Source organism: Bubalus bubalis, chromosome 7 (genome assembly GCF_019923935.1).
Source record: "Bubalus bubalis isolate 160015118507 breed Murrah chromosome 7, NDDB_SH_1, whole genome shotgun sequence".
Lineage (NCBI taxonomy): Eukaryota > Metazoa > Chordata > Mammalia > Artiodactyla > Bovidae > Bubalus > Bubalus bubalis.
In genome coordinates, this window is record NC_059163.1 from 92,056,368 (window position 1) to 92,200,546 (window position 144,179).

The following is a 144,179-nucleotide window of genomic DNA, read 5'->3' on the forward strand; positions in this document are numbered from 1 at the left end:
TGTCACCCTGCTTATTTAACTTACATGCAGAGTACATTATGAGAAACGCTGGACTGGATGAAGCACAAGCTGGAATCAAGATTGCTAGGAAAAATATCAATAACCTTAGATATGCAGATGACACCACCTTTATGGCAGAAAGTGAAGAAGAACTGAAGAGCCTCTTGATGAAAGTGAAAGAGAAGAATGAAAAAGTTGGCTTAAAACTGAACATTTAGAAAACTAAGATCATGGCATCTGGTCCCATTCACTTCATGGGAAACGGATGGGGAAACGGTGGAAACAGTGACAGACTTAATATTTTTGGGCTCTAAAATCACTGCAGATGGTGACTGCAGCCATGAAATTAAAAGACACTTGCTCCTTGGAAGAAAAGTTATGACCAACCTAGACCGCATATTAAAAAAAAGAGACATTACTTTGCCAGCAAAGGTCTGTCTAGTCAAAGCTTTGATTTTTCCAGTAGTCATGTATGGATGTGAAAGTTGGACTATAAAGAAAGCTGAGTGCCGAAGAATTGATGCTTTTGAACTGAGGTGTTGGAGGAGACTCTTGAGAGTCTTTTGGACAGCAAGGAGATCAAACTAGTCAATCCTAAAGGAAATCAGTCCTGAATATTCACTGGAAGAACTGATGCTGAAACTGAAACTCCAATACTTTGGCCATTTGCTGCGAAGAACTGAATCATTGGAAAAGACCCTGATGCTGGGAAAGATTGAAGGCAGGAGAAGGGGATGACAGAGGATGAGATGGTTAGATGGTATCACTAACTCAATGGACATGAATTTGAGTAAACTCCGGGAGTTGGTGATGGACAGGGAGGCCTGGCGTGCTGCAGTCCATGGGGTTGCAGAGTCGGACACGACTGAGCAACTGAACTGACTGACTGACTGACTTTAATATTTGTACTTCAGAGAATTTGATCTTATTTTGCAGGCAGTGGGGACCTGTTGAAAGGTTCATCAGGGTAGTGACTGGGGAGAACTCTGGGGAGGCCTGATGGGGGAGGGGCTTGCACCCAGGTGGTGGGGAATCCATGAGTTTCACAGTGGAGGCCTGATGAGGGCAGCAACAGTGAGCTGGAGAGACCCCAGGATGGAGGGAGACAGGAGATGTGAGGAAGAAGGGAGAAGTTACAGATGATGCCAGGATATTTAGCTTGAGGTACTTAGTGAATAGTGAGTAGAAAAGAAGAAGCAGATGGGAGAGTGAAGACAAGGTTCAAATTACACTTGCGTTTTTTGACTTTTTTTCCTAGATTCTTAAATGAAAAATTTTAAACATGCAAGAATGTTGACAAGGTAAATTGAATACTCCTATACTTATTATCTAAATTTAAAAGCTATTAATACCTTGCCATATCTGATTTATTTTTATTTGTATTGATTGCACACACATGTGTGTTTTTGCAGAAACATTTGAAAGTAAGTTGCAAGCATCATGAAAATTTATCCCTAAATTCAACATGCATCTCCCAAGAATAAGAACATTCTCCTTCATAAACACAATACCATTACCACATTTAAGACAATTTACACTATTTCATTCAGTTCAGTTCAGTCGCTCAGTTGTGTCCGACTCTTTCAGACCCCATGAACTGCAGCACGCCAGGCCTCCCTGTGCATCACCAACTCCCAGAGTCCACCCAAACCCATGTCCATTGAGTCGATGATGCCATCTAACCATCTCATTCTCTGTCATCCCCTTCTCCTCCTGCCTTCAATCTTTCCCAGAATCAGGGTCTTTTCAAATGAGTCAGCTCTTCACATCAGGTGGCCAAAGTATTGGAGTTTCAGCTTCAGCATCAGTCCTTCTGATGAACACCCAGGACTGATCTCCTTTAGGATGGACTGGTTGGATCTCCTTGCAGTCCAAGGGACTCTCAAGAGTCTTCTCCAACCTCACAGTTCAAAAGCATCAATTCTTCAGCACTCAACCTTCTTTATAGTCCAACTTTCACATCCATACATGACCATTGGGAAAACCATAGCCTTGACTAGACAGACCTTTGTTGGCAAAGTATTTCTTTAATATTATCTAATTTTTAAAAAATGTTCAAATTTTCCACATTGTACCCAAAATATCTTTTACAGCTGTTCGTTTAAAGCAAGATCAATCAAGTTGCATGTATTGCATTTGGTTATCTCTCTTTAGTTATTTTATTCTTGAACATTCTCCACTTTCTAAGTGATATTGACCATTATTATTTATTGCCATTTTGAAGAGACCAAGCAGTTTTCTTAGGTCTCACAATTTGGATTTGCCTGATTGTTACTTTCTGCTATCATTTAACTTGATCCTCTACCCCCAGGGCTTTATATAACAGTAAGTTGAGTGTAAAGGCTTAATTACATTCAGGTTAATTTTTTTTTTTTGGCAAGAATGATTTACAGGTAAAGCTTTATAGTTTCTATTTTATCCCATCAGCAAGCGTATAATGTGGAATACTAATGGTGGAACAATAGGGCTTCCCTGGTGGCTCAGCAGAAAAGAATCTGCCTGCCAATGCAGGAGACACAGGTTTGATTCCTGAGTCAGGGAGATCCCTGGAGAAGGAAATGGCAACCCTCTCCAGTATTCTTGCCTGGGAAATCCCATGGACAGAGGAGCCAGGCAGACTACAGTCCATGGGGTTGCAAAAAAGTTGGGTACAACTTAGCGACTTAACAACAATGAATAGTGGAAGAATATTACATTTGGTCACTTGATTAGTTAAGGTGGTGGCCATCATAACTCTCCATTGTAAAGATATATTTCCCCCTTTGCAAGAAGCAAGTGGTTTGTGGAAGTGCTATTTTGGCACCTAGTTATATATTTTAGCACCCATCTATCTTTCATTATAAGTTGTATTTTGGGAAGCTGACCCATGGGACACGGGGTAGATTGTCCAGTGGGAAACTGGCAGAGCTTAGGAAGCTGAGGTTCAGAGATAGGACCGGGGCCACTGGTGTTTGAAGGATGCTGAAGCTGGTGAAGAAGGTGAGCCCATCCAGAAGGGGTGTACAGAGAAGAGGACGAGGCATGGGCAGTGGAAGCAGAGCCAGCAAGCGACTGGAGATGAGGTGGGGATGCAGAACGAGAATATGAACACAAGCCAGGGAGATAAAGTTCCAGGTGGCAGGTAGGGAGGCAGAGACTACATCCAACACTGCAAAGGGTCTGAAGGAGGTCATGGTGTGTAGAAAGCCACCATAACATTCTCAGTAGGTAGGTGAGGACAGAATCTGCTTGACAATGATGGCAAGGTCCAAATCGGGCAAAGGCAGCCACTTTTCAAGAAGCCAGATGTGGGGCTGCTGCTGCTGCTGCTGCTGCTAAGTTGCTTCAGTCGTGTTCGACTCTGTGCGACCCCATAGACGGCAGCCCACCAGGCTCCGCCGTCCCTGGGATTCTCCAGGCAAGAACACTGGAGTGGGTTTCCATTTTCTTCTCCAATGCATGAAAGTGAAAAGTGAAGTTGCTCTGTCGCTCAGTCATGCCCAACTCTTAGCGACCCCATGGACTGCAGCCTACCAGGCTCCTCCATCCATGAGATTTTCCAGGCAAGAGTGCTGGAGTGGGATGCCATTGCCTTCTCCAAGAAGCCAGATGTGGGGCAGAGAGCGCCAAAGTGCATATTCAGAAACAAGGGATGTGGTCATGGAGATTTCATTTTACTCACTTGTTCAGTTGGAGGACGCAGTTTATCTGATCCCATGTGAGGACCGAAAAAAAAAAAAGGAGCAGGGAGGGGAGAGGACAGAAGAGGCCAGGGGATAATTTAGAGGTCATGGAGCCAGAGGAGACAGGAGGGCACGTGATCAAAGATTCAGCGTCTCACCTTTGAAGAGAATTGTCCTGTTCAAGATAAAAGTAGTATGTGAAGATGCAGAAAAGTGTGGATGTACTGGAAAGGGAAGGTGGAGGAGTTCTTTCCGATGACTTCACTGAGGTTGTAGAGTATCTCATCTTCCAAGACAGCAGGTGTGGGGGTTCAGGGCCTTGCAGAGAGCAGAGAGTTTTGAACAGCTGCTGTCGAGAATGGGAAAGGGAGCCGACACGTGTCCGCACGACAGCAGGGAAGAAGATTGTCAGACGCCCACCAGAAACACTAATGAAAGGGTCATTCCATATGCACTGTAGTTCATTACGAAGACTGTAGCTTCCTAAAAGGTTCTCATGCGATTCACATCTGCCTCTGCTATAGGTTTAAAAAGTCAGTCAGTGCTGCCTGGAAGTCAGCCTCCCCACCCTGTCTGACAAACACTCCTCAGATGGACCGCCCTCCAGCCCTCCTCCAGGGCCAGTGAGACGCCGGAGCGGTCACACTCACAGAGACCCATTGTGGCATGTCAGAACCCACCGAAAATGTTCCTCCTGTGCATTATTTATGACTTTTCTGCATTTATATAATATCCAGCTTCCTGAAAGTAATTTGTTTTGGATTGTGTAGTGCTGGGCAGCACATCAAAGGTATGCTAAGCAGTGGTAATAAAACATTGAGGTTTATGGTCACTGAGGTATTAAATATCGCTCATAAATTACAGGGTGAGTATTTTAAATGAGCTATGGCTCAGAGAACAGTAGGCGCCCCCTCATAGCACATATTAATTGTTGGTGCCTAGCTTATTAATTATCAATAGTTTCCAAGGCTTTGTTGCTGTTGTTTTCGTGAAGAGCCAATCTCTGCCCTTTCTACAGCTCTGTGAGTGTGTGTGAGTGGATATGTTGTGTGCATGGGCTGGCATTAAGCGTAATAAAAAATGTGAGGGTACTTTAGGATACTGTGGAGTCTGATAGCCCTTCATTTAAGAATCAAGTATCCCTCCATTTGAACCCCTAGCTCTGTGGTTGCTGTATCCTAACCAAGCATGCTGCTTACAGCTGCCGACTCCAAGTGGCAAAGTCAGAAGAACCCTACAGCTCTGTTTCACTTCAGGTTCTGATCAGTTTGAATTTTTGGTTCTAAGGCTCTGTCCTGGTGATTCCCATCCTTTCCTGCCAAATTGAGTCCTGCTGACAACGAATTAACTTTCACAGACTCCATTTTAGCCGGCATCCTCTAATGCCCTTTTTTCTCCGCCCACTTTTCGCATTGCGTTACCATCCTCTCGCGTTGTTTTAACCATCACAGCCTCTGAGTTCCCATCTTCTGTCCTGTGTGAGCCTCAGTGTACTTCCTCTCAGATGAATCTCTGTAGATTCTTGTGTTTGATTATCCAATCTAGAAATTACCGAGTCCCAGAGGATAACCGAGCACCAAAATTGGAAGGGGGCTGGTGTTTCAGTAAAACTGAATGACTGGCACTTTGGGAACTTAACCATTTAAAACAGACACCCCAGAAACAGATGGAACCTCAGGGAATTCTCCCCAGCTTTGCCTAGTGGGAGACCAGAGCTCTAACAGACAGCTGAGAGGGTAAGGTAGCAGGTGGCTGAGCATGTAAATCAGGCTAGACTTCTCTCATCAAGTGGCCTTGAAATCTTGCTGGTCAACAGATACCTTTCACTGCATGTGGCTCTGTGTGGCCATCTTTGTCCAGCAAGGCCACTGTATACTTTTTTAGTTTGACTTCAATTATATGAAAAGAGGACTCCCACAGAGGAAAGGTAAGTGGACATAATGTAGGTTAGATCTGCTGTGTTCAGTATATTAATAGCGACTGAGTCACATGTGACTGGCGAGCTCTTGAAATGCAGTGAGACCAAGGAACTGAATTTATTGTTTTATTTAATTCTAATTATTTAAAACTAATATTTGGAAACCATCACTTGATGCAGTTCCATGTATGCTTGAGATAAATTGGGTTATTTTAAACCTATCTTTACCACTTTAAATTTTATGAAATCTAAATACAAATATTTCCAGTGAAAATTTATCAATCAAACAGAGATACACTCTAGGTGTAAAATGCACACCATATTTTACAGACTTCGTGTAAAAAATATTTAAAATCTCTTGTTTACATATAGGATATTTTGAATATGTTTAGTAAAAAATCTATTATCAAAATTAATTTCACTCATTTATGTTTAATTTTATGTTTATGTTTAATGTTATAAAACATGACTACTAGAGAATTTTAAATTACATATGTGGTTCTCATTTTGTTTCTGTTGGATAGCTCTGGGTTAGAACAAATGTTTTTTGGAGGGACATGGGGAATCCCTGAATTTTACACAAATCTCGGTTGTAGCCATTAGTGTAGACTTGGCACTGCTGCTGCTGCTGCTGCTAAGTCGCTTCAGTCGTGTCCGACTCTGTGCGACCCCATACACGGCAGCCCACCAGGCTCCCCCGTCCCTGGGATTCTCCAGGCAAGAACACTGGAGTGGGTTGCCATTGCCTTCCCCAATGCATGAACGTGAAAAGTGAAAGTGATGTTGCTCAGTTGTGTCCGACCCTCAGCGACCCCATGGACTGCAGCCCACCAGGCTCCTGTGTCCATGGGATTTTCCAGGCAAGAGTACTGGAGTGGGGTGCCATCGCCTTCTCCTAGACTTGGCACTAGCAGGGACAAAATTTGAAGAACGTGCTGAAATACTTAACAGAAACTGCCAAGACTGGGAATTCAGCCTCTACATGCAGATTGAGGATGAATTTCTCTAGAATAATACCAGTCATCTTCTTTTGAATATTTAAAAACTTTATGTAAATGATATTCTTTCTCTATGCATCTATGTCTTTTTTTCCCTCTTTTATCCTGAACGGTGTTTTTGGAAAGTTCTCCACAGAGATTGGAGAGACACTTGTAGGTCTAGTTAATTCAGCTGTGCTCTGTCCAGTGTCTCCTGTACTGTTACAGGAATACATCACCGTTTCTCTATTGAGGGACATTTGCATTGTTCCCACAATTGAGGTAGATCCGTAACCGTTACAAACAAACGGTGTGATGACCGTTGTTGTTTATAGCTCCTCGGACACACGTACAAGAGTTTCTCTAGAGTGTACGTCTGAAAGTGGAAGGCTGAGGGTTCATACATACACACTTCAGCTTTGCTAGAGAGTGTTCATTTATTCTCCAGGGGTTGTCAGTTGTATGCTCCCAACAGCAGTGTTGCTTCCCTCTCTTCGCCATATGCAGCATTCTTTAAACAAAAATGTTTTGCAACCTAAAGTGTGAAAGTGTCTCTTTATTGTTTCATTTGCATTTCTCCAGGCGTCTTTTCATATTTATTGATCAGTCAGGCTCTTTTCTTGACATGTATGTTCATAACAATTTGCCTGGTTTTCTACTGGGTGATTTGCCTTTGCCTATAAAGGACTCGTCTACCAGTCCTCTTGAAGCAGATATACAGGTGACAGCTGAGCTATTCAGTGTCTCATTGTTGTTCCTTTCTCTATATTTGTTTTTCCTTCTCTTTAAATGTTTATCTTTGAAGTTTGTCATCTGAGATCAAAGAAAGGCCTCCCCCTTCCCTACTCCCCACCAACGTCTGCTGTTTCTCTTGGATAACTCCACGGAGTGGAGGGAGAAGACTAGAGCAGGATGGTGCAGCCCTGAGATATGAGCACCAGGAGAGGGGATGAAGTGAGGCCGTTTTTATTTCTCCATCATGGTCAACAGCCATTCTTATGTGTTCTTCCTACATTAAGGACAAAAGCTGCTGCTCTGTCCACAAGAGAAAAAAAAAAAAAAGATTAAAAACTGTCACATTTAGCATATGTAAGCGTTGAGAAGGTTCCACTGAGACTATAGTTAGATAACAAAAAATGAAATAATTTGAAGATTACAAAATTACTGCTAGTTTAAAAGTAGTCATGAAAACCTGTTTGAGATACTGCACAAATGCTTTTTAAAGCCTCTGTTAAATCTACTGCTAAATATCAGGTTGAATCCATGGAACTGCAATTTTTAAGCTCACAATAAGACACAAAGCTTTCTCAATAATTCTAGCTTATGTTTTCATAGACTCTGTGAACAGTCTTTGAAAGCTTTTCTGTGGCCTGTAACAGCTTTTGTTTCTTAGGACACTCGGTATCATAAGTATAGATATGGTCATTAAATGTTAATAATGATACCTAGTATTTATATAACACCTTTCATCCAAGGACCTCAAAGAACTGAGCAAACATTAACTCACTAATTCCCATAAGAGCCATGAAGCAAGAGTTATTATATCTGTTTTACTGAGGAAGGAACTGAGGCACAGAGAGCTAAAGTAAATTAACTTACTTAAGGTCATATGAGATGTTAAAATTGTAGCTGAGAATGGCCCCAGCTCTCATGCTCTCTATTCATGGTGGTCTGAAACATTATCTACTTCTGAGGTTTCTCTGCCCTTCCCATTTTCTCCTCTGAGTTGTGTTAAGTAAACAATCATGAAAAGGGAAAATTTTCAGTGCTTAAATGCAAATTTCCAGCAGCACAATGTCATATAATTTTGGAGACATGTTTATTGAGCAAAAGAATAGAGGTGTGTGGCAGAAGATGACAAAGAGTTTATATAAGATGTATTACCATTTTCCCCGTAAAAGAACCCTCAAGTCATTCTGTAAAAGAAGTTGCTCCTTGGGACTTCCCTGGAGGTCCACTGGTTAAGAATCCACCTTCCCAAACACAGGTAGGTATAGGGTTTGAAATCCCTGGTCGGGGAACTAAGATCCCAGGACTAATCCTGTGTGTGCTACAACTAGAGAGGAGCCTGCGCTGCAATGAAAGACCCCACACACGGCAAGAGAAGCCTGCACGCCTCAACCAAGACCTGACACAGTCAGAAATAAAATAAAGTAGATAAATTAATATTTCTTAAAAAAAAAAAAAATGTTGTCACCCATTCCTTTAAAATTGACTAGGAGAGTTCTACCATCTCTACTGGTATTTCTACCAGGCCCACCCTAATAAGAATATTCTGACATTCTTGCAGCTTGACAAGCCCCAGGGGCCTCCATTAGTTCACTTGCCCCTGCCCCGTTTTTACTAGATTCTGAATTTCTTTTTATATTGAACTGATACCTGACTTTGAGACCTTAGTGCTGCCCTCCCTGGCATCGTACAGAATAAGCCTAATCCCTTGCCAACGTGACAGACCGTCAGAGCTCCGAACCCAGATCTTTTGTCTCTCTCAACTTTTTTCCTCGCAACAGCCAGAGTTCCAACAACTGTAACTCACATGTGGCCGTCTCTAGGGACCTTCCGTCATGTTTGTCCCTATCTGACACACTCCAGCTGATCAAGGTCTCTCTTCAAATGTGGTACTCAGAATGGAAAGTCATATTCCAGATGTGGTTTGAGATTGGAGAGCAGCTGCTTCCACTAACCATACCATAGTTCTTCCTTTATTTCAAAACTGTGGTTTAATCTTCCTACAGGCTTTTCTTCTCCAGGCAAAAAGCAAAACAAGAAAAAGCAAAAATAATCCAATTTATATCGTCATTTCTTCAAGATTTATTTGTCATTATTTGAATAATTTATATGCCTATTTCCTCTCTTTTTCTAATGTATTTCTAAATTTCATAGAAGTGAACATTATGATCAAGTAACACTTTTAAGCTGATTAAAAATGGTGAGCCTCAATTTCAGTAAATCTCAAGTTGTTTCCTAGCCAGCTGTCAGACCATAACCTTAGTAGACGTGCCTGAAATTTGGGCATACATTTACTCTCTTTCATGCAAATTATAAGCTAAATGCAGCAGTGAGGTTTATTGTTTGTTTTTAGTATACAAATTGCATGTGTGTGTTTATGATTACAAAAACAATGAAGTTTAGCACAGCAGTTGATAACCCAAGTCCTAGAATCAGATACACATGGGTTTGAATTCTGACCCTACCACTTATGAGACCTTGGATAAATTTATTTAAACTCTTTAAACATTCATTTCTTCATGTGTAAAGTGAGGATTATAATAGGACCTCTCCTATGAGGTTATTGTGAAGATACTATGTAATGATGATCATAAGAGACCTAGCACAGAACCTGATGTAGAGAAAACACTCAACAAATATAAACATTCTTACTGTGGAAATATTTGGAACATACAGAAAACAGGACAAAAGAAAAGTCATTTGTAATCTCCAGCTTGTTTTGGCGATAACTACTATTGCTATTTAGAATATATTCAACATTTTTCTGTACTTTAACTACTCTTGAATAAAGGGGAGTTCTTGCAGAACAACAAGACTATGAAAATGAGCAGGGACATTTCTAATGTCTCAAGATAAGCAATAAACCAATAATAATATCATATTATGATAGACTTAAAACTTTAAGAAATACACAGATACATATATTTAGGTCATTATTATTAGAAGTTGCCAAAAATGATACATAATGGATAAGATATTCTGTCTTGTATAAAAGTAATCAGAAGTGGACATTATTGATACAATGGGCATGGTTACAGAAAGCCTCCCAGAACATCACACATAAACACTGGTGCCCTGGCCAGGTGTATGTATATGTCAAGACCAGATTTCACCAAGTAACTTGTGGTTCTTAGTACCCATGATTTTATACAATAAATGAGAGATTTATCAAGTTTTGGTGATAATGCAAAAGTAGTACTTTGAAACTAGTAATATTCATCAGATTTAAATTCCAATAATAGTTTATTCACATTTACTTTCCAAATTTACTTACAAGATTTGTTGCTGTGTTATTGTTTAGTCGCTAAATCGTGTCCAACTCTGGCAACCCCGTGGATTGTAGCCCATCAGGCCCCTCTGTCCATTGGATTTCCCAGGCAAGAATACTGGAGTGGGTTGTCATTTCCTCCTCCAGGGGATCTTTCCAACCCAGAGATTGAACCTGCATCTCCTGCATTGGCAGGCGTATTCTTTACCACTAAGCACATACAAGGTTTAGCTTATTGATAAATATATTTAAACTTGCACTAAATTGGTTTATTTCTTTTCCCCTGATTCCTTTCCATAATGTGGCCTCTACTCTAGGAAAAAGGATCTGTGGTTTTCAAAGAAAGTTTATTTCTGGCTTCTCTGCTGCACCTGATGTATGAGAGCATTATTAGACAGGGGACCACACTTGTTCACCAGAATGGAGCCTCCAGTGTCTTTTCACATCCCCTTTAGACAGCCTCCTGCAGCTGCTAATAACATCCGGCCATTACCCTGCAAGACTGGATTCCAGCCAAAGTGGAGAGACTCCCAGCACCAAGACCCTGAGGCATCCCTTACCATCCCTTTGTCAGCCCCCTGAGCCATACCATTCCCATGTAATAAAACTTCTAAGCAGGGCACTGAAGCCAAGGGGGTGGCATTGACTCAGACCAGGCCCTTGCCCTCTTCGGCTCCTGGGCCACAGATTGGGCCAACATCTCAAAGGCAGAACACCCGTCAGACAGTCCTGGGAGCCGTGAAGGCCTCCTGAGGCTTGACTGGGTGCCAGGCCAGAAGAAAGTGGGGACGGTGGGGCATAGGGTGGGGGATGTAGCTTGAGACACTGCCGTGTTTTTATGGCTCAACCATATCAGTGCAGAGGCAGATGGCCGTGGAGGCTGTTTGAAGAACGGCCTGTGACAGACCAAGAGGGTGCGGGCTCTGAGTCATGCCGAAAGGTGTGTTATTACCAAAGTGATGTAGGGGACCTGGAATGTGACTTAAAAGGCAGTAATGAAACATTATCCATAAACATGTTAACTGCTTCAAGTAATACGGCTCTAAAAAGTGAGAGCAATCCCATTCTTATGAAATCTCTGCTCACTGGCCATGAATGAGCAAATACAAGTGATGCACAAACAGAAGTAAGTGAAAGGGCAGGGTGCCATGTCTTTCTGAAGGAAGGCAGACAATCCTTACCCTCCACACCTCTCTCCTGCTCCATGTAATTTCACCCATGTAATTCCCATGACTATTATAAACAGCCTTTCCACATTGGATATCCTCTTAGTTCTTAATAAAATCTTACCCTTTCTTGTCATCCTGACTTGGAATGTAAAGCCTTCCTCTTACTTGAAGTATTATTAGACTTTATACTACAGGGCAGAGAAGGGCATGGCAACCCACTCCAGTATTCCTGTCTGGAGAATCCCATGGACAGAGGAGCCTGGCGGGCAACAGTCCGTGGGGTTGCAAAGAGTCAGACACGACTGAAGCTGCTATGCACACATACTACATATAGGGCAAGCGGTCCGTCACTATCCCCTCTTTGTTCCTGTCTTTCAGGATCATAAAGCATGTGTTTACAATCCACTTTTCAGGTGGAGAAAGCTTCTCCAGCCTGGGGCCCTGGACAGTAACCAGTAGCAGTTATTTCCAGCTTTACGATTGCCGAGTGTCCTCCCATGGGAGGGGCAGTGACTGGCTTCGAGCCTAGCTTCCACTAGCTACTGAGGTGGATGGTGCCCTGAACCAGGCTTTTCTGAACTCTACAAGCCTGTTTTCAGCTGCTAACCCAGCAATTTCACCCAAGAGCCCCTCAGATACCCCAGGGAATAGTTTATCATCCCCAGAATCACCTCAGCAAAGACAGACTCAGGAGGTTGCCCTGACCAACCAGACCTGTAAATAGGATGGTTATCTATTACAGTTTTTCACATCGTATATGTTTCCACCTTCTGTTTCTCTGCACATGGGATTAGGATAGTTCACAACTTGAAACATACTTCATCTTGTTTCTTCTTTTAACGTTATTATCATCCTCAATAATAATATTAAAACAATAAGCAGCAGCAGCTTATTGTACCTATTTGCCCATACTTGTTACTTTTTTAGTTTTCATAGATGTTGCATGTTATCTCATTATCACTAATTGTTTCATGACAACTTTATATACAATTGATATATTTGAGCAAATTCAGTATATTATTAAAAAGTATCAATGTAGGTATTAAGATTGTGCTTTATTCTCCTCATACAAAAGATTATTAAATGCTGTCTTTATAGATTGGTTCCAATTTTGGCTAATGTCTGATTAAGAGAATAGTTAGTTCAGTCGCTCAGTCGTGTCCGACGCTTTGCGACTCCATGAATCACAGCACGCCAGGCCTCCCTGTCCATCACCAACTCCCGGAGTTCACTCAGACTCACGTCCATTGAGTCAGTGATGCCATCCAGCCATCTCATCCTCTGTTGTCCCCTTCTCCTCCTGCCCCCAATCCCTCCCAGCATCAGAGTCTTTTCCAATGAGTCAACTCTTCGCATGAGGTGGCCAAAGTACTGGAGTTTCAGCTTTAGCATCATTCCTTCCAAAGAAATCCCAGGGCTGATCTCCTTTAGAATGGACTGGTTGGATCTCCTTGCAGTCCAAGGGACTCTCAAGAGTCTTCAACACCACAGTTCAAAAGCATCAATTCTTCGGCGCTCAGCTTTCTTCACAGTCCAACTCTCACATCCATACATGACCACTGGAAATAGTTGCCCTTAAATATAACTCATTGCTTAGGTAAAGGCTTTTTTCCTGACTAGGACATTTATTGAGGCCTAATATATAACACGGAGAAGGCAATGGCACCCCACTCCAGTACTCTTGCCTGGAAAATCCCATGGACAGAGGAGCCTGGTAGGCTGCAGTCCATGGGGTCATGAAGAGTCGGACACGACTGAGCGACTTCACTTTCACCTTTCACTTTCATGCATTGGAGAAGGAAATGGCAACCCACTCCAGTGTTCTTGCCTGGAGAATCCCAGGGATGGGGGAGCTTGGTGGGCGGCCATCTATGGGGTTACACAGAGTCGGACACGACTGAAGCAACTTAGGAGCAGCAGCAGGAGCAATATATAACAGGCAGGGCTCCCTGGTAGCTCAGTGATAAAGAATCTACCTGCCAGGGCAGGACACGTGAGTATAACTTTGAAATAAATGTAAGTTACTGAGGTAATATCAGTGTTAATCAAGGGTTTAATTATTATATAATTTAAATACTTCAGCTTACCTTTTCCAAAGGGTTCACCTATATTTCTGTTTTGTGTTTTAATTCAAGATTCTGAGATTTTATTAGCTAAATCATTCCGGCTGCCAGAGACTAGTCATGTCTCTACAGGTAAGAAAATGAAAGTCCAGTGAATGTTAACTAACTACCATATTGCCTGCTTTACACTTCTGTGACTTCTTGAGTCTGGAGCAGAAACTCAAATTTATTAAGCATGGATTTTGGAAGAAACGTTTAGCTGGAAATTAAGCTCAAGCTGTAGAGGAACGCTGCAAACAGCCCTTGCCCCTACAGAGTGGGTATCTGTTGTTTGTAGCCTTAGGCAGATCATTAGACCTTTCTGCACCTCAGCTTCTACACTTGGAGGACGGAACCATCCATTTCAAACGTCCATGATTCTGTGGTTCCCAGAAAGGTCGTAAGCTAAGTTTCGCACGTGCTTTTGGGTTTAACAGTTGCTTCGGGATTTCTAGAACCCTTTCCTTCTTCTCTCAGTGATTGCAACTGCACCACTCTTGCTTAGGTAACTGCTCCCCTCTCCTCACCACTCCAGCAACCACTTGTCCTGTAATTCTGGTGTGGCAGCCACTCAGAGCTCTTCACCCACCTGACCGCAAGGATGAGCCGGCGGTGAACACGTGACCCAGCCAGGGCCAACCCCAGGCTGTCTCAGATTTTCCAAATAGTAGCTGGCAGGGATATTTCTCTTTCCCCTTTGGAACTCTAGTCACAAGGATGGAGCCCTGGAGCTACCTGTCTTCAAGTCCCCTAGTAAGCCAAAGGGCTGCTGAGCAAGAGGCCAGGCCTGAGGTGGAAGCTAAGATGAGAGAAGTGCAGGAGGAGACAGATTCCTGATGGCACTCCTGGCACCTGATCCAGATGACACTGAGGCCAGCTCCCTGGTCCCCTTCCTGTGATCTGGTTATGGCAGTTCATCACAACCACATCTTTGCTTAAGCTGTAGAAGAATGGGGTCTCTGTCACTAACAATCAAAAGGGCTCTAAGCAGCACAATTCTCCATCTTCCTCCAACTGCCCATATTCTATATTCCAATTCAATTAAATTGGGTGAAAGTAGTTTTTATGGTTCTACCTGCTTAACAATTCACCATGTCCTCAGAGCTTTTACTTTCAAGATGGAGCAGTCAAGTGACAGACTTACATCAGTGCTGTATAATGCCGGGATTTTAGCTTTAAAGCACTGAGTTTTAAGAAATGGATACCTTTAATCACAAACCAGAGAAATCTCTCTCTCTACGAAAAAATCTGAGACCTTCTTCAGTATCTGGATTTTCCGAAAGAGAAAATCGAGCAAGAGGAAAACATCAAATACTAAATCACTGGATAAAACTTCTCTGAAATTCAGGGCTGGGGGCTGTCCTCGGTCATGTAGGATTTGACACTGGAACAAGTGGTAATGATGTGGCTTTTCCTGGTGGCTATGCTGGGGATCAGGAAGACGGGGGAGAGCAGCAGCCCTGGCAGTGTGTGTGAGCTCAGTCACTCAGTCGTGTCCAAGTCTTTGTGACTTCCTGGACTGTAGCCCACCAGGTTTCTCTGTCCATGGGATTCTCCAGGCAAGAATACTGGAGTGGGTTGCCATTACCTTCTCCAGGGTATCTTCCTGACCCAAGGATCGAACCTAAGTCTCCTGCATTGCAGGCAGATTCTTTACTGCTTGAGTCACTGGGGAAGCCCCCAGCCCTGGCAGACACCTCTGCAAACTCGGACTTGGTGTCGTGGAGATTTTCTGATCAACCCTGGAGAGACTGCTGAGCAGGGCATTCTATCTGAAGGCGTAGAGTCGCTCCAGAGCAGCAACGGCTCCCTACTGCAGGGAAACTGGGATGCATGTGTGAAGGGTGCCATTCAGCACCTCCATCAAGTATGGAGAATATAGAGGGGCATTTAGTCTAACGGCAGGGGAAGAAAACCACATACAAAAAAACCGCAATCTACGGCCAAAAGGCTAGCTGGGAAGAGAGGTCTTTCTGCCTCACTAGTAAGAATAACTCTAGAAAACCCAAAGGAAACCGCCAAGCCTGTGTTTGGTGCATGGCAGAACTTGTGAAAGACACAAAAGCCAGTGAGTGGCTGAGGGTTCAGACCAACTCTACAGGCCGGGGGGAGACAGCTCCTGAGAGAGCAAACCAACTAGAGCTACTCTCCACCACAGATATTCAAAGATCAACAAGGTTGTTTTCCATTTTAAGTACGACTTATTTGCTTTAAATACAAGTAAGCCTGATTCCCACTGCAAGATGTCATGTATAAATCCCAGGACTTCAGTTCCCCTCTTCCTTCTCATTCCATTTCTACAGTCAGTGCAGCAGGCAGTCCCGTGGTTGGGATTTGAATCACACACATACACTTAACACTGCAACGCGTGCTAAGTCACTTCAGTCGTGTGCAGCTCTTTTCAACCCTATGGACCAGAGCACACCAGGCTCCTCTGTCCATGGGATTCTCCAGGCAAGAACACTGGCGTGGGTTGCCAAGACATCCTCCAGGGAATCTTCCCGACCCAGGGATTGAACCCACATCTCTTATATCTTCTGCATTGGCAGGTGGGTTCTTAACCACTAGCACCACCTGGGAAGCCCATGCAGAACACTGCAACATATTAATAATATTTAGGCACTAAAGTTTAACAGTGCCACAAAGGATTGTATAAACTTACTCTAAGCTTCCATGTATATTATTGTATATTATTTGTGCCTCATCCTCTTCTCCATTTCTTTAAGTAGTTTCAAAAGTTACACTTTGACTCCAGGAGATACCCTTGAAGTCATCTGGCCTTATTTCCATGTCATTTGAAGACCAGGACACCAGGGCTCAAAGAGATGATGTGACTTGCTCAGAGTCACACAAGATATTAATGGCAGAGACAGAACTAGAAGGTCTGTCCACAGGTCTCCAGAACACCAGGTCCTAACCCAAGCCACGGCTCCAGGGGCTCCTCTACAGAAGACGGGCATCATGACAGGAGAGTTCACAAGAGGAGGTGAAGTGGACCGGCATACCAGTTCACACTGACCAGAGTGGAAACCTGGAGTGAGCAGTCAGAATTGCAACAAGATGAAGACAAATAATGGGGCCTCACTGGTGGCTCAGTGGTAAAGAATCCACCAGCTAATGCAGGAGACACAGGTTCCATCCCTGATCTGGGAACATCCCACACGCTACGGAGTAACTAAGTCCGAGAGCCACAGCGACTGAGCCTGTACTCTAGCACCTGGGAACCACAACTACTGAGCCCTCACACCGCAGCTCCTGAAGCCTGTGCACCCTTAGAGCCTGCATCCACAGGAAGAGGAGTCACTGCAATGAGAAGCGTGACCACAGCAACTAGAGAGTAGCCCCCATTCGCTGCAGCTAGACCAAAGCCTGAACAGCAGCAAAGACTCGGCACCGCCAAAAATAAATAAAATTATAAAAAGAAAACAAACAACAACAGCAAAACCAAATAATGTTTACTCAAAACTCATCCATCTCAAACTAGATGTTGAAAAGTTTAATAACTATTGTTGCCTTTAAGGCTTTGATAGTAGCTGTGTCCAACTCTTTGCAACTCTGTGGACTGTAGCCTGCCAGGTTCCTCTGACCATTGGATTCTCCAGGCAAGAATACTGGAATGGGTTTCCATGTCCTCCTCCAGGGGATCTTCCCAACCCAGGGATCGAACCTGAGGCTCCTGCATTGCAGGCAGATTCTTTACCGCTGAGCCACTAGGGAAGCCCGACACTTTCATAATATTTCATCTGTAAGTTCTCAAAATATTGTAAAGCTAGTATGATTTTTACATTACTAGTATGACTTCCATTTTACAGGTTGAGAAACTGAGGCACTAGGTGGAATAAGAAACTTGCCCAAAGTTATACAAAGAAGCAAGAGTGGAACATAGCCTATGACCCACACATGAACCATGGAATAATGGAGGTTTGAAGTGTAAGAGTCTGAATTAAAAGTTTTAATGATCTGCCTAAGATCACAAAGCTAGTTAGTAAGTGAGCTGCAATAAACCCGAGGCCCCGTAGATCCCCCGTGGATCCCATGTGATCCTTGTTCACATGCCTGAGTACAGTCCTGCTCTGGCAGATGTGAAGTGAGCCCCAGAATGGACTTCCCAGTGGAGCTTGCTAGCTGCAGGGTCATGCTTCTTTCCTCGTTCCTCTCAAGGGATGATCAGTTCTAGGAGACAGCCTGTCTTGCCTGGTGGTGAAGGCCCTGTGTGGGACCAGCGTGAGAACAACCCACCGAACAGCCCTCATTTCAACGGGTGAGTGGCACCCCCCAGACACTGCAGGCTGTATCCCTTGCCAGGGGCTGTCAGTCATCAACCTGGAGGTCAAGTAGTGGCCAAAATGGCCTGGCAGCATTTGGTGGCCGCTGATCAGACTTGTCAGTTGCATTAGATTCTTAATAGTTTCTTCTTCTTCAACTTGAAAATATTTAGAATTCTTCCCCTTTAGGAGGACACCCTTAAGCAAAAAAAACACCCTCTTACTTTTCTTTAAATATTCTTTTGACAGCCCCAAGAGATGGCAGTTGAAAAATCTGCTCCACATCAAAGCCACCCTTTCTTTTCACCAGACTCACAGAGCTTTTCATTCCCAGCCCTCCTGAATATTTCGAACGCCACCAGTGTTTACATTTTTGTCCAGCCTACACGTCTTTTCCTGCTTAAGAACCATATACCCTATCACTTTGGTCATGTGGCTAACACGCCCTGCTTCCTTCCTTTTCCTCCGGCTCTTCTGGCCTCTGACTCTGTTACACCCATCCTGGCTGGTGATACAGTAGGGAATGTTTAAAACATATCAGCTCTTGCCAATGCCCTCTGACACGGTTCCCCTGTTCAGGACTGAAAATACTCCAAGCATTCAATAGCCAGCCTGAGAACCACCAGTGTTCCCTTCATACCTAATATTTCAATAACTGTTCTCTGATGGTGACCATTCTGGAATCTGTTTCATCTCAAGTCTGCTTTCACTGCTCTTGTTCCTAGGGAACTAGAGTCAGAAAGTAAGGTAGTGATAACTGGGTTTGGAAAGAAGGTAAAACCCTAAGAGTTTATAATCCATGTTTTGCCTCAAAGTAAAAATAGAAACCCTGGTCTACCCAATGACTCTGGGTGGAAAAAAAGCAACAGCCGTATTTGGGTTAGAAAAACCATTAACAATCTCCTTCAGCATATTAAAAAGCAGAGGCATTACTTTGCCAACAAAGGTCCATCTAGGCAAGGCTATGGTTTCTCCAGTGGTCACGTGTGGATGTGAGAGTTGGACTATAAAGAAAGCTGAGCACCGAAGAATTGATACTTTTGAACTGTGGTGTTGAAGACTCTTGAGAGTCCCTTGGACTGCAAGGAGATCCAACCAGTCCATCCTAAAGGAGATCAGTCCTGGGTGTTCATTGGAAGGACTGATGCTAAAGCTGAAACTCCAATACTTTGGCCACCTGATGCAAAGAGCTGACTCACTGGAAAAGACCCTGATGCTGGGAAAGATTGAAGGCATGAGGAGAAGGGGACGACACAGGATGAGATGGTTGGATGGCATCACCGACTCAATGGACATGTGTTTGGGTGGACTCCGGGAGTTGGTGACGGACAGGGAGGCCTGGCGTGCTGCGGTTCATGGAGTCGCAGAGTCGGACACGACTGAGCGACTGAACTGAACTGAAATCTCCTTCTCTGATCCTACTAAAATGCAGGGGAGTAAATTTTCAAGAGAATTCTGCATTCTTCCATAGGAAAAACCTTTGAAAGATCAAGTCATGCCATCTTCTTAGGTTGTGGCTGGACTCATTGGCTCTGTCATTTAACAAAATATTGTTTTTGACTATCTATCATGGCTGAGGATCCATGCTAAGTTCTCAAGATAAAGTAGTACGTAAAGCACATATGGTACCTGTCCATGGAGCTTATAATCTAGTAGGAGACAATGCGCTGGATGCCCACCTCATCCACTGGGTCTAGTCACTCAGTTGACACTTTTGCAAATTAAATATCCATGGATTACTGTGTATTATATAAGGATACAGACTGTTCTGTTGAGACAATTATTAACAAACTCTGCTAAATCTCAAGCTGCAAAACGTCCTATCTTTGGGGTCAATTGCCTCACCAGCAGGGGGCACCATTGTGCACTTGAACAGAAGTAGCCACAGTCACGGGGGTGCTCTCTAGGAGTGGGAGGGACCAAAGGAGGCTTCTAGGCAGCTTAAGAGCTATGGAGTGCTCCAAGGGGGCCCAGCACTCTGTGCTCCGTACATAATCTCATTTAAAACGTATAGTGACCTATTTTGTTCATGCTTTCTGGAGAAACGGAAATTCATTAAGGGAAAATTATTGGTTCAAGGTCAAGAGCTACTGTCAGGCCTCAGCTCAGATCCACTGACTTCAAAGTTCTTTTCTCCCCCATGACACACTATCTCTCAAACCACAGAAATTAAGATCTACAATTCAATAACTTAAAGCTAAAAATCTGCCAAACTCATCATTTGTGCAATAGAGGAGATGTATTTTTATAAAAAAGCTATTTGATTTTTAGATCCCTAAAGCTAGGGTTTCTTCATTTCTCCTATTCTTATCTAGAGGTCTTTAACTACAGACCCTTTGGGAAAAAAATAAATGTATATATATATATGTCTACATCAGTTTCAAAAGTTTCATTTCACATCTGGATCTACTATTGCATTTTTGCCCCAGTCTACCCAGACCACAACAAAAACACCAACACAAAAACATGAATAAAAGGGAAATGCTGCAGGAGCATTCACATGGGAATTGTTATTTAAAAATCATGTCCCTGAGCTCCACTTGTCCTGCCTCTCTGATCCAATTTATCCCCAATTCTCAAGACAATGTAATAGTTTGTCATACCCCGAAGGGGAACCAAAAACCCAAAAACTGTACTTCAAAGCACAGAAACTCCTTACAAACTTAAAAGAAATGATCAAGCAATTTAATATGAAAATGAGTCAAACTTATTTAAAAAAACAAACATAATTGGAGGCCTGTTGAATGAAGCAAAAGAAATAATTAAGTCTTAAAAAAAAAAAAAAAACAGAGTTGTTTTGGGGAGGAAATCTGGCTTTTCTAAGAAAACCTATGCCTGTTGAATGTGGTCAGGTGGTTGCAACATGCACTTGAAGATGTAGAATTCATGACTCCCTTCTCCAAATTGTGAATGCAGGATGGACTGTAAACCTGTAGAAAAACTGTTTATTAACTGTGTTGTTGTTTGGCTATCTGTAATATCAGTATGATTATTACAATTTGATTTTAAGCTATTGGTTTTCTCTCTTTTTTTCTTTTTAATTTATTTTTTATTGGAGGATAATTGCTTTACAGAATTTTGTTATTTTCTGCCAAACTTCAACATGAATCAGCCATAGGTATACATATATCCCCTCCCTCTTGAACCTCCCTCCCATCTCCCTCCCCATCCCACCCCTCTAGGTTGATACAGAGGCCCTGTTTGAGTTTCCTGAGCCATACAGCAAATTCCTGTTGGCTATCTATTTTAAATATGATAATGTAAGTTTCCATGTTACTCTTTCCATACATCTCACCCTCTCCTCTCCTCTCCCCATGAGTCCATAAGTCTACTACGTCTGATTCTCCATTGCTGCCCTGTAAATAAATTCTTCAGTACTGTTTTTCTAGATTCTGTATACATGGATTTGAATACAATATTTCTCTTTCTCTTTCTGACTCACTTCACTCTGTAGGATAGGTTCTAGGTTCATCCACCTCATCAGAATTGACTCAAATGTGTTCCTTTTTATAGCTGAGTAATATTCCAATGTGTATATGTACCAGAACTTCTTTATCCATTCATCTGTCCGTAGACATCTAGGTTGCTTCCATGTTCCAGCTATTGTAAATAGTGCTGCAATGAACAATGGTATACATGTGTCTTTTCCAATTTTGGTTTCCTCAGGGTATATGCTTAGGAGTGGGATTGCTGGGTCATCAGTTCAATTCAGTTCAGTCACTCAGTCGTGTCCGACTCGTTGCGACCCCATGAACCACAGCACACCAGGCCTCCCTGTCCATCACCAACTCCCGGAGTCCACCCAAACACATGTCCATGTCGGTGATGCCATCCAACCATCTCATCCTCTGTCATCCCCTTCTCCTCCTGCTCTCAATCTTTCCCAGCATCAGGCTCTTTTCCAGTGAGTCAGTTCTTTGCATCAGGTGGCCAAAGTATTAGAGTTTCAGCTTCAACATCAGTCCTTCCAATGAACACCCAGGACTGATCTCCTTTAGGATGGACTGGTTGGATCTCCTTGCAGTCCAAGGGGCTCTCAAGAGTCTTCTCCAACACCACAGTTCAAAAGCATCAATTCTTCTGCACTCAGCTTTCTTTATAGTCCAACTGGAGAAACCATAGCCTTGACTGGATGGACCTTTGTTGGCAAAATAATGTCTCTGCTTTTGAATATGCTGTCTAGATTGGTCATAACTTTCCTTCAAAGGAGTAAGCATCTTTTAATTTCATGGCTGCAATCACCATCTGCAGTGATTTTTGAGCCCAGAAAAATAAAATCAGCCACTGTTTCCACTGTTTCCCCATCTATTTGCCATGAAGGGACGGGACCAGATGCCATGATCTTAGTTTTCTGAATGTTAAGTTTTAAGCCAACTTTTTCACTCTCCTCTCTCACTTTCATCAAGAGGCCCCTTAGTTCTTCTTCACTTTTGCCATAAGGGTGGTTTCATCTGCATATCTGAAGTTATTGATATTTCTCCCAGCAATCTTGATTCCAGGAAGCTGTGCTTCCTCCAGCCCAGCGTTTCTCATGATGTACTCTGCATATAAGTTAATTAAATAGGGTGACAATATACAGCCTTGACGTACTCCTTTTCCTATTTGGAACCAGTCTGTTGTTCCATGTCCAGTTCTAACTGTTGCTTCCTGACCTGCTTACAAATTTCTCAAGAGGCAAGTCAGGTGGTCTGGTATTCCCATCTCTTTCAGAATTTTCCACAGTTTATTGTGATCCACACAGTCAAAGGCTTTGGCATAGTCAATAAAGCAGAAATAGATGTTTTTCTGGAACTCTCTTGCTTTTTCCATGATCCAGCGGATGTTGGCAATTTGATCTCTGGTTCCTCTGCCTTTCTAAAACCAGCTTGAACATCTGGAAGTTCACGGTTCACGTATTGCTGAAGCCTGGCTTGGAGAATTTTGAGCATTACTTTACTAGCATGTGAGATGAGTGCAATTGTGTGGTAGTTTGAGCATTCTTTGGCATTGCCTTTCTTTGGGATTGGAATGAAAATTGACCTTTTCCAGTCCTGTGGCCACTGCTGAGTTTTCCAAATGTGCTGGCATATTGAGTGCAGCATTTTCACGGCATCATCTTTCAGGATTTGAAATAGCTCAACTGGAATTCCATCACCTCCACTAGCTTTGTAGTGATGCTTCCTAAGGCCCACTTGACTTCACAGTCCAGAATGTCTGGCTGTAGATGAGTGATCACACCATCATGATTATCTGGGTCTTGAATATCTTTTTTGCACAGTTCTTCTGTGTATTCTTGCCACCTTTTCTTAATATCTTCTGGGTCATATGCTGGTTTCATTCCTATTTTTTTAAGGAAAATCCATACCGTCTTCCATAGTGGCTGTATCAATTTACATTCCCACCAACAGTGCAAAAGCATTCCCTTTTCTCCACATCCTCTCCAGCATTTACTGTTTGTAAACTTTTTGATGATGGCCATTCCGACTGGTGTGGCGTGATATCTCATTGTGGTTTTGATTTGCATTTCTCTCATAATGAGTGATGTTGAGCATCGTTTCCTGTGTTTCTTAGCCATCTGTATGTCTTCTTTGGAGAAATGTCTCTTTAGGTCTTTTTCCCACTTTTTGATTGGAAGGTTTGTTTTTCTAGCATTGAGTTGTATGAGCTGCTTATATATTTTGGAAATTAATTCTTTGTCGGTTGTTTCATTTGCTATTATTTTCTCCCATTCTGAGGGTTCTCTTTTCACCTTGCTTATAGTTTCCTTTGCTGTGCAAAAGCTTTTAAGTTTAATCAGGTCCCACTCGTTTACTTTTGTTTTTATTTCTGTTACTCTAGGAGGTGGGTCATAGAGGATCTTGCTTTGATTTATGTCCTTGAGTGTTCTGCCTATGTTTTCCTCTAAGAGTTTTAGGGTTTCTGGTCTTACATTTAGGTCTTTAATCCACTTTGAGTTTATCTTTATGTATGGTGTTAGGAAGTGTTCTAATCTCATTCTTTTACATGTAGCTGTCCAGTTTTCCCAGCACCATTTATTGAAGAGGCTGTCTTTGCCCCATTGTATATTCTTGCCTCCTTTGTCAAAAATAAGGGACCCAATAGGTGCATGGGTTTATTTCTGGGCTTTCTATCTTGTTCCATTGGTCTATATTTCTGTTTTTGTGCCAGTCCCATACTGTCTTGATGGCTGTAGCTTTGTAGTATAATCTGAAGTCAGGAGGGTTGATTCCTCTAGCTCCATTCTTCTTTCTCAAGACTGTTTTGGCTATTCAGGGCCTTTTGTGTTTCCATATGAACTGTGAAATTTTTTTGTTCTAGTTCTGTGAAAAACATCATTGGTAATTTGATAGGGATTGCATTGAATCTGTAGATTGCATTTGGTGTATAGTCATTTTCACAATATTGATTCTTCCTACCCAGAAACATGGAATATCTCTCCATCTGTTTATGTTGCCTTTGATTTCTTTCATCAGTGTCTTATAATTTTCTGTGTACACTTCTTTTGTCTCCTTAGGCAAGTTCATTCCTACATATTTAATTCTTTTTGTTGCAGTGGTGAATGGGATTGATTCCTTGATTTCTCTTTCTGTTTTTTCATTGTTAATATGTAGAAATGCAAGTGATTTCTGTGCATTGATTTTGTATCCTTCAACATTGCTAAATTCACTGATTAGCTCTAGTAATTTTCTGATATTATCTTTAGGGTTTTCTATGTACAGTATCATGTCATCTGCAAACAGTGAGAGCTTTACTTCTTTTCCAATCTTGATTCCTTTTATTTATTTTTTTTCTTCTCTGATAACTGTAGCTAAGACATCCAGAACTATGTTGAATAATAGTGGTGAAATTGGACACACTTGTCTTGTTTCTGATCCTAGGGGGAATGCTTTCAGTTTTTCACCATTGAGAATAATGTTTTCTGTAGGCTTATCATATATGGTCTTTACTATGTTGAGGTAGGTTCCTTCTATGCCCATTTTTTGAAGTTTTAATCATAAATGGGTACTGAATTTTTTCAAAGGCTTTTTCTGCATCTATTGAGACTATCATATGGTTTTATCTTTCAATTTGTTAATATTGTGTATCACATTGATTGATTTGCATATATTAAACAATCCTTGCATTCCTGGAATAAACCCAAGTTGATCATGGTGTATGAGCTTTTTGATATGTTGCTTAATTTTGTTTGCTAAAATTTTGTTGAGGACTTTTGCATCTATGTTCATCAGTGATATTGGCCTGTAGTTTTCTGTTTTTGTGTTATCTTTGGTTTGGGTATCAGGGTGATGGTGGCCTCGTAGAATGAGTTTGGAAGTGTTCCTTCCTCTGCAATTTTTTTGAAAGAGTTTTAGAAGGGTAGGTATTAGCTCTTCTCTAGATGTTTGATAGAATTCTCCTGTGAAGCCATCTGGTCCTGGGCTTTTGTTTTTTTGGGAGGTTTTTGATCACAGCTTCAATTTCAGTGCTTGTAATTGCGTGTTCATAATTTTTATTTCTTCCTGGTTCAGTCTTGGAAGATTGAACTTTTCTAAGAATCTGTCCATTTCTTCCAGGTTATCTCCATTTTATTGCCATATAGATTCTCATAATCATCTCTTAAAATCCTTTGTATTTCTGCATTGTCTGTTGTAACTGCTCCTTTTTCATTTCTAATTTTGTTGATTTGATTCTTCTCTCTTTTATTCTTGATGAGTCTGGCTAAAGGTTTGTCAATTATTTATCTTCTCAAAGAACCAGCTTTTAGTTTTATTAATCTTCACTATTGCTTCTTTCATTTCTTTTTCATTTATTTCTGCTCATATCTTTATGATTTCTTTCCTTCTACTAATTTTGGGGGGTTTTTGTTCTTCTTTTTCCAGTTGTTTTAGGTGTAAAGTTAGGTTGTCTATTTGATGTTTTTCTTGTTTCCTGAGGTAGGACTGTATTGCTATAAACTTCCCTCTTAGAACTGCTTTTGCTGCAGCCCATAGGTTTTGAGTAGTCGTGTTTTCATTACCATTTGTTTCTAGAAATTTTTTTATTTCCCTTTGATTTCTTCAGTAACCTGTTGGTTATTTAGAAATGTGTTGTTTCCATGTGTTTGTGTTTCTTACAGTTTTTTTCTTGTAACTGATATCTAGTCTCATAATGTTGTGGTCGGAGAAGATGCTTGATACGATTTCAATTTTCTTAAATTTACTGAGGTTTGATTTGTGACCCAAGATATGGTCTACCCTGGAGAATGTTCAATGTGCACTTGAGAAGAAGGGGTATTCTTCTGCGTTTGGATGGAATGTCCTGAAGATATCAATGAGATCCATCTCATCTAATGTATACAGAGTGAAGTAAGCCAGAAAGAAAAACACCAATACAGTATACTAACGCATATATATGGAATTTAGAAAGATGGTAACAATAACCCTGTGTACGAGACAGCAAAAGAGACACTGATGTATAGAACAGTCTTATGGACTCTGTGAGAGAGGGAGAGGGTGGGAAGATTTGGGAGAATGGCATTGAAACATGTAAAATATCATGTATGAAACGAGTTGCCAGTCCAGGTTCGATGCATGATACTGGATGCTTGGGGCTGGTGCACTGGGACGACCCAGAGGGATGGAATGGGGAGGGAAGAGGGAGGGGGGTTCGGGATGGGGAACACATGTATACCTGTGGCGGATTCATTTTGATATTTGGCAAAACTAATACAGTTATGTAAAGTTTAAAAAAAAAAACAAAACTTGTGTTTCCTTATTAATTTTCTGTTTTGATGATCTGTCCATTGGTGTGGGGTGTTAAACTCTCCTACTATTATTGTGTTACTGTCAAGTTCTCCTTTTATGTCTGTTAGTGTTTGTCTTATGTATTGAGGTGCTCCTATGTTGGGTGCATAGATATTTACAATTGTTGTATCTTCCTCTTGGATTGATCCCTTGATCATTATCTAGTGTCCTTCCTTATCTCTTGTAGTCTTTATTTTAACATCTATTTTGTCTGATATGAGGATTGCTACTCCAGCTTTCTTTTGCTTCCCATTCGCATGGAATATATTTTTCCATCCTCTCACTTTCAGTCTGTATGTGTCTTTAGGTCTAAAGTGGGTTTCTTGTAGACAGCATATATATGGGTCTTGTTTTTGTATCCATTCAGCCAGTCTGTGCTTTTGGTTGGAGCATTTAATCCATTTACATTTAAAATAATTATTGATATGTATGTTACTATTGTGTTTCTTAATTGTTTGGGGTTGATTTTGTAGATCTTTTTTCTTCTCTTGTATTTATTGATTATATAGGTCCATAATGAAGCAGGGCAAAGACTAATAGAGTTTTGCCAAGAAAATGCACTGGTCATAACAAACACCCTCTTCCAACAACACAAGAGAAGACTCTATACATGGACATCACCAGATGGGCAACACCGAAATCAGACTGATTATATTCTTTGCAGCCAAAGATGGAGAAGCTCTATACAGTCAGCAAAAACAAGACCAGGAGCTGACTGTGGCTCAGACCATGAACTCCTTATTGCCAAATTCAGACTTAAATTGAAGAAAGTAGGGAAAACCACTAGACCATTCAGGTATGACCTAAATCAAATCCCTTATGATTATACAGTGGAAGTGAGAAATAGGTTTAAGGCCTAGATCTGATAGATAGAGGGCCTGATGAACTATGGAATGAGGTTCGTGACATTGTACAGGAGACAGGGATCAAGACCATCCCCATGGAAAAGAAATGCAAAAAACCAAAATGGCTGTCTGGGGAGGCCTTACAAATAGCTGTGAAAAGAAGAGAAGCGAAAAGCAAAGGAGAAAAGGAAAGTTATAAACATCTGAATGCAGAGTTCCAAAGAATTGCAAGAAGAGATAAGAAAGCCTTCTTCAGCGATCAATGCAAAGAAATAGAGGAAAACAACAGAATGGGAAAGACTAGAGATCTCTTCAAGAAAATCAGAGATACCAAAGGAACATTGCATGCAAAGATGGGCTCGATAAAGGACAGAAATGGTATAGACCTAACAGAAGCAGAAGATATTAAGAAGAGATGGCAAGAATACACAGAAGAACTGTACAAAAAAGATCTTCATGACCCAGATAATCACGATGGTGTGATCACTGACCTAGAGCCAGACATCCTGGAATGTGAAGTCAAGTGGGCCTTAGAAAGCATCACTATGATCAAAGCTAGTGGAGGTGATGGAATTCCAGTTGAACTATTCCAAATCCTGAAAGATGATGCTGTGAAAGTGCAGCACTCAATATGCCAGCACATTTGGAAAACTCAGCAGTGGCCACAGGACTGGAAAAGGTCAGTTTTCATTCCAATCCCAAAGAAAGGCAATGCCAAAGAATGCTCAAACTACCGCACAATTGCACTCATCTCACACGCTAGTAAAGTAATGCTCAAAATTCTCCAAGCCAGGCTTCAGCAATATGTGAACCGTGAACTTCCTGATGTTCAAGCTGGTTTTAGAAAAGGCAGAGGAACCAGAGATCAAATTGCCAACATCCGCTGGATCATGGAAAAAGCAAGAGAGTTCCAGAAAAACATCTATTTCTGCTTTATTGACTATGCCAAAGCCTTTGACTGTGTGGATCACAATAAACTGTGGGAAATTCTGAAAGAGATGGGAATACCAGACCACCTGATCTGCCTCTTGAGAAATCTGCATGCATGTCAGGAAGCAACAGTTAGAACTGGACATGGAACAACAGACTGGTTCCAAATAGGAAAAGGAGTACGTCAAGGCTGTATATTGTCACCCTGTTTATTTAACTTATATGCAGAGTACATCATGAGAAACGGTGGACTGGAAGAAACACAAGCTGGAATCAAGATTGCTGGGAGAAATATCGATAACCTCAGATATGCAGATGACACCACCCTTATGGCAGAAAGTGAAGAGGAACTCAAAAGCCTCTTGATGAAAGTGAAAGTGGAGAGTGAAAAAGTTGTCTTAAAGCTCAACATTCAGAAAACGAAGATCATGGCATCCAGTCCCATCACTTCATGGCAAATAGATGGGGAAACAGTGGAAACAGTGTCAGACTTTATTTTTCTGGGCTCCAAAATCACTGCAGATGGTGACTGCAGCCATGAAATTAAAAGACGCTTACTCCTTGGAAGGAAAGTTATGACCAACCTAGATAGCATATTCAAAAGCAGAGACATTACTTTGCCAACCAAGGTTTGTCTAGTCAAGGCTATGGTTTTTCCAGTGGTCATGTATGGATGTGAGAGTTGGACTGTGAAGAAGGCTGAGCGCCGAAGAATTGATGCTTTTGAACTGTGGTGTTGGAGAAGACTCTTGAGAGTCCTTTGGACTGCAAGGAGATCCAACCAGTCCATTCTGAAGGAGATCAGCCCTGGGATTTCTTTGGAAGGAATGATGCTAAAGCTGAAACTCCAGTACTTTGGCCACCTCATGCGAAGAGTTTACTCACTGGAAAAGACTCTGATGCTGGGAGGGATTGGGGGCAGGAGGAGAAGGGGATGACAGAGGATGAGATGGCTGGATGGCATCACTGACTCGATGGACGTGAGTCTCAGTGAACTCTGGGAGTTGGTGTTGGACAGGGAGGCCTGGCGTGCTGTGATTCATGGGGTCGTAAAGAGTCGGACACGACTGAGCGACTGATCTGATCTGATCTCATCTGAACATTTGTTGTAAAGCTGGTTTGGTGGTACTGAATTCTCTTAAATTTTGCTTGTCCGAAAAGCTTTTTATTTCTCCATCAATTTTGAATAAGATGCTTGCCAGGTACAGTAATCTTCGTTGTAGATTTTTCCCTTTCAGTACTTGAAATACATCCTGCCATTCCTTTCTGCAGAATTTCTGCTGAAAAATCAGCTGTTAAGTGTATGGGGTTTCCCTTGTTTGTTACTTGTTGCTTCTCCTTGCTCCTTTTAATATTCTTGGTGTTTAGTCTTTGTTAGTTTGATTAGTATGTATCTTGGCGTGTTTCTCCTTGGGTTTATCCTGTATGGGACTCTTTGTGCCTCTTGGACTTGATTGACTATTTCCTTTTCCATGTTGGGGAAATTTTCAACTATAATCTCTTCAAAAATTTTCTCATACCCTTTCTTTTTCTCTTTTTCTTCTGGGACCCCTATAATTCAAATGTTGGCGTGTTTGATATACTCTCAGAGGTCTCTGAGACTATTCTCAGTTCTTTTCATTCTTTTTACTTTATTCAGCTCTTTAGAAGTTATTTGCACTATATTATCATCCAGCTCACTGATTCATTCTTCTACTTCAGGTATTCTGCTATTGATTCCTTCTACAGTATTTTTAACTTCAGTATTTTGTTGTTTGTCTCTGCATATTTATTCTTTAATTCATCTAGGTCTTTATTAATTGATTCTTGCATTTTCTCCATTCTGTTTTCACGGTTTTTTATCATCTCTACTATGATTATTCTGAATTCTTTTCCAGGTAGTTTGCCTATTTCCTCTTCATTTATTTGGACTTCAGTGTTTCTAGCTTGTTCCTTCACTTGTGTAGTATTTCTCTGCCTTTTCATTATTATTTTTTTAACTTATTGTATTTGAGGTCTTTTCCCAGGCTTCAAGGTTGAATTCTTTCTTCCTTTTGGTTTCTGCCCTCCTAAGGTTGGTCCAGTGGTTTGTGTAAGCTTCATATAGGGTGAGATTTGTGCTGAGTTTTTGTTTGTTTGATTTTCCTCTGATGGGAAAGGCTGAGTGAGGTGGTAATCCTGTCTGCTGTGATTGGGTTTGTGCTTTTGTTTTGTTTGTTGTTTAGATGAGGTGTCCTGCACAGGGTGCTATTGGTGGTTGGGTGATGCTGGGTCTTGTATTCTAGTGGTTTCCTTTGTGTGAGTTTTCACTATTTGATACCCCCTACAGTTAGTTCTGGAGAAGGCAATGGCACCCCACTCCAGTACTCTTGCCTGGAAAACCCCATGGGCAGAGGAGCCTGGTAGGCTGCAGTCCATGGGGTCGTGAAGAGTCGGACACGACTGAGCGACTTCACTTTCCCTTTTCACTTTCATGCATTGGAGAAGGAAATGGCAACCCACTCCAGTGTTCTTGCCTGGAGAATCCCAGGGATGGGGGAGCCTGGTGAGCTTCTGTCTATGGGGTTGCAAGGAGTCGGACACAACTGAAGCGACTCAGCAGCAGCAGCAGCAGCAGGGTTGGTTCTCTGGTAGTCTAGGGTCTTGGAGTCAGTGCTCCCACTCCAAAGGCTCAGGGCTTGATCTCGAGTTTTGCTTGGTTCTATATATTCTTTTCCACTGGTCAGGTACTCCTGTCTGCTCTCAGCTGGTGCTCTGCATGCACTTCTGTGTCTGAAGGTGTATTCCTGATGTACCCGTGGAGAGAGATGTACTCCATGTCCACCTACTCCTCTGTCACCTTGTTCTCAATAGATTTCATTTTTAAGCCTATGAGTCTTATGTAAAAAAGATGCTTGATCAATTTGACCATATGAAAAATTTTTTTTGAAAATCTACTTGGTGAATAGATTGCATCAAAAAGGTGGGGGAGTAAGATGTGGAGCTTACCTTCTCCCACAAAATACATTTAAAAATGCATTAATGTGTGGATTGGTTCTCACAGAACATCTACTAAACGCTAGCAGAAGACCTCAGACTTCCAGAGGTGTGATAAAATCTCTACATAACTATGGGGTTGGCTGAGGTCTTTGTTGGGATGCAGTGCAGCTCATTTTCCACAGGTGCTGATCCATAGAGTACCTCCTTGGGGAAACAACTTGCACTTTATAACTGGACAGGAAAATCTTTTGGTGAGCGAGAAGGCTAAAGGAAACGAAGGCCAGTGGCATGACTGTGGCAGAGGCCCGCAGTTACTCTTGAGGAGACCACCTCAGCCCCAAACCACTGTGACCACCTAACAAGACTGCCTTTCCTGCAGAGTCTCTATTGGTTCTCTTATGATGACAGAATTTATAGCACAAATGGAATTCTCCACCATGATATGGTCTGGCACTGTGTGGTAACAACAGTGACCAGGAGACACCAATGAAAAGGACGTGTGTGTTTCCAGCAGTGTCCATACATCTCATATGAAATGGATCACTAATGAGTATGTAACCCAAACAAGCATAGTGACACAAGGTCGATTTTTGGAAGGAGCTAAAGAGACGTGTGGGAAAGAACTGTGTCTTATATACAGCCTGAGCTGTGAGCTGAACTGCAGGAGAAATACAAAGCCTGTGTTGGAAAGAGGAGCCCGCTAGAAAAAAGGAGCAATAAGGACAGGGTAGAGACCAGGACTGAGAGTAGGAGCGGTTAATGCGAAGTGCAGGAAGAAATTCTTTTCACCATACTAATAGCTTTGCATTATTATTGATTTATAAGTATCCGTTAGATTTACTAGAGTCAGTACTGAGCATGACTATGACATATTCCTTTGTAAGCTAAGGGCCCCTTACCCATGGCTTATTTATCTAACATCAGTAACAGAGTCTCCAGCACGAGTCATAACCCAGAGCACTTCCCTGCACGGGAAGGAGCAGGAGAACAGCTGGCATCGGGCATATTTCATGGAAATACTGAGAACCTCGGGAAGTGTATACAGACCCGCCTGGAGCTGGGGAAAGACACCCTAGCTAGAGTAGGAATAAAAGAGTGCCAATTAAGCAGAGTTACTATCCCAATTAAGCAACTGTCATGGCCATTAAGAAACTCAAATGAATTTGCTCTGTGATGTTCAGTGAGCTTGCCTGGTGACGGCCTGATTAAGTGCATTCACTGATCAGGGCGCTGTAGCGATTATCAATATTTCTCAGCTCTTCCATGCCTCTCTGAGTGCTCTGGGAATGACCATTGGCATGGATCCTTGAATGAATGAAGATGGAAATGAAAAGGACATCACAGTGAAAGGGAAACATTCAAATGGCTAGAACAGGTCTTGTTGAAACTGTTGATGTAGCTAGCTGCCTGAGCTTTTCTTGGGATTCTGGGCCATTCCCTCTCTCTGGCTGTCTCATGTCTTGTGATCTAAACAGCTCTTGGGGTTCTTTGGTCAAACAGGCTGGCCCTGCTTCCTCCTTTTGCTTGGCTGGCAACTCTCACATAGACTTCAATGGCAAAAAGCTGTCATCAGTTCATAAAAGGATCAAACACCTTAAGATGTTGTATACAAGTCCCAGTGATGTTTTCAAATACACTTCCTTTCCTAGTTCCTCATAGATAACCTTTTGGCATGCAGTGAAGTAATTTGGAAGGCAGATAGCCAGTCCTGGTTTGAGGGAAGTTTTTCCACCCACTAGTTGTCATCATACATAGCTTGGTTGGAGAGACATCTCATCAATGGAACCTTGTAATATTCCTGTTAGCCACCTTCCTTTTCCTAGGGAACAGAGGTCAAGGGAAGGTCTTTCAAAAGAGGCCAATTGTCAAGGCTGGGGATTGCTTTCAAGTCTGCCATCACAGTTCTTATTCTTAACTATTTCTCCCCAAAGAGAAGCAAAAGAAAACACAGCTTTTGATGATGGTTATTCTTTTCATGCCAGCCTAGTTCCTAGCAGAAGAGTTTTCCAACTCTGAGGCTAAATATTGGTTGAAAGTTTAAAGAGGACTTAGAAGACACAGAATGAGAATATTTTGCTACCATCCTATCCATGGCTAGTGGAGCTTTCTTGCTCTCTGGGACAGGAGGTAGAGGATGGATGAGTTGGCTTGGGAAGGAGGAGACTGACCCACTATTCAGAGAGTCACAGTCTCTGGTCAGACTGTGGAAAACTTCTTCTAAGACTTCTTTTGAGACCCTGAAGCTTTTCTCCATGGGGTTCCTCCTGTGAACCATGAGACAGAACATGACTTGAGTGACTATATTCTCAGTTCTCCCAAGAATGTCAGAGAGCTTGTGTTATTCTGGAAGGTGCAAGAGAAGAGAAGTTAGTTTGGTATGGGCAAGTGGTATCTCTTCCAGCAATTAGGGCTTAATTCCATCTCGGAACTGGCTGATGAAGGTCGTAAGAGAAACACCACACCTAAAGGCCTGGAGTCAGAGGAGCTAGATCAAATGGCCTTTTCAAGAAGCACAGATGATTAATGTGCTTTAAAAATAAATGCATGTACTTAAAATTTATCTTTCACACAGTTGCAAAGTTTAGGAAATTTTTTTCAGATGAATCCAAGAAAAACTCCAAAAGTCTCTCAAAGCTCTAGATGGGAGGGTCACAACAAAAGGAAATAAAAATTGCTCCACTTTGGATTCAAATGACCAAAAATGAGCTCATTTCCCAAAGTAATAACTCTGCATCAAATGTGTTAATTTCTCCTTCTTTCTCACAACAAACATTTTGTAGGTCACTATCTGGGTGATGGTGTTAGGGACCTAATAAATGTCTTAGCTGCAAGTTAGACACTGTGTCAAGGCATTCACAGTCAATACAGGGAGGGCAGGCATACAAGATGGCCCTGGGAAGGCAAGACAGATGGATGCGAGAGCTATTCAGAAAATAGAATCCTCATGAGTTGATAATCAGCTGGATTGGTAGATTGGAGAAAGGTGCTAATTTGTGGGAGCAGCTTTTCTAGGCCTTAAATGAGAAATATATGAGGTGGGATTGAGTTGTGGTTGTGACTATTGAGGTTGTTACTGTTACATGGGTGGGGGTGAGATGGTGATGACAAGCTTAGCGTTGGAAGAATTTGAGGTCCGGGTAAGGGATCCAAGTGAAGGCACAGTGAACAGCTGGACACAGGGCTGGGTCTTTGAAAGGAATCTCATCAGGAGGTGCAGATCTGAGAGTTCTCAGAAGTTGTGGAATATGTATAGCTCATTCACGGGGGATGTGTTCACTGAGGAAGGAACTTGGGAAGCAAAGATATGTTTGTGGTAGCAGCATTTGTCCTGCACATTCAAAAGATGACATAAATGCAGCCATCAGAGGGATTCTTGGCCTTGACTCTGACCCAAGGAAACCTTTGCAGGCTTGCTGCTTTAGGTACCAAATCCAACAGCTTTGGCACTTTGCTTGGAGACAACTCTTTTTTCTCCCTTCAAATACTATAATTCTCTAGTTTTCCCCAAGCTCTTGACTTCCCTGAGAGAGACCAAAAAGCCATCTGTGTTCCAATATGTTCTCTTTGCAAATCCACTTGATTTTGCAGCCCATTGCAGGAGGAGATTAAGTAGGAAGACCAGTTGATAGATTTTTTAATATAAATTAGCATCCATATAGCCAAAAATTTGTGAGTCCTCAAAGTTAAAAATATCTGCATAAATTCTTTTGAAAAAAGAGACAAGTATGATGATAGGAAATTTTAAACCATTACACAGAAAAGTATGCACAACAAATACTGAACTACTGCATTTATTGAAAATAATCAAGAAAATAATGTAATGTGAAAAGCAAAATCTAGCACAGAGAAAAAGAAGAGTTACTTTCACCTAAGTAAATGAGTGAGAAAATTATTCATAATAATATTCAACATTATATGTAATAATTTGTTCAGAAAAATCAATGAGCCATGTAGACTAAAATAGCAGTTATTTATAAATGAGGCAAAATACTTAACTCCAATATCTTCATAAATGTATTGCACCTCAGAAAGGGTTCCTGACTACTGAGGGACCCAAATATTGCACCGCCCTGGGTGAAAAGGAAGTTTTGTGAGAAGTTGTACATAGTTTGGCAGTTAAGAAGTTGGGCATAAGAGTCAGAGTGGCTGGATTCAGATCCCTGATTGAATTCAGACAGCCTGATTGTGTGCAAATTACTTTTCCAAGTCTCCATTTTCTCATCTATAACTCAGGTATAACAGAACTTTTGGTTAGTGCCAGTATAAGACATAAATGCGATAACACGGAGTTTGGGATGTAGTTCAATAAACATTATAAGGCCACAATGATAATGTTGACTGAGAAGGATTTTGTTGCTTGTTTTTTTAAAAATTAATTTTTACTGGAGGATAATTGATTTATAATGTTGCGTTAGTTCTGCTGTACAGCAAAGTGAATCAGTTATGTTGTTCAGTTGCTCAGTCTTGTCCAACTCTTTGCCATCCCGTGGACTGCAGCACACCAGGCTTCCCTGTCCACCACCATCTCCCAGAGCTTTCTCAAACTCATGTCCATTGATTCAGTGATGCCATCCAACCAACTTTCCCTCTGTTGTCCCCTTCTCCTCCTGCCTTCAATCTTTCCCAGCATCAGGGTCTTTTCTAATAAGTAAGCTCTTCAAATCAGGTGACCAAAGAATATCCACTGTTTTAGATTCCTTTCCCATTTGTTCATTACAGAGTATTGAGCAGAGTTCCCTGTGCTATACAGTAGGTTCTTATTAGTTATCTATTTTATACATAGTACTGTGTATGTTTGGAGAAGGAAATGGCAGCTGACTCCAGTATTCTTGCCTAGAGAATCCTGGGGACAGAGGAGCCTGGTGGGCTGCTGTCCATAGGGTCACACAGAGTCAGACACGACTGAAGCGACTTAGCATGCATGCATGCATGCATTGGAGAAGGAAATGGCAACCCACTGCAGTATTCTTGCCTGGAGAATTCCAGGGATGGAGGAGTCTGATGGGCGGCCGGCTATGGGGTTGCACAGAGTCGAACATGACCGAAGTGACTTAGCAGCAGCAGCAGCAGTGTGTATATGTTCATCTCAACCTCCCAATTAATCCTTCCCACTTTTTCCATTTGGTAACCATAAGTTTGTTTTCTACATCTGTGACTCTGTTTTGTAAATAAGTTCATTGCATCATTTTTTAGATTCCACATATAAGCGATATCATTTGATATTTGTTTTTCTCCATCTGACTTACTTCACTCAGTATGATAGTCTCTAGGTCCATCCACACCTGCAAATGGCATTAGTTCTTTTTATGGCTGAGTAATATTCCACTGTATAGATATACCACATCTTCTTTACCCATTCATCTGTTGATGGATATTTCGTTGTTTCCATGTCCTGGCTATTGTAAACAATGCTGCAGTGAACACTGAGGTGCCTGTATCTTTTCAAATTATGGTTTTCTCTGGCTATATGCCCAGGAGTGGGATTGTCTGGTCATACGGTAGCTCTATTTTTCGTTTGTTAAGGAACCTCCACACTGCTTTCCATTGTGGCTATACCAATTTACATTCCCACCAATAGTATGAGAGGATTCCCTTTGACTGAAAAGGATTCTGAATTGAGATGTGACTCAAAACCACATATTATTAAAACAGGACATTGAGGAACATTATTTAAATACACTATTTTTACAATATGATACAGATGGAGAGTCAGAGCTGCTGTATATGGCTGCACAATCCTGGGGCTCTGTTCGTGAGAGGGTAACACACAGAGCCTTGATTTACGCTGTCTCTACTCAGAAAGTAACCCACAGGGACAAGGACTTCCCTTTTCTTCCCTCTTTAAATTAAAAAAAGTTGCCTTTTACCATTGTATCTCAGAACTCCTAAGCCTGTATGTAACTCTCATTCCTGCCACTTTGCTAAGCCACAGATCCCAAATAAATGCCTCCAGGGGCCAGGCAGTTAAAGAAACCCCAGGTGAACTGAGCTGGTGAGCATCAAAGCAGAGAAGACATACTTACTGAAAGGTATTCACAGTCGAATGATTTTGAAACACTGCCTAGCCCAAATAAAACATCTGGAGGGCTCCGCACGCTAACTAGCTATGTGGCCTTGCTTGAGTCACTTCATCCAAGTTTTCTTAATTTAGCAAAATGAAAGATGGGACCAGTCTTTCACTGAGACTCAGAGGGATGATCACAGAGACTCAGGGATTCAGCTCGTCTTCAGGCTTCTCAGTCTGTCCCCAGAAATCATCATCTCCTGAGTCAAAGGAAAGATGTTGGCCTGAGAAAGAACAGACTGTCCTCCAGGAGCGGCCCATCTCCCTTTCCCCACTGCTCCATTACATGGTCTCCTATTTATTTGAGCATAGATTTTAAAATGGTTTAAGTAATATCTATTTGTTGTAAAAGATAGCATTTGAGAAATACAGAGATGCATAAAGGAGAAAAAGTCATGCCTCTAAGTGTACACACATACATACTTGGTTTTCCTTTGGGTACACACTCAAATACAAGTTACAAGAAATTGGGGCCAATCTGTAAATGTTTGTTTATACTATATCTTATGTGGTTAGTATTTTCAATACATTTTAAAATTTAAATAAATATTTCATTGTAGAATCATTTACAGAAAAGTTGCACAGAGAGTACAGAGAATTTCCATATATTCTTCATCCATTTCCTCTGTTACTAACATCTTACATTACTAAGGTAGCTTTGTCACAACTAATCAAACAACACTGATAGATTACTAGTTACTAACTTCATACTCTATTCACATTTCACTAATTTTTCCCTAATGCCCTTTTTCTGGTTTGGGACTCCCTTCAGAATATCACATTGCATTTAGTTTTCATGTCTCTTGTTTTTTTTTTGACTATGACAGATTCTCAGACTGGTCTTCTTTTTCCCCCTCTATGGCCTTGACATCAAAGGAATAGCAGTCAGGTATTTTGTAGGATGTCCTGGAACTTTGATTTTTCTGATTTTTTTTTTTTCATGGTGAGGTTAGGATAATGCATTTGGGGGAAGACGATCATGGAGGTGAAGTCCCATTTTCATCACACGATGTCAGAAGTACATGCTTCAACAGGACTTATCACTGGCAATGATAACTCTGATCACCTGGTTGAAGAAGTGTTTGCCAGATTTCTTCATGGTAAAATTATCTTCCCCCTCTTTTCTTACTCTTGTTTTTGTAAGGAGGTCACTAAGCACAGCTCACTCAAGAGGTGAGTCAAGCTTCACCATCTTGAAGTAGGAGAATGTACACAAATTATTGGGAATTTTTCTGTACAAGAGATTTGTCTCTTCTTCATTTATTTCCTCGTTTAGTCATTTATTTGCATCAGAATGGACTCAAGGATATTTACTGTAAATTTTTAATTATAATCCAATATGACATTGTCTATTTAATTGCTCACATTGTTGCCGATTTTGCTCCTGAGTGCTTTTTCAGATTGGCTCCTATGTCTCTCTGATGTGCTTACATCCTTTGAGCTTTCTGAGCACTGCAAAAATCTTCCCAGCTCATTTTGTGTACTTCATGTCCCAGCCCTAGAACCAGCCAATTCTCCTGGGAGCCCTGGTTCTTTTTCTTTTTTTTTTGGATAATCATATTAGAAACCAAGATTATCTAGGTGAGCTCAGTGTAACCACAGGGGCCTCTCTATGAGACACAGGAAGACGCAGTGTCACTGGAGGAGGCAATGTGATGGTGTAAGTAGAGGCTGGAGTGATATACTTTTGGTGGAGGAAGCTGTCAAGGAATACAGGCAGCCACCAGGAGCTGAAAAATGCAAAGAAATGGCCTCTCCTCTCAGAGCCTCAACAACCAGCCATGTGAAACCTTGACGTTAGCCCAGCGAGACTGATTCCAGACTTCCGATCTCAAGAACTGTAAAAGGATAAGTTTGTGTTGTTTAAGTCACTTTTTTAAAAGAGGAAGAACCACTGTGGCTGAAAAGGCAAAACCAAGAAGGAGTTTCAGGGAGACTATACTGTTCATGCTACCATATTTGCTGCTGCTCAACCTGAGGCCAGAGGTTAGTCTGAAGGTACCTGTGCCTGTTTGATAGCTCCCTGGCAAAGAGTGGATCACTCAAACTGCTGTTGAACGTAAGTCTGCAGCTACCACTGCCCAGAGTAGCAGAAATAAATTTCTGGGATGGAAAATAAATTTCAGTTTAGAAGGGCATTAGTTCTGGCTTCTAGAATGAAATGCCATAGACTTCATTACTTAAACAATATTCTCCCATTTTTGGAGGTTGGAAAGTCCAAGATCAAGGTGCCAGCCAATTTGGTTACAAGTGATAACCCTCTTCCTGGCTTGTAGATGGTCACCTTCTTTTTGTATCTTGATTCACATGATAGAGAGAGGGAAGTCTCAGTTCAGTTCAGTCACTCAGTCATGTCTGACTCTTTGCGACCCCATGGGCTGCAGTATGCCAGGCCTCCCTGTCCATCACCAACTCCTGGAGTTTACTCAAACTCATGTCCATTGAGTTGGTGATGCCATCCAACCATCTCATGCTCTGTCATCCCCTTCTCCTCCTGCCTTCAATCTTTCCCAGCATCAGAGTCTTTTCCAATGAGTCAGTTCTTTGCATCAGGTGGCCAAAGTATTGGAGTTTCAGTTTCCTCTTTAAGGACACTAATCTAATCATGGAGGTCCCACCCTCATGACCATATCTAAACCTATTACCTCTCCAAGGCCCTGCCTCTAAATACCATCAAATTGGAAGCTGGGGTGTTTGTTTTTTTTTCTTAACTTTTTATTTCATATTGGAGTGCAACTGATTAACAATTTTGTGATAGTTTCAGGTGGACAGCAAAGGGACTCAGTCGTATATATACATGTATCCATTCTCTGGGAGTTGGGATTTTAACATATGAATTTTGGGGGAACATGTTCAGTCCATAACAAGTCTATAATAATAACAAATGTAATAGTAAGATTTAAGGATTAAGTTTAAGAGATTTAGAGTAGATTCCACTCCATGAAAATAGTAAAATGAAGATAATAAAATCACATTTAATGTTTATTGAACATTTACTCTGTACCAAATGCTTTTAGTTGTACTTTTCCAATTCTCACAAAAAAAGTTCTATAAAGTAGACATGTCCCTATTTATTTATTTTACTTTCCCCATTTTAGAGATGAAGAAATGGAGATATAGAAAGGTTAAACAACTTGCCTGGTTGTTTAGGTTAAACTCTTGCCCTCGCAAAGAGTCGGACACAACTGAGCGACTGAACTGAACTGAGAGCTCAGTTGCTAAACAACTTATAATCCCTTATAATGTCAAATAAAAGTTGCAGAACTAGGAGATGGTCTGAATCTCCATAAAACCATCATGAAGAAGGCCACTGGAAGCCTAGTGTTTTCAGAGTGAAAGGGACCTTAAAAACCATCCATGTCCTTACTGTAAGAATAAGGAAATGAACACCCAGTGCCTGACATCACTCAGTTATTCAACAATTTATTTCAGGACCAGAACCAAAACTCAGGCTTGTCTACCTCAAGTCCAGTGCAGTTTCTACAGTTCTACAGATGCTATTGGAGAGAGTGAGATTTCTCTTTCTGATGAAATTCAGAGATTCGCTTTCCTATCCACGGTATACTTGCCTATACCCTAAAGGCAGACCTACAGCAAACAGCATATACATGTGTTCAAGCTAGTCCCATTCCTGAGATGAATCCCAGAAGACTTCCTGGGAGCCCATTTCAATCTCATCCTACCTTCCATGTATCTTCCTTCCCTGAAATCTTCTTCAGTACTTGTCTCTACCCTCTACTGGTACTCTGAGCAGGTGGTTCAATGAAAAGGGTTGAGGTAGGGGAGGCGCAGAGAGGAAGGTGAAGTGGGTAAATAAGACTAGCCCACCAAGGGAGAATGTCTGTGACCATCCCAAAGACGAAGGAAGTTAAAAGACATGTCCTGAGCACAGATGACAATGTAGAAGTTAATTTGAATCTTCTTACAAGGCCTACTGAAAGGATTGTATTTATTTGGATGTTTATAGACTGTTATAGTACTTTAGATATAAAGTAAGTTTATATCTTACTTTAAAAAAAAAAGATCCTTATTATTTTACAGTCACACATCATAATCCCTTATAATGTCAAATAAAAGGAAAATAATAATACCTTGTGTTTATATATTGTTTTACAGCTTACTAAGCACTTTTACAACCATGATCTCTTTTAATCCTTACAGTAATGTTGTGAAGTAGCCAAAGAAGGTTATTATTAATCCCCATTTTACAGATGAGGAAACTGAGGTTCAGAGAGAGTAAATGAACATGCTCCATATCGCCCAGCTAGGAAGGAGGGGCCAAGACTGGACTCTACAGCTGGGAACGGAGGAGTACTCTGAATGAAAAGGATCACTGAAGCATTAAGTGTGGCCAGGAGTAGAAATTTTTTTCTGCTTTACCAACTCAGGATTCAAATTGAGTTTCCAGTTTGACTATCGAAGGAGACTTAGAAGGCACACTGACATGATGCAAACAACATACGGAGGGATTAGGAGGTGATAGTTCTCTACAGATGGGGACTGGGGTATACAGCTTCAAGACAGACACAAGGGTATAACATCATTGCTGTAAAAAAGGGAGGTGTGAGTGCTAATGAAACGAAAGCCTTAGGAAGGGCACAGAGAGCCAAATAACTTGAACTCCACTTTTGCCTACTCAGGAAACAATTTTAAAGGGAAGAAAGGAAAGGAAAATGGAAATGATGAAAAATAGCAAGACAGAAAGACATTCCTGGAGCTCTTTCTGCCAAACATAATCAAGTATTTCTAATCTCCTTACAAGATGCACACAATTTCAGAAAAACTAAGCATACACTTATTTTCAGGCTCAGCTGCTGGTGAATATTTACATAATTTTGGAGTATAGGAAGTTATAAAGCATAAAATTAAAAGACAAAATCATTAGGAAAAAATTTATAGATATGATTATACAAAATTCAAACACTTCCTCTCTTAAGTCAGAATAAAAGGAAATGCTATAAACAAAATTGTAAGTGAAAAAGGACAAACTGGAAAATATGTAATGTTTTCATTTTAAAAACTCAAATAAATTAATGATAATAATAATAATAATAATAAAATGAATTCCACATTTGAGAAATATGGGCTTGGAACCTGTCAGAAAAAAATTATATAGAGACAGCCAGGAAGCACATGATAATATGTTTTACCCTTATTTGTTAGTTATACCAATTCACACCAAAACATTTTACTGATGTGGAACATGTTATAATGAGTGTATAAAAGAGGTTGCTAAATCTTATTTCAGTATCATTCTTTTTTAAAAAATAAACATCCATGTTCTGGAAGAACAATGGTACTCAGACATTAGCAGTGGTTACCTCTAGACAGAAAAACATGGATACTTTAAATGTACAGTATCTTTCCTTTTTCTTTATTTAATTTTTAAAGTAATGAACATGAATTACTTTTGTAATAAAGAAACCAAATTGGCCATTACACCTGTAAGCAGGGACATAATTTCTCATTATACTATTGTTTCTATTTAAAAATCACATTTAACTTACAGCATTTAGATTTTTCAACCCCCATTTCAAGAACACAATCTGCCATGAAATGGGAAGACTTTGTACCCTCCATTTGGATAAATAATTTGAGTTGGCTTGTTCCCTACCTGCCCTTCAGGGTAATTTGCATAGTTACCTCCTGGCCTATTCCATATAATTACAAGGAAAAGAAGTACCTTGATTATTATATAAACAAACAGCATAATCACATATGGTATCTTCTGCAATTTGGGATGTTGCCTATTTTTATTTTGGAGAAAAATTAGATTGACATCTATTCTGTATATGCTACATTAGAAACTTAGAACTTCTGAATAAATCACTGACAGGGTCTGATGTAGACTCTAATGCAATAGATTGTTTTTCCCCATTTAGACCTTTCTTTAGTAATCTTGCCACAGGAGTCCTCTCATGCTTAGCCCCATTACCAAGTATAACCAGCTGTCCATACCGTTGTTTAGCCAGACACAGATCAAGAAAACGAGAAAACACTCCCACCATCAGCCAAGGGACACTTCAGTCGTGTTTGACTCTGTGTGACCCCATGGACCATAGCCCGCCAGACTCCTCTGTCCATGGGATTCTCCAGGTAAGAATACTGGAGTGGGCTGTCATTCCCTTCTACAAGGGATCTTCCCAACCCCAGGATCGACCCGCGTCTCAATGTCTCCTGCATTGGCAAGCAGGTTCTTTAGAACTAGCGCCAAAAGGACACTCGGTTCAGTTCAGATCAGTCACTCAGTCGTGTCCGACTCTTTGCGAGCCCATGAATCGCAGCACGCCAGGCCTCCCAGTCCATCACCAACTCCCGGAGTTCACCGAGACCCACGTCCATCGAGTCGGTGATGCCATCCAGCCATCTCGTCCTCTGTCATCCCCTTCTCTTCCTGCCCCCAATCGCTCCCAGCATCAGACTCTTTTCCAGTGAGTCAACTCTTCTCATGAGGTGGCCAAAGTACTGGAGTTTCACTACTGGAACCCAAATCAAAGGCAGTGTCACAGAACTTTATTTTCTGTCTCCTATATTTCAGAAAGTGAGATCATAATCACTGGAGAAGAGGGATAATCTTGAGGAGAATGAAATTCTGAGACTTTGTTTTCTGTGGCCCCTCATGGAAGGCATTGGGTAGTTTCACTTCATCTTGGAGAACATCACGGTAGCATAGATTTTATATGCCCAACCTGTTATGTTTCTGGTACCACAAGAGTAAAGAAAAAATTCTTGGTAGTGAAGGCTTCGTTATGTTGTATACACATGAAGAGCACGTGGTGGAAATGGACATGGCTCTGCTACTGCTGACTCGTGCGTGGTAGGTGACTGTGTCCTGGGACCACTAGGCACTGCCCCTCCTCCTGGCCAGGTCCCCTGAACACTCCCATAAATGGGAAATACCTTTCCTGGGCAACAGTACTTTCTCTGCCTCCAGACACCCAGCTGTGTACACACACGGCCTGTTCACCTGGGCCCCTATGAGGGTCTCATTTAGAACCCAGGTTGAAATGCTCTCTGGAGTCAGGAAGAACCTGGCCAGGGAGCAGTGGAAGATATTTCACAATAATAACGATGATGCCACCTCGCACTTTTCATCTTCAAAGCACTTTACAAACAGTAATTAATTCCCATAAAACTCATGAGGTAAGTAAGTAAACACCATTATCCCCATTTTATGGATGGAGAAACTAAGGGGGAAATAACCAAGCAAATGGCCCCAGGCCCAGAAGAGACAGGGCCGGGGCAGGGATGAGAGGGCAGGAGTTCTTGGTATCTGCCCGTCCCCTCAGGCTCACACTACCAGACCCGCGTCAGGGAAGAGTGGCTGTGGAGCCTCCCCCAGCAGGCAGGGTTCTGGCCTCGCTGCCCGGGGAGATGAATGCGGCTATTCATCGCGTGGGCAGTTTGTGGGCATTCACTTCAAGATCCTTGCAAAATAACAACAACAAAAACCCTATTGAGGCTCCTTTCTCCTCGGACCACGTATTTCCTGAGTTTTTCCTTGAAATCAGGGGATGTGTGGTCCACACACGCCCTCAGGAAGCAGGATTATTCAGCCCACCCTACAATTCCTGGGCGGCGGCATTCAGAAATGTGACCACAGATGAGGCTGTGCTGCAGGAACCTTCCACGGGGCTTCTGGCCGGGCTCCTTCACGAGACATTTAAGAGCCATCTGGCTGGCTTCACCCTGGAACACTTGTCTGGCTGCCTCCTCTCCGTGGGCCTCCCGACTCCCTGTGTTCAAAATGGACACATCTCAAGTAGCTGGCAATTAGACCAAAACCTTATTTCAATGCTGATGGAGATGGACCTGGGGAAAAGTCGACTTGAAATGAAAATGGCTTATCAGGGAGGAACCTAGTCTCAGGGGGAATGAAAGGTGCTGACCAAACTACTGCACCACCCCTGACTCGAATTTTACCCAGACCACCTTGCTAGCCAGTGGTGGTATCATCCCTGAGGACTCCAGGATGGATCCCACAGGGCGCTCCGATTCTTTAACCCACCAAAATAACACTGCCACCAATTCCCTCCTCTGCACATCCACTCCCACCACTTTAGAGTTCCTTCAACAGCCTAAGGGTTGCCATGACCACCCACCTCACCTTTGTGGCACATGTAGAAGCTGCTGCTTTAAGCGTTATCTAGATGGTGGTGGTGTCCTGCCCTGGCCCCTAATGAAAGCTAATTGCCTTTGAAGTGCTGAACCAAAGATAACTGACAGTTACCCCAGTCAGCCCCATCCTCCCATCCTGGCTCAACCTTTTGCCTCCCACCTCGCGCACCCTGCAGAGCTTTAGAGAAAGGGACACTTTCCCTCTGCTGCTCTCCCTGGTTCTTTGGGGAGACCAGACCCAGGGAAGTTGGGAGGGTCTCTTGGAAAAGTATTGGCCTGAAGAACATAGGAAGGGGGCCCAGGAAAATAGAGGGCGGATGCGCAGCGGTGGCGGTCCCAGCCCTCAGGGCCCTCGGAGAGAGGCATTTGGTCCCCTGTGGCGTTTCACTGGCTGACCAAGGACGGCAGTATGTTGGTCCCAACCACCTCACCCGTCTCATCTGCTAGAACAGGTGGATTTAGTAGCGCATTGGTTTATGCAGTTCATACACGGCCTTTCAGCGAGAATGTAGTACCTCCAGGCAGCAGACCTATTGAATGAGACCGGTGTCCTGAATGTGTAGATGACATGAATCCGACAAGATGACACGGAGGTTAGAAGTGGCCATCCTCTTCCATATGATTGCAAAATTGAACAATCCTAAAAATCACCCCCAAAGCCTGAACAGTATCGTTTACAATAACGCTTTAGTCCTTTGGTTTCCGGGGCTGACAAAATCCCCGCCTTTGACCAAACAGTACGTGCAAGCCCACAGGACGGATTCTTTATCTGCCTTGGAACGGCCACCACTTCCCCTGGCGCTCTGCGCCCCTGCAGCCCCACGGCTGGGCGTGTGCCTGACTCGGGCATCACCCACGCCCGCTCCCTCCGCGCTGACACGCTCCAGGTGAGCGCTGAGAGGAGCGCTGAGCCGCTCACCACATGAAAGCGGCAGCCCAGCTCGCTGCCAGAGCGCTGGCTGCGCAGCAGCGAGGCACGTCACACCTTGGATTTTGAAGTTCAAAAATAGATCGACAATGTTGATACTTCAGGGGGACGGTGGGTGGGAGTTGAATTTCTGTTTCTCCAACTCTGTAATTAATTTATCCAGCAAGGAGGCTCTAATGATGCCAGGAAGAGAAAAGAACCCCTGGAGGGGCTGTCTGTGGCTTTTCCTCAGAATGATTGGGTACTGTTGGGTTGGGGCTGCAGCAGAGATGTGAATGAACTCAAAACTGTGTGTGTGTGTACACAGAATATACAGGATGCATGTGATGTGTGTGCTGCGTGTTTATATGTGTGTGACGTGACTGCAGTGTTGTGTCTGTGTGCTCTGGTGTGATGGGTATATCTAGCGGTGGTGTGTGTGTGCAAGTGGTGTGGTGTGGGTATACGTGCTGTGGGAATGTACAGTTTGGCATGTGTGTGCTGTAGTGTGTGTGTGTTTACATGTGGTGTGTGTGTGTTTACATGTGGTACGTGTGCAGTGTGGGTGTGTGATGCTTATAGTGTATGGTGTGTGTACTCTGTGAGAATCTGAGGTAGTGTGTATGCAGCATGTATGGTGCAAGTGTCCTGTATAGATGTGTGTGAAGCATAAGTGTGTGGTGTGTAAACATGCATGATGTAAGGGGTAAAGTGTGATATGAGTGTGCCGTAATGTATGTGTTGCCTTTATGTATATGAGGTGTGGTGTGTGGATCATATGTGTGGGGGCGTACATATGAGATTAAGGGTGTGAGGTTTGGTATGTGTTCTGTAGGGTGTGTGGGCTATATGTGGTATGTATATCTGGTGTGTGGTGTATTTATGTGTGTGGTGTACACATGTGATACGAAGGTGTGAGGTGTGGTATATGTGCTACCTGGGGTATAGAGGTGTGTGGTGTGTGTTATTAATACAAGTTGTATGTATGTGTGTGGTGTACATTGTGTGTGGTTTGTCTGAGTGTGTATGTGTATTATGTGTAGTTTGTCTCAGTGTGTGTATTTTATGTGTGGGATGTCCTTGAGTGAGTGTGTGTGTGTGTGTGTGAGAGAGCATGTGTGTGAGAGACGTGTGCGCGGGTCGGCCGGCAAGCACTTGTGCAGGCAGGCCCGGCCTTCGTCTTTGATGTGAGCGCGGAGGTATCCTGGCAGCTGCCTCTGTGTCCCAACGCTCTTGCTGGAGAGCTAAAGCCCAGCGAGGGAAAAAAGAAAAAGCGCTGCTAACGCACCACGCCCTAAGCCCCTCGGGGAAGGGTTTGAATCGCTTAGCTGGGATCCTACCAAGCTTCGGCCTGCCCCTGGCTGTGCCTCCCCTGAACTTGATCTTGTCTGTGGGAGGCCAGGGCGCTGGAGGAGGGGCGGGCAGGAGGCCATCCTGCCGAGGTTCTGCCCCCTCACGAGGCTGGGGCTTCGGCCTCTGCTGTGATGTCTGTAAAACTTCCATAACAAGGTGCTCCTCTGGTGCGAGTGCTTCACACAAAGAGCTGCACGGCTGCTGTTTCCCGCCCTCGCCTTCAGTGAGGTGTGAGTGTCCTCCTCACTTGGGAGGATTCTTTGGCTTTCCTTGGCTTTGCAGGTTTCTAAAAACACCCTAAAACCTTTGGAGGTTTCCTAAAAACACCCATCTCACCTAAAACCACCCATCTCTGAAGCTCAGAAGGAATTGGCGAACAACAGACTTGATGATTTCTCTTTTTCTGTTTCTAGCACCAGTGGATAGGGCCTGAGGATAGGCACTCAGCTTCCTCATCTCCGCCAGCAGGAAAGGGAGGGAGCAGAAATTCCCTGAGGCTTCCACTCAAACCAGACCCCGGGGCCAATGGGAATGGTTAAGGGCATGGACTTTGACTTCTGCCTATCACTGCTGTGTGACCTTGGACAAATTCCTTCTCTGAGCCTCAGTGTTTTCAAATCTCTAAATTAGAGCTAATAGCAGTATCCCATTCATAGGATTATTTGAGGATTAAGTGATATAATGAATAATAAACTCTAGCATGGTGCCTAGCACACAGTAAGCCATAAATATGCTTTATAAGATAATTCCTCCATTCCCCTGGGTAGGTATTATACCTATAAAGAAAGAGGCTCGGCCAGGTCACACAGCTAATAAGTGGTGGGTTTGCCATTCATGCACGACCATACTGCTAGCACCCCGTGTGGCCGCGCTTGTTGCCTTCTACTGCAACTGCTTCAAGTGGCCTGCCTTTGAGACCTCTCCCTGGGGGACTGCTGTGTGTCACAGACACTGTCATACCGTTGTCCTTTAGTCTTGAACATATTTTAGGAAGAAGCCTGGGAAGAAAGAAGAAAGCACCATAGACTGACAACATGAGGCTACTTCCTTCAGTAGGAGCTGAGAAGTGTATTTGTAGGTTGGTAGAATCCTACATGATATTGTGGGGGTAAAGAATTTGTTACTAAGGGAAAACACACGTGAGAGCTAGACTCTGTTTTTACATTCACTCAGAACAGAGTCCACTAGAGTCTCTCAGGCCTCAGAAGGCCCTTGCTCCTCCCTCTACCACCACCTCCACTGCCCGACTCCCTGCGTCCTCACACTTTGAATATACCTCTCTTGCAGTAGTTAGCACCTGGATCTAACTAGTTGTTTATGTCTGTTTCCTGCCCCTGAATTGTGCGTGCCTAGGGACAGGTGCCCTGTCCCACTCACCCATGTTCCGCTCACCTGGCAAGGGCCTTGATGAGAAAGCACACCAGTGCTCACAGAGCACCGTCATTTGGTGAAGCAACACATGTGCAGTGTCCGTGGCGCTGACATTATCCAGGTGCCATGCTGACACTTCAGGTTCAAAGTGGAATGAGGCACAGGCTCAGGGCTGTGGGCACTGCATCACCAGGGTGTCCACAGAAGAGAAGCCACTTCAAGTGTGCACAGCAAAGGGAACATAGTGCAGATAAGTGGTTTCCACAGGTGCTGAGGCTCTAAGAAGCCAAACAGAAGAAAAGAGAAACCAGAAATTAGCAACAGGTGGGAGCCGCTGATGGCACCAGGAGACAAAGACAGGAGGTGACAGTTCCCAGAGCCCAGGAGCAGAGGCAACCTGCAAGAGAGGCTGTCCTGGGAGTGGGTGCCACCAAGGGGACACAGACAGCAGGGCTTTCTGCCCTCCAGTCTCCGGCCAGCTGCCCCACTGGCCTCTCCCAGCTGGTCCGGGAGCCTGGTGAGTGCCAGGTCAGCCTCTCTTGTGCAGAGCAGAGTTTGGGGAGAGGGAGAAGGATGAGACCATACAGGTGTGCTGCACCCATGGGAGGAAGGCCACTCTGGAGGGAATGCAGGGCCAGGCCAAGGATGGGCTGAAGGAGGGAAAGCCAGAGTCAGGTAAGCTCGCTGCTTTCAGGGCAAGAAGGTAGGTTAGTTGCCATATATATATATATATTTTTTTTTTTTGGCCACACATTTAGTGGCATAAAACAATATACATTTATTTTCTCTAGTTACTTCGGGTCAGGAGCCCAAGCATGACTTAGCTGGATTCTTGGTCAGGGTCTCAAGTAGCTGCAATCAAGGTGTTGACCAAGCTATGCTTTCATCTAGAGACTCGACTGGAGGGACATCCATCTGAAAGTTCATGCAGGCTGTTGGCAGAATCAATTCCTTATGGCTGTATGACTGAGGGCCCAGCTTTTTGCTCGTTGTGATGTGCTAAGTCACTTCAGTCATGTCTGGCTCTTTGTGATCCCAAGGACTGTAGCCTGCCAAGCTCCTCTATCCATGGGATTCTCCAGGCAAGAATACTGGAGTGGGTTTGTCAGGGGAGTGTGAAATTTCCCCGGTTCTGTCTTGTCTCAACAAAAATTTGAAGTGACGGACGTTAAAGCCCTTGGCCTGTCACAGCTCTCAGACAGACCGTCTTATAGCTCTCAGCTCTCGGACAGACCGTGTTATACCTCTCGGCTCTCAGACAGACCGTGTCATAGCTCTCGGACAGATCAGTGTTACAGCTCTGTGTTACAGCTCAGTTTTATTTAGAGAATAAAAGGAAAATACATCCTTGAGGCGTGAGGGCATGCTGACCCAAAAGACGCAAAGGGAAGAGAGGGAGAGAGACAGAGAGTGTGTGGGGGAAAGAGACCCCTGGCCCTTTGGCTCTTCTTTTTATGTTTTTTTCTTTTTCCTCCCCCTGGGTCTGCCCTATGTAAATTGGGCTAGCCAGGACGGCTGTTTGTTTTACCTGAGGTCCACACTCCGGTCCTAGGACCTTCTTTGTTCTATTTTCGCAGGCTTTTCCCTTCTTTGTCTTTTAGCCACCGCCATTCTCAACTCCTTTTTCTTATTCTAACTACCTAACAGGTTGCCATGCCCTCCTCCAGGGGATCTTCTAGACCCAGGGACTGAACCCACGTCTCTTACATCTCCTGCATTGGCAGGCAGGTTCTTTACCACGAGCACCTTCTGGGAAGCCCCAGGCTAGGTGTCAACTGGGACCATCCTTAGGTCTGAGAGCTAACATTGCTGTTGGCAGCTACATGGGCTCCCTCAGTGGGGCCATTTACTTGATGAAGCCCACAAGGAGCATCTCTTACTCCAGTTTGCTGAGAGGGAGTCTCTTATAGCATAACACAGTCACATATATGACATCCCCTCACTTTGCTATACGGGTTGGGAGCCTGCACTCAATGAAAGGGGGTTACACAAAGACATGAACTCTAGAGATGTGATCACTGGGGTCACCAAGGGTCTGTACATCATACAATGGATCTCTGCATACCTTGGTTCTGGTTTTCTTCTTCTGCAGGTCTAAATTTTTAAGAGTACTCACTAAAGAGTGAAACAGTCGGAACAGTCATATGAATCTTCTGTCCTCTGACTTAGAAAATTAGCAATAAAATCTATAGACATTGCAATTAGTGAAAGCTCAGAAATATTACAAAAATTTGCTAAAACAAATCCCATGTCAAATTAAACTTACCTTTTTCTTACTATCTAAATGCATCTTAAAACTTAAGTATTTTGCAAGTGTTTTGACCAATAAAATCCAGTTCTAGGAATTTATTCAAAGAAAATTATCACAGACGTGTGCAAAGATTTAGCTACAGGGATGATCACCTCAGCATTGATAATAATTACAAAACACAAAACCAAAAAACCCCAAACTACAAACAAACTATTATTTAACAATAGGATATTAACTAATTAGGCTATGATGCATTCATACAATAGAATACGATGACTCTTTTGAATATGATGTGGAAGAATATTGAAATGCATGAAAAAATGTTAACTACATAATAGTGATTTAGTACTACATGGATGTGAGAGTTGGACTGTGAAGAAAGCTGAGCGCTGAAGAATTAATGCTTTTGAACTGTGGTGATGGAGAAGACTCTTGAGAGTCCCCTGGACTGCAAGGAGATCCAACCAGTCCATCCTAAAGGAGATCAGTCCTGGGTGTTCATTGGAAGAACTGATGCTGAAGCTGAAACTCCAGTACTTTGGCCACCTCATGCGAAGAGTTGACTCATTGGAAAAGACTCTGATGCTGGGAGGGATTGGGGGCAGGAGGACAAGGGGACGACAGAGGATGAGATGGCTGGATGGCATCACTGACTCAATGGACGTGAGTCTGAGTGAACTCCGGGAGTTGGTGATGGACAGGGAGGCCTGGCGTGCTGCGATTCATGGGGTCGCAAAGAGTCGGACACAACTGAGCGACTGAACTGAACTGACTACTAAAAAGAGGGAAAGGCCCTAACACACACCTCATGGCTCCATTTTGTCTTTGTTTTATTTTAGCATATACAGGCATGGATAAATGACTGGAAAGATTTACACAAAATTGTGACAATATCTTTGGATAATGAAATGAGATGTAACATTTCTTTTGCCTTATTTTATTCTCTAGATTTTCTACCATAAACACATATCACTTTTATATAGTAAGGAAAACATTAACTTAAAAATATCTAAGTTTCCACTATCAGATATTAGGAACAAAGGGTGTATTGGAAGCCGTCTAAAAAACTGGAGAAGGAGGTAACTTTGGATCTTGGTTCTCCTATTTGGTGACACTGTTACCTCAAGCAAATCACTATCTCACTAACCTTGGTTGACTCGTGTGTCATGAAAACACCCTTTTCTCTGGCTAAAAGCAGTGTCTACTGTAATGATTAAGACGATGTGTAGGAAAGTACTTGCTAAATAGTAAAGCATGAGTAACAGCATTTTCCCCTTTGACATTCAAATGAAATAAGATCCACCATACAAAGAGAGGTATGAGGAAGGATCTGGTGGTTAAAGTTGTTACTGAATGTTACTCCACGGCAGAGTTTTCTCCAAAACCCTACATTCAATTACAGTCTCCCTTGGCGTCTGGGTGTGTGTCTGCGTGTGTGTCTTGCTTACCGTTAGCTGCCAGCATGGTCTTGAGCCTGTCAGTTTCCTCTCTGACTTTAGCTCCTACCGTAAGCTTGTAAGGGAAACATTATGTTACGCGTATAGATTTCTTACCAGGCTCTCTAGGGCTTTTACAAGCTCTAACATTCTATGATTTGGAGAATCACTGACTCCATGGACATGAATTCGTGCAAACTCTGGGAGATAGTGAAGGACAGGGAGGCCTGGCAGGCTGAAATTCATGGGGTCACAAAGAGTTGGCCATGACTTAGCAACTGAACACACACAACACCTATCTTCCTAAGTGGAGCACAGCCAAAGAAAACGGGGAATAACAGGAGTCAGGTTCCTTCTTTAAGGAGATTGCTGTCCGGGCTGGTTACATTCCTAGGAGAGGAAAGACTGAAGGATTTTTGATGACACATTATATCAGTGATATAACAGCATACCTCCTGAAGTCCTGTCGTGCTGGCATGAGTGGTGGCTTTGGAGAACACAATGAAGAATGTGAGCTCTAGCATCAGACTGGCCTGGGTTCAAATCCCAACTTGGGCTCACCGTCTTGTGATCTTGGCAAGCTAAGCCTTGGTTTCCTCTATTATCTTGAAGTCTCATGTGGCTTTTACCTTACCTTTGGGGACAATTAAGAGCTGGTAGTACAGTGTCTGGCACATAGTGGATGTTTAGTAACCAGTAAATTTAATTACTATTTGGAGTTCATTGGAATAAAGCAGTAGGACAATATTCTTGGTTTAATCTAGCTCTTTATTTCTCCTGGGTCACCAGAGGACATCACCATCTAAAATGTGTGCTTGTCTTGGTTTAAGTGTCCTTTGGTGATGCCCAAGTTTTCCAGGGTCAGCTTTTTAGTCACTGACTGCACTCAAGTGTTCAACTGTCAAATTCTGAATCTGTGGGGAAGGAACGTGTTAAGATGCCATCTGGTTGTAAGTAGTTCCAGCAGGTGAGAGTTTGTTTCTATCCATTTAAAGACGTTTTCTTGAGCTTCCTAATGATATTCTCGTGTGAGCTTTTCTACAGATATTCAGAAGATGTGTGATTCCGATGGTAAAGAATCTGCCCTCAACGCAGGAGAACCAGGTTTGATCCCTGGGTCAGGAAGATCCCCTGGAGAAGGGAATGGCTACCTACTCTAGTATTCTTGCCTGGAGAATCTGATGAACAGAGGAGCTTGGCGGGCTACAGTCCATGGGGGTCACAAAGAGTCGGACACAAATGAGTGACTCAGCACCATATATCCAACCACCTTTGACACTTTTTGTCAGAGATTGTGTTGAGATATCTGAGAAACTCTTTGTGGAATAAAATTATATTTCATAATCTTGGAAGCTAACTATATTTCATAATCTTTCATAATCTTAGTTGGGGTGAGTTTCTCTTTAGAAAAACTAAATTGAAGATTTCCCTCTCTAAAAAACTGAACTCAATATATTTCCTAAATACCAGGGTTGCTTGTGCCAAGAAACTTTTTTTTAACATGGGACGTGCAGAAAAGATTCTCTTTAATCATAAGTGAATGTGGTTTAATTTTTTTTAATTTTATTAACTTGTTTCCTTCCATTAGAAAAGTAATACATGTTCATGTTCAGAAATTTATTTTCAAACAATTCCTAAGGAAATAAAATGGAAAGAGTCCTGTCTTCACCACCCCATGACCCTCAGAGGAACACATCCATCTTCCCAGAAGTAATCTCTGTTAAACTGGGCACACAGCCTGCTAGAATTTGAGGAGCTTATACACATGATACAATATCTTGATTTTAACTAAACTTTATTTGAGATAATTGCAGATTTATGTGCAGTTACAGGAAATAATATTGAGAGATGCTATGTACCCTTTGGGTCTTCCCAGTTGGCACTAGTAATAAAGAACCCACTTGCCAATGCAGGAGACATAAAAGATGTGGGCTTGACCCCTGGGTTGGGAAGATTCCCCTGGAGGAGGGCATGGCAATCCACTCTAGTATTCTTGACTGGAGAATCCCATGGACAAAGGAGCCTGATGGGCTACAGTCTATAGGGTCGCAAAGAGTTGGACACAACTGAAGTGACTTAACACACAGCACACACACAGGTGCCCTTTACCAAGTCTCCCCCCATGGTAACATCTTGAAAAACTGTAATGCAATATCACAGCCAGGAGGCTGGATACAGTCTGTCAAGAGACAGAACATTCCATATCCACAAGAATCCCTCCTATGGCCCTTTTATAGCCAAATCCACTTTCCTCCTATGACTAGCCCTTCATTGTGTGTTAGTCACTTAGTCGCGTCTGACTCTTTGCGACCCCATGGATGGTAGCCACCAGGCTCCTCTGTCCATGGGATTCTCCAGGCAAGAATACTGGATTGGGTTGCCATTCCCTTCTCCAGGAGATCTTCCCAACCCAGGTACCGAGCCTGGGTCTCCCGCATTGCAGGCAGATTCTTTACCATCTGAGCTACAGGGAAGCTCTTACCCCTTCATTAACCCCTGGCAATTGCATACTTTCATCATTTCAAAATGTCACATAGGGACTTCCCTGGTGGTCCAGTGGTTAAGACTTCGTCTTCCAGTGCAGAGGGTGCGGGTTCAATCCCTGGTCAGGGAGCTAAGATCCTACATGCTGTAGGGCCAAAAAACCAAAGCATGAAAGGGACAAAATATGGTAACAAATTGAATAAATACTTTTAAAATGGTCCACATCAAAAGAAAAAAAAAATACTTCATGTAGTGGAATTACACAGTACATGACATTTGGGGGCTGGCTTTTGCACTCAGCATAATTTCCTGGGGATTCATCCAGGTTGTTGCGTGAATGACTAGTTTGTACCTTTATTATTGCTGAGTGGTAGTCCATGCTATGGTTATATCACAGTTGGTTATTTATCTGTCAAAGGACATCTGAGTTGCTTCCAGACTGGGGCTTTTACAAATGAAGCTGTTATAAACATTTATGTACAGGTTGTTATGTGAACACAAGTTATCGTTTCTCTGGGATAAATGCCCGGAAGTGTAATTGCTGGGTCATATGGTAGAGCCAGCAATGAAGAAACACTTTGTAGAATAAAATTATATTTCATAATGGGTGGATCTTGTGAGCTAAAGGTTTTTATTTCCATCTGGAAAAAATGGAAATTGGAATCGTTTTTCCACTCACTGTAGGTTAGGTTTTGTTCCTCTTGGGCTGTTTTCAAGGTTTTTCTTTTGCTTCAGAAGTTTGATGATGATGTGTCTTGATATAGATTTCTTTGGAGATTCTATCTGAGCTTCATTCAGTTTCTTGAATCTACAGACTTATGTCTTTTACCAAATTTGGGAAGTTTTCATCTTTTTTTAATCTTTTTTTCTCCTCTCCTGGAACACTGCTAACAGAAATATTAGATTTTTACATATAGTTCTACATTAGGTCCTTAAGGCTCTGTTCTTTTTCCTTTTTTGCCCCGTCTATTTTTCCTGTTTTTCAGAATAGATATTTCCTTATTGATTGATCTGTAGGTTCACTGATTCTTCCCCTGTCCCCTCCGTTCTGCTGTTGAACTTATCCATAGAGTTTGGCTGTTGTTGGCTACTGTATTTTTCATTTCTAAATTTCTATTTGGTTCATTTTCACATTTTCTATTTCATTGCAGAGAGTTTCTGTTTTTTGTTTTAAGCATTTTCATAATTGCTCACTGAAGCATTTTTATGATGGCTCCTTTAAAAATCATGTCAAATAAGTCTAACAGCTGTGTCATTTCAGCGTTGGTATCTGCTGATTGTTTTTTATTATTCGATTTGAAATCTTATTGGATCTTGATTTTCACTGGAAGTGATTTTCTATTAAAGATAAAGGAGAAAGATAGTGATTTTTTACATCAAAACCTAGGCATTAGATGAGACTCTGGATCTTATTTAAGCGTCTAGTTTAGCTGCCTGTGACTCTTCTCTGGCATGGGTGGAGGGAGCATTGCCTTTTTACTACCCAGGGGAGTAGACATCCAGGCTTCCCTCTTGGCCACTATCGACAGTCCTCGTTACTGCTGGGCAGAGGTGGGAGCTGTGCCCTCTACTAGCCCTCCACGGACCCTGCCTGGGCGAGGCAGGAGCACCTCCTACTGCACGCCACGTGGCCTCCACTGACACCGCTGGGGGTGGTGGCCTCGCTGCCTCTGGGCAGTGGGGAGAGTCCTCACCCCCTTCTGGGCCTTCTCTGGCAACATTTTGGCACAGGAGTCGGGCATCTCTTCACAGGCTGATGAGAGTGGATGTCTAGGCGCTCCACTCTGTCGGGACTATTGTGGGAGGCGGTGAGGACCACAGCTTTTTTCCCCACAGATTTTGGCTGGAGCAGAGAAGTTATTGACCGAAGATTTTCTGTTTTGCTACACTTCCCCATTCCTGGACCAATGGTTAGAGACAGTCAGCTTTTGTGCCTTTTTTTTTTTTTTTTTTCTGTCTGTTCCCGTTGGTATCTCCAACTGCTGCAGCACCTAGTCCAGGATATACGAGGCAAGAAGAAAACCCAGGCAACCGACCACTGCATCATATCTAGGGTCCCAAACTCCTTAGCTGGTTGGCCCTCATGTCTCTACCTTTCAGAGTCTTCTTAGGCTTGCTGTATACACAATGCTGGGGTATTAACTGTACCCAGTGGGAGGAATAGAGAGAAGCGTGTCTATTCTGTCTTCCTGGAAGCGGAAGCCCATGGTTTACTTTTAACAGGGACTCAAATAGTACAAGTTTTCCCTTGAGCTATAAAGCATGCAGTTTTAGCAACTACAAAGAAATAACAGAAGACTACAATTAAGGAAATCTTTAATCTTGAAATTAACTAAATAAAATCATAGTGTCTGTACATTCTAATGTATAACAGGGAAAACGGAACAATGACTGTGTGTTAAAGGCCCAGAATTATGGAGTCAGAAGAGCTTAATTAATATTTTAAACCAAGAGTGTAAATCGAACTGTCTTATGAAGTAACGCCAACCATCAAAGTGAAATTAAGGAGCCAGAGTGCTCACAATCTATATTTTACTCTGTAGAACCCATTTTCTCTTTCTCTCTCCTTCTTTCTTTCTTTCCTTCCCCCCTTTTTTCCTCCCTCTGTCCCTTCCTTCCTTCCGTTCTTTCACTTTTTAAAAATTTTAAATCTTTGATTTTTTTTTGCCCCCTCTCTTTTTTGACCCCTACACTGCAGCTTCTTGCCTTTATTTCTGGGCCAGCCATTAGACTCAACTGATTGAAACTATTGTTTAGTAAAATCTATGGATTATTCTGAACTAATCTTGAGAAAACTTTAGGTAAGGAAAATTCTACAGACTTCCTTTGTGGTTGCTTGAAATAGCACTCTATAGCATTTTACTTTCTGACTTTTCTACATACTCTGCTTAGACCAGTATTTTGCAAATCACATTCACTTCCCATCTTCAGGAATTGGGCCAAATTTTCATTTAACTCATTCTAATTTTTAGTTAATTTTTCTTAAATCAATTCTTTTTTAAAAAACTTGTTTCAAAAGAAAATTGTAAAAAAGAAAGAAAATAGTACTGGTAAAGTATCTAAAAAAAAAAAAAAAAAAAAGTAGAAAGATACCACAATCTCCCATAGTAAACAAGTTCATATCTTGTAAATTTTGGAGTGAGAACGTTCTCTATGGTGTCCAATCTGCCTCCCTATCTCTGACTGCACTTTATGTTAGTTTCTGTAGATTTTATGAAAATAAATCTCACCAATGCAATAAGTACTTGTCCCATGGAAGAAAACCAAAACTTAATCTTATTCTTATCTCTCCTTTAAAACATATCTCCTCAAATCTTGTCTCCTTTAAAACTTATTCCTCTGCCACTTGGGGGCTCCCAGGTGGCTTAGTCAGGTTAAGAATCTGCCTGCAATGCAGGAGACTTGGGTTCGATCCCTGGGTCAGGAAGATCCCCTGGAGGAGAAAATGGCAACCCACTTCAGTACTCTTGCCTGGAGAATCCCATGGACAGAGGAGCCTAGTGGGCTATAGTCCATGGGGTCACAGAGAGTCAGACATGACTAAAATGACTGAGCACGCTTACACACACAGCCGCTTGATGAAAACTCAGGCCCCAAGAATTTTCTACTCATTCTGGAATAATAAGCCATCCTCAAATGATTAAGAGAGCTGTGGTCCCCATTCATTCCAAATCAGTAGAGAGAAGGTATCAGGCCATGATGAAAATCAATTCTTGGATTTTGACCTGAAGACTGGACTGCTCCTCCCCTTTCTGCTTCTTGAGGCCTGTGGTTTGAGGCTGGCAGCCCCAGGGGAAGGGAGTGGGGGCGGCTCCTGCTCACCTCCTTTCTTACTCCTGGTCACTCACACCAACCCCAACCAGCTGACAGAGGGGCAGGATAGGCCCAGAAAGCAGGGGGACAGTTCTTCTTTGGTCACTGGCTTTGTGCACTCTGACAATAGCAGATGCCTCCCGCTCACCCTTTCCAAGGTTCCCATCCCTGAGATCGCCGTCTTGCAACCCCCACTGGCAGCCTTTCCCCATGGGCCTGCCGTTGGAGTCCCCACTCTCCTGGTTGGTCCTCTAGTGTAACATTTGACAAGGCTACAGTGCACCCCTCCTCTCAGATGTGGCCCACAGCTAATCCCTGCGAAGTGCTCATGTATCCTTTACCCTGAGAAATCAGACGCACAGCCCATCCCACTCAGCATCACACTCCCAAAGCTGCCATCAAAACCGTTCACGAGCTTTCTCCTTCCTCCTAGATCTCCCCAAGCACCAGACCCAAGCCCACCCTGTCCTCTGACCCATTCTCTGGCAGCTTCTCCTAAAATCCAGGGAGGAGATGCACCTCTGCGTTAGAGTGAGTGGGGATCACAGCTCTCGTGAATGGAGAGGTTCTTACAACATGCCCTGTTCCTCTCCTACTCTCGCTAACCCAATTTGGGCCTCTGGCTGAGGGAATCCAAAACTGTAAAGCCAATTCTTAATTTTTTTTTTTTTTTTTCCTTTAGATCATCTGTAAGTGATGATCTGGTATCTCTCCTGGGGATTTATATATTTTCCTCATTCAAAACTTTAATGTTAACAGCCAGCACAGGAGAACAGCAACTTTTTGTGCCCTCAACTTATTTATGAATATTTCAGGACTTGTTATTAAAGGTTATAAATCTTCCTCAGGCCTCTTCTTTCAGGAGCTAAATGAGCCCAATTCTCAGAGAGTCATTTCTCCAAGGTCCTTTAATAATTTGGATTTTTCTCCTCTAATTTCTCTAGTTTTATTACGTTTCAAATAATTTGTGCATCAGAGAAATGAACATGCAAGATGTGTGCATGACTTTGATAGTTTCATTTTTATTTCACTTCCAATTTTTCGTAGGTAAAAGTGTCATATATTTTAAACCCCGGACCTTACAGAAGGGTGTACAAGTGGCAGCTTCTTTACCATCCGTGTCCCAAGCCACCCAGCACCATCCCCCACTCCCAGGAATGAGTATAAGTAGTTCCCTGAGAATCCTTCCAGCGATACTCTGTGTATATACAAGCGATCGTGTATTTATAATCTGTCTCCCACTCACCCTCACACTTTCCCTTTGCTTTTGCCCCTTATAAGAATATCTTCAAGATCCTCTAGATCAGAAAAGAATTTCCTCATTCTCTTCTGTAGCTATATTATAGTCCTTTGGCTGGATGTCCCAGAATTTAACTAGTTCCCTCCTCTTTTTTATTAATTTTTAAAAAAAAAATTTAGTTATTTTTAATTGAAGGATAATTCTTTACAGAATTGTGTTGGTATCTACCAAACATCAGCATGAATCAGCCATAGGTTTACCCATGACTAGTTCCTTACTCTTGAACATTCCAAAGTCTATCACAAATAATGCTGCAATGAATAATCTAAATACATCATTTAGCTCATATTTGAATATACCTACAGGATAAATTCCTAGAAATAAAGTTGCTGGTCAAAGAAGGCATGCAGTTATAGTTCTAAAGATGCTGCCAAATTGTTTTGCATCAGAATGGCACCAGTTATACCCTTCCCAGCAATACAGGAGAGTGCCCATCTATACAGACTCGCCTCCATGCCATGTTGCAAAACTCTTTAATCATTGACAATCCAAATGGTGACATATTGAATCTCAGTTGAGTGAGGCTGAGCAAATAACTTCCCTGCACTTCAGTCACTTGTGTTTTCTTATTTTGTGAACTGTCTTGCACATGATATTTGAATGCTTACCTGGACAGGTCTGGAAATGGTGGAAGGATTACTTCATTGGCCACACAGGTGAACAGTAGGAGATGCTGTCACAGAAAAAGGTACAGGGCTTAATTAAGACAGTGAAGCTTCAGGAGCCCATGTAGCAAGAAGCATGGACTATTTGCCACACATAATGCAACGTGGACAGTGGTAACTTCAGCCTGGTGCAGAAACAGTTCTAGGTCATGTCTCCCATGCAAATTCCTAGGTGGGTAATGATTTCAAAGAGAAAATTATTAGCAGATAATATGCTCCAGGAGAATCTAGCAAACAGGAAGTTACAAAACAAGCAAAAAAAATCTTGAAAATATTTGATACCCCCAATGTAAGAATTTATAATATATTAGCACTAAATAAATTTGGTCTTGCAGTTACTGAATCTAGGGAGGGAAATACATGTAGATAAACGATGATAGATAACAGATGAAAATATACATGTTGACTTAAAATGTACAACATAGAAGCTGCTTCCCTGTTGGAGCAATGGTTAAGAATCCGCCTTGTAATGCAGTGGGCACCGATTGGATTCCCGGTCAGCAGTGAAGATCCCATATGCCGCAAGGCAACTAAACCCATGTGCCACAGCTACTGAAGCCCAAATGCCATAGAGCCCATGCTCCATGACAACTGGAGTAGGAGCCACAACTAGGGAGTAGCCCACGCTTGCTGCAACTAGAGAAAGCCTGCGCACAGCAATGAAGACCCAGCACAGTTTTTTTTTTAAAAAGAAGCCTAGTTTAAAAAAAAAACAAACACGAAGCAGCAGCTGTGAGTTGTGTTTATTCAGTGTCTTGCTGAGGACTGTAGCCTGGGAGACAGCATCTCAGGGAGCTCTGAGAAGTTGCCCCATGTGATTTTGGTGAAGGGAGTATGTGCATGCAACAAAGCACATAACTCAGCAGAAGGTTGCGGCTCTTCACCAGGGACACATATTTTAGCTAATGGTTTTAGTGCTTTTCTTTCTAAGTACAGGAAAATGCAAAACGTTGGAAAAATCTTAAAGGTTTCTCCTGAAAATATCTAACTATCTGAAGGCCTGTTCTGTCCGTTTTCCCAGAACACAGAGTGCCTCATTCCTGATCTCTGCCCTGAACTCCTTTCAGAGGCTGTTGAAGGTCAGTGGCTTCAGTGGCAAACAATCCTTGTAGAGCTGGATGGTGAGTGCCATTCTTTAGTTGGCACAGATACATACAGTATATACTATATTTGGTATATAATAACACATACCCTGGGTTTCCCTGGTGTCTCAGATGGTAAAGAATCTGCCTGCAATGCAGGAGACCTGGGTTTAATCCTGGGTCCAGAAGATCCCCAGAGAAGTGAATGGCTACTGCCTCCAGTATTCTTGCCTGGAGAATTCCATGGACAGAGGAGCCTGGCAGGCTAAAATAATTGGGGTTGCAAAGAGTCAGACACAACTGAGCGACTAACACTTTCACTTTTTTTCAGCATATACATTGGACTGCAAAGAAATTGAAACAGTCAATCCTAAAGGAAATCAACCCTGAATATTCCTTGGAAGGACTAATGCTGACGCTGATGCTCCTGGCCACCTGATGCGAAGAGTGGACTCATTAGAAAAGGCCCTGATGCTGGGAAAGATTGAAGGCAGGAGGAGAAGGGAGCAGCATATGATGAGATGATTAGATAGCATCACCAACGCAATGGACATGTGTTTGAGCAAACTCTGGGGGATGGTAGAGGACAGAGGAGCCTGGCATGCTACAGTTCATGGGGCTGCAAAGAGTCAGAGGCGACTTAGCAACTGAAGGACAACAACAAAAACATACACATAATATAAAAGTATTCAAGTATTTTAAACCTTAAAACAGTAAATGTAATTTGTCCTAAGAGTTAGCTCAAACATTGGTCATTTGATGGTAGAAATGTTATCATCTATTTAAGAATGATATACAATACCTACAAAAGCAAAAACAAGCAAAAAAATATTTCTGCCAATTAGTGTGTGTATGTGTTTGTGTGGTGTGGGGGTGATCTTTCACTATAAGAGGCATTTGCTTTCAAATGTAAAAGATTCATTGTGACTTAAAAAAATTTTTCATTTTATATTGGAGTATAGTTGCTTTGTGGTAGTTGCTCAGCTGTGTCCAACTCTTCATGACAACATGGACTGTAGCCCACCAGGCTCCTCTGTCCATGGAATTCTCCAGGCAAGAATACTGGAGTGGGTAGTATTCCCTTCTCCAGGGAATCTTCCTGACCCAGGGAACAAATTCGAGTCTCCTGTATTGCAGGCAGATTCTTTACCATCTGAGTCATCAGTGGGTTGATTTAAAATGTTGTGTTAGCTTCAGGTGTACAGCAAAGTGACTCAGTTGTACATGATATATACATACACATATATTCTTTTTCAGACTCTTTTTCCATATAGGTTATTATAGAATATTGAGTTCCACTGTGACTTTGAGCAAATTTGTTTAAACTTTTAAAAATATGTATCTAAAAGGTAGACAATTCTTCAGCTACTCACAGTGTATGTGATGCTTGTAAGGCTTTAAAATCAGACAAGCAGAAAGATTTATTTGCAAGTCATTCTAGCTCCTTTCACCAATCTCTGGGCAAGTCAACCCTGGAATAACCCGAGGTCCCTGCAGTTGAGGATATCTGCTCACCTGTCCCACGTGGGCACTGATAACCTGGGAAGCTGTGACTGATCGCAGATGCAGCACCTTTGAGGCTGGAAGGCCCCTGGGCCAATGGAAGCTGTAGGGGGCTTTGATAAACTCTCCGCTGTATGGCATGAGATGACGAGAGGGCAGCACCTGAGAATGTCCCGGCTTTGATTCCAGAAGGGAGAGGGGGCCTGGCAGCCATGTGCATCCCGTTAAGAATGGGAATAAGCACGAAACAATATTAACTTTAGAAATGAGATGAAAGCCCATGTGTGCTAGCTTTCACACAGAAGGGGAGACCCGACGAGCCTCCCAACCCCCTTCAGCCCTGCTTTTAGATGGAAATGATTTTGTTGAACACTGACACAAAAGGAAGATACAGATGTAGTGAAGAGCCTTAGCGCAGAACAATTATATGCAAGTAGGTTACATGAAAATATAGTCTCAAGTGGATGATATCTTGTGAATATTAATTAAGGAAATTATTCTCAGAGCAGCTAGTGTTTAAAACAAGATCTAATCTCTCCTGAGTGGGCCTGCCGCCCTCTCTCTCAGTGTTTAACTTCAAAGGGCTTTGGAGTTGGGGCAAATGAGATTATTATTACTTCAATCTAGAGAGGAAACCTATTCTAACCAACACGAGAGTGAATTCTAGAATTACATATAGCAGTTAATACAAAGAAGAAAAAAATATTCCACACTTAAAATGCCTACATGGCAAAATGTTTCTTAACCTTTTTCATCTGATTTGCTTCATCCTCCTATAAAAATTGCACATTTCAGGTACAGAGCTGGAGAAGCGTGTGGGCCAGATGAAGACACACTCTTATTCACCTATTCTTTTCTTTGACTCAGGGCCATTAGAAATAATACTATTACCATTAATATTAATAATATTATTACTATTCTTAGCTAAGACTTAAATGCATCTGTGAGTCAGGTACTCTTTTCCTTATATTAGCTCATTTAATGTTTTAAAAATCCCTGTGAGGTTTTAAAGGTTAACAGACCTAGAAAGGTAAATATATTAGTTTACCGTAAGAAAATACCACAGACTGGGTGGCAGAAACAACAGAAATGCATTGTCTCACCATTCTGGAGGCTGGAAGATCAAGTTGAAGGATGAGATCATGGCATGAACAGGGCTCGTGTCTCCTGAAACCACTCTCCTAGCCTCACAGGTGGCCACCTCCCCTCTTCGTCCTTATTTCTCTGTCCTCTGCACACACAAATCCCTGGCCCCTTGTGTGTCAAATTCCCTCCTCTTATAAGGACAGCCAAAGATGGAGAAGCTCTATACAGTCAGCAAAAACAAGACCAGGAGCTGACTGTGGCTCAGATCATGAATTCCTTATTGCCAAATTCAGACTTACTTGAAGAAAGTAGGGAAAACCACTAGACCAGTAAACCAAATCCACTAAATCAAATCCACTAAATCAAATCCCTTACGATTATACAGTGGAGGTGACAAATAGATTTAAGGGACTAGATCTGATACACAGAGTGCCTGATGAACTATGGAGGGAGGTTCGTGACATTGTACAGGAGACAGGGATCAAAACCATCCCCAAGAAAAAGAAATGCAAAAAAGCAAAATGGCTGTCTGGGGAGGCCTTACAAATAGCTGTGAAAAGAACGGAAGCCAAAAGCAGAGGAGAAAAGGAAAGATATACCCATTTGAATGCAGAGTTCCAAAGAATAGCAAGGAGAGATAACAAAGCCTTTCTTAGTGATCAGTGCAAAGAAACAGAGGAGAACAATAGAATGCGAAAGTCCAGAGATCTCTTCAAGAAAATTAGAGATACCAAGGGAACATTTCATGCAAAGATGGGCTCGATAAAGGACAGAAATGGTATGGACCTAACAGAAGCAGAAGATATTAAGAAGAGGTGGCACAAATACACAGAAGAACTGTACAAAAAAGATCTTCACGACCCAGATAATCACGATAGAGTGATCACTCCCCTAGAGCCAGATGTTTTGGAATGTGAAGTCAAGTTAGCCTTAGGAAGCATCACTACAAACAAAGCTAGTGGAGGTGATGGAATTCCAGTTGAGCTATTTCAAATCCTAAAAGACAATGCTGTGAAAGTGCTGCAGTCAATATGCCATCAAATTTGGAAAACTCAGCAGTGGCCACAGGACTGGAAAAGGTCAGTTTTCATTCCAATCCCAAAGAAAGGCAATGCCAAAGAATGCTCTAACTACCACACAATTTCACTCATCTCACACGCTAGTAAAGTAATGCTCAAAATTCTCCAAGCCAGGCTTCAATAGTACGTGAACCATGAACTTCCAGATGTTCAAGCTGGTTTTAGAAGAGGCAGAGGAACCTGAGATCAAATTGCCAACATCCGTTAGATCATCAAAAAAGCAAGAGAGTTCCAGAAAAACATCTATTTCTGCTTTATTGACTATGCCAAAGACTTTGACTGTGTGGATCACCACAAACTGTGGAAAATTCTTAAAGAGATGGGAATACCAGACTACCTGGCCTCTTAAGAAACCTATATGCAGGTCAGGAAGCAACAGTTAGAACTGGACATGGAACAACAGACTGGTTCCAAATAGGAAAAGGAGTACGTCAAGGCTGTATATTGTCACCCTGCTTATTTAACTTCTATGCAGAGTACATCATGAGAAATGCTGGGCTGGATGAAGCGCAAGCTGGAATCAGGATTGCTGGGAGAAATATCAATAACCTCAGATATGCAGATGACACCACCCTTATGGCAGAAAGTGAAGAGGAACTAAAAAGCCTCTTGATAAAAGTGAAAGAGGAGAGTGAAAAAGTTGGCTTAAAGCTCAACATTCAGAAAACTAAAATCATGCCATCCAGTCCCATCACTTCATGGCAAATAGATGGGGAAACAATGAAAACAGTGACAGACTTTATTTTTGGGGGCTCCAAAATCACTGCAGATAGCGACTGCAGCCATGAAATTAAAAGACGCTTACTCCTTGGAAGAAAAGTTGTGACCGACCTAGACAGCATATTAAAAAGGAGACACATTACTTTCCCATCAAAGGTCCATCTAGTCAAGGCTATGATTTTTCCAGTAGTCATGTATGGATGTGAGAGCTGGACTATAAATAAAGCTTAGTGCTGAAGAATCGATCCTTTTGAATTGTGGTGTTGGAGAAGACTCTTGAGAGACCCTTGGACTGCAAGGAGATCCAACCAGTCCATCCTAAAGGAAATCAGCCCTGAATATTCATTGGAAGGACTGATGTTAAAGCTGAAACTCCAATACTTTGGCCACCTGATGCAAAGAACTGACTCATTTGAAAAGACCCTGAAGCTGGGAAAGATTGAAGGCAGGAGGGGAAGGGGACAACAGAGGATGAGATGGTTGGATGGCATCACCGACTCAATGGACGTGAGTTAAGTAAACTCCAGGAGTTGGTGATGGATAGGGAGGCCTGGCGCACTGCAGTCCATGGGGTCACAAAGAGTCGGACACGACTGAGTGACTGAACTGAATTGACTGAATTGACAAGGACACAAGTCAGACTGGGTTAGGGCCCACCCTACCAGCCTCATTTTAACTTAATCAACTCTTTCTCATCCCTGTCTCAAAATACAGTCATGTTCCTAGGTTCTGAGAACTAGAGCTCCAAAACACAGATTTTTGTGGGGGGCAGGGGATCACCATTCAAACCAGTGAAGTTGTCACCCCAGGCTCTCACAGCAGGTCAGATGTGGAGCTGGGATTTCAACCCTAGGACTAGAGTCGTCCTCAACCATCTGCCCTATCGGTACCGGCCTGTGAGAGGAAAGGCAATATACATCTATTTCAATCAGGATAATGGTCTCATGATCTGTAACAGCTCTGGGTGGGAGGATAAAAGGTAAGACACTGAAAGAAACATCTTTTCAGACAGGACCAGTAAAATGGAATCATACCGATTATTAAGGCTCTGGGGCCTCCATGGTAGCCCAGCTGGTAAAGAATCCTCCTGCAATGCAGGAGATCTGGGTTCCATCCCTGGGTTGGTAAGATCCCCTGGAGAAGGGAAAGGCTACCTACTCCAGTGTTCTAGTCTGGGGAACTCCATGGACTGTATAGTCCATGGGGTCGCAAAGAGTTAGATACAACTGAACGACTTTTCACTTCCATATGAATTTAGCAGATTTTTTTTAAGTTTGTGGGACATTAGCCAATTACCTAACATTAGAATTTTAGCTTTAGCTGTTGGTGAAGGCAGTGCTGCCGCAGGCACCACTCCTGCACGACTGGAAACAGATGCTGGAGGTCGATGGGTACTGGCGAGCCCAGATGCTGAATGGACACGCTTACCACGGACAAGAAATGCAGATGGCGAAGAGAGACGGAACAGCTACGGATGTGGCTGGATGTGGATAAAGGCAAACACATCCGTGTGGGCTCCCCATCGGTCACTGAGGCAGCCGAGGTGCCCCAGGGAGAGTTGGAGTTAAGTGGAAGGGTGTTCCGACATTTCTGGATCAACCTAAGACCCAGGAAATTCAGGCTGCACCAGGCAGCGCCAGCCTCATTACCTGCGATTTGCTCTGCACTCAGCTCAGCAAGCCCACTCCTGGTTTTCCAAATGTGCTGTGCACGCCCCACACTTACCCATGCCTCTCTGTCCCCTCTGCTGTGAATGCTCTTAATCACCACCACCTTCCCCATCCCTCCAGCAGGTGAAACCTCTTCTGACGACCTCCTGCCTTGGAAACTAAGATGGGTCCCTTTCTTTACTGTCTCGTTGATCTTTATCATTTCATCCCATTCCAGCACTTTCTATGTATTCATCTGTTTCTGTGTCTCCTTTACTTAACAAAATACTTGAAAATATGAACCATTTCTTTTGCATTTTTGTATCTGCTGCCCCTAATACAGTGCCAGGCACATCATAGGTACCCAGCAGATGACTGCAGAATAAATGTCCATCTCAGAGAAACCTAAAGTCCCAGAGATATGTTTTACCTGGTCAGTATGCCACTTGAAAATAATAATAAATATGTTGCTAATGTTTACAACTTCAGAGATTTCACAGACAAAAAGGATTATCTGCTTTAACAATCCAAAGGGCTGGCTATACCAGGCTTGAATTCCCACACACAATGAGTTAAAATTGAGGAGTGGCCATCCCTTTTGGGGAAGATGTTACTCTGCTGTTTATCCTATTTATCCTATCCTACCCTATTCTTAAGTATTCCTGCCTCACACCTGCCCTCTTCATGCACGTGGGAAACCCACCTCACCCCATTAGGCATTCTGTAACCCCGATCCCCTTAGACCAATCCATCAGATCCTCCCCTGCTTTTGACCGCCTGTGGCAGCACATATGGACTACAGTGGTTTTCCATCGTCCGGCTCTGCCCATACCCACGTCTCGCTCCCTCAGTGTATCCTGAAAGGGCAGAAGAGGCGGGAGAAGGATGCTACTTTCGGTTCGTGGAAAGGGAGCTAAAGAGAAGATCTGTCTTCTTCTGGCATATCAGGTGTTGGCACCGGGGAGAAGCAGGATACTGGCCGGGATGGGCAAACAAGCCAGCTGGGAATGGCAGCCCCTGTGTTCCAGCCAGCAAACACCTTTTCAAAGCCTACTTTGCATAAGACAGTTCCGCTGACCACAGCGGAGTCACAGGGGAACAGTTACCCCTGGAACTTCCTTTCTGCAACAGTAGCACCCTGTGTAAGGGAACCAAAGATGGAACATGATCGTCTCATATATATGCTGCCATGAGGTTTCAGACCACCACACTGGCATGAGCTTTCAACGTTGAAAAAATAAATGAAAACTCTCTGGAAATAATAGGAGCACTGTGTCCTGGAACCCAAAGAATAATAATCCCAGGCCATCAGTCATCCAAGCTGAAAACAGTTTCTTCCTCTCTCTTGGCTGGGCCTAGGATGGCAGGACACAGACCCTTAGCCCAGGAGTGATTTGCATCGCTGCCGGGGACACAGAAGAGGCTGCGTCCACCACGGCTGAAAATGCCAGGAAGACGGGGGTCTTTTCCTTTTTAAAGAGTTAGAGTTGCTTGCTATGCATTAGTGTGAAGTGCAGTTTGGGATTGTGCTTCATGGGCCCCAAATATGTGGACTCACAAGGGACTTTTGTGTCCAGATCTGGAGGATTTGCAAGAATATGAACCATGTATGGAGAATTCACATATTCAGAAGGCCCCTAATCCTTTCCCATGCATGGCCTCCCAACAGTCTGAAGCGGTAGGCACTATCCTTACACCATTTTACAGATGGTAATGCTGCAGCTAAGCAGGCTAATCGATGCCACCAAGCCCATGAGTACAAGGTTACAGTACAAGGTTACAACTTGAACTTAGGTCTGTCTGTCTGACCCCACAGCCCTACTCCCAGCTCTCACTCTCTGTTACTTCCTCATTCATTCTCTTATGCCACAAATATTGAGCACTGCCTATGAGTTAGACACTGTCCTAGGTGCTTAGGATACAGCAGTGAATAAATCAGATAAGAATGCGTGCATGCTAAGTCGCTTCAGTTGTGTTTGATGAATTGCGACCCAATGGACTGTAGCCCACCAGGCTCCTCTGTCCATGGGATTCTCCAGCCAAGATTACTGAAGTGGGTTGCCATGCCCTCCTCCAAGAGATCTTCCGGACCCAGGGATTGAACCTGCATCTCTTATGTCTCCTGCATTAGCAGGAGGGTTCTTTACCATAAGAGACACCTGGGAAGCCCCTGGATAAGAATATTTGCTCTCAAGGAAGTTATGTTCAACACAGCATAGACTGCAGTGCTGTGGAGCCAACATCCCACAGTTGTGAAGACCGTTACGTGGTGGACCTCACTTCCAAAGCGCTCAGGAAAAAATATGCAAATTTGGGGAAAGGCATGATCTTAGTTGCTGTAGGTGCATTTTTAAAGTAAGTTCAAGGGGCTAAAAAAAAGTTCCTGCTCAACTTGAAAATGAGACTGGGGTGTGTTCTATCAGTTTTTCCTGAAGGGGAAAAAAAATCCCCCAATTTTAATTCCCTTCTGAACTTAGCCACATGTTGAGATAAGGAAGGTGGGGTTAGAAATCAATTCAGCTCCCTTGGGAGAAAAATTATAGTAATAAGCTTTTAAAAAACGATGATAATAATAAGCTATATGATTTCAAAGTGACTCACCACCACTCCCCCCTTCTTTTTTTTTTTGACAACTGAAATTGATTTTGAAAGGAAAGGCTGTGGAGATTTTCGTTGAATACAATCCAGACGTTCTAAATCTAAACCCTCTCACCAAAGAGACTGCAGATCTGGAGAGCCTGGGCTCTGTTGATAATGCCCTACTCTCTGCCCGACATACTATACCCACCACCACATGTCACTCAACATGCCTGAGAGCTCGTAGATGAAGGAAATAAAGATGGAACGATATTAAGACTGAAATCAATACAGCTTTCTTTTACATTTCCCAATAGTCTCAATAACTTCAAAGGAGCAGATATGAATATAATTAATGAGCAGAACAAACACCAAGTGCAAAATAAATCTGGACCTTGTTTTACGAGCAGTGTTGGAATGATAGATTTAGAACTGTAGACACGTTTGTTGGCAAATCTGACGACTCACTCATTTCCAAATGGTATAGCCTTTTAGAGCAACTGGAGTTGCATCAGCCTGGGTGCCCCTTAGGAAAAATACTTGCTGGAACCACTTGGTACCGGACTAAACAGAGCCCTTGTACTTTGATGCATTCAGCCGCTGTTAAAATTTATGTTTGAATCAGTATTAGGAGGAATCCTCCGATCAGCTCTCCATTTGGCTGTTTCTGCAAGCTAATCCTGTTTTAAAATATGTATATTCTTAGGAATCTGACCAAACTGAATAACAACAATGCTCAGAGGAAATTCACACTTGTATTTCGAAAAGAAATAAGAGCTCTCGCTAGAGAACAGGCACAAAAGCTACGAAAACAAAAAGATGGCCTTGGCCGTGGTGCTCTGCTTCTAATTGTGTGCCGCCTTCTGGGAAATCCCTCAACAGTTCTGCTCCTCCGTCTCCTCATCAATGGTAGCAATACAAGTACATGTATTGGGTGTTCACTATGTATTAGACTAATGACCTAGTAAAAGGTTCATGCACCCTTTTAGACTAGTCCTATGAGGTACAGTCATTCTATTACAACCCCTTTTTTATAAATGAGGAAACTGAGGCTCAGACAGCTGCAGTGACTAGCCTGTACTTTTAAGAATGTGAAAACTAGCATTTTAAGTGAATGTCCTGACTGCGCAGCTTCCATTCTCAACCACTATTTTCTTAGGGCTGGCAGTCAGGAGGTACAGATAGGAGTTCATTTATACAATCCTCACGACTTTAAGTCCATTCACTCATTCTTTGCCTGGTCTCTAAAATGATATTAATACTTGCCCACCTTACATCTTGAACTTCGCACATGAAAGTCAGAAGATGAGGAAGAAATGAATAACAATTGTGACTGTCTCTTTATATTTGGTGGAAAGAGAAGCAGCTGGGGGACAAAAAAGGTCTTTCTAATTTCTTCTCACCTTTTACCGCAAGCCTCATGAGTTACAAAGACCTGGGTTCTCTAGTCCTTTGCTTAACAGCCCTCTTAGCCCACTGTGGCCAATATTATCCTTATTCAGGTGTCCTGTAACAGGCCTACGTAGCAAAAACAGAAGCATTCTGGTAATTCTTCATGAATGTAAACTGTGTGGACTCCAACCAAAGCATTCAGGCCTTGGAATGACAGTTTAAAAGCTAGATTATTAACAATGACTTCCTGTTTAGGGTCAAATCCACTAATTTGTGCTCCATAGTATTGGTCTAACATTGGGCCCAGGGACAATCCTATTTCTAACACATCTGTCCTCCAAGGACTATAGACACATGAATTTAGCAGATAATGTCCCAGGGAACAAAGAAGTCTCATCACAGTCCTTACACACAGACAAAGAGAAATAACAGTTTGTTCTACTGATTGTCATGAAACACACCCAAATGTCTTGATATTCCATCTTTTAAGTCAGTTGTAAAAAGAGAAATTGTTTGCACCTTTAATAGCATCATGAAGATGTATAAATCTTGATCCAACTGGCTGTTGGAAGTGAGAATGGCTCCAGGGAGGATGGCTCTGTGGGGAGGGGTTGTGGTGGGGGGTTGGGAGTTGGGGGGGGGGGTGTTCCGGGATGGGGAGAGGGGTGAGGTTAGAAGGATGGGGGGTGTAATCACCTTGTTCCTGGCCCAGTACAGAAAGGGCATCTGGGATGCTTCCCTCTGCTCCAGCAGCAGCGCTTGGTTAGGCAGGGCAGCAAAATTAAAAACACCCGGCAGAGCCAAGCGGGGACGCGGGTCGGGGGTGGGAAAGACAAAAACAGAAACCACCACTCACAGGAGCGAACCCTGAGTCTTTTTTTATGTGGTAAGGAAATCTAAGATCTAATCAGTAGCCTTAATTGAAAGGCTCAGTGAGGGGGATCTCTAAGCTCCTCTTCCTGCCATTAATTTTAATTTTAGCCTTTCACAGGGTATGGATAGGAGTGAAGGTGATGCGTAGGGCCCAGCCCTTTAGAACCGTGAGGGCCCCTGGAGAGACGGTGAGGCGCTTCCCCTTTGGAAATCTGCTGAGACCCGATAGGCGCTGGGCGGGACTGTCGGGGTCCACAGAGGTTCTGTCCCCTCAGATCTGCAGAGGAGGGCGTTCCTCCTCCACTGTGCCCAAGTGCTGCACCGCCCGTGGAGGGAGCCGGCCCGTGGTTCCCCTTTGCCTCCTTTCCTAAAGGCCACGCACGTTGAGGAGTTCCGGGGAGAGGATAGGGAGCCGCGCGGAAGGGCAGAGAAGACAAGGAGGTGGGCAGAAAACGAACCACTAGAGCTGCAGCAGGGAGTGCCGCTGAGGAGCTTTCAAGGACTTTCAAATGAATGCCATCCACTCTTTCCTCGCTGTTTCTGCCGTTTCGTTGACCGTTCTTACTAAGTGCTCAATTAAAATCGGTCTCCCAGGTTCCTCAGTAGTAAAGAATCCGCCTGCCAATGCTGGAGACTCAAGGAGACTCGGGTTCCATTCCTGGGCCGGGAAGCTCCCCTGGGGAAGGAAATGACAACCCACTCCAGTATTCATGGGCTTAGCTGGTAGCTCCGATGGTAAAAAAAAAATCTGCCCGCAATGCAGGAGCCCCGGGTTTGATCCCTGGGATGGAAAGATCTCCTGGAGGAGGGCAAGGCAACCCACTCCAGTATTCTTGCCTGAAGAATCCCCATAGACAGAGGAGTCTGGTGGGCCACAGTCCGTGGGGTCGCAAAGAGGCACACACGACTGAGCATGCGTGTAGACGGTGCATTGAAGACGCACTTCGGTGCACCCTACTCACCGGGTATACAGGATGAACTTTCTTCTGCGGGCGAAAGACGTTAATAGTGTCTCCTTTGTGCTTTCACCAGTTTAAAGCCAGAGCAAAACATAATTATAGCAAAGGCTGTTAATGGACTAGGTGGCAGGTTTGCCACCTTCCTCTGTACCTCTTTTTCCGTCCACCGGGCTATGTGCTAGCTCTCATCATCTTCTAATTATCTCTTCCTCTTTTTGCTTCACAGCTTTAGAAGTTACAAGGGTATTAGCTGAATCCAAATTAAATTTCTTCTTCTTTTTTTTTTTTTTTTTTGCTTTTAAAGGAAATGGAAAAAAAAAAGAGTAGGTTCTTTTTAGGAGTGGCGCATCACTCCAGACAATCTAACAGGAAAGATATGTAATAGGGTCTCTGGCTGAAAAATCTATGAAGCCAAATAAACCCCAGATCAACTGTAGCCTGCATTGGGTGTAGGGAGTATATTTCAGTCTCTTTTCCACCTCAGGATTTCCACCTGAAAAAAAAATGAAATAATCACACTTACTAATCTCAGAGTGGCAACCGGTGGATTTAACAGCGCCCTGAAAACGAGACTCCTCTGTTTAATGAAGCAGCTCATTCAGAGGTTCATTCGGCTAATAAAACCCCCGTTTTTCACTTGTGTTTGAAGCTAGTCCATTATTCTTTTGCGTGTGGTTTGAACCAGTTTTCCGTGAGCTGTGGTTGCTCCTGAGGATGGATATGAATGGCACTTATTAGGAAGGGAAGAGCTCATGAATTCAGATCATCCTTAATGCTGAAATGAGCTGTAATGAAGGCCTGAGATCAAAGTGCTTGAGAAGCAACGGCAGATGAATGGGCCCCAGAGCCTGGGTCGCTGCAGAAAAGGATTAGGAAACTTCACTTAAGTAGCCAGAAAGGTTTCCACAGGCTAGCCTGCTCTGCATTTAATTGTTTATGGGATTCGTGGTCGAAAGATATACAAATGGCCTCCCTCAGAGAAAACGGCGTTATCAGATATTTTCCACAAGGGAGAGGAAGGGCTTTAAATTAGTAGCAAGAAGAACAGAAGCGAGGCCATTCTTAACTCCCAGGGAGGGGGCCAGGGTGGGGGAGAGGGGCTGAAGGAAGAGACAGATCCAGAAAGAGGGGAAGAAAGGGAAAGGAAGAGGAAGAAGGAGCAACTGCCTAGCCTTCAGGATACGCATAGACCCTCCGTCCAGGGAGAAGCACACCCCTCTTTTCCTAAATACTGAACATGAAGCAAAACAGAGCGCCTGCACTGCAGCGTGGGTGCCTCCCCACTGCGCATCGAAGCAGCGAGATGCAGGGCGAATGGAAAGCAGATGCAGTGGTGGAGTGCTCCAACTTTTTACTCTCCTCCCTTGAAAAGATGTCAAGGATTATTTGTGTTACCTCCCTGGAAAACGCCGAGACGTCTTCTTAAGGGGTGAATGAAAGATGAGTACAAAGAGTTAATTTGAAACCAATCAAGCCCTGTGTTCGTCGACTGCTTCAGAAATCCTTCTGTTTTAATGATGAATTTATTTTCAAAGCAGTGCCGATCCTTTTGAGGGGAATTCCACCTCTCACAGCTGCACAACGTGCCCTGCAGTGTTGAGCTTTTTCGCCCACCTGCTCTTTGTAAAACAGCGTGGACTTCCCAGAGCTGAGAGTGTGCCAAGCTGGCTGAGCCCGCCTAAGAGCCATCCTCAGCCTGCAGCCACCGAGGTGTCAGTGAATACACCACAAACCCCTGCAAAACAGTCAGGGCAACTTGGTGGAGCCACACAACCACATGGCAAAGCCACAGACTCCCTCTCACCCAGCAAAGGACCCTCTTGAATTTTCTATGGTTGATCTGTTAACCTAACTTGGCTTCCCCTTGCTGCCCTGTTCAAAAGCAATTGCCTTGAAAATATTATTCGCAAAAATTTTTAAAAACATCACACCTGAAAAACCCTACACAAAATTCCCATTTCGTTGTCCAAGTACAACTCTTGAAGAGACTGGAGGATTTTATCTGCTTTAACTGGGATGGAACTGACATGTTTGTGTTGAAATAGCACCTGGCCATGACTTTAAAAAGCTCCACTTAATAGCTTTGGGTTCCCTGTTTTTCTTCTTTATTCAAATACATCTTATTGTAAGGTTCTGAAATTTAAATGTGGTTGCTGTGCATCTGTTTATCAACAAAGAACTTCTGGATTAATGCAGAAGCACATTTAATAGGCAGAATGCTATCCCTTTGTGCCTTTGAGGGCATCCACAGTTCTCTTAACTAGGAGGATTATGAGATGGAACCCTTCGCAGTGAAATACGCCCTGTTCCCCTCTGTACAAAGATTTGTCCTCCTGGACCATTGAGTCATCTGAGGTCCGCTATTATTCATCCACTCCTAGTGTTGTAGCAAACAGTTAAGAGGGAAATATTGTGCCAAAGTGCCTACTTTATAATTAGGATTCATTGGGAAAATGAAGCGTTTGTTCTAAACTAACTTTCATGAAATGTACATGTCATAACCTTTAATCTTTTCAACTCCAATACCCAGTTTTTCATATCTTTACAGTTCTCTCAAATTTGAGAATCTCAAAATAAGGTGATGAACAGTTCATGTGTGTAGTAATAGTAACTGGCGATAGTAATAGTAATAGACTAAAGGCAGGGGATTGAATTTTAAGGAACTTAATTGAGTAGGATTTGACATTATCATCCTAGAGCATCAAACTTCATATGCTTGCTTTCTAGCAGTCTTGGCTAAGACTGTGAATAAGACAAAGATCACTGTTTCTGCTATAGCATCATATAATTTAGGAATCTATAAAATGCAACTCAGGAGTGGTACTCAGATAGCAATTTAAGGATTTTCAGGAATACAGCATACTTCAGTGAAATATGTTCCTATTGGATAGATAGAACTTGCATACCCTCAGGTATTTATGAGCAACAGAACTTTCCGGGTGCCTCTGCATTCTTATCAATTCCAGCCTCAATGTCCTGGTGACCCACTAGTGACCACAGTGTCACACGTGCAGGCTGCCAGGTGACCCCGCAGACACAACTTGTTGCACAGAAAATGACCAGACAGCTGGAAAAATGGACAGACGGCAGTGCCTTCTCCCCTTTGCCGAATACCAGCTTGCTTAAGACTTGGGTTTAACACACAATGCAATAACCTAGATCGATAGTTTAGTTTGATGTATCTGAATATTTAAAGGTATTATTCCCACTAGGAAAGCTTATTGCTTCCAACTGAAAGCATCTCAAAGTTGTGCTATGAACATTTAAAAAATCTGCTTATGGGTGTTTGGCTAGAGCAGATTGTTCACAGTGATACTACCACAGTGTATGGCATATGGTAGCTTAAAACAGAGTTGAGCTGCTATCCAGCACCCATTTCTCCTCCATGGGGCGGCCGTTGTGCAGTTTGTATGGGACTGTCTACCTCTCCTCCAGCAACAGGGGTGAGCCCTAAATAGCCTAGACCAATCAGTGTAATCCCAATTTCCTATCCACAGTGATTGGTCTAGAGAAGGCACATGACCCAAGATGGTCCAATAAGAATGAAGCCCAGACCTTTGCTGATTTGGAAAGAAATTCTGTCTCAGTCTAGGGTGGTGTGCAGATAAGTACACAGGCTAAAGTAAACAGCCATTTTTTCTACTTGGAGAAATACCAGGCCAAGAATAAGGCAGTAGCCAGAGGAGAGACAGGGCTGAGAGAAGTTTAAAAAACAGAGCCCTGATCAGACCATTCTGAAGTTTGAAATAACCCTGAACTTTTTCAGTTATGTAATCCAACAAATTATATTTATTGCTAAAGCCACCTTGAACTTCAGTGATTTGCAATTGAAAGCTTCCAAATGAACACAAAGTGATTCAAATAAATATTTGTTGAATGACTGGATAGTTATACATATTGTAATTTAGTCCACATAAAATGTAACATTATTAGTGATCATATTTCTGTTATTAAACTTTCAATCATCAGCAAGCTCTAGGAATGACTTGAAAATTGTAAAGTATTGCATTTTCCATCAACAGCAATAGACCATTGCCTAGAGTTAATGGACAGAAAAAAAGATGCTATCAATTCCTGAAAGGTTACTGTACGCTTCCATAGAAATAAAACACGTTACATGTACTCACTACACAAAGATGAAGTGAGGCACAGAGTTTTAAATTGTTAAGGTAAAATCTTTTAAACAGATCCCCTAATGGTTCACCATAAGGAAAACAGAGACATCTCAAAAACAGTCACAGATTGTTCTAGGTCACCCATCCTCTCGCTTGGTCTTCTGATGACAAATGGCTACAGCCGCAAGCTGGCCAGGATACAGACCAGCTCAAAGCCCTCTCAAAACTCCATCTACGCAGAGGCAACTGGTCCACCCACTGGCCCTCGACTGTGACCTCTAAGAGGGCAGGAACTTGACTTATTCTCTGCAGTGTCCCCACACCTAGTATGTGACACATGGGATATCTATGCATGTGATCAGTTCATGACACACGGTAGGCTGTCAATCATTATTTGTTGAGTGAATGAATGACAATTTACGACTTGGGTCTCATTTGCTCTTGTCTTATTCTGTTTCATATAAGAAGGAGGAGGAAGTGAAAGATATAATTGAGTTAATTTGGGTTTTCCCCTAAGCTGCTCTTTGATCACTTTGACACTTAATTGAGTTCCTGCATCCATCTAAATTCTCTTCAAGATAACCTCACACACCCTCAAGCCATTTTTTTTTTCAACAGAAAATACAGAGCTTGACTATCAGGAGAGAAACCAGTGAGTCTTTGACTTAAAGAACAGGGTGTAAGTGACCTTTTTTTTGAGTGCTGATTATGAGATCTTAGGAAAGTCATTTTACCTCTCTGGGTTTCAATTTTGTCATCCCTATAAGAGGAGAGCTGGAGAAGGAAATGGCAACCCACTCCAGTGTTCCTGCCTGGAGAATCCCAAGGACGGGGGAGCCTGGTGGGCTGCCGTCTTTGGGGTCGCACAGAGTCGAACACGACTTAAGCGACTTAGCAGCAGCAGCAGCAGAAGAGGAGAGTGGAACTGCATGAGTTGCTTTTCCAGCTGTGCTTTATAGAGCCCAAGGTGTTTTGTAGAGCAAGAGGTCGTTGTCATTTAGTCACTAAATCATGTCCGACTCTTTTGCAGCCCCACAGACTATAGCCCGCCAGGCTCCTCTGTCCCTAAGATTTCATAGGCAAGAGTACTGGAGTGGGTTGCCATTTTCTCCTCCAGGAGATCTTCCTGACCCAGGGATCGAACCCACATCTCCTACAGTGGCAGGCAGGTTCTTCACCACTGAGCCATCTGGGAAGTCGAGAGCAAGAAGAGAGAGGGATAAGGCCAGGACTCAGAGCCCTCCACTCCCACATTAGCTTAAGAGGGTCTGGAGGCTGGCTGGCTGGCTTCCAGTCACAGTCCTCCTATTTCCTAACCGCATGATCTCAGACAAGGTATCTTTCATGCATCTCGGTTTCCTTCCCTGTAAACAGAGATGACAATAATATTTCTTTACAGGGTGTTATGAGGATTTAATAAATTAATATCTAAAGCTTGGTACATGAAAAATGTATAAATTTCAGATATTACTATCTGTTTTATATATTGGAGTTCTGATAATGTTTAGGCTTAAATGGTTTAAGGGTCTTCTGCTGCCAACAAAACAAAAATATTTAATTAAAAGAAAGTGTTTAGGGTTTGTAATTAGGATGAAATAGGGGAGAGTAAATTGCAAAGCGTCTGGCAGACAGATATTAACCTCTGCAGCCACCATTGTCATTAACACCACACCTCGCCAGCCAGAGTCTGCAGCGTGTTTAACTCAGCACAAGGGGCTGCCGCCACTCGAGAGAGCTGGCTTTTTCTCCTGAAGATTATTCTGCGGTCCCATTCAAATGGCCTCTGCGTCGCCGGGCGGCTGATGCCTGGTGCTAGACAGAGAAGGGCTCCGTGGCTAATCGCTCGCATTCCTGTGAAGACTGAAGGAAAAGATAAATTTCCTTAACAGTCAACATTTCAAGGGAAGGCATTTTCTTAACAGAAAATGGTGAATATCTGAAAAGATTGAAACCTCAGGCAGTTTAAAATTTGCAAGGAAGGAGTGCCTGGCAGTTCAACTGCTTTAAAATTCCTTTTCCGAAGATATCATATGAATTTAAATAAAACTTGAATGATTATGGTAATTATCCACACTAATAACCTTGCTCAGAAACTCCTATATCTGTCGTTTCACTTCCAGAATGCTGTAGACTGCCAGGCATCCCTTCTCTCCTTTACCTGGAGAAGAGGGTTTCGATTTCTCGACATCGTGCTCTGGAACTACAATTATGGGTCAGTCTATTTTTGGACTCACCCAGGCTCTTCACCCCCTCACCTGGTACTGATACTGCCCTCACAAGCCCCGTTCTCCTAGTTTGCTCCCCGAACACTGAGCTCAGATCTCCTTTGACATTTGGCTTACATTTCAAAGCATTTGTCTACCCCTTCTCCTTCCCTTTTTCTGTTCCTTCCTCCCTACTCTCCTTCTCTCCTTGAGACTAATTGGTATAAAGACGGGGCCGGTGGGTTAGAAATTGCTCCTCCCTATTCCTCAGGACTAAGGTTGGACAGGCCCGTCTCTGTCCCAGAAATATGTGAAGATTAATCCCATTTGCAAGGGCATGCAGGAGCTGTAAATATTTATGGGCAACAGAGAAGGAACTGACCCAAGCACACAGAGTAAAGGAACCAGGCAGAGGGCTGGCCAAACACCAGTGACCCTAGATGCTGCTCCCTGGGTGCCAGGTACAATTAACCACCCAGGGGGCCTCCCTTCTGGGTGGGAGGTGACAGGAGTGTGGGAAGTCGATCCTGGCATCAGGAGCAGCAGAATTCTTTTCTCTCCCTTTCCTCTACCCCCAGCCCATTTCTAACTTCCAACCTCTTGGAGGTTTTAGGGACCAATTTAGTAGCCAGAAACTTCCCACACCTCCAACCTGCCTGTTGCTGGCGTGGATGACTGACTTGTACTTCTGGGAAGAGGAAACATATGCTCACCCTCCGCTCTCCACCTCCACCATCTTCTCATCTGTTAGAAAACATCAGGGGATGCATAACTTTTCCCACCTTTGTACCCAAGCACATGCAAGCTGTTTTAAGGTCTAAGATTTAAGAGTTTCTTGAATATTCTCCTTCTTTGTTACAATGCAGAGAGAATAAGTTAGAAAGAAATACACTGGTTTACAGCAAGATGATTTCTTTTTTCTGGCCTTGCCACCCAGCTTTCGGGATTTTAGTTCCCCGGCTGGGTTGAATCCCAAGCTCACAGCAGTGAAAGCACCATTGAATCCTAACCACTGGACTTCCAGGGAATTCGCTAGAACTCGATGACTTATTATTAGAAATTCATTGTCACAGAGAAAACTTCACCAAGGGTCACCAGCATTTTCTTGCATTCTGCCAGGAATGGGGAACTCCCTACTGCCAAAGGCAGTTCAGTCGTGTTGGCCCAGTTTTGTTCATTAGAATCATACTTTGAACAAATGAATACCTGCTTCACAATTGCATGTACCTATCAACCTTTTTCCTACCCCTTAGGGTATTACAGAAGTAATCACAGATAGCTGCTTTGTACCTGATTTTGCTTTTTCATTTGTTTATGTGTGCCCCAGTGTGCCTGCAGGTTCCCTGATAGCTCAGTTGGTAAAGAATCCACCTGCAATGCAGGAGACCCTGAGCTGATTCCTGGTTGGAAAGATCCGCTGGAGAAGGGACAGGCTACCCACGCTAGTATTCTTGGGCTTTCCTTGTGGCTCAGCTGGTAAAGAATCCATCTACAATGTGGGAGACCTGGGTTCAATCCCTGGGTTTGGAAGATCCCCTGGGGAAAGGAAAGGCTGCCCACTCCGGTATTCTGGCCTGGAGAATTCCATGGACTGTATAGTCTATGGGGTTGCAAAAAGTTGGACACGACTGAGCAACTTTGACTTCAGTTCACTTCAGAGTGCACATGTGCTCAGTCGTATCCGACTGTTTGCTACCCCATGGACTCTAGCCTGCCAGGCTTCTCTAGTCACGGGCTAACTCATCTTCTTCTGTAGCTATTCTTCATTTTGTGAGTCTTAGAGGAAGGCAGAGACCTACTTCCCATCACAGAAGCCAAAGAGGACTGGGGATTCCATCTTCTCATCTGCAGACAGCCAGCACATGGTCACATAGCCAACTGGAAGCACCGAGTAGGGTTTTTAATGTGAAGGGGGAGGGGCAGGCTCAGTCGGTGGAAAACAGGAGGATCCAGCAGTGATGACCACCGTGGGCAGTGGAGGAGGGGCTAGCACAGCGTCCTAGCTCGATCTGCTGCCGGCCTCACTTGGCTCTTGAGTATTCTCCCCACCAGACTCTCCAGTCTCCTGGTGATGGTACAAGTCACCCAATAATGTTCCAACAAATTCCTCTTTTGCCTACGATAGCCAGAGTCGGTTTTGGTCATTAGCAACCGTGAGCCCTGGCTGATACATTCTCTTCCTCCCACATTCTCCCAGATGGCCTGCTCGCAATCATTGCTCCCCTATCAAGGTGCCCAGCTCTCTCTGTGCACCCTGAGGAAGCAGGACTAGTGGAGCCGTCCTCTTTCTACACCTGGATAGGACACATCTAGTGATGCTGGTGCTCCCGGCGGTGTATAACCACATCGCCCCACTGGCTTGTACTCAGTCAGTACCCGACTTTCTCTGATATTATAGTTAAGCCATTATCGCCCTCATTCCATAGTGCATGTGAGTGTTTTAATCTGGAACTCCTAGTTCATTTCCAGTAAGAATTTCTCTGTCTTGGGGGAACCCCAAACACCCCAATAATTAGGTTCCTGCCCATTTTCTCCTATGAATGAATCCTACCTCACACCCTATACTCATGAGTGAGTTTCCTGCCCCCCTTTTCTATTCTTATGCCCCACCCCAGGGCCGGAAGGCCTGCTGTGAATCTCACATTCCAGCTGAGTCTCCAAATGACACGGGTGACTATCCACCCCTCATGAACACCACCCGATGGTGCAGCCATCATCGAGTCCCTTGCTCAGCCTCTGCTTAAATGCACGTGCTGGATGTCAGGCTCTGGAGATTGTTGTTCAGTCACTGAGTTGTGGTCGCCTCTTTGAGACCCCGTGGACCGCAGCATGCCAGGCTTCCCTGTCCCTCACTATCTCCTGGAGTTCGCTCAAACTCTTGTCCATTGAGTCAGTGATGCTATCTAATCATCTCATCCTCTGCTGCCCCCTTCTCCTCCTGCCTTCAGTCTTTCCCAGCATTAGGGTTTTTTCCGATGAGTCGGCTCTTTGCACCAGGTGGCCAAAGTACTGGTGCTTCAGCTTCAGCATCAGTCCTTCCAATGAATATTCAGGGTTAATTTCCTTTAGGATTGACTGGTTTTGTCTCCTTGCTTTCCAAGGGCCTCTCAAAAGCCTCCTCCAGCACCACAGTTCAAAAGCATCAATTCTTACTAGTGGCTTTGGACACAATGCCCATTCTTGTCCTCACAAACTGACCTTCTAATTTCTCTTGAGCTTCAGGTTGGAGTCAGACCAGTCAACCCCATATTTCAGTGCCTTTTCTTAATTGGTCATGGACATAGAGAAATGGGGATGGGGGGGAAGAGGAGATTACATGTGTTGGGTGCTTATTATAGACCCACCTTATTAAAGGTCCTTGCATACTTTATGTAGATTATCTTATCAGCTCTCTACCATAGACATGACTGCTCCAGTTTTCCAGATCAGGCAACCACATCTCAGAGAGGACCCAGAGTGCTAAACTAGACACAGGTCTAACCCTCTTCTTGGCCTCACAGTGGCTTAAGCTGAAAGAAGCAAGGAGCCCGGGACCTGCTCGGCCAAGCCTTCAGTTCCCTCTCCAATTTCTCTCCAAGAGAGCAGAGCCATTTATAGGCACACATGGTCTGCAAACTGAATTCTGGTCGGCAGCTTGAATGACTTCAGCAACCAAGCTCTTTCTATAAAGTGCTTACAAATAGAAAAATTGTCCCATCTGAATTTTGTTTTATTGATTCTGCCAAATAGGAAGGCAAGAATAAAGGTCTGGGAAATCCACAAACTCGAAAATTGGTGTCTGATGAGAGCTGATGGTATCTTCTTGGAGGCAGAGCAATGCCAGCAGCAGTGGCCTAGTTTTGTTTTGAAACCTCCCTTCCTGGAACCACAATTGCTACCGCTTTGGTGGCAGAAGGAAGATGTTTACCCTTCACAAAGACGGCGAGCTTTCCAGCCCTTTATGTAATCTCCTGGGCCACCAAGGGGCCAGCCACGTGGTGTCTGCAGATGGGGAGAGAGGCCGACAATTCTCATACCAGGCATTCCTCCACTGTCCTTCCAGCCTGCGTAACAGGTCGCTCCCCTTCCTTCCAGAGAACCTGAGGCTCCACCACTGACTGCCAACTCCCCAGTCAGGCCTGACAGCAATTTGTAACTCAGCTTACACAGGCTCTCCTACTGTCTGCGTTTTTGTTTGTAAAATGAGCAATTTGCTGTTGGTCGCTTGGCTCCTCTGTGAAGTCGGCCGCGAGGGCGGCTCACCCAGGGGGACAGCTGGGCAGTGAAAGCAGAGGGCGATCCCCTAGCGCTTGGCCTGCGCCTTTCCCCTCCTCCTGGATCCTGCAAGTACTTTTGTCACATGGAGGCATTCTCGGTTCTCCATGTGTGGTATTTGCAGCAACAGAGAAATCAACCCAGAAGGAAGGGTTTTGATGAGACATTTGGGAGGTCTGGGCAAATGCAGTGCCCTTCTGGACAGCTGCTTTCTTTGGAAAGACTTGTCTTCTTTTCTGTGAGATGAGGCCCGGGGTGTGGGGAAAAGAGGTGGCAAAAATTTGTCCTAGCTCACTCCAGGGGTGAAACACACCGGCTCACTCATCAAGTGATAAAGACATGGTGAGGAAATCAGAAACCACAGCTGACGCTTATTGCCTCAACGGCCGCGACATTATCTCACCACTCATTTAGAACATATGTTCAACAGCAGCATTGGGGTGCGGGGTCTCAACTGTGCTCTCAACACAGAGGGGAAGAGGTGAGAAGCGCTGCATGGAGGAGGCTTCTGTGACAAGTCCTCCAGAAATTCAGAGACCCGCCTTCCCCTCCCTTCTTCCTCCTGATGCCATCACCACCATCTCCACCACGTGCAAACTATTTTGTCATCAGGAACAGTGATAAACACGCGTGGCGGTTCCAGCTACCTGTGTTCCACGTTGGCCGAGGGGGAGGTAATGGTACCTTCCTCTCCTCCCTGTCCCCTTCCCCCAAACGCTCCATCCAGAGGGAAAGGTGCAGGAGCACACTCTTAGCAAGCATTCAAACTATTTCATGAGAAGACCACACTTGGTTCTATTCTGGCCTCCCTCATGGGGGCGGGGGCGGCACGGCACATCTTCAAACGCCTGCTGGCTTAAATGGTGACAGCTGCATGCAGCGGGCTCGCGTACAGCCCGCCGGGTGCAGTGGGAGATAACTGCAGGGTAGAACTTCAAAGACAGACCCACTGCACTCATTCCAACAGCCTGGGGCTGCCGCCTTCAGCTGCTGACTCCCTGCCTCCCTGCATGCACCAAGTGAGTCGAGGGAAACTCAAAAATCGGACTTTGCCTGTGTGCCTGGGGAGTTCCGATGCAAGGAGGCAAGAATGAGTCAAGAGACGTATCTAGGGCTCTCTGCAAAGCCCTAATTACATTTGTCCTAGACAAACGTTTTTTTCTTGGATAGATAGTGAGGGGAACCAACTCATCCTAGCACTTGAGTTTGACCAAACGTTTATGTTTGTAACAGATTATACATTTTACAGGCTGAAAGTGAGTTGAAGTCTTTATTTTGTAAACGTGTGCCTTGCTACAATGTCATCTGAATTACCCATCTTTGCAGAAATCACTTATTAAAAGTTGGCTCTATGTTAAAATGGATGGTGGCCTTTGATCTTCAACTGAGGAGCCGTTATGGGAGAAACTGTCACACGGAAGATTCAAGAGATGACTTGAAATCCTCGGTTTCTTGCAATGGGTAGCACAGATGGCTGTTTAAGGAACCACATTAAAGAGCCACCATGAAAGGTAGTTATTTCCTGTCTTCTCCATCTGCAGGTCCTAACGAAATGCACTCCAAGGAGCAGACTCAGTGTGACACTGTGTCATGTGTGGCTACTGATGCTTTGGGTGAGGCTATTCCTTTCTATAAATTGCCTCCTGCTGCCCTACCATCCAGCTTGGTCCCTGGTTCTCCTTTCTGTCAAAGTCCTAACTGGCACATGGGCAAGTTCGTATAACCTCTCTAAGCCTTGGTCTTCTCATCTGTGAAATGTGAATGAAAGCATCTTATAATAAAAGTAATAAGTATGTTTTGCTTCAGTTACATTGAGTTGGTTCTGCAATGTAAAAGAAGCTACTTGCAAAAATGAATTTCCCCGTAGTACATGTTCGTATGATGCGATATATATAGAATTCAAATGACAGAAAATAACAGAGCCAATCATGTCTTAAGACATGGGGAAAATATCACACTGTGCTTGTTCTGTGAAAGGAGCAAAGGCTTTGAAGAATAAGACAATCTGTGTAAGGTGATTAGTGTGTCACGTGGTCTGCACTTAAGACACTGAAGTCACTATCCCGTTCACTTCGCCTTTGTTCCCACACCAAATACCACCTCCGTTCTGAAGCCCTGTCCAGTTGTTCCAGTCAGAGATCCTTTCTCCTTAAGCTCCATGGAGTCACCTTGCCCTTGGCACTGATCGCCGTATACCTAGGATTGCACTAATGTACGTCACATTTTATATCACACTATAATAAATACTTCCCCTTGTCTTGCGTCACTTAGGTTGAGTTGGCCCTATAACTTGAAAAGGAGCCTAACTAATAAATTATGACGTATTCATATGATAGAACATAATATAACCTGAACGAAATGTCTGAAGACACAGGGAAAGCATTTTGTAACTAAGTGAAAAAAGTGGCATAGAAAACTGTAATACAGTATGTTGGCAAGTAAAAGGCTATGGTTTTTCCAGTGGTCATGTATGGATGTGAGAGTTGGACTGTGAAGAAGGCTGAGTGCCAAAGAATTGATGCTTTTGAACTGTGGTGTTGGAGAAGACTCTTGAGAGTCCCTTGGACTGCAAGGAGATCCAACCAGTCCATTCTAAAGGAGATCGGTCCTGGGTGTTCTTGGAAGGAATGATGCTAAAGCTGAAACTCCAGTACTTTGGCCACCTCATGCAAAGAGTTGACTCATTGGAAAAGACTCTGATGCTGGGAGGGATTGGGGGCAGGAGGAGAAGGGGACGCCAGGAGATGAGATGGCTGGATGGCATCACCGACTTGATGGATGTGAGTCTGGGTGAACTCCGGGAGTTGGTGATAGACAAGTAGGCATGGCGTGCTGCGATTCATGGGGTCACAAAGAGTCGGACACGACTGAGCGACTGAACTGAACTGAACTGAATAGAACCCCCCAACTGTGTGTATATACACACATATATGTTCAAAAAACCACCAAATAATAACAAATATTTACGATTAACAAATAGTAACAAAAATTATTTGGTATTTATTATACCAAATAATAATTGCATATTATTTTAGCATATGTTTGTAGCTGATATTTTATTGCTTCTCTTCATATTTTTTTTTTTAATTTTCCTATCTCTACTAAACAGAAAAACAAAAAGGGTAAATTGTGAAGTATGAATGTGGGGTTAAAAACACACACACACAAGGAGTTAGGGAGAATTTAATAAGTTTCTAACTTCATCTGGTTCTTTCAACTCACACTTTTAGAACAAACTGTTTCAAGTACGAGGCTCTCATAAACACAACAGGAGAAAACAGACTGAAGACAGGTCCTGGCCTTAACAGGCTTAATATTTAGCTGGGGAGATGAGCCATACAAATGGGAATGGTGACACTGGGGAGCGGTAGGGGAAGACGCAAGACGAGTGCTTCTGGGAGCAGGGGCGGGACTCTGCTGTGTCCACCGTGCTAGAGGAAGGCTTAGTACAGAGGGGCCTTCAGGACTCCTCAAAGGCAGGCTCCATGGCCATGTGGATTGTTACACTTATTGCTTAAAGAAGTCAGGGATGGAATGATTACAATAAACTCATATAATCTAGCATTTTTATTTAAATCATTCATTTCAAATGTTTTCTGCACCTACTTTTTTCCAGAGTTGCTAGCAAGCAGTAACATCCCTTGAGTGTGAATTCCACAAACTTCTGGTGACTTAATGTGAAATGCAAGCAGCAGGAAGAGAAAAAAAGCAGACCTGAATGTCCTCAACCAGACTTTCCTCCTCACAGCCCATGAAGAGTAAGAAAATCGGATTTTTTTAAATGCAAAAATATTTTCAATTAAGGTTAAATTTTATGGAAATTAAACTTTTCTGTAGTGTTTCTGAATAGAACGTTTATCTGATTTTCTCAAAGCTAACAGAAGTATTTTGGGCTTCCCTGGCAGCTCAGCGATAAAGAATCCACCTGCCAACGCAGGAGACGCAGGTTTCATCCCTGGGTCGGGAAGATCCCCTGGAGGAGTGTGTGGCAACCCACTCCAGTATTCTTGCCTAGGAAATCCCATGGATAGAGGAGCCTGGTGGGCTACAGTCCATAGGGTTGCAAAGAGTCACATAGGACTGAGTGACTAAACAACAGTAAGAGTAATTTAATCCTCTACTTTGTTCTAGCCAAAATTATCTGTCATTTTTGCAAAGCATCTTGAAATTTACTGTCAAGATATCCAAATTTACCTCATAAATAAAAGTGAAGAAAGCTCACAACTTTACTTTGAGGGAAATTGTATCCATGTCCAAAGTTCCTAGATTTTCTATTCTACTGCTGTTGCTAAGTTGCTTCAGTCGTGTCCGATTCTGTGCGACTTCATAGATGGCAGCCCACCAGGCTCCCCCGTCCCTGGGATTCTCCAGGCAAGAACCCTGGAGTGGGTTGCCATTTCCTTCTCCAATGTAGGAAAGTGAAAAGTGAAAGTGAAGTCGCTCAGTCGTGTCCAACCCTCAGCAACCCCACGGAAAACTCATGGCAAAGTTGGGAATCTCAAACCATGGCAAATCCAAACAGTTATTTGTTTATAACACATGTAGGCAGGGTGATAAGAAAGAGAAGTGATATCCTAACGATCCCTTACAAAGAGGAAATCAGAAGTGGTCACACAGAAGCAGAATAGATAGGCAGGTTGTTACCTTACCTGACACAATCTGCTCTATCAACTTAACCAGAGGTGAAATTTAGGCCACAAATTCACTTTCAAGAAAGTCAGAGGCTTCTCTGGGCAGGGCTAGACCTTTTTGGTACTTCCCACTAACTCTCAAGACAGAGATTTTGGCTTTCAGAAGGCTCTCCACATCAAAAAGTTTACTAAGGAAATACATATTTCTGGGTTCTGGAGAAAGCCCAGTGGCAATGTTTAAATGAAGACAATGCAACCATTAGCAAGTTTTTATCACGTTCTTATGTATAATCTTTGAAGGCGGCGACTCGATGAATTCTCATTTTGGGGCACAATCAGGCAATCAAGGGTCAGCGATGACATCCCAGTACTGAATTCATCCCAGCCCACAGTGCCAAACGACCTTCAAACAGAGTCAGCCAGCAGAGGCCAATGCCAGTAGCAGCTGAATCTTGGCTGCCGTCCAGGCCTCACCCAGCCCTTCTCCCTTCTAGGGTCCCCTCCAACTTCTGTTTCAAAGACAAGGCCAGAGGCTGCCCAGCACTCAACCAGAAGCTTGAGCAGACGTTGGAGGAGCTCAGCCCAAGGAAGCAGAGATTCACACGGCTTAATCTTATCACTCCTTGAGTTACAGAACTGAAACTATCGCCTCCAAGGCAGTTTTCTGAAAACATATTTTTTCAAGTCATTAGAAATATGCATAATATTATCAGTTACCATTTATAGCTTCTGTATTTCTAGTAACTGGCATTGTTGTTACTTCAGGCAAGCCAGAAAATAAGCATGCCAGGAACTGACAGGGTGTGTTATGTCACCAAAACAAAAGAGCTCATGCTGATAAATGTCAGGTTGGCTTCTTTGTGGGTTTCCCCTTTCCTTCGGCAAAGTTGCAGCTTTTGCCTTCTTTTCCACTCTCAGTATGGGCTGAAGTGTTGAGCAACTCAAGAAGCTGGACTCTTTCCAAGATATCTGCCTTCTAAAGCTATCAGGCACATCAGATGGCCACGACTTTACCAGATACAAGGACTCCGGCCATTTCCTTTGTCTTAGAGCCAGTAATCTAGTAATGTTTTTAAATAACGGATATTCTTGGGTGTCTTGCTCATCTGGCATATTCATCGTGTAGAAAGGAAAAGACAGAATCTTTTTTTGCCACTAAAGACCTGGGTGGTCAGGACTGCCTGAAGGAGGGGAGGACAGAGACTTTCTCAAGTAGCAATGAACAAACAGAAATAGATGTCAGGAGGAAACGTGAAGGAGGAGGGCGGCTGGTGATAAAACTCTGAAAGAGGAGGTTGCAGAAAGCCTCTCCCTTTAGTCCCTCCGCCTACTAATCTCTCCCTCTTGATCACTGTTTCTTTTACCTTTTGATTTAATGCCATTGCAGACAAAATAGGAAAAGGCATTCTCTGCCAGGGCCATTTACATTGGCTTTCGTCTTCCCGAAACCTAATATACGTTACTGCTTTTGTAAAAGAGGAACTAATATTATTCCTGGGTTTGCATAAATGTGTGTGTGTGTGTAATTTGTTTATACTGATTTCTGCGCCAGGTAGATGCCCACATGCTGCCTGAACACAAACGAGTATGCACATATATTAGACATATACAACTACCTACGGTTGTAAAGACTGCTAGACATTGACTCCAGGTTTCCCTCCCTCTCTTCCTGGACACTATGGAGGAAAGCCACTGTCTGGCCAGGGTCATTCACCTTGGACTCTTACTTGAGCAAGAGATTAACTCCTGTTGTGTTTAAACCATAATACAATTTTGGTTCTACTTATGTAGCAGTTTAACCTAACTTGCAAAAGCCCACAGTCATATATATAAACACACACGACTTAGACCTACCACATAGTACATGACTCTAACCGTCAATACACCACAATGGTAACTTGCATGGCTCCAAAAGTATGAGAATAATTTGAAAGGAGGCTTATGATGGTGCAAAAGCAATGTTTCCTTTGATAGAATTTAAGCATGATTAACAAGCCAAACACATTTTTAGAAGTTACATATGAATCAACTAGGCTTTCCTAATTTTGAAAGCTCGCTGGAACACAGATGATTCCCGTTTGGGCCAGAATTGCATTAATCTGCTTAGACTAAGCCAGTTTTGACAATGGGAATGATATTAAGCAGTCCTAAATATTTCTGAAATGCAATTCTGTGAGTGAGCATGAACGTAAATACGCATACAAGCACATCTAGCCACACGTTAACAAGAGAAAAAAATACTGTGTTCTCTCTGTTAAAAAAAAAGTCTCATTCTTTTAATCTGTTTATCCCTGTTAAAGGAGCCAAGTGAAGATTATTGAAATTAATGCTTCACATGACCTCACAACACAACCTACACAAGTTAGGAGCAATGATGTTAACCGAGTGTCCACTTGATTATAAGAAAGCATTTGGGGGAGACACCCATTGCATTTCCACGAGCCAGGCAAGCAGTCTGGCTTAAATCTTGTAGGCTTAAATCCTGGCAGCAATATTATCAGAAATAACTCTCACCTCTTTCAATCAGAGATCTGAGACTTTGAAGTAATGCTCAGGTTTATGAAAGCCAAGGAAAATGGAGGCGGGGTCTTTGTCTGCTGGAACTGCATGCGAAATTCTAAAAAACCCACCGATCGTCATTCCCAGGAACAGAACTAGGAAGGGTGAAGAGAACTTTTGCCAATGTTAGTTTTCTAGAACATGCCTTGGGCATAGTAGTGAGAAAAAAGAGAGGGAAAAATCAACTGGTGAGCATTACTGGCTGCCAGACAAGATTCAAATAAGCTGTTTAGCCTTTGGTTTCAGCATTCCCAAACATCATAAAGATTTCAGCTCTTGTAAAAGGGGAGCCAATTGTTTACAATAGACTATTCTGGAGGGAGTGGGTGTGTCCCAAGAGGCAAATATTTGCCCATAGGAGGTAATAAAATTGTATTAAGCTCTTACCCCACTGCTGTACGTGGTCATCAATGTGATTAGCTCACTCAAGTCTATTTTAAGATCCTGACAGGCACAAACATTAACAAGAACCTGGCATTTCTCCTTAAGAATATATAATCGACCTTTCAAGTCCGTAATCTTGTTTATCAAAGCGGATGGCAGGGATTTATGCAGAATAGTTTGCACACCTCTTTGATTTCGGCCCCCTGAGAACCCAAACAGGCATCCCACCCAATCCTGTTTTATTTTCGCCATATCCTGTGTTGTTGAATGGGCCTCTTGTAAAAATGCAATGTAAGGCCCTCCCCTTGCAGTTTTTTTCTGAAGTTCTGAACAAGTCTTACATCAGTTTTGTAAAATGTGCAGTTCTCTTACATTCCTCAGGCAGACTTTAAAGGTCACGGTCCTAAACAGTTAGGGAAGTCTGTTTGCATAGACAGGGACCCACATGGATGAAAGGAAGAAAGCAATTTAATCGACAGTTAAGCTGTGTGGGCAAACACAGCATTCCAGAAAATGGTGGATAGAAGTGGGTGGGAGTATGTGGACCTGGATTCTCTTAATCAATCACTTTTAACTTGTGTTACAATTTTTAAACTAAACCTTCCAGCAAAAAAAAAAAAAAAAAAAAATGCACTCTTTCTTCATTACAGCAATAGTGAAAAAGAGCCAGAGAACTTGTGAACTACTCAAGATGAACCTAAATGACAGTGGAAGAGCTGGAAAATGAAACAGGATCAGGACCTGACTGCCCTCATCAGAGCTAAATCCAGTCATTAAAACTCTCCTTACCATTTCTGATTCTGTGCTTTAATTGTTGAGTTCAGCCCCTTCTCATCTCACAGTATCTCCAAGCACCATCAAGGGAAATAATTTTTTTAATCAACAATCATAAAACAATGTTTCACATAAATATCCACGCTTTCAATTATCTTTCAAGTTAGTTCAGGTGCTAACGAAAATCCTAACCACTCTTTCTATGGGGCTGAACAGCGTGCACAATCCAAAGAAAGACACCAAAGAAGAACTCGGCTCTGTTGCTATAAAACTAATAAATAGTGCGATAAACACAGAATGCATTCCAGAGAAAGCCTGTGCACGGAGGTTAGATGCATGACTCAAAGCAGCAGGCTCCCAATACCAAGAGTAGTCGGAAGATCCGGGTGTGAGGCTAGGAAAGGGATTACATGTCATAAGAAAAAGGAAATTATGTTGATAATGATTCCTGGAGTCAGTGCCAGCAACTTCAGCCAACTTGCCTGGAGCTTCATCAAAATGTGCCAAATGTAGGTCCCATGCTGCCAGGATTAAGAACATGTCCCACGAAGATCAAAGGAAGACCCTTGGAAAATATATATATATATATATCAGTACAAATATGTCCCCCAACTATGAGATCTCCAGACTGGTAGACTTAACAGATAGTAGAACCATTTCCCAGATTACTGTTTTAATATGAAACTGGGGCTAATCCTTAATACTACCTGAGCCCCGTGCGTTCATTCATTCATTGACTGTTACTTGTTGGGCACGCACAGCAAGATATTTTGCTCTTTCTGTTCAGGATCCAGAGCTGGGAGACGGGATAACAGGACTGCATTAAAAGATACAGGCTCAGGTAGAATTCAAGTGGTTGGCCAGTCAGTTACTAGATGTGTTAGTTAACCTCCCTAAACCACACCCATTTCACAGGATCGTTGTAAAGATTAAACAAGGATTTGTGTAAAACACTTGGCAGAGCCCCTGGCACACAGAAGTGCCCAGTCCATGCCCAGCCATTATTTCAGGCCAAAATTTCTAGAGTATGGGCAAAGTTTCTGAAGAAGAAGAAAATACACTAGAGTATTCCCAGGTACTTAACACTCTATCATAGTTCCTCTTTACACGCACACAATACTCACAGAACTCTCAGGCTTCCTTCAAATAAATATTTGCAATGAAGTGTGTTTACACATGTGTGATCAGAATCTTTTTTTTTTTCCTTCAACAGTCTGGGAAAGGAGAGAGCCGGATTGTGTGGGGCCAACTCTGGACTGGCATTTGAGCCCCAACAAATACCATATTGTCTGTGCTGCAAAGAGGCTGCCGCTGGCATCTCCGGGAGAGTATTTACTCGCTTCTAAATTACACCATTGTCCACGCAAGGAGAAAGTCAGCTACCGAGGGGAAAACAGAGGATGGGAAAACAGTTCTTTTTGACAGGAAGAGGAGGGTTCTTCCGCGCTCCTGGTGTCGTGAGGCAACGTTCAGTGATGAATTTTCTCGGCAAAGCCTGGGCTCCCTGAGCTGGTCCTCACTGGAGCTACCTGCGAAACCTTTTCCTGAAGTGACCGACGTGGCTTTTGCAACCAGTTAGCACCTGCTCTCAGAACTCGATCCCCTTCCCTAATTGGTTTCAAGTGGAGCCAGGGGATCAGGACTTAATTAGCAGCCATACAGCTCATACTGATCGGTTCCCCCCTACTTCCCCGGGGCCCCGAGTTTGTCCCCATTTGGAATCCCTGTGCCTGCTGGCCATGTGTGTCTGCAGTGTTCAGGCAGCAGTGTTTGGGGCAGCACCGGGCAGGGTAGGGACCCCCCTGGTGGCAGCTGGTCTCAGGCCACCCTCTGCACGTGCCCCTCACCCCCTATCCTAGCCAGCCCTGCACCTCCTCCTTGCCCCACTTTGGAGTCGCCCGCTACGCTGGAGCCCGTCACCTCGGCCACCCTGACTAAGAGGCTGACTGGAGTGGGGTCACCCTCACAGGCTGCTGGATGGGCCACGGAGGCCTCAGCCCCTTGTCTTTGCTGGCCCCTGGGCTGCTGAAGAAGGTTCTTGTTTTTGTTTTTTTTTTTCTTCACCAAGAGAGGAAAATGCCTCCTGCTCTGTACCAGCTTGAAGCCAAAATAACATGTTTTGGCAACCATGATTTGGCAATTAGGGCCTCAGCGCACTGAAAGCATTCTTCCATGCAAAATATGCCTTGGAAAGAAAACACTAAACCACATCTGAGTGAAAATGTAGGAAGTGAACAAAGGGGTGACAAAGCAGTGAGAGTCAGGAAGGGGGAGCATTGCGGGGGTGGGGGGCTCCGGCACGTCTGGGGAGGCCAGACCACGGCTGGACGCCTGGATGTTTCCACAGACCCAACTCTGGAGCAGTCCAGGGGAGGCTGGAGGCTGAGCCCGGCAGGATCCCGCATCTCTGTGGTGAGCGCACCCTTCCCTGGCCCTCAGACGAAGCCCTGGGCAGCACTTGAGCAAAAGTGAGACAGAGCAGTGGAGCTGAGCCTAAGCTCACACAGTCGCAGGGGGTGCAGTGCCCCTCCTCACCCAGCCTCCTGAAGGCCGCGCACAGGCAGGGACTGGCTCCGACTGCCCAGAACGGAAGCCTCCTCCAGGGGTGCTAGGTCTCTCCTCCTTCTCAGTCTGGCATCACCCCATTTGAGGGGAGGATTTTCTTGCCTGGAGAATCCCAAGGACAGAGGAGCTTGGCAGGCTACAGTCCGTGGGGTCGCAAAGAGTCAGACACGACTGAGCGACCACCACTAACTGTGGCAAGGAAAGAGACTCCTCTTCCTGCCATTCCAGGGCACCCACATTCTCTGATAAAGAGAGAGCAGGAGAGACTCCTGAATGATATAATTTCACCGAAACAAAGGGTGGTTATGACACAGGGCACATTGTCTTAGGTCAGTGTGTGTGTGTTTGCTGTGTTAACTGATGTCACAAACATACATGTTGCCACTTGCTGGGGTCTTCTATCTAGAGCATCTTTCTTCCCTTCCCCTGCCCAACTCCCTGACTTTAGGGGAGGGCAAGAATTTAAAGGCAGGAAACCATGCCCAGCTAAACCTCCCACACAAAAACACAACTCTGCAGTGGGCTCACAAAACACTATCCTCAGATGCAGTGGCAGCAGAGGGCGACAGGATAAGGACCAAGATGCTGGCTTCATCTTCCTTATGGCCCTAAACTACCATCTGAAAGTGCACAGAAAGTATAAATGGATTTCACTGGTGAGTCTGATATTACCAAGGAGGTTATTTATTACCCTATCTGTGTGCAAATATCCCTTGAACACTGGTTTCGTTTTACAATTGTGAATTACGTTCCCCTCACTATTAATTAACTTTTTGATAATTTTTCTAATAACACAGACTGTTAGCATAGAAAATTTTAAATCCTGGTTTGCTTATGCATGACCACTGGACGAACCATTTTAGTTTAATCACAGAGATATGTCCATTTCTACACGACTTATTTCTGTATAATCATTCACCTGATAACTATAATATAGTCATCGCAAAGACATTCTGAATTTAGCTTTCATAATGAAAAGAAAGTGTTGGGATTTTAAAAGCAAAGTATTATTTATTTTGGTTAGCGTATCAAATTTAAAGTGTCTTGTGGTCACAGACTTTAAGATTTTTAAATACATTATGAATAATATTTGGTGTACTACCTTATAAATCTTTTGTGAGCTATAATTTTGCATAGATAATACCTATAAGTAAATGAGATAGGAATATTATCAACTTTTCCCCCCTTTGTGTATTATCTTTTTAGCTCACTTAAATATAGAGTGGCAAGGTAAATCAGACCATGCAGACTTGGAAGAAAAGTCTCATCAGCTTGGCGCTGGTCTTGCCAGCTCTCTGTCCCTCTTTTTCTGGGCCCCCTTTGTTCTGTTTCAATGTTCACAATCTGGAAAAGTTATAGAAGCTTGGTGGTGTGCCGGCACATTTTAGCTCGCCTTTGAAATTTTCAGAGAGAGTTCTGCCTGCAACTGAGTTTGGACCCTGAAAAAAAGCAAAGTGCATACCATTTTCCATCTGGGCACTTATTAGGAAAAATATTTATCTCTGGTATTGAGGTCTCAAGGTTCTAAAAGGGTTAGTGTCTTTCAAAGGGGGCAATGAGGGCCCCCTCCCTTATTAATTCAGCAACCTGCACTCGCATGGGTGTATTCTCCTCGCACAGGGGAGGCTGGTTCTTGGAGGGTGATGAGTATCTACTGTCAGGAGTAATAGGAGGAACATCGGACAGGACTAGGAAGTCCCCCCATGTATGTTTTAACATAAATTTCTTTTCCTTTAAAGATGGTAGCTAGAATATTATGACAGAATGCTGCTCTCCCCTTGGAGTATTCCTAGGAATACCCTGGGATGGTATTCCTACCCCAGCAGAAACAGATGTGAACTAACGTTTGCTGAAAGGATCGTGGAAGCAGAGGAGATAGCATATATTCCCCTCAGAATAACTTTTTAAATCAGTTACTCTATGTAGTGTCAAAAGCCATGTAAATCCATATTGCTTGCTGTAGGAGTGAAATAAATCATTGTTGAATGAATAGATGACAGAAATTGCTTCTAACCCAGGCTTTTGGGGTACTAAATTTTTGCAGGAACATGAATCCCACTGTATCATTGGATGACATCCTGGTGTGTTCATTATTAAATAACCCAATACATGGTTTTAAAGAAAAATGTGCCTAAACTGATTCCCCTTCTTCTTAATTGGTTTAAATGCAGTCAGGAAATGGGTTCCCCAAGTGTAATAGATCTCTTCTTCACATGCCTGTGGGTGGGTTACCTGTTAGAATCTTCCCCCTTTGTCCACATCTCACAAGTTAAGACCCTTGTTCTCGTGGCGCATAGCATGGATGTCCTGTGTCTTTAGCGTTGACCTTGACTTCTACGTCTCCCTTGCCTGGCGTCGCTATGCATCAGGATAGTGCACCCAAACGACTTGCTAAAGAGGTATTAGAGTTTACATTAGGTTAGTGAAAGGCTGCAGCAGTTTTAAAAATTAAGCTGAAGCAAGAAACGAAGGATGAACACCAGGCATATCCAGTGAGGCGTGGTGGGTGGGGAAGGAGGCAGTCTTAGCCATTTTGTAAAACTGTCTGAGATGCAGTCAAGCATCAGCAAAAGAATCTGACTGGGAAAAGTGCTTATTAGAACAGTGATGGCATTGACCTCCCAAGTTTGGGAACTGAACTCTCCTCCACAGGAAGGGCTCCCAAAACAACATAAGCACTGGTGTGGATCTCTTGAGAAATTGTAACAATGCTGCTTTGCCCAGGGAGAAGCTGTTTTGCCGACCCTTGGGTAAATCATTTAACCTCTGTGGTTTGGTGTTTGAATCTATAAGGAATACTCATTCTGTTTGCATTCCAGGAGACATGAGAACGATGACTGAGCTGTTGTTTAAGGGCCTGCAGTGCCTCGGATATAGCTTTCACGTAAAGTTATTTGGCTGACTAGGGGGTGGGATTATGATTTGTTTGGTTAGAAGTCATAAGTATGAGAGACTCAAACTACACACCAGTGTTGTTCTTATTTCCAAGACATTGGTGCAAACAGTACCCTGGAGTAGGATTTTATACTCTTTCTTCACTGAAAATAAACTTATATAGTGACCTCATAGTATCCTTGTGCACTATCTGAGCTGGTCAGAGCTAGGCGGTCTCCGGCTCCTAAAAGCAAGGGCTTGTCTCTGTCTGAATGTGGGAACAGTAACATTTTAATTCTCTGCACAGAGTTTGAGAGTTGTCTCCTTTATTTCCTGTTGACTCAGCTATCTTCTTCCCACATTTTGGGGTTTGTGGTAAATGAAGAATTTGTATTTGGCCACTGGAAACAAGGCCTTTGAATAAGCTGAGAATCATATGGACCCTGTGATCTGCAATTCTCTTTTGCTCATTGATTCACCAATATTAATAAGAATTACATATGCATTTGGTGAAGTGGGTCTTCAGTGATAGGGGAAAGCTTAACTAAATACTGTATATATAAAAACACAGTTTTAAGATTCCTTACTTCCTTGAAATTCTTTCCAAAACAAATCAGCCCTTGTGAAGGACACACAAAGCCTCGTTTTGTTTCTACAACTTTTCTCTCTTGATGGATACTAGAACTCCACCAAGGGAAGAAATAAAGTGGGAAAGATAAAAATAGAAATTGTCTATGCAAATCCAAGTGCACACTGCAAAAGGATTTCATAGACATTTGACCCAATTCATTTAATAACTTTGAAGGATGTTACAAATACTTTTCTAGTTCTCTTTCCCTATTCCTTCGCAGTTATAAAAAAAAAAAAATTCTTTAAAATTATGTAAATATTTACAGTTTTCCTTTTATATGTCCTAAATTGAAACAATTAACTCATTTTAATCATTTTTAAACTGTTTTAACCCACTTTTAGGTGTATAGTTCAGTCATGTGCTAAAATTATCACCATCTAGCTCCAGAATGCCATTTTCTTTCAAACATCAAATTTTAAAGCTAAAATCTAGAAGAATTGTTTTCCCTCCCAGTACAAGACTGGGGATTACTGGATCTCAGTACAAAATTAGGAGGCTTGTTGGGGGCTGGGTCTAGTTTGGGGTGATTACAGTTTGGGTCCTGCTGGTAGAAGCCTGTTTTGAGCAGAAGGAAGAGGCAAGCATGTGGGCAAGACGCAGCCAAGTCTCTCTCTAGCAGATGAACAGGATGAGTTAAGTCTGAGAGACAAGCAGACCATGAGGAGAGGGTAAATGGTGAAACCAGTGGCAAAACTCCCGAGGAAGACAGAGAACAAGGCACAAGGTGCAGCAGGATGTGGAAGTTGTGATGTCTTTGCTATACTTTGATATCCCAAAGATGGGCATTTAAATAGCTTTGTCATGGGCATTGCTGTTCACCTCATGGGCAGTGGCAGAAGCAACACTTTCAAAATGGCTTCATGGCTAACAGACATGGACACTCTAGACCCAAAGGCAGAGATGAGTGCAGTGGGTATCATGTGGCAACAATACCTAATAGCCCGATCTGTGGGTGCAAATAAGGCATCCCTTAGGGATTTCCATGAGTAACTTCTGGATACTTTTTGGAAGGACTAGAAACCTATTATCACAAAGATAAAGCTTTGGGTTAACTAACATTTAGGTTACATTATATTATTCCAAAAATGTTATATTATTATTTCTAAATTTCTTCTGCCAAATGGCAAATACACTAGTTATTGTCTCAAATGTGAAACACTAAAATGAGATGATTATATTTCAACAAATGTATGTAAAGGTTTATTTGCAAGCCAAAGATATGAAACACTATATTGTTTTAAAGTGGCAGAGATGCTGCGAAATTTCAATTCAGTGAGGATCCACAAAAGGTCACTCATTCAACCAAGAAACATAAACATACTCTGAGATTCGATCATAAGTCGGGCTCTGTGGGTAAAGTTATGAAGCAGAATCTGTCCACTCAGAGTCACAAATTTGAGAATGATCTGTATAAGACAGGAGCTGAGTGTAGGGCCTGAGGAGAGGAAGCCTGGCGAAAACCTCGGCGTTGAAGGGCTGTGCAGAGGAGGCATCCTTTACCCTCTGGTGCCAGGTCGCCTCTACCCCCTGCCTTCCCAGCTAGATAACCTCCATGCACATGGAGGGGACGGGAGGATCCAGCCATTACCAGGACATCCCTCTACTTAAACATGGCGTTTTCCCTTGACTGTGGCCGCTCCATGCTACCAGGATCACTCTACCTCTGCTATCAGGAGCAGCCTTCTTTCAGAGTCCCAGTCCGGAAGGATTATGCAAATTCTTTCCGCTCCAGGGCTCCCAAATCTCACCAGCAGATCTGCATTCTTCCTCTGTCCCCCTCCACCCCTACCCTGCTCAGCCTTCCTTCCATACTCGTATCTTTCTCTCCGCTGGCCCTCCACCCCTCGTATCGGGCCCTCTGGGCATCTGTTGTGTTTCCTCAGCTTTGTCTTGTTGCCTTCCGGGGTGACAGGAAACCCTCATACGTGGGAGTGTACCAGTCAATCTCCCTGCTCTGTGCTGATCTCTATCAACTATGTTCTAGTTCTTGATTTTGTTTCCTTGGAACCCACACATCCTCTCGTCTCTCAACAAAGCCTGGCTCTTACAAATGAAAATCTTGGCTTTCAAATCTATTTTCCCTGAAATGAGCTTCAAGAGCCTATTTTGGAGAAGCTCAACACTGATGCCTTTGTTCTTGGCTGGTTACTACTGCCTTCTCCCTGCAGCTAGGAACGCCCTGGGCTTCCATGGGGGCAGCGGGAACTACCAGCAAGGGAAAGTACATCCAATAATATTTTAAAATATGGTCCTGTTAGAGAAGAATGGCAGGCAGCAGCTGAGGTTGGAAACTGTGAATTCAGAGTAGCGCTGCTCTCACAGTTGCACGGTCTTCTCTAGCAAGGCTCAGAAGGCTGAGCTTGAGCGGATCGTCGCACAGAGGCTGCGGTGTGGAGAGGCATGTTGTTTAAAAAGGTACGGGATGAATGAGTTGAGACGGTTGACAAGACAGTGATTGCTGGACAGTGGAAAAAGTAAAGTCAGAAAGGGCCTGGAGGAAATGTCAGGGTCAAGGGGCTAGACATTTTGGTAAAGTTGATTGGAAAGTAACTGAGTGGGAGTAAGTGACATTTTTTGATCTTAGAGATTTAGAAATGAAACAGTTAATGGAAGTTCAACTCAGATGGGGTCATGCCCAAGTGTGCAGAAAAACATCTTGCCAGTCTCCAAGTTAGGCTGTAAATACTAGATGTCACCTTAAACCTAGTGCATTATTCCTTTTGCATTCTCATTAGAGTGCCTCTGTAAACTATAAAGCTTCCCTTGGGTGGCTGGTGCCAGCAGGAAAAGGCCTAGCACAGGCTTCCCAGTCCCTGTCTGGTCTGTGTTCAATCCCCATTTGGGGAACTAAGATCTTGTGAGCCAAGTGGAGCAGCAAAAAAACACCAAAACACAAAACAAAACAAAAGCAGCAACAACAACCTCCTCCCCTCCCCACCAAAAAAACCTCGGGAGGGTCTTACATGCCACATCTTCACTGCTTTCCTTACAGAAGGTAATTCAAAGATATAATTCATAATCAATATATACAAAGCATCTTATAATTTGCAAATTGCTTTATTTATCTATTTTATTAGCCCTATGTCGTTATTATCCCTGTTTTGTGGATGAGGGAAATGGAGGCATCATGAGGTTAAGTCCAAGTTCACAAACTTAGTTCATCCACTTCATCCCCCAGACCTGGCCCGGATATATCTCCTCCAATGTGGCTCTTCGTTCTCTCAGCCGCAGCCCACAGTTCACCTGTCTCTGAGCTTCCTCTTGCCCTATACACACTCTGTACACAGCTCTATTTGCCCAACAGCACTCCAGCGTGATGTGAGAACTCGCCTGTATGTGCAGTGTGTTAGGCCAGCACAGCAGGCCCAGCTCCTCATACAGAGTCCCTGACAAACCCTCATGGGTGGTTCTCCAGTGAAGCCATGGACAACCCTGGGAAGAACAGAGGAGCTAAAAAGCATCTGTGAATCACCAGTGCTTCCCCTGGGCCATCTCTCACAAGCCTCAAGCTGCTGGGTTTCCCCGTTTTCTTGGGTTTTCATGGATTTGTGAAAAGGGAAGCCCTGAGGGCTTGGATGGGTGGTCCAGGTACACTGCGGGTGATGCTCCTGGGAGCCAGGCATGTAGGAAATGGAAGTCTCATAGGCAGATAATCTCTCCCGGACCTTTGGATTTGAGGAAGAAAAAAGCAGGAAGGAGAACAGAATTTTTACAGCCTTGTATATAAAGATTTTCTTGTAAAAGCCAACTTCAAAGGGAGAGAGAATAGTGCTCCTTTCCAAGGAGTCTCATTAATTATCACAGCATCTTTTCAAGGAAAGCACATTGGAAGGAGTATTTCTCAAATGAGGAAACTGAGTGTGAAATGGCTTGATTATTGGCAAACCAGAAAAATACAACCCAGGGCATTTCCAGACTCCTCGTCTAAAGGGCTAGCAACCTCCACCAGGCCATTTAGCCACTCATTAAAGAAACATTTATGGAGACCCTGCTTCGTCCCGGGCACCAGGCCAGGAGCCAGGAAATATGGTCCCTGACCTAGAGGATTTCATACACCACCTGATCACCAGTGAAGTTTGCAAATAATCCGAACAGGCAAATACATTTCTGTGACACAATGTGCTAAGTACCATAACAGAATGATGAACCAAGAGCAAAGAGATCACAGGGAGGAGAGTGATTATTTTTGCCTGGGAAGATTAAATAAGACTTTAACTGAAATCTTTAGTCTATCACGAGATTTAAGAGCTGGCATTAGCAAAGTTCTGGATTAATATTTTGAATGAATTTGTTAAGAGCTCCCTCCACAGAACTCTGTTTTCATAATCTTACAGAATTAGTGATCCACAGCAACCCCCACCAGCATTGACAATGCATTTTGTAGAGGGTTGCCATAATCCCTAATATTTATTCAGTAATCACCATTTAATATTGCCAATGTTGATATCTGAGTTATCTCATTTAATTCTCACAACAAAAAATATTCATTTGTCTGCCCATTTTACAGATGAAGCAGTTTAGAGAGATCAAGCAATTTCCCATGAGTTCACACTGTGTTTTAAGAACAGCCCCTGCTTGAATTAAGGAGGGTCATTAGTTGTTTGGGGCACATGTAACTCAATAGTTACACAAATTAGCATTCATTCTTGTGGCTCAAATTCAACATCCTTCATTTAATTAAATTACAGTAACATTGATCTTTCACACAATTTTTTTCCTTCTTCTCCCTCAGGGACACCTAAATTGCTCCCCCCTCCCCCAACCCTCTGACTGGAAATGTGAGTAAAATAACTATTTTCTTGTCATTCTATGGGTGACATAGTTGAGCTGATGGACCATGGTCCCAGAGGTTCAGAATACCTTTCATCTAAGCATTAATGGTGAGTTATACTTAAAGAGGCAGCATTTTTTAAGCTTCAGCTCAAAATATCCTTGACTGGGTGTGTTAAACCAAAGTACCTAATTAGAGATGACTTAAAGTAATACCTTCCTTTGTCACTTAATATCCTCTAACCACGAAAATCCAGAGGTATTTTACCTATACCACAGAAACCTCACTTCCAAGGACATGATAATCACTCTGCAGACGTTTAGCCTCCTGAACTCTGACAAAGGAAACTGTGGGACTCATCTCCACTATTCCCACAATGGAAAATTCCTGATTACCTCATTCTTCCTGCAGAGCCAAGTAGGTATCCGTTTAAAGGAAAGTAACTTGCCAATGAATTAATTATTCAATACAGCTGTCAATATAGAATCGGTATAAATGGTCCTTAAATGCTGACCCTTTAGCCTCAAATTGCCTGGTCTGAATCTCATTGCCTCTGCTTAGTAAGTGTATAACATTTGGGCAAGTTATTTAGACTTGCTAAATCAAACTTGCCTCAGTAGTAAAATACAGGTGATAACTGGTAGAGACTGCAAGTTGCCCAGAGACTTGATGGGTTAATAAGTATAGTTAAGATTTCAAAGAAGTGTGAATATCTATAAATAAGATAGCAGTGCCAGCGTTCCTTTCTCTCCTTTTTCAACAGTAGAATAATAGTTGAATACATGACTGCTGAACTGGACTATATTTCCTTGTGTTCCTCATGTCCAGGTGTGGCCAGGACTAAATTATCTCTGTGGAATATGAATCAAAATTAGATGTGTCACTTCTAGGTCAGGATGTAGGGATGCTGGAGGAGCACCCTCCTGCTCTCTTTCCTCTTCCTGCTGCTAGAAGTGGTAACAACAGTAACATCAGCAGCAATCATGAGGAACCACCCCACCATCCTAGGTCTCTGGTTGACTCTATGGAACAGAGGCAGGTATTTGCTGGATTCATGAGAAAAATATATTTCTACCCTGTTTGAGTCACTACATTTGGGGGGGGTGGGTATCTATACAGTAACTAAGATTACGGTCCCGTCGCTTCATGGCAAATAGAAGAGGAAAAAGTGGAAGCAGTGACAGATTTTATTTTCTTGGGCTCCAAAATCACTGCAAATGTTGACTGCAGCCATGAAATTAAAAAACATTTGCTCCTTGGAAGGAAAGCAATGACAAACCTAGAGAAAGCAAATTAAAAAGCAGAGATATCACATTGCTGACAAAGCTCTGTAGTCAAAGCTATGGTTTTTGTAGTAGTCATGTATGGATGTGAGAGTTGGATCATAAAGAAGCCTGAGTGCCAAAGTATTGATGCTTTCGAACTGTGGTGCTGGAGAAGACTCTTGATGATGCCTTGGACTGCAAGGAGATCAAACCAGTCATTCTTAAAGGAAATCAACCCTGAATATTCATTACAAGGACTGAAGTTGAAGCTCCAATACTTTGGCCACCTGAAGTGAAGAGTCAACTCATTGGAAAAGACTCCAATGATGGGAAAGATTGAAGGCAATAGGAGAAGGGGGCAGCAGAGGATGGGATGGTTAGATAGCATCACTGACTCAATGGACATGAATTTGAGCAAACTCTGGGAGACAGTGAAGGACAAAGGAGCCTGGTGTGCTGCAGTCGATGGGGTTGCCAAGAGTCAGACACGACTGAGCGACTGGACAACAACAATACAATAGTGAAGTGAAAGTGGAATTCTCCAGGCCAAAATAGTAGAGTGGGTAGATGTTCCTTTCTCCAGGGGATCTTCCCAACCCAGGGATTGAACCCAGGTCTCCCACATGGCAGGCAGATTCCTTACCAGCTGAGCCACCAGGGAAGTCCAAGAATATTGGAGTGGGTAGCCTATCCCTTCTCCAGTGGATCTTCCTGACTCAGGAATAGAACTGGGTTCTCCTGCACTGCAGGTGGATTCTTTACCAAAGAAGCTATCCGGGAAGCCCAACAATAGAATAAACAGTATCTAAATCATAACATAAAATAAGTATTGAAAAAGATAATACATGAGATTTTAGCCCAGTGCTCAGCACATATCATTACTAAGCATCAGTTTTTCAAGTGAGAAGATTGTGTAGCAGTTAAACCCACGAGCTTAGTACCCTGTGTGTATTGAAATTTTGATTGTTTTCCAGATCAGATCAGATCAGTTGCTCAGTCGTGTCTGACTCTTTGCAACCCCATGAATCGCAGCATGCCAGGCCTCCCTGTCCATCACCAACTCCCGGAGTTCACTCAGACTCATGTCCATCGAGTCAGTGATGCCAGCCAGCCATCTCATCCTCTGTCGTCCCCTTCTCCTCTTGCCCCCAATCCCTCGCAGCATCAGAGTCTTTTCCAGTGAGTCAACTCTTCGCATGAGGTGGCCAAAGTACTGGAGTTTCAGCTTTAGCATCAGTCCTTCCAAAGAAATCCCAGGGCTGATCTCCTTCAGAATGGACTGGTTGGATCTCCTTGCAGTCCAAGGGACTCTCAAGAGTCTTCTCCAACACCACAGTTCAAAAGCATCAATTCTTCAGTGCTCAGCCTTCTTCACAGTCCAACTCTCACATCTATACATGACCACAGGAAAAACCATAGCCTTGACTAGACGGACCTTTGTTGACAAAGTAATGTCTCTGCTTTTGAATATGTTATCTAGGTTGGTCATAACTTTCCTTCCAAGGAGTAAGCATCTTTTAATTTCATGGCTGCAGTCACCATCTGCAGTGATTTTGGAGCCCAGAAAAATAAAGTCTGACACTGTTTCCACTGTTTCCCCATCTATTTCCCATGAAGTGATGGGACCGGATGCCATGATCTTCATTTTCTGAATGTTGAGCTTTAAGCCAACTTTTTCACTCTCCACTTTCACCTTCATCAAGAGGCTTTTTAGTTCCTCTTCACTTTCTGCCATAAGGGTGGTGTCATCTGCATATCTGAGGTTATGGGGATTGTTTTCCAAGACCTGTGTAAACAGAGAGATGTTTTGTAATAGGAAGAAAAAGAAGTGAAGTCTCCTTCCTATTCAGGGTCTGAGAAAACCTGAGGTCAAAGCTGGGAGTTCTCAGCATTATGACCATGAGGCAAGCTCCCTGATGTAGAGAAAGCAAGCTAGTGCAGAGTTCTCAGTCCAGCAACTCAGAAGCCTTCATTTGATCCAGAAACCCTCCAGCCAGATTAGAGGAGGCACAAGGTCAAAGAGATAAAAATCTAAAGGCCAAACAGAAGTCTCTAATTAATGCCAACAGTCTGCCCTTTATGGCTTCAGTTTGGTCGCTAGTTGACAGTCAAATTAACTATAGTTCATTTCCTAGTACAGTCAACTTACAATTAGGTATAAGAATGAAGGGAAGTAATGGCACTCACGATTTAAAATAATAAGTAAGCACTACAAAAATAATTTTATTTGGCTTTGGAATTGTGTGCATGTAACATTTACCATTTTATCATCTAGAAGGACTTGCTCTCTCCCAAAAGAACTGGGAAAAATTGGTCCGCATCTCTTTTTAGTTGTTAATTTTCTATTCCTGTGACTCACTTCACACAGAACTAAAATAAAATCATTTGCTTCCTTACCAGTGTAATTATGTAAAATTATTTCTGGACTGTACTTTATTTAAAGACATTCAAGCATCTTTTCAGTCTTAATGCATCGGGTCTCTGGGGAATGTGAAACGTATCCATTATAGCACAGTATAAGCGCTGCCGTGACTAAGGCTAAAAACGTGTCCAGGACGCAACATTGTCTACCCACCCTTCTCTACCCTTTCCCTTCTGTATGCGTGCCCTGTTACAAAGGAGCATCCATCTCACGACGTGAAGTTCTTTAATGAACCATTTTCAGCCTGGCTGTTTTATTTTTAGGAGCTTCGTTTTAGTGGGGGTGCCTCAGGAAGAAGAGTATTTAAGGACCGCAGGCGACTATTTGTTTCCTAACCTCTTGACCCAAGTTGAGTGTCTGGTTTTCTCCAGGCACGTTCTATTATCAACACTGGGCTGTACCAGGACCACAGTCCAAAGGGGTTAATTGACACAGGGAGGAAAAAAATAACCTGCACTCCATAGCTGCTTATAAGAGAGCAGCCATTATCGCCTCCTAAATCGTTTCTAGAAACTCAAAGAAAGTTGGGTGAGTAAACTTATTTAATATATTCCCTTCCATATAAATATCTCCCTAAACCTTCATACTCTGCTAGTGGTAAAAACAATTTGACAATATTTAAAAAAGATGAAAATGTACGCCCTGAAGGAGCTAGCAGTTCCACTTCTAGATACACGCCATAGACAGGCACTCGTATACAAGAACACACAAAGATTAATTCTGGAATTGTTTCAGAAAAGAAAACTGGAAAGAGCCTATATGCCTACCAATAACAGAATGAATGAAAGTCTACACCATAGTAAAAATTTATCCATTTGGATTTATTAAAATGTACAAGTATGAATAAATATAAAAACACAATATTAAATGAAAAAAGTCAGTGATGGACTTTTCAATACACCATTTACATTGGTATAAAACAAGACTAAATGTTGCTTCTGGGCATATATAGCTATTGCTTCAGCTATATAGAATTTAAAAACATATCTGGTAATAATTAAGTGGCACTAGCAGTAAAGAACCTGCCAGCCAATGCAGGAGATGAGGATTTGATCTCTGGGTCAGGAAGATCCCCTGGAGGAGGGCGTGGCAACCCACTCCAGTATTCTTGCCTGGAGAATCCCATGGACAGAGGAACCTGATGGGTTACAATCCATAGGGTCACAAAGAGTCAGACACAACTGAAGCGACTTAGCACACATGCAATGGTAATAATTAAAGCTCAAATTCAGGACAGTGGTTATCTCAGAACAGAGATGAGAAAGTAGGAGGAAGAATGGGCTCAAGGAGGGTAGCAAGTAACTCAACCAAATGTCTAACATTTCATTTAAAAGATCTGAGTAAGTATGGCAAAATATTAAAATTTGTCAAAATTCTGTGGTATATCCATGAGTGTTCATTATACTGTTTTCTAGATTTTGCTTATGCCTGAAATATAGGACTTTCCCAAGTGGTCTCTTGATAGTTGAATATAACTGGATGTCACTGTATCACTGATGTTTACAACAAAAAATTTTATCACTGCTTTTCCAAACAGCAATAGCTAAGAATGAGCCAGCATGTGGTGGAAGGAAGGTCCCAAACCATTCTCAACTGCCACGAACTACAAGCAATAGCTAATAACATTACGTGTGTATATGCGCAGTCACTCAGTCGTGTCTGACTCTTTGTGACCTCATGGACTGTAGCCCACCAGGCTCCTCTGTCCATGGGATTTTCCAGGCAAGAATAGTGGAGTGGCTTATGACAGCTGGATCTTCCCCATCCAGGGACTGAACCTGGGCCTCCTGCATTGGCAAGTGGATTCTTCACCACTGTGCCACCTGGGACGCCAAACAGTACTATAGATCAAGCATTTATACCCAGGCTAGATTGAATGTTTAACATGCACTATCCCTTGTATTCCTTGCAATAATTCCAGAGAAAAGACACTATCACCATCTCCTTACTGTAGATGAGGAAACTGAATTGTAGAGAGTAATCTGGTCAAGATCCAACGTTGAGCAGAGAAGCCAAGAGTCAAACCAAGCCCTGCTGGACCCTCTCCACCACTCTATACTGCCTCCTCATGATTGGTGTCCACTGTCTTTACAAAGAGTTATTTTCCAGAATTGGGGGGGTTCAGAAGTTCATTGGGGTTCCCAATGTAGAAGGTGTGGGAATCACTGTGGCCCTCTGCACTGTGTGAGGCTCTGCACAGAACGATCCCCTGCTACACACCTGCCAAGCCCAGCTGCCACTGCTCGCGCTGGACCACACCTCGGTGAACTTGAAAGCTGTCCTGTTAATAAGACCTTGACTCAGGAGGCAGGCCGGCATAGGCCTCTCCTCATGACCACTCTGGAGGCAGAAATGTTCATTCACAGTTTAGATCTATTCAGCATCTAGCCTGAAACAGAGACGTTGTAAATCCCATCAAAATCTCCTCCATTATGTGACACACTTTGTTAGAACAGAATAAGGGGTTCGGCTCTGTTGGACCAGATCAAGTTAGTCTATGTCGAGTATCACATTTTAGATTCAAATCCCTGTTAAACCCTCTGCTTAGGCTCGTGGTTAACAATATTTTTATATCTGTCTGCAGAGATGACAGGCAGCCCCACTCTCGAGTGGGCCCAGCGGCCTCCGCGCGGCTGATTTTAGAGGCAGGCTCCATAGATGAAAGGCAGAAATCCCACCACCCCAGTGTCTCCTGATTAGCCTGGAGAAAAGCTGAATGACAAACATGTTTCCAATCTGCCTGGCCCATGCAGGGAAATGGGGCAATCTGGCCTGAAAAGGGATTTAGACTTTTGTTGTGTGCAAGGGAGGAGGGATAGAGAAAAAAGCTGATTTAAATCCATCCACAATGCTTTCCCACTTGGTGATCTCTCAGATAAGAAACAGGCTGGCTGTGGTTCAGACCCGTATCACGCCCAAGCATCTTCCCCCTGTCCGCCTCGCTCACCGTTAGGTAGCCGTGGACCTCTCAGATAGAGTCGTGTACGGCAGAGATTATTGCAACTGGTCGTTTCAGGCCACTTGCTCTTTTGGCCAGAATCTTATGATGTGTTTGTTGATTAATAAAATTGGCCTACAGTAAAATTCTCTATAGGACTTCTGGATTAAAACAAGCATCAGTAACAGTGTATGCATTACCCAGTTAGCTGTTCACTTACACTCATCATATTACACTATGTTAATTGCAAAGCCATATAAAATGTGACGTCCAATGTTCGCAAGGCTCATGTGGCAAAGGCTAAGGGTTAAATAAGTGATTGATTTATTGGAGACACTGCATTAGACAGAATATTTTCATTTCTCTCTTCCCAATAGAGAGAAGAACCCCCAGATACTGAAAATATACACAGTTGATGCAGAGCTTCTTTAACTATGTAAGTCAACACATCATTGCCACCTTTCATTACATAATGTTTATTACACACTGTATGTTCAGGTGGGCAGGGTTTGGGTGCTAAATATTTTTGAAAAATCCACAAGCAGGTAAGATAGAAATACATCCTCTAAAAGCAGAAGGTCTGGTTTCAGACATACCGTTTTTTTCCCTTTTCAACGCACTGTTAGTATTATGCTGATAGGATGAAGGGTCAGGCTTGGGGAATCTTCCTCCTCAAGAGTCCCTTTCCTGGGTGTGGACAGGAGGGGAGCACCTATAAGATAGCTGCTGTTGTACCTTGTGGCCGCCAGGCTGAGTCCAGGGCATCTCATTTTGTGGGCATCAGTACAGTGCCTCTTCAAACACAATTATCACAGAGTCTTCAGTGACCTCTTATTGCTGCCGTATTTGGGAAACCGCATTCAGATGCAGATTGACCTAAATCCTATCAACCCGTTCAACCATGTGTGCAAGTGTGCATGCGTGCACGCACACGTTTGTGAACAAGCATCACACACGTATCTGTACTTATATAAATTCTCCCTAGGACATTTAAACCCCCCACCCCCACTCCCCAAATTTTCAAATGAGGAGAAATGCTTATTTTCCCAGGCAACTTTGTCAATTGCTCTTGTGCTCTTCTTATAAATATTTCATAGCAAATATTTAACATGATTCTTCCCCCAATCGGATCAGCTTTGAAATGCTCCTCAAAGTGAATTCTCCCCTAACAATAGCTTGATGCAAAAGCTTTTTTTTTTTCTCTCTCTCTTAAGCACGGGTCTGCTGCCATAGCAGCAGGAATAGTTCTTCTTTAATGGAAAGAAAAGATACTTTAAATCAGTAGTCGGTGAAGGAGGGGGCGGCGGCTGGCATAGCACATGCGTACCTTGCGCTTCCAATATGGAGGCCCAGCCTACCTTGACCTCCCTTCCCCTGACAGCAGGCCTGCGATTACTGCCCAGCCTACATTAGAACTGTAATGGAAAGTGACAGGTTTATGTAAATGATCCACATACGGATTTTGCTCTTGTAAAACAGAGCAGTTACTTTGGGCTTTCTAATTATTTCATGCCTTGTGGTTCTCTGATGCGGCTGAGATGACTATACTTGAAAAGTACCCTGTGATTGACAGACTTCTGTCCCCCTGGAGCTCATTAGGGCTCCGGCTTTGGAAGATGGGAAATAACCCTACCAGGCGCCAAAAGAGAGAAAAAGAGTGCACCCCAGCACCAGTGATTCAGTAGATCCATTTGTTCAGATTTATGTTTTGTTGGGGAAACAGTGTTATCAGAAAGTGTACTCTTGCCTTCCTGATCCAAACAGACTCTCTGCTTTGGTGCTTTTGATTTTTAAAACCAGCATTTAGAGTCACACAGGCTGTATGATGTAGAACTTGAAGGGTATGAAATGCCAATAGGATTTTTCACAAGAAAGTGGGAAGGACAGGCAGGTGAGAGGAGCAGGAGGCCACAAGGAACAGTTACAGACTTGAACCAGCTCTAACCGCTGTGGCCACTCTGCAGTCAGCAGGACCGCTGCCTAAGTCAACTCAGCAGAGAAATCAGTGAAAGGGCCAGATAAAGTGGAAAAAATGATCTGGAAAGTCGGACCTTCCCTTCAGTTTACATACACTCTGGTGAGAAGAAGAAGGTGCTAGGATGCAGGAAAGACTGTGAAAAGAAAAAAAAAAAAAAATCCATAAAGCTGGAAAGACTTTAAGCTTCATTTACCTTAATCTTCCCATTTTATGGATCAGAAAATTAAGAGGCAGAGCAGTCACACAGCCAGCTAGCAGGGCGGCCAGAACTCATCCGTAGTTTTCTATCCGATACCTGTCTCCTCTCTGGCAGAGCCAGGAAGGGATAGGATGAGGGGGGACCGGGTGACATAAAGTCTGTTGGTGGATGAGATTCCAAGATAAGGAAGCCAAGATCTGTTGGTTCATATATAAGATTTTTATCCAGTATAATGAGATGTGTAAAAATTGGACCATTCTTTATGTTTCTATAACTGATCTTGTTTTCAAGCCACATACCACTGGGTAGTAAGGAAAACAAACACTTAAATCTCCTAATTAAAGTAAGTGCAATGTCTCTCAGTTTTAAAAAGGAATTCATTCTAGTTTATTTTCTTTTGGATAAATATTTAGTCAAGTTCAATGTCCAAACTTCCTACCGGGACCATTTGTCTTCTTTTCAAAATTCCCCAACCCCCAGTGTACTTCCCTAAGAAAGCACCTGGGTATGTTGTGTGTCTTCGAATGACTAGAGGAGCTGCCTGGTGTCAGCTCAGGTGTGTCTGCTGTTCTCTGGTCTCCGATGCCTCTTTAGCTATGTCCACTGTTGAGTAAATGCCATGCAGATAAGCTACCAGCCTCCTTTCCCCTCATCACCATGAACACAAGTCAGTTTCCCTTGGATCCAAGAAGCCATCTTGGAACCTAAAAGGGAGAGGGAGAATATTTCTTCACAGTGAGGTTATTATATTAAACAGTAAAATATAAAGATACTCTTTGATATTTGGCAAATTTTAGCACACCACATGGCTTCATATCACTTCCCCTGCCTCCATCATTGACAGTGAAGGGTTCATGAGGAAGCCTGAGTCATCTATGCAGAATAAAGCAGTTACCATTAATTACCATTAGCTTCCCTGGTGGCTCAGATGGTAAAGCGTCTGCCTGCAATGTGGGAGACCTGGGTTCGATCCCTGGGTTGGGAAGATCTCCTGGAGAAGGAAACGGCAACCCACTCCAGTACTCTTGCCTGGAGAATCCTACGGACGGAGGAGCCTGGTAGGCAAAGGGTCAGACATGACTGAGCGACTTCACTCCTGGTAGGCAAAGGGTCAGACATGACTGAGCGACTTCACTTTCACTTTTAATTACACATCTGACCCAAATAGTATAAATTTAGACCCCTGCTGTATACAAGCATATTTTGTTTTATTGTACTTCGATTTATTGCCCTTTGCAAAGATCTCAGGGTTTTTCTTTTTTTAATGAATTGCAGGTTTGTGGCAACCTTGTGTTGTCAGATGATAGTTTGCACTTTTAACAGTAAAACATTTTTTAATTAAGGCATGTACATTTTTTTAGACAATGCCATTGTACACTTAATAGACAACAGTATAGTGAAAATGTAACTTTTTTAGGCACCTGGAAACCAAAAAAATTGATGTGACTCACTTTATTGCAATATTTGCTTTATTTCAGTGGTCTGGAACCCAACCTACAGTATCTTTGAGCTGTGCCTGTATAAGCAACACAGAGCCAGGAAAGAAGGTGCAAACCATGAACTGGAAGTGAGGCAGTAAGTCAGGGGCCAGAGGAGCAAGTAGACCAGTCAATGCAGATAAACGGGTGCATGGAAAGGAAAAGGCCAGCCTCCCGCGGAGGCATGCTGCAAGACTTCCAAGGGGAAGAGCAGAGAAAGGAGGAAACCTGCCCAACTCATTTTAGGAACTAATGAAACCTTGAGTCTGAAACCAGTATGGATAGCACAGGAAAAATGTACAGATCTATTTAACCTATGAACATATAGGGGAAAATCCTATATAAATTACTTTCTAAGTGAATCTAATTTTGTGTTAAAAAACACAACCCTACTGCAGTTTATCCCAGGAATGCAAGAATGGTTTACTATCAAAAAACCTATCTTAAAAGAGAAAACAGAAGAAAAGGGAAGAAAAGAAAACCTATGAATGCAAAAGGTATTTCATGAAGTTTAGTATTTAGTTATGCTCAAATAATAATAGTTTCAGTAGTCAGGAAGAGAAAGGAACTCTTTTAATCTGATAGACTTTATACCAAAAAATTAAGGTCAACATGGTAGTGGATGAAGAAACCTCACAAGCTATCAGTTCCTTTAAGGTCTTGAACAAAATAAAGTTATTATGATCTCTGATTCTATTTAACCTGTTATTGGATGGCCTCAACAATAAAAATTTCTAAATAGAAGACAAAAAGAGAAAAGATTGTAAGATGTGGTGATTTAAATATGTCCATAAATTCTAACAGTATTTTCTAAAAGTGGAACCTAATTTCTCTCCCCTTGATCTTGGGCTGGACTTAGTGAATTGCTTCTAACAAATAGAATAAAATGAAGTAATGCTGTGTGATTTTCAATACCAGACCAGATTCCTCGATCACTGACCTCAGATATTGTATGATACTAAATATCTGTTGTCTTTAACTGCTACGTTGGGACAATTTGTTTGCTGCAATTGATGACCGATACAAACAAGCATTGGAATACAATATATTAAATCATCCTTCTTTGCTGACAACAGAATCATCTATGTAGAAAATCCAACAAAGTATTAAAATTAGTGAGAGGTTAGCAAACTTGCCTTAACACAAAATCACATGGATTAACACAAAAATCCATAGCGTTCTCTTCCAGCAACACCCAAATAAAGTATCATTCACAATAGTGGCAAAACTGTAGTGCGTCTGGGAGTCAACTTTACAGTGAATGTACAAGACATTGTTATGGAAAAATATTAACATTCTATTAAAAGACATAAGAAGATTGAATAAATGGAAATATATACTACATTTGTGGCTGCTGACTTAACAGTAAAAATATTTCATATCTTCCTCAATTAATGTGTAATTTCAATGCAAAGACAATAAAAATTCCAGGCAGATTACCCACCTGCCTGGATGGCTCACCATGACCCATCACTATCCTCTGAACACGCTCTGCCCTGTCACTAGAATTCCTCAGGCTGCCTTCGGCTGGCTCTATATCCAGGGCCTATCTGGCCGCAGTGGCCACGTTGCTCCCCTCAGCCCATCTCAGAGCCGTGTGCTCTGGATCTGCCTGTTGTTCACTGAGCTCCAAGTTTCTGCTGTGCTATGATAAGAGAGGGCAAGAGAAGCAGGAGGAGAAGAGTGAGGAGGAGTGAGGAGGAGGAAGGAGTCCATGGGAGCAATAACATTTGGATCCTGTGAAGCCAGGACCCCTCTGAACACAGCTGCATTAAGAAACTTATGAAACTTTCACTATGAGACCAGAAGATGGGAGCCTGATTATCAATTCGTCTGAATAAGCCCATGGGGCATATGTATTTGCAATTAATGAAAACTACTAGAAGGGAGAACTGTTACACAAAGTTTACAAAATATATCAGAAGAAAAATGCCCAAACTGTGTGATAATTCTAGTTAGCAGACCAGTGCAAACATTTTTATTGTCTTCATGAATGTAACAGTAGGTTACAAATTTATATGCTCATTTAGATTTGGTATGAAGAAAGGGAGAGATAAATATGAAATAGGGCTCTATCAATAAAGAACATAGGATCACCAAACCAGAAGTTCTTTTGATTCATTGGCCAAGAAAGGCTATAGTCGATGAGGAATGCAGTCAAAGAAAAGACATCCTGTAGCTATGCGCTGAGAATCATCTGATCGCACTGAGTACTCAAGTGACTCAGCAGTGCAGGATTTGACTCGATGCAAAGGCAAATATTGACCCCTTACCTCACATCCCACTTCTCCTGACTTATTCCTATTCATGCTTCAAAACAACTATGATGTCAACAACTGTGGAATGCTTTCCTCTATACCTCTTCCTTCCACCTCAATTTCCACTAATTGCCCCCTCAGTTCACCCTGCGTTGCCCCCTTCATAGACCTATCCCTCTAATAGGATTAGTTTATTCACCTCTTTCCCCACTAGATTTTGAGCTCTTTAAAGGCAGGGACTGTGTCTTTAATTTCTGTCTCCCAAAGACCCAACCTAGCACCTTAAAGTTAGTAGGCTCTCAATAATATTCGGAGAAGGCACTGGCAACCCACTCCAGTATTCTTGCCTAGAAAATCCCATGGACGGAGGAGCCTGGTGGGCTGCAGTCCATGGGGTCGTACAGAGTCAGATACGACTGAAGCGACTTAGCAGTAGCAGCAGCAATAATATTCACTCAATGAATGAATGAGTGAATGAATGAGTGAATGAATGAGTGAATGAATGCTACTGGAATCATGGGAATTAGATATGATCTCTACAAAGATAAAGGGAAAGTGTAGGCATTAGAGAATAGTGTCACCAAGGCAGATGTGAAAGACAAGTAAGAAGAGAAGACATAGCACAAGTGCCCAAAGGCATGGAGGGAAGTCATCAGCCACTGAAAGAGAAGAAGGAGGTGGGTGCAGGAATTTTAAACAATAGAGAAAGATAACAGAGATATAGTTCAGGCTGTGGTAGAAGGAAAAGCAAAGGAAAACATTTCTGAAACCTGAAGATAAACAAGAAAAAGTGTAGCAAAAAGATAGGAGGAAGAACATAGCTTATTGAGAAGTGAAGACAGGGTGGGCAAATTTCAGAAGACGTAACCGTATTTGAGGTTCCTCCATAGGAAGGTGAAGGAGGACAAAATTAGGGAAACTAAGAAATGGAAAGGACAAAGAGAAGTGAGACAAGGCATGCCCTTCCAAGAAGCCATTTAAAGAGCAGACGTGCCAAATGGAAGCGTGAAGTAAGAACTGTTAACATTTCCTCAGGCCACTGTACTAATTTATGTCTTACTTCATTTTTTTCTTCATAGCAGCTGGCGGTATTCTACAGATGAGGAAACGATGACCCAGAAAAGTAAAGTTTCATGTTTAAATTCACACAGTAAGCAATGGAAATGGGACCCAGAACCAACTCTTTTGGCCTCTGAAGCTTAGAACCTGAGACAAAAAGGAGGGAGACAAAGAAACCATGGGAGGAGGGGAGGAACAGAGGACTTCTGGAGGAAGCTCAAGGGGAGCAACACATTCATCAAATAGGTAACGCAGGACTAAATCCAAGTCAATTGCATAATACAAATAGAACGTTAGAATTCGGCCCTCCATGTTCTGAGGGAGTAACTTAAGGATAAAAAAAACAAGGAGTGTTTTCTTTTATGCATTAGAGTCTGAGAATTTCTCTCTAGGAAGAGACACAAACTTGCAACTTAGAGAAGGCGGTATAAGCTAAAAATAAACTCCTGCATCTCTACAGGAGGCCCCAGTAGGCAGTTCTCTGCTTGTAAAGTGAGGGAGGAATTTAACTCTGGGAGGTGGGGGGAGAAAATGCATGAAGGAGGAAGGGAAATGAGTAGGCAAGGAGGTGGCTCTAGGAGAAGAAGGCTGGGGCAAAAAAAGGTCCCCCAGCCAAGAGAGCAGCCTGAGATGAAACAGAGAGCTGAAATGTCTGCTTGGGATTTATGAAGTGTAGCTGTAGGGCTGAGTCAGAATTAGGGTTAGAGACCCCTATGCAGTCTTCAGCCAAGGCAATGAAAAAGAAATTTTAGCATTCTGAATATGGTTGGATTTCTTCTATAAAATGTTGAAGGGAGCCAGGTCAGAATATGGTTTTATGTGGAGCCAAGACAGTCTGTTGGACAAGAGTGCTAAATCTGAATTGCATGCATAAGTAATACTTTTCAAACAAATCTATGAGGTATCGCATATCAAAAGCCTGGAAAACTAAAAGTCATATCTATGTGCCAGCAAACTGTACTGCTTGGACTTCATCATATGGAAATAATAGATGATGTGCATAAAGATTTTGCCTGCTATTATTTCATTAGAGAAAGAATGTGAGGAAAATGAACAGCCCAGCAATAAGTGATTGGTTAAATAAATGATTGGCCACCTGATGTGAAGAGCTGACTCATTTGAAAAGACCCTGATGCTGGGAAAGACTGAGGGCAGGAGGAGAAGGGGATGACAGAGGATGAGATGGTTGGATGGCATCACTGACTCAATGGACATGGGTTTGGGTGGACTCTGGGAGTTGGTGATGGACAGGGAGGCCTGGCGTGCTGCGGTTCATGGGGTTGCAAAGAGTCAGACACGACTGAGTGACTGAACTGAACTGAAATAAATGATGATGAATACTTAGAGTTGAGTACTACCCACTCACCAAAAAGTTACATTGCAGAGTCATTCATTCATTTGGCAAATATTTACTGAATGCCTTCAGTGTGGTCAGCACTGTTCTAGACACTGATGACTCAACTGAGAACAAATAAATATCTCTGCCCTCCTGGAATTTACATTATGGTGGAGAGAAAGACAATATCCAAGTAAACAAATAAGCAATATAATTCAGATGGTGCTAAGTGCCAGGCAGAGTAAAGAAGGAAGAGATTGACTCAAGGGTAGAAGTTATGGCTGTTTTGTGAGCGTGTCTGGGAGGGTCTCATTGCGCACAGAATTGGCTACCCTACAGGACAATGTGTCCTCTGGCCAGAAGGCTTCCTCTTTGGGGAACCAGGATCTCTATACCTGAAGAGCTCAGAGCTGAGAGGACAAAAACACAAAGTCCCCAGGCTGTAACCAGAAGTGATGGTAGCAGGACCACCCCTACTCCCAGCCCTTGGTTCCTAGGTTCATTTATTCTGCCAGTGGAGACAGTCATCATCTAAGGCGGTTGATTTAAAGTTGAGCACTGCATTCTCAAGGATGGCCCCCATCCTTGCAAGCACCTCCAAGCTGACGCTTTAGCTGTGAGTTCAACTCGTCCCATCGTTCTGCCAGGCTGGCAACTTCTGGTTGGTGCGATAGGTAATAGGACTGTGGATCCCATGGACCTAGAAAGTGGGTTGCTGGGTCTAATGTGATGATGTCTGAGATCCTGTAGAGGCAGATCAAACATGTTGTAAGCTTTCAGGATCTGCTCGTGGCTGAGGTCCTGAGGGCAAATCCATATTCCAAAAACTTGTCTTTTCCCATCAAGACAACGCTGCCTTTCCAAGGCATGAGGGTTTAACTTGCCTGAGGTAGACTGTGCTGCCTCTGGGATTCAGAACTTGTCTCTGCTACAGACAACTTGGCTTTATGGTCCTTGGTTGGTGAGATTGTGTAGGGATCCCTCATCCTAACCCAGGGCCATAGCAGAACACTTCATAAGCTTCAGTTCAGTTCAGTTCAATAGACATTGCAGTTCTCTCTAAAGGTCTCTCTAAAGGTTGACTAGGGAACCTTTTCTCGCCCAGCCCTTTCTTCACAGAGCCTTATTCTGGCTTGCTTACTCCTCTTCTACTCTCATCCTCTGTCCTTGCCTACATGGCTACCGTGTTCATACATTCATTGTACCAGCACCACAGTGATGACAGATGGAGGCTGGTGTTAGCTGCTCCAGTTCTGCCTGCTTGGTTGCTGGGTTCCTCTTCCATGGTTGGTGTTTCTGATGGGCATTCACTAACATGCAGTATGAAGGTTGTCTTATTGGGTAGCAGCTCATTCCCATGTCCACCTACCTGCCTTTACGCCTCATCTCCTATCTTCTAATCTTTTTTCCTGCTAGGTTCTTAACTGGCTGGTTAAGTTATTTGCCACTGTCTCTGCGTCTGTATTGGGCTTCCCAGGTGGCGCAGTGATAGAACTCGCCTATCAAGGCAGGAGATGCAGGAGACACGGGTTTGATCTCTAGGTTGGGATGATCCCCCTGGAAGAGGAAATGGCAACCCATTCCATTTTTCAAAATCCCATGGAATTGCAAAGAGGCAGACATGACTGAGCACACAGCACTGAGTGTATATATTCTAACCTAGAGCCGCTCTGTTTCCACACAAAGTGGGTGCTTTGGGGATGATTTTCTGCCGTCCCTGGGGAGGGTGGGAGTACAGCAACTATCCCTTTGCGGTTTGCACACCTGTACCAGGCTGACCTTCCATAAACCAAAGAGTGCTTTTCCCTCCTTGGTCAGTGGGTCACACAGGGTTCCCAGAGGGCCACACGTGCGAGCTGAGGGCGCAGCACAGCGGTGGGGTGGCCTGAACCCAGCCCACGTGCACAGTGCGCTCCTGCTCCCAGCCTCACTCAGGCCTGATCCTGGATGTGCCACGGGCACCATGGGCTGATGCCTGCTGGGCCCGTTGGACCGTAGGACTGGGTGTCTGACTGGACCAGCACTAGAGGAGCTGTTCTGGTGGCCTGGTCAGTTGGTATCCTGTAGTCAAGCAGTCCATCTCTACCAGGCACGAGGCCAGGAACCATTTGCAGAAGATACACAGTTCTCCCCTGCAGAAGACATTCTCCGCTCCTGATCCAGCAACCCAGGGGCTCAGGGTCATGACTCTTCCACCAGGGCCGGCCGTAAACTCCCCAGGATGTCCTCTTCCACCGTGACTTCTCTGCAACCACAGGGGCTGCTGGAGGGTAGGGCCTGAGTGGCAGCGCTGCTCACACCTCGGCCTGCACCTACTACAGAACTCTTTCTAAATTTCCACTCAAAGAATGTAGCTTTTTGTGTCATCTAATCAGAGCAGTGTTCAGAGGTATGGAATATACTTTCATCAGAATCCAAAGAGGCTTCTGGGGTGTTATGCTTTCTTCTTTGTGGTGGGAGACATAAGATACAATATTTTTTCCTTTATTTTGGAGGGGACTGAGGTGGCTCAGCTGGTAAAGAATCTGCCTTTACCAGCGGATTCCGTTTTACCAGACCTGTTGCATACCCTGAACACACAGAAACCTGAACCTGAGGTCACATGTCCACGGTCTCCATGGTAACACCCCTCACACACGCTGCAACTGAAGTTATATGTCCGAAGTCTCCAGGGTGACTTCATGTCTCCAAATATTGTACCTCCAGTCACATGTCCTCAGTATCCTGGGTGATCACATATCACAGTGATGTACGAGACCCCGGTTTGATTCCTGGGTTGGAAAGATCCTCTGGAGAAGGAATGGGCTACCCACTCCAGTATTCTTGGGCTTCCCTGGTGGCTCAGACGGTAAAGAATCCACCTGCAATGCGGAAGACCTGGGTTGGATCCCTGGGTTGGGAAGGTTCCCAGGAGGGAATGGCTACCCACTCCAGTATTCCTGCCTGGAGAATCCCCATGGACAAAAGAGCCTGGTGGCCTACAGACCTCAGGGTTGCATAAGAGTTGGACACGACTGAGTGACTAAGCATGAGCACAAGGTAGAGAAGAGGAGAGTTAACAGAGCCCTAGGTCAAGATTGTAAACTGCTATCCATTCCACATGGATTTGAACTGGTTTTGATCATCTTTCCTTATAGAAATGGGAAAAAAATATGTGCCAGATCAATGGCCACGTATCATGTAGTCGCGGCCTTGTTAACGTGCTCTAGCAAAGATAGCACAGCTGGGACAGCAGTGAGCTGTGGCCACTGCACAGTTGAAGTCTGCAACAGTCCCCTGTCATCCTCCAACACCTGCCTGGTTTTCTCAGGGGCCGGATTGATGAACTGAAAAGAGATGATGGGGCCCACCAACTCTGCATCCTCTGGTCTTAAATTACTAAAGACCAGCTGGGATGGGGTTTTGGTTTCAATATACTATGTTGGCTCAGAGTAGGGCGGGTGGGCTGCATGATTCAGAGCTTCCTCTTGGCCTTCCCACCATGAGAGGTCTTATTCCAAAGGCAAAGAAACCAATACAGTGATTGTGCCAAATACAAAGTGTATCTTCTCCTGATAGACATTTGGGGCAGGAGATGACCAACTGGGTGGGTCCATGGACCCGTGATGAGTCAAAGCTAGGCCAGGATTCTGTTAATTACATGACGATGATGCTTCAGGTCTCTGGGTGTTGTTAACTTCAATCCTGCAGGAGAAAGGCCTCTGAAGTATCGTCAATCAAGGAAGCAGTGCTCTTCTTCAAGAGTGAAGGGGATGGGACTTCCCTGGTGGTCCAGAGGTTAAGAATCTGCTTTGCAATGCACGGGACCCAAGTTCAATCCCTGGTCAGGGAACAAAGATCCCACATGCCTTGGAGCAACTAAGTCCATATGCCTCAACTCCTAAGTCCATGTGCCACAACTAGAGAGTCCATGCATCACAACAAAAGATTCCACATGATACAACAAAGACCTGATGCAACCAAATAAATAACTATATTTTTTAAAACAATAAGAGTGAAGGAAAGGAAAGGGAAGTCGCTCAGTTGTGTCCAACTCTTTGAGACCCCATGGGCTGTAGCCTACCTACCAGGCTCCTCCGTCCATGGCATTTTCCAGGCAAGAGTACTGGAGTGGGTTGCCATTTCCTTCTCCAGGGGATCTTTCGGACCCAGGGATCGAACCCGGGTCTCCTGCATTGCAGGCAGATGCTTTACCATCTGAGCCACCAGGGAAGCCCCAATAAGAGTGAAGGGGACACTATTTCTGCTAGTTTGAAGAGTTCAGAGAACCCTATGACCCACGATTTTTGGTTTGACAACCCAGAGGTCTCCATTTCTGCCAAGGACCCATACTTTCCTGGCCTATCTGCCTCTGTTGAGAATTAAACTTTCTTCAGAGCTCTGTGAATTTTATGATTAACTCCTGGTCTTGGTCCTTAGCTTTCTGTAACCTTTGGCTTTAGAAGACTAGAGTACTTTATCAGCAGCAACCAAGGAAGCCCTCTGACTTTCACTCTTACCAATTTAACTGTCAAATAATCATTCTCAGCCTTTTACTGTCTTTTTCCAAAGCATCAGTTGAGCTTGACAAGAGCTACCCAATTCCACCGGCCTTGTGTTATTTCTTTCATATTTACTAATACCTGATACCTCTCACTAGCTGCTGCATTTTCTCCCACCAGTTTCCCATCCCAGAGTCCCAGCAGGGAAAGTCTTAACAATGCTCTGCTTCCTTGGACCAGGGCTTGTCTACACTTCATCCACCACCTCTCACGGGGTCTTCACTGCCAGTTAGGGGGCAAGTGATCCAGCTCCAAACTTCTACCTTGGTGTCTGCTTTCTCAGACCACTTCCAGTACCAACTGTTATAGACCAGGTTCCCCAGAAAGAAAACCCTGGGACAAAAATTAGCATATAAGGTTGATGAGGGAGCACTCTTGGGACTGGGTCTCTGGAAAGGAAGGGATGGGTTGAGCAGGACTGAAGAGAGAAGTGGGGCTGTGATGCAGTCCCAGCTGAAGGCCTCGACCTACCCCACAGGGAGATCTGATGCTGAAATAGCCATTCAAAAGTGACCGAGTCAGGGCATGGGAGCCTGGCCTTTACACCCTTGCCTCTTGCAGTCCCTGGAAGCCAGCGGCTGATGAGGCATGCCCTTGGGCAAGGGGCATGCCCTTGAGCAAGGAGAATCCCTTCATCCAAGACTTCTAAAGAGAGCTGAGGGCTCAGGGCTGTCTGCCAGCAGCCAACAGCTGAGTAAATAAGTCTTTAGTCCTGAAGGGGATCTGGGTGGTACATCATAGCATTGGTGCCAATTACTTTGGATGCACCAGAAAGATGTTCAAAATAGATTTAAAAATGAAAAAAAAAAGGGGGGGGCAGTTATAAAAGAATATTGTCTATGTGATCATTAATACATGAGGTATTAATGAGGGTTCTGTCTTTGTGGTGATGGATTCTGATTCGTTTTTCCTCCTGATTATCTACATTTTCTAACATTCCTTTAGTTGACTACTTGTAAAATGGGGTGTTACTTTTAACTTTAAAGTTTTCTGGAGATAAAATCAAACATGATATAAGAAATTAGAAATAAACTATTTGAAATTCTTCTTGTTATTTTAAGCTATTTCATCAGAAAGATTTAGGTTGTGACTTTTTAATTTAAGTAAGTAAATGCATAAAAGTGAGCTGAGGAACACATGCTGTCTTTTACAATTAGTAAAAATAGTCACACTGACCAGTCATTGCTAAACTGGAAATTATATTGCTGCCATATTGTGGCTTTCATCTGGACACTCAAAAACTCTTGGATGAGAAATTATTCTAAGTCCTATTTAGCTGATGGACAAAATGAAAAATAGAGAAGTAAAGATATCCAGCCAAAGCTGCACAGATTACTGGCAGAAAAGACACCCGCAGCTTCTTATTTAGAACCCAGTTTTCTAATTATTCAGCAATCCTTTCTCCAAGTAAAGATTAAGTTAAGACATTCAATATCCAACTCACTTGTTCTAAAGTGGCCCTCTTAATTACTAGTGCTCATTAACTTTATGTGTCATTATTGGAGCAGGAGGTGGGGAGGAAGGTGGGAAATGTAAAGGAAATAGGAAGTAATAAATTGATTTCTAACCAAGGTCAGCTGTTCCCCAGAGCACAAAGCAATGGATGGTGGATCGCTCCAGGGGCTTATATTGGCACAAAAAGTTATTTTGACAAAGTTCTTAGGAAGTGGGCAGAAAATTCTGTCCAAGATAGAAAATATTCATCAGCTAAAAACTACGGTGAAAAAATATTTGAGTTTAAATATTTCTCTACAAGTTCTTTCTTCTATGTTTATTCTTTACAGAACAAGTTGAACCTAAAGCAGCCTCTAGGTAAATGGAATGAGAAGGCTTAATAAAAAGGAATCAGAAAGAGACAGAAACAGATCTCCGAGCATTCTTTCAGTTTGCCAGGCAGCTGGGACAGCATTTCAATTTTTATAGTCTCCTTCAAGCAGCCTTCAATCTGTTGGGGAGTCACATATTACTCGGTCGTGTCCAACTCTTTGCGACCCCATGGACTGTAGCCTACCAGGCTCCTCTGTCCATGGGATTTTCCAGGCAATAGTTACCTGGAGTGGATTGCCATTTCCTTCTCCAGACATATTACTAGTCATCAGTAAATCAGTAATTCATCATTCATCAGTTGAAAAGTAAATAAAACAAACCCACATGACACAGCTCATAGTAGTTTGGTATATGAGATACATAGATACTCAAGACATAAGATTCTCTATGTAATCAGATGCTACAAACTTCACAGATTTTTGTGGACAAGGACAAAAAACACTTTCAAAAGCTAAAGTTGATACGAATAAACACAAAATACCTTAAACAAGTGATCAAGACTAACACCCAACCACCATTAAGGGCTTCCTGATGTGTTGCCAAGGAAGACATCCTCACCTGTGTAATATTCTTACCAAAGTTTCACCTGGACTGTTAGCAAGCCAAGTCCAAAATGCTGGATTAGACGCTCACAATGTCACTGCTATAAAAGAAAAAATAAATTCAAAGTTAACTAAAATGGCATGACCACTAAATGTAGTGAGGGATATTTGAGGGGATCCTAGATTTTTAAAAGGGTTATCAGGTATATTTTTAATTGAGCAAACTTGAATATGGACTATATATTAGATAATATTAGTTAGTTAGTTCAGTCGCTCAGTCGTGTCCGACTCTTTGCAACCCCGTGAATCGCAGCACGCCAGGCCTCCCTGTCCCTCACCAACTCCCGGAGTTCACTCAGACTCACGTCCATCGAGTCAGTGATGCCATCCAGCCATCTCATCCTCTGTCATTATTTTATTACTTGTTTGTGATAATGGTGTTTTGGCTACAGAATGCCTTTGTTCTTAGAAGAAGTGTGCTGATGTATTTAGAGGTGAAATGTCATATATCTGCAACTTACTTTAAAATGGTCTGGAAATAAATGTCCACATATAAAAAAGAAATGTTTATACATGTATATATATATGTTTATATTCACGTACATAAAATATATACATATATAAAAATGTTTGTGTATGTGTATATATATACATATATATATAGAGAGAGAATATGACAAATATGAATAACTGGTGAGTTTAGGTAAAGTACTATTTTTCACATTCTCTATAGGTTTGACCTCTTTTTTTTTTCCAAAAAGAAATAAAAAAATAAACTCAAAATGAAGGTGATTATTCATCAGTGGAAGTGATTATCCACCAAAGAAAGTGTAAGTGACTTTTATACACGGGGCATTTTGCACCACATTTCCCCCACTATGTCCTTGAATCACAAGCAGAAAGTTAAAAAAAAAAAATCCTCAGGTTGGAGCCCTTTTCAAAGAATTAATGTTGAAAGTGATGTCAGTCTTTTAATTTTCACTCTTTGGTCAAAGGTAATATATTTCAAACAATTTTTACATCTATATGAAATTCTGTCTATCGGATATACTCTGTTATGATTTCTTTTTATTTTTAAGGAATTAACAAACTTTGAGCTTCAGTTGCTTCCTCTAGAGACTATGGAAGGAGATTTTTAGCAATACATGGTTTATAATCAAAAGCAACTTATAATCTGGCTATAGAAGTCTAATGGCAACCCATTCCAGTATTCTTGCCTGAAAATATCCCATGGACAGAGGAGTCTGGTGGGCTGCAGTCTGTGGGGTCGCAAATAGTCAGACATGACTGAGCAACTGAGCATGCATGCATAGAAGTCTAAATTTTACTTATTTTTTCCATTAAAAAAATTTATTTTAATTGGAGGCTAATTACTTTATAATATTGTAGTGGTTTTGCATTACATTGACATGAATCCACCACGGGTGTACATGTGTCCTTCATCCTGAACCCCCCCTCCCACTTCCCTCCCCATCCCATCCCTCTAGGTCATCCCAGTGCACCAGCCCTGAGCCCCCTGTCTCATGCATTGAACCTGACTGGCAATCTATTTCACATATGATATTATACATGTTTCAATGCTATTCCCTCAAATCATCCCACCCTCGCCTTCTCCCACAGAGTCTAAAAGTCTGTTCTTTATATCTGTGTCTCTTTTGCTGTCTTGCATATATGTTTGTTGTTACCATCTTTCAAAATTCCATATATATGCATTAATATACTGTATTGGTGTTTTTCTTTCTGACTTACTTTACTCTGTATAATAGGCTCCAGTTTCATCCACCTCATTAGAACTGATTCAAATGCATCCTTTTAATAGCTGAGTAATATTCCTTTGTGTATATGTACCACAGCTTTCTTATCTGTTCGTCTGCCGATAGACATCTAGGTTGCTTCCATGCCCTGGCTATTGTAAACAGTGCTGCTATGAACATTGGGATACACGTGTCTCTTTAAATTCTGGTTTCCTCCGTGTGTATGCCCAGCATTGGGACTGCTGGATCATATGGCAGTTCTATTTCCAGTTTTTTAAGGAATCTCCACACTGTTCTCCATAGTGGCTGTTCAGTTCAGTTCAGTTCAGTCGCTCAGTCATGTCCGACTCTTCGCGACCCCATGAATCACAGCATGCCAGGCCTCCCTGTCCAACACCAACTCCCAGAGTTCACTCAAACTCATGTCCATCGAGTCAGTGATACCATCCAGCCATCTCATCCTCTGTCGTCCCCTTGTCCTCCTGCTCCCAATCCCTCCCAGCATCAGGGTCTTTTCCAATGAGTCAACTCTTCACATGAGGTGGCCAAAGTATTGGAGTTTCAGCTTTAGCATCATTCCTTCCAATGAACACCCAGGACTGATCTCCTTTAGGATGGACTGGTTGGACCTCCTTGCAGTCCAAGGGACTCTCAAGAGTCTTCTCCAGCACCACAGTTCAAAAGCATCAATTCTTCGGCGCTCAGCTTTCTTCACAGTCCAACTCTCACATCCATACATGACCACAGGAAAAACCATAGCCTTGACTAGACGGACCTTTGTTGACAAAGTAATGTCTCTGCTTTTGAATATGCTATCTAGGTTGGTCATAACTTTCCTTCCAAGGAGTAAGTGTCTTTAATTTCATGGCTGCAATCACCATCTGCAGTGATTTTGGAGCCCAAAAAAATAAAGTCAGCCACTGTTTCCACTGTTTCCCCATCTATCTGCCATGAAGTGATGGGACCAGATGCCATGATCTTAGTTTTCTGAATGTTGAGCTGTAAGCCAACTTTTTCACTCTCCTCTTTCACTTTCATCAAGAGGTTTTTTAGTTCCTCTTCACTTTCTGCCATAAGGGTGGTGTCATCTGCATATCTGAGGTTATTGATATTTCTCCCGGCAATCTTGATTCTAGCTTGTGCTTCTTCCAGCCCAGTGTTTCTCATGATGTACTCTGCATATAAGTTAAACAAGCAGGGTGACAATATACAGCCTTGACGTACTCCTTTTCCTATTTGGAACCAGTCTGTTGTTCCATGTCCAGTTCTAACTGTTGCTTCCTGACCTACATACAGGTTACTCAAGAGGCAGGTCAGGTGGTCTGGTATGCCCATCTCTTTCAGGATTTTCCACAGTTTATTGTGATCCACAAAGTCAAAGGCTTTGGCATAGTCAATAAAGCAGAAATAGATGTTTTTCTGGAACTCTCTTGCTTTTTCCATGATCCAGCGGATGTTGGCAATTTGATCTCTGGTTCCTCTGCCTTTTCTAAAACCAGCTTGAACATCTGGAAGTTCATGGTTCACGTATTGCTGAAGCCTGGCTTGGAGAATTTTGAGCATTACTTTGCTAGCATGTGAGATGAGTGCAATTGTGCAGTAGTTTGAGCATTCTTTGGCATTGCCTTTCTTTGGGATTGGAATGAAAACTGACCTTTTCCAGCCCTGTGGCCACTGCTGAGTTTTCCAAATTTGCTGGCATATTGAGTGCAGCACTTTCACAGCATCATCTTTCAGGATTTGGAATAGCTCAACTGGAATTCCATCACCTCCACTAGCTTTGTTCATAGTGATGCTTTCTAAGGCCCACTTGACTTCACATTCCAGGATGTCTGGCTCTAGGTGAGCTCTAACACCATCGTGATTATCTGGCTTGTGAAGATTAGTGGCTGTATTAGTTTGCATTCCCACAAACAGTGTAAGAGTGTTCCTTTTTCTCCACACCCTCTCCAGCATTTATTGTTTGTAGATTTTTTGATGGCAGCCATTCTGACTGGCATGAGATGGTACCTCATGTGGTTTTGATATGCATTTCTCTGATAATGAGTGATGTTGAGCATCTTTTCATGCGTTTGTTAGCCATCTGTATGTAGGAGTCTAAATTTTAAACCATGGAATAAATATCCAAGACTAGTACCATACTTAAATACATTTTCTAATTTATGGTGCCACCGAAAAATAATTAGATTTGGTTGAACATATGAACTTGACATTTTATAGAAGAACAGTTAAGTAGAGGTAATTTTGTCCGGTTCTACTACACATTTTCTATTTACCATACAGACCCAATTATAATAGGTGCTTTTATTTGTTCAAAAAATTATTCTTCTAAAAAGAAAGCACTTATTGAAGTCGTTGGAAGTTCTCTCAACTTATAGGGAGCTCTTTACTGTATTTTGAGCAATAAAATGTTTTGCGAGAAAAACACATTCACCTGAACAGACCTTCACCACTGCCTACTTCGGGTGTTTTTGCGGTTTACCTGGCAGGATCAAGTTTTTTTTTTTTTAATTAAAAAATTAGGGATGTAGGAGGGGGCTTCAGGATAGGGGACGCATGTACACCCATGGGTGATTCATGTGAATGTATGGGAAAAAACCACCACAATATTGTAAAGTAATTAGCCTCCAATTAAAATAAATAAATAAATTTACAAAAGAAAATGTTAAAACAGATCTAGTAGCTGTTCAGAAGAGGTCGAGCCCACAATTGTAAATGTTCATTTTATCTTGCTTCATTTTATTTTTATTTATTTAGTTGTGGTGAAATACACATAATGTGGAGCTTACCATCTTCACCATTTTAAGTGTACAGTACAGTAGCATTAAGCATATCTACACTGCTGTGCAACCACCCGTCTCCAGAACAACTTTTGTCTCATAAAACTGAAATCCTGGGATCTTTTAAATCATAACTTCTCTTTCCCCTTTCTGCAGCTGCTGGCAACCACGATTCTGTCTGTTTATTCTAAGTGCCTCGTGTATGCGGAACCACACAGTATTTGTCCTTTTGTGACTGGTCTACAAGGTGCACTCATTATAGCATGTGTTAGAATGTCCTTCCTTTTTAAGACATAATAATGTTCCATTGTGTGTGTGTGTATATATATGTGTTTATTTATACATATATATGTATGTAAATATATGTATACATATATTTATACATATATATAAATACACACACATATATACATGTATATATATATACACACACAATGGAACATTATGTTCCATATATATATATACATATATATGTATAAATACACACATATATATACATGTATATATATATACACACACACAATGGAACATTATTATGTCTTAAAAAGGAAGGACATTCTAACACATGCTATAATGAGTGCACCTTGTAGGCCAATACTCTTGCCTGGAAAATCCCATGGACGGAGGAGCCTGGTAGGCTGCAGTCCATTGGGTCCCGAAGAGTCAGACATGACTGAGCAACTTCACTTTCACTTTTCACTTTCATGCATTGGAGAAGGAAATGGCAACCCACTCCAGGGTTCTTGCCTGGAGAATCCCAGAGATGGGGGAGCCTGGTGGGCTGCTGTCTGGGGTCGCACAGAGTCGGACACGACTGAAGCGACATAGTAGTAGTAGTATATACATACTACTACATACACCACATTTGTTTATCCCTTTATCCATCAATGGATATTTGGGTTGCCTGTACCTTTTGGCTATTTTGAATAATGCTGCTATGAACATGGGTGTACAAATTTCTCTTTGTGATCCTGCTTTCAATGTTTTTGGGCGTATACCCAGGAGTGGAATTGCTGGATCATATGGTAATTTTATCTTTAACTTTTTGAGGAACTACCATGCTGTTTCCCACATCATCTGTACCATTTTGTATTCCTACCAAGACTTACAATTAGAAATTGGAACCACATCTTCCCTAACATTTGTTATTTTATGGCTTCTTTTGCTTTTTTTTTGATAGCAGCCATCCTAATGAGTGCAAGGTGTTTGATTTTATTTTGAAAAAGATTTTTAAAACATCACTTAAATGTTTGTATTATAAGATCACAGATATATATCTTTGAAAAGATTGTGGGGGAAAACTGTTATTAACTAAACAGGCTTACAAGAAAATTTATAATGACATCAGTTCTGAATTTCAAAATTGACAGAATATGCTCTGAAAACCGTATTGGAGGAATAAAAAGATGGCTCTATGAAGAAAACTACACTAATACCAAAGTTGCCCATGAACAATGTGAATAAAATTGCTTCATGAAATGTGTAAGTAAAAAGAAGCGATATTTCTAAATTAATATTTTATGCATATAATGTTAAATATGTATGTGTATCTAGATTAATAAACCATAATTAGGCAAATAGCCTGTTTTAATTATATCCCCAAATTTATATATTCAAGTTGGCCAAAAAAATGACTTAAAAGTTTATATATTCAAAACAGCCCAAAATATGAGCTTAACTTATATTGTGGGCCACCTTCCACCCAACTGTGCACAGTCAGATCAGATCAGATCAGATCAGTCGCTCAGTCGTGTCCAACTCTTTGCGACCCCATGAACTGCAGCACACCAGGCCTCCCGGTCTATCACCAACTCCCGGAGTTCACTCAGACTCATGTCCATCAAGTCAGTGATGCCATCCAGCCATCTCTTCCTCTGTCATCCCCTTCTCCTCTTGCCCCCAATCCCTCCCAGCATCAGAGTCTTTTCCAATGAGTCAACTCTTCGCATGAGGTGGCCAAAGTACTGGAGTTTCAGCTTTAGCATCATTCCCTCCAAAGAAATCCCAGGGCTGATCTCCTTCAGAATGGACTGGTTGGATCTCCTTGCAGTCCAAGGGACTCTCAAGCGTCTTCTCCAACACCACAGTTCAAAAGCATCAATTCTTCAGCACTCAGCCTTCTTCATAGTCCAACTCTCACATCCATACATGACCACAGGAAAAACCATAGCCTTGACTAGACGGACCTTTGTTGACAAAGTAATGTCTCTGCTTTTGAATATGCTATCTAGGTTGGTCATAACTTTCCTTCCAAGGAGTAAGCATCTTTTAATTTCATGGCTGCAGTCACCATCTGCAGTGATTTTGGAGCCCAGAAAAATAAAGTCTGACACTGTTTCCACTGTTTCCCCATCTATTTCCCATGAAGTGATGGGACCAGATGCCATGATCTTCGTTTTCTGAATGTTGAGCTTTAAGCCAACTTTTTCACTCTCCACTTTCACCTTCATCACGATGTTTAATAGTTCCTCAAGTACTTGTGGGAGAAGGAAATGGCAACCCACTCCAGTGTTCTTGCCTGGAGAATCCCAGGGACGGGGAAGCCTGGTGGGCTGCCGTCTATGGGGTCGCACAGAGTCGGACACGACTGAAGCGACTTAGCAGCAGCAGCAGCAGCAGCAAGTACCTGTGATTGTCCTTCTCTTTGTGGAAAGAAACTGGCGACCTAGGCACCTCCTCTGAGCAGAGATCAGAGATCGATGTTTGGTAAAGGTGAATTTGAAAACGACTAACTAAATCTTTAATGGAAGATAATATGAAGAAGTCCTGGTTAGGCACCAGGAATGAGGCTATGAGAGTATTACAAAATCATTCTCTTTAGGGGCACAGAGCATTGTGACGACACAGTCTATAGAGTGGTGGTCCTGGAAAGGAACAAGGGCAAGTTTGTGGTAGACCACATCACAAGCCCACAGCACAACCGGGCTGGACTGGGCACAAGAAGAGATTACTAAAACAGATGTGGTTCTTTCTTCTCCGAGAGCTTATTAACCTCTGAAACGGGTGCAGACAAGGGTCTCAGAGTTTGCTGCTCTCTAAAACAAAACAAAATCCACACACACAACAATGAAAGAACTAAGGATGTATATGCTTAGTTCAATAAACAAGTACTGAGTACATAGTATATATATACTAGGACTTAAGTTCAATTCAAGGAATATAAAGGTAAGCAGGACACGATCATAGAGAGATGATGTTGACAGCAATTCCACCGAGCGCCAACTATGCGCCAGGCACGTCCGTGAGAGATTTATGTGCATCCGTCCAAGGGATCCTCGAAGCGTCCTACCAGGACCTCGGAAGCCCTGCATGATCTGGCCTGAGGCGCGCTCCGACTCATTTCCTAGCACTCTCCCCATTGGCCTTTCCTCTTCAGCCACACTGCTCTTGGATTCCCCAACCACATCAAGGACATTCCATCCTCGGGGTCTTTGCACTTCCTGATCCCTCGGCTTGGTGCGCCCTTTCCCAAGACATCTGCACGGCTCCATCCTCACCTTCTTCAGGTCTCTCCTCATAGGCCACCATATCAATGAAAGCAAAAAGAAGCATTCCACCACCTTGCTGAGTGGCAAAATATTCTGGATTCCAAGTAAGACCCATTAATGCCTGCTGCTGCTAAAGTTGCTTCAGTCGTGTTCAACTCTGTGTGACCCCATAGACAGCAGCCCACCAGGTTCCTCTGTCCCTAGGATTCTTCAGGCAAAAATACTGGAGTGGGTTGTCATTTCCTTCTCCAATGCATGCTAAGTTGCTTCAGTCGTGTCTGACTCTGTGTGACCCCATAGACAGCAGCCCACCAAGCTCCTCTGTCCACGGGATTCTCTAGGCAAGAATACTGGAATGGGTTGCCATTTCCTTCTCCACATTAATGCCTAGCCCATCCTTTTTATTCAGACCCAAAGTCATCCAAAATTAGGTGTTTCCACTAAATTTTGACTTTTTTCCCTCAACCATCATTTAGCTAATATCTCGATCAAAATAGATTTAAATCAAATTTGTGATGTCATCACCTGTGTTCCTGGCTGTTCCAAGTTGACCGGGGCTCCATGGCATAAGAAAGTTCCTTGTCATAGACACTAAGAATTTCAATGACACCAACGGCTGATGGATTGCAAAGCTGTGGAAAATATATTCTTAGAGAAGCTTCTACGTTGTTGTTGGTTTTTACTGTATGATTTCGTTAATTCGGAAATGTCCAGAATGTGTAAACCTATAGAAACTGAAAGTAGCTTCATGCTGGCTGGGGAATGGGGGAGTTGGGTGATGAGAGCTGGGGGTGCCGAGTTTCTTCTTGGGGTAATGAAAATGTTCTAAGACTGATTGTGGTGATGGTTGCACAACTCTGTGAATATATCAAACACTATTGAATTTTATACTCTAAATGGGTGAAGTTTATGGTATGTGATTTAGATTTAGGACTTTTAAGACTTAGGAGTGTCTGCCTGGAGCTCCCAGCTGAGAATGAGGTGGTGAGCTGGGTTCAGTGGGCACATTCCTAGGGTTGCTATCCTGCCACAGGCATGGGGATGGGGCAAGGATTTGTCATATCAGGCTTACAGGGACATTTTTATTATAACACTCCATCTTTAGGCAACTGAAGAGTTGCTCAACAAAGGTACCATTTCTCTCTCTTTTTTCTCTTGTTAGAAGAAAATAGGAATAATAATAATAAAAGAAAGAACAAAGTCTCCGTCACATAGCAAAGTAGTGGAAAGTCACACTATTTTTTGGAAGCAAAATAAGGAGTATGGAGGACCTGAGTGGATATGATGTTGGGGGCGAGGATGGGGATGAGGGGTTGAAAGAAAGTTGGATGTCCGACAACCAAGAGAGAGTCTTGACTGTATTTTTCCTAACAAAGAAACAAGTGGCCGTTACTTTGACCTTGTGGGGATATTTCAAAGATCACAAAAAATTTACAGTACAGAAATGTGGATGCATAGAAGAAAATCAAAGAAGAGCACATGACTTTCAGTGGCTTGCAAGAAAAAAGATAAAGGAAGCAAGGAGACAAAATGAGCTACACCAGAGAGTTGGGGAAAAACATATATATAATGCTTTTACAAATCTATCAAAGGGAATAAAACCACCAAAGGGAAGTGTACCACTAAATAGAGGAGGAAGAAATGAGATGAAAATCCAAACTATTAAAATACTTAACAGACCATACCTAAAACCAAAAGCTCTTGTGCTCATTAGAATTGTCTAACAGTATCTTTTTCTCTAATTATTGAGATCTCAAGTTTGACCATTAGGGAATTGAATTCAATGTGATTACAATTTATTCATTCACCATTTCCCTTCACTAAAGTCTAGTTTGGAGCTGAGTTAGCTTCAGATCGGGGTACCCACTATGTGAGTCTGGGAGGCACAGGCCAAAGGCACCTAGTCCTGCTCCTGTTCTTTCCAGAGGCTGTCTTTCCCCACAGCCCACCTCCCCACTTCTCCACCTTCTCCCCACTTCTCCCCACACACATCTGCAGACAGGACTTCACAGCTATTACTGTGTGCCTGCTAAGTGCAGGGCACTGGGCTACGTCTGGAAAACCCCAAGAGTGAACAAAACAAACCACTTCCCTGCCTAACACAGAGTTACATGGAAACAGAGACATTAATCAGATGATCACACAGGTTATATTATAAATTGTGATAAAGGAGCACTGTGAGAATGCACCCGGTGAGGCTCAATCTAGCCTGGCAGGCCAGGGGAAGCTTCCCTGAGGAATTAAGGTCTATGCTTAGAACTAAAGGACAAATAATAGGGGTTTGACTCAGGGGTGGAGGTGGGGCTTGGAAAGAATATTCCAGGCAGTGGAAACAGCTGGTGCAAAGGCGGATGTGGTACAGTCGAGGACCTCAAGAAGGCTAGAGTGAAGATAGCAGGAAGGAAAGTATCACAACATAAGGTCACATAGGTGGACTAAGGTCCAACAAACCAGGACTTTGTAGGCTGTTTTAAGGAATTGTGCCTATTCCAGGAATGGTCAGGAAGGGTTTTAAGGGCCAGTGGGTGTTTAACCTACCAGATATTATCTATTCTGTTAAGTGGAGCCAGGACCAGGTGGGACTCAGTGCAAAATAAAAATGCAGGGCCCTTTGTTAAAAACTATTAAAGGACATCAAGGAGGTGACAGCAGAGTGTTAAACCAAGTCCGCGGCCCTCCTAAAGCAGCCCGAGGGGCAGTGGTCCCTGAGTCCCTGGGATCATGGCTCAAGTCAGGATGGCTCCCTGATGTTAGTCAAGCCATCTCTGAGCAACATCATAAAAGGTGGTCCCCTCACTATGTGCTTTAAAACACCAAGCACGCTTTCTGGTCTCCAGGTTTTTTTAACTAAGCTGCAAAAGAAAGAGAAGTTTTTGCTGAGAAAAACAGAAATGAAAAGAGCGATCAAGCTAAATGAGAGACTTGGCTATGAGATTTTTTTCAGTTCAGTTCAGTCGCTCAGTCGTGTCCGACTCTTCACAATCCCATGAATCACAGCATGCCAGGCCTCCCTGTCCATCACCAACTCCCGGAGTTCACCCAGACCCATGTCCGTCGAGTCAGTGATGCCATCCAGCCATCTCTTCCTCTGTTGTCCCCTTCTCCTCCTGCCCCCAATCCCTCCCAGCATCAGAGTCTTTTCCAATGAGTCAACTCTTTGCATGAGGTGGCCAAAGTACTGGAGTTTCAGCTTTAGCATTATTCCCTCCAAAGAAATCCCAGGGCTGATCTCCTTCAGAATGGACTGGTTGGATCTCCTTGCAGTCCAAGGGACTCTCAAGAGTCTTCTCCAACACCACAGTTCAAAAGCATCAATTCTTCAGTGCTCAGCCTTCTTCACAGTCCAACTCTCACATCCATACATGACCACAGGAAAAACCATAGCCTTGACTAGACAAACCTTTGTTGGCAAAGTAATGTCTCTGCTTTTGAATATGCTATCTAGGTTGGTCATAACTTTCCTTCCAAGGAGTAAGCGTCTTTTAATTTCATGGCTGCAGTCACCATCTGCAGTGATTTTGGAGCCCAGAAAAATAAAGTCTGACACTATTTCCACTGTTTCCCCATCTATTTCCCATGAAGTGATGGGACCAGATGCCATGATCTTTGTTTTCTGAATGTTGAGCTTTAAGACAACTTTTTCACTCCCTACTTTCACTTTCATCCAGGGGCTTTTTAGTTCCTCTTCACTTTCTGCCATAAGGGTGGTGTCATCTGCATATCTGAGGTTATTGATATTTCTCCCGGCAATATTGATTCTAGCTTGTGCTTCTTCCAGCCCAGCGTTTCTCATGATGTACTCTGCATAAAAGTTAAATAATCAGGGTGATAATATACAGCCTTGACGAACTCCTTTTCCTATTTGGAACCAGTCTGTTGTTCCATGTCCAGTTCTAACTGTTGCTTCCTTATCTGCATACAGATTTCTCAAGAGGCAGGTCAGGTGGTCTGGTATTCCCATCTCTTAAAGAATTTTCCACAGTTTATTGTGATCCACACAGTCAAAGGCTTTGGCATAGTCAATAAAGCAGAAATAGATGTTTTTCTGGAACTCTCTTGCTTTTTCCATGATCCAGCGGATGTTGGCAATTTGATCTCTGGTTCCTCTGCCTTTTCAAAAACCAGCTTGAACATCAGGAAGTTCACGATTCACGTTTTGTGGAAGCCTGGCTTGGAGAATTTTGAGCATCACTTTACTTGCATGTGAGATGAGTGCAATTGTGCGGTAGTTTGAGCATTCTTTGGCATTGCCTTTCTTTGAGATTGGAATGAAAACTGACCTTTTCCAGTCCTGTGACCACTGCTGAGTTTTCCAAATTTGCTGGAATATTGAGTGCAGCACTTTCACAGCATCATCTTTCAGGATTTGAAATAGCAAAGCATCAATCTCTCTGCAGTGCATGCGTGCTCAGTCATGTCCAACTCTTTGTGACCCATGGACTGTAGCCCACCTGGTTCTTCTATCCATGGGATTTCTCAGGCAAGAATACTGGAGTGGGTGTCATTTCCTCTCCTGGGGATCTTCTAGACCAAGGGATCGAACACAGGTCTCCTGCTTGACAGGCAGGTTCTTTTGCCACTGAGTCACCTGGGAAGTCCCTAGCTGCAGAGATTAGACCTTCTATCTTCAGGGCACAGTCAGCATCTAGGAAGAGGCAAGGGAGGCTCCCAGGTGCAAAATTTAAGGAGGCACTTATTCTCAGGGGCATGCATGTATATAGTGGGCCCCTGAGACTGGTGCCTCCTTAAGGCTTGCACCCTCAGTGGCTGGCTGGACCAGACACATGTAATGCTGAAGACTTTAAGACGAGTAGGCAGCAAGTGACCCTAGGCCAGGGCTGGACGGAGGCCTGAAGATGAAGAGAACAGGTCAACCTGGTTGGGGAACACTTCCTGGTATTCAGCCTTTGGGGGTGTCCTGCTGCCAATTCTGGACAAGTGAGCCTGAGCCAGGTAAAGAGCTGGGGATCCCACAAGTAGCTCTGGTGTGCTGCACTCTGCACATGGCAGTGACTTGTGTAGGCACTGGTCAATCAGAGACAGTTCAGCTGACTTACTTGTCTAGGAATTCAGACAGTCGATTGCTGATATAAAAACAGCTCCACCTGTTTTAGCTGAGCTTTGTTTCATCAACACTGTATTCATTTCAATCACATCTCAACAACACACAGGCTCCCACTAGTTTATGTGAAGAGAAACAACATGGTAATTCTGTTGATCCAATCTCTCTTTCTTTTTCCATTTCCCTGTCATCTCACCACTCATATTCTCCTCCGTCCCTCTTAGTTCCTCTCCCATCCCCTAACATAGCTTCTACGTGCCCTGGTGACCATGACAAAGTGCGGAGGATGATTTCATTTGTGGCCAAGTTAAAAAGCCCTCTGCAGGTCCCACCAGAGCCCTGGCTGCACACCAAGATGACAGATTCCCGAAGTGCAGACTATCTTCATACAGAAGTTTGACCCTGGAACCCTGTTCCATTTCATCTTTCCTCTGTCTATTGCTTTGTCTGGACTTTTGTTCCCTTTTGCCTTGAAAAGTGCAATTATTCCACAGCGACTGATTTCCCCGGTAGAGGATAGAAAGGCCGTTATTAATTTGTCCTTGCATTAATATACTTCATTTCCTTTCATCTTTATTACCCATCTATATCTTCCTCAGAGGTCTTGTTTACATAAAACAGGACTCTTGGATGCAGAAAGTGCTTAATGAGTCTCAGCATAACCACTACAGAGAGCAAACACGGTACACTCACCCTTTATAATTATGAATCATTTGACTGTATTAAAAAAAACGTCTTCAGCAAATGGTGCCAGGCAGCTTCTTTTGAGATTTTTTTTTTATTACTATAAAGATCAGCCGTAAACTAAATTATGAGCTTGGTCTATGACATTCTGGCATTAAAGCTCTAAGAGTGAGGGCATATATATTGAACTGTGCTCAGATTACAGGCTTGAATAATTTGATTCTTCTTACTCTCACAAGTCCCTCCTTTCCTCCCTTCCTCCCTTCCTTCCTCCTGTCTCCCTCCCTCCCTCACTCCCTCCTTCACTCCCTTCCTTCTTGTTTTAGCCATTTGCACACAGAGCACTACACAAAGAGAAATAAGGTTTCAGGGGCATCAGCCCACTCAAGCCTACGCACATCCTATTTACTCACCAAAGGATCTCTGCTTCAGCAAGCTTGGTATGAAAGCCTGAGTTGCTGCCCAGTGGATTTCTCTCTGAGACTGTATCATGAACAAAGAGCTGGGAACAACTGGTTTGGTTTTAATAACTAATTACTAAGCTCCTACTATGCACCTTGAATAGCGTAGGTATTATTCAAGCCTGTAATCTGAGCACAGTTCAATATATATGCCCTCATTCTTGGAGCTTTAATGCCAGAATGTCTTAAGTGCTGATGAAAATCAGATGTGGGAGTAATTAATCCTGTCCTGATGTGGTGAGAAAGCCTATGGAGTTTCAGAGATATTTGACCTGGGCTTTGAAGGATGACTAGGAGTTTGCTAGATAGATAAGGAAGAAGGTGACATTAGACAGAAGGTCCAAGAAGATAAAGACAAGGAAATGTGAGCGCACACCAGGGTCTGGGCTGGTTGATGCAAAGGGATTCCAAAAAGGCATGACTGCATTGGAAGGTGAGACTGGGAATGAGTGACAGATGGCTTGTGAAAGGACATACAGTCCATTGGGAAACTCAAAGGCAATAATGGGGACAGTTCATTCTTTCACAGACTTTTTTTCTGAATGCCTTTTACATAAATGGCATGGAAGTAAGTGCTAGAGGGAAATAGAAAATGTGGCCCTTGCTCTTCAAGGATTCACAATCTCCCTGAGAATACAGAGGTACATAAGTAACCATAGCTCAAGGCAAAATGAGAACAAGGGAGCTACAGGAGATATATAAAGAAAGCTAATGAGTGCGAGCAATGAATGCAGTCTGGGAAAGCTTCAAGAAGGGTTGACTGGTGAGAAATATGTTTGGGGTACAAAGAATGATGTAAAACAAGGGCAAGAACATTCCAGGCAAAAGGAATGACCTGAACAAAATAAACAGTATGAGAGAGATCAGTCTGTATTTAGGAGAAGGTAGTGTATAGAGAGGCTGGCTTTGAGGAAGAACACAGTGATGGAAAGATCGGTTCGGATGAGTTAAGCGAGGCCTTGCATGCCTTAACAAGAAGTCTAGGCTTTATCTAGTAGAAGATAGAGATCAATAGAAGGTTACTTAATAGTGATGTCAAATCAAAAGCATAGTCCAGGCGAATATATTTCATCTTGAGAAAATACTCTTTTAATTTAGCAATGGCTGCCAAAGATATTGTCTTGGGAAGGAGTCTGGGCTCAGTGAGGAAGAAATGGGTTCATTTATCCATTCAGTTATATAACCAGCCTAAAGAGTACACCCTCTTCTTGAATTGTAGAGAACCTCTGGGAAAACAATGGTTTAACTGTCTTTGGGCATATCTCCCGTTTATTCACCTCAAAGATCTCAGGAATAGTGGAGCAACATTCATCAGAGACTTTTATAAGAAGGAAATCCTACCCTAATCAACTCAACAGCAGAACTGAGACATCATTAGTTAATCAGACTGGCCTCGTCCTTTGAAGTTCAAAAGTACCATAAACACACTACAAATTGTTATTAGGAGCCAGGGGAGAGACACCTTTCCAGAACCCAACACAAAAGACCATCTAGTAGCTGTGAAGGTTCTCTAGGCAGCACTCCCTCCACCTCGCTCACTGCAAGTTCTCACGGCCTTGCTTTGCTGATGCCAGCGCGGCTCTGCTTCTCCTGACTCGGAAACACGGGGAATAAGCAGGGTCCGCTGGCTTCAGCAAACACTGGCATTACTTGACAGAGACAAAGAGAAAAAGAATCCAGCTCGCTTGGGAAACCTTGGGGCTCAGACGGTAAAGAATCTGCCTGCAATGCAGGAGACCCAGGTTTAATCCCTGGGTCAGGAAGATCTCCTGGAGAAGGGAACGGCAACCCACTCCAGTATTCTTGCCTGGAGAATTCCATGGACAGAAGAGCCTGGTGGGCTACAGCCCACAGGGTGACAAAGAATCAGATATGACTGAGCGAACAAACAGCAACAATAGTAGAACCTAAAACCAGGACTTTGGTGGTGATGTGCCAGTGTTGGTTCATCAATTGTGACAAAAATTCTGAGAAGGGGTCGGTCATTGGGTTCATTGGGCTCCCAAAGAGTCTAAGGCAGAAATAAGTTAAAGAACTTCTCCCGGTTCTCATCCTCAGGGATGGCGTCTCCTCTCTCTCCTCCAGCAGGCAGGCTTTCTTCCTCCACGTTCCCCTTTGTAAACCTCTCATGCCTCCTTTTTCACATAAAGCGACCTGACTATCTGACTTTGTCCCAGCCTATCTAAACTTGCATGCTTAATACTTTACACTGAGGTTGAGGAATTTGTTAGCAAATAAAAGATTCTCTGGTTATCAACATCCATCCTCCTTAAAAGCAGTGGGGATTATACATAACATTTTTTTTTCCTGTCGTATGTTCAGATTAAAAACTAGAGATTTATTATATGTCCAGAACAGAAACCAGACGATTTTACATTTTGCCAAATTCCAAAAAGAGTAATGTGGGATAACTGCAGTTGCATGACACCATCTTTCTAATTTTTTTCCAGGGATGTTTGTGTGCCCTTTGTAGAAAGGTACCTGGAAGCTGGTGGCCTGCCCGGCCCTTCACTCACTTCTGCCTCCATCTGGAGCACCGCTTTCCCATGCTACTGGCCTTGTCCATCTGTCTGTTAAGTAATACCTCTTCTAGGAGATGTTTTTCAGCTAACCCTTCAGGTACCATCTCCTCTGTATGGACCCAACATTTATGTCTGTGTGTGCTCAGTCGCTATGTCGTGTCTGACTCTTGTGACTCCAGGGATGGACTGTAGCCCACCAGGCTCCTCTGTCCATGGGGTTTCCCAGGCAAGAATACTGGAGTGGATTGCCATTTCCTACTCTAGGGGATCTTCCCAACCCAGGCATCAAACCCATGTCTCCTATTTAGCAGGCAGATTCTTTACCACTGAGCCATGGAGGAAGCCCCTAAATATGTATTATATCATATTATAATTGTTTGTTTAGTAATAATAGTTAACACTTATTAAGTATCTACATGGTAGATATGTATATATGCCAGGCACTTTTTTTTCCCACCATCTCAACAGTGGTTCATTAAATATTTAACATGTGCCATGTTATAATAGGACTTTATAAACATGATACTCACAATAACCTTAATGATACTGCAGTCATCCCGAGTTCACAGATGAGGAATTTGTGACCCACAAAGATTACATAATATCTCAAAGGTTACACAAATTTGCTCAGCTTAACTTTAAATTCCATCAACATCTAAAGTTTGAACATTGAGTATTTTATGATATTTAGGAATTATTGTTAACTGTTCTTTTAGGTGTGATAATGGTATTATGATTAAATTATTTTTTACAGTTCTTATCTTTTAGCAATACATTCAGAAACATTTACTGGTTAAAAAAAAAATCAAAAAGCCAAGTCAGTAAGTCATATCAGTCCCAAAGGACTACCCCAGTGTACAACCCCAGGGTCACCACAGCTTCGAAAGAACCAAACCAGTGGGCAGAGCAGGGCCTTTCTCTAACAAGCTTTGTGTCCTTGGATGAGTTACTTCACTCCTTCCTTTCATAGATGAAGGAGTGGAGCACGATGATTTCCAGGGCCCTGTTCAGCAGGCCGATTCTCAGACAAGTTGATGATTATTTAACTCTGGCTTCAGAACAATTCCATAGTCAACGGTGGTTCTTGAATGAAGACAGACTACAGTCAGATATGATCCAATCTGTCTGGGTTTAGACATAAACTTAATCAAGAAAATATTATCTTATTAACCCTTCCTTAAAATTAAATATTTCATAGATGTCTAATTTATCAAACCTTTAAAGAGAGTTGCTCTGGTTTAAATGATAGCTGAGAATCCGCACCCCCCCCCCCCCCCGCAAATGGCAACCTATGAAAGCTCACTTGTCTGTACTGTCCAGAAAGTGTTTTAATGATTTTTATTTATTTACTAACTCATTTAATTCTCATATCTATATAGATGGATACCATTGGAAGATGAGAACTCTGAGGCATAGATAGGTTAAGACACTTGTCCAGTGTCATAAATATAGGAAGTGCCTGGGGTGGGATTCAAACCGGGGCAGCCTGGTCCTAAGCCTGTACTCACAGCTGCCGCACATATATGCCCCCCTCAATGTGGCCACACGTTTCTCTTCCATTACGCTGCAGGCTCCTT

General features: G+C 43.1%; 4 long non-coding RNA genes across 8 annotated transcripts; 2 read left to right on the top strand and 2 right to left on the bottom strand.

The window, feature by feature from the left end:
- Positions 1–49,396: 49,396 nt before the first annotated feature.
- LOC102409297 lies at positions 49,397–77,788 on the bottom strand. 2 transcript variants are annotated; one of them, XR_006552445.2, is made up of 3 exons: positions 74,250–77,788; positions 61,270–61,334; positions 49,397–49,655 (listed from the first exon to the last, which is right to left on the bottom strand). It is a non-coding gene; the product is annotated as an uncharacterized LOC102409297 (long non-coding RNA). The 2 variants fall into 2 exon arrangements; XR_006552446.2 differs by lacking the exon at positions 49,397–49,655 and adding an exon at positions 56,674–56,886.
- A 6,128-nt stretch (positions 77,789–83,916) lies between these two features.
- LOC123334489 lies at positions 83,917–93,143 on the top strand. 4 transcript variants are annotated; one of them, XR_006552450.1, is made up of 4 exons: positions 85,500–85,838; positions 86,146–86,330; positions 88,436–88,577; positions 93,044–93,143. It is a non-coding gene; the product is annotated as an uncharacterized LOC123334489 (long non-coding RNA). The 4 variants fall into 4 exon arrangements; XR_006552449.2 differs by lacking the exon at positions 93,044–93,143 and adding an exon at positions 89,945–93,029; XR_006552451.2 differs by lacking the exons at positions 85,500–85,838; positions 93,044–93,143 and adding an exon at positions 83,917–85,493 and having other exon boundaries at positions 88,436–88,733.
- A 111-nt stretch (positions 93,144–93,254) lies between these two features.
- LOC123334488 lies at positions 93,255–95,163 on the bottom strand. The gene is made up of 2 exons (XR_006552447.2): positions 94,292–95,163; positions 93,255–93,732 (listed from the first exon to the last, which is right to left on the bottom strand). It is a non-coding gene; the product is annotated as an uncharacterized LOC123334488 (long non-coding RNA).
- A 309-nt stretch (positions 95,164–95,472) lies between these two features.
- LOC112586239 lies at positions 95,473–115,632 on the top strand. Its single transcript, XR_003110683.3, has 4 exons — positions 95,473–95,579; positions 96,277–96,388; positions 111,011–111,069; positions 114,289–115,632. It is a non-coding gene; the product is annotated as an uncharacterized LOC112586239 (long non-coding RNA).
- Positions 115,633–144,179: the final 28,547 nt, after the last annotated feature.